This window comes from Rhinolophus sinicus, linkage group LG03 (assembly GCF_036562045.2).
Source record: "Rhinolophus sinicus isolate RSC01 linkage group LG03, ASM3656204v1, whole genome shotgun sequence".
Taxonomy (NCBI): Eukaryota; Metazoa; Chordata; class Mammalia; order Chiroptera; family Rhinolophidae; genus Rhinolophus; species Rhinolophus sinicus.
Genome location: NC_133753.1, coordinates 52,714,321 through 52,847,882, shown reverse-complemented (window position 1 = coordinate 52,847,882; position 133,562 = coordinate 52,714,321). Strand labels below are relative to the sequence as shown.

The following is a 133,562-nucleotide window of genomic DNA, read 5'->3' as shown; positions in this document are numbered from 1 at the left end:
GCTGAGTGAATGTGGAGGTCTAAGGACATTACTAGACTGCTGTACATTTGGGCTATGCTAAATTTATTAAAAACATTCTCTTTCTTCAATACAGTACTTTTATATGACTGGCAGTACAGATTTTTTTATACCAGCATTACTGTAAACACGTAAGTAATGCATTGCGCTACAACTTTCCAACATCACTAAGCGATAGGAATTTTCCAGCTCTGTTACAATTTTAAGAGATCACTGTGGTATATGTGTGACGGGCCAGCCGTCACGAGTCGATGGGTTCCCGAATGGGGGAGTGGGAATGAATAAAAGACACTCTCACATATGATGGCGATCGCGGAACTTCAGTGATCCTGAAGACACTAAGTTTATTTTACTGCACCCATATAAGCAGTTTGAGCACGTGCAAGTATGTATTAACATAACAAATGTAAATTCTTTAGCTTTCACATAGAGGATACAAAATTCACCGAAACTCACAAGTAATTATCTTATCAATTGCCCTGATAGGCATCAGCCTTCTGTGTCTGGGAACTGGCCGCTCCCACCAAATTCCTCAGCAGCTTACAAGCTCAAGCTCCCCTCAGGTGCAGGCAGAGACAATTGCCTCAGGGGGAGGAAACAGGTAGCATAAACTGAGCCATTCTGCAAAGCTCAGAGTTTCCTGTAACCATGGCTCCCCACATCTCCCCCTTTTTTATTTTATATGAACAAAATCCATCCAGTCAGGATGGTGAGGTGACGGCGCCTGTCTTAGGCATCCCAGGACGCCTGCCTCAACTTACCCGTCATTGGTACTCATATTTTATCATACAAGCCCTGTCTTAGGTGTTGAGTCGTTGACTAACCCGTCCCTCATAAATGCACAGGGGTGAGAGTCTTAAGACTTGCCTTAAGCTCAAGCTGATGGATGTCAGCTCGTAAGTCTAACATCCTGCTGATGAAACATCTAATGAGGATGGGGAGTAGGCACAGAACCAAACAGACACAGAAGCCCAATAAACCTACTCAAAGCATACTCAATTTCTTTAAAAACCTGCAAACTTCTTTCAGCATACCAAGGTCCAGAAATATTAACAGGAAGCATAACAAAAGATGGTTGTTTAAGTATCATAACATGAGTTCCTAATGGTACCCAAGAAATACAATTTGCTAAAGAACAATTACTACAGGATACACTAAATTGATTTCCTATAAAGTGTACATTAACATTTCCAATCAACAGTGCATAAGGAGAAGGAACACAAGCAGATATATTAACAGTCTTAGCAACAGTAGTCCAATCTCTAGTCCCATCTTTCAAGACACTCACATGACTGCAGGGAGTGCCTGATTTACAGAACTCAACTATTTGAACAACTTCACCCATTACTCCCATAAGTCTCCATAATGAATTTTGCTGATATTGTGTATCAGAAGTCCAAAATCCAGAAATCAGTTCTCGGGCCCATCCTGACTGGTTACTTCTTGACCAGTTAATGATGTATCTGCCTGTTCCAGGAATGTCATAACGAACAGGATCATTGCCAGGACAGTCTCTCCATGGGACAGTCTCAATATAGTCGCACCAAGATGTTGACCTATTATTTGCAATACAAATAGGCAAACTTGTTCCTGTACCATTATAAGTGAAATTCTTTTCCAAATGCTGTTTCATATGTCCATCAGAAGGCAATCCTAAGGCCTTAGTATCATTAACATAAACTGGAATCTCAGGACCGTCCCACACAGCGGGGTGGAGGATTGGTGGATCAGGTACATAGGCCCAATACGTCTGGTCAGGTTCCGCTTGGCAAAGCATCAGTAGCATCATCAATGGGCTGAGGGTCCACATGTCGCACCAATCTTTCTGGCAGCCACCGAGGGCCTTCTGCATCCTGTGGAAAAACACATACATGTCCTCGTCCCCATATGAGGACTGGATCTGGGCCTTGCCAAGAGCCCGTAAGTGGGTCTTTCCATTTGACCAAAGCCTGAGGGGCAGTAGAAGGATGCCAAAAGCGCTCTGCAGCACTCTTGCCATGGGCATCCAAGGTCAAAAAATTTTGAATAAAGAGAGAATGAGACAAATAATTATGAGGTGTCAGGGGATTTTTTGCAAATTAACTTTTAATGTACCATGAGTACGTTCAACAATCCCTTGTCCTTGGGGATTGTAAGGAATGCCAGTAACATGATTGATCGAAAATTGCTGGCAAAATAGAGCAAATTTTTTGCTGGTATAACCTGAGCCATTATCTGTTTTAAGTTTTTTAGGAGTTCCAATCATGGCAAATGCAGCAAGACAATGTCTAATAAACTGCATCAGGCCTTGAATCTGTGCTTTTGTAAAAGGAATAACAATAGAATCTGGCTCCTTTCCATAAAATTTTCGAGCTTCCAAGCGGCTCTCCTGAATTAAACTGGCCACAAATTCATAATAAGGTGTAAGATTTTTTTGTGCAGCCACATGGAGGTGTATCCATCTAAGTGGCCCTTCTTGCCACAACACTGCTGTGGGTGTATGTTTGGTGTCTAAAACATACACATATAGAGGTTTAGAATAATCTAAAAAAGAAACATGCTGTTGCTGAATGGCTTCCTCAACCTTAGAAAGAGCCTTCCGTGCAGGCTCAGTAAGAGACCTGGGCGAGGTCGGATCAGAATCTCCTTTTAAAATTTCAAACAGTGGTTTAAGATCTCCAGTAGTTAGTCCCAAAGAAAAGCGCAGCCAATTAATATCTCCCAACAGTTTCTGAAAATCATTAAGAGATTTAAGATGATCTTTTCTAAGCTCTATTTTTTGTGGAGTGAAATACTGAGCAAACAACTGAAATCCCAAGTAAGAATAAGGCTCACTTCTCTGTACTTTCTCAGGTGCAATAATAAGACCTGAGGCTAGAAGGTTCTTTTTTATATCTGCAAAGCAAGCTAACAACATTCCTTCTTTCTTACAAGCCAATAAGATGTCATCCATATAATGAATGATATACACAGAAGGAAACTGTTTTCTGGTGTTATCAATTGCTTCACTAACAAACTTCTGACATAAAGTGGGGCTGTTTGCCATACCTTGGGGAAAGGCAAGCATGAGCAATAAGCTTCCAATCCTCTGGAGGGATGGCTTCAGTAGACAGAACATCCAAAATTGCCATGGTAAAAGGGGCAATAGGTCCATACTGCACACAAGCCTCTTTCAATTCTTTTATCTGCTTCCACTGGAAAGGCCTCCAATCCCTAACCCTACGTCCTGCCTGATCATATCTTTCAAAAATAGGATATACGCCAAACTGCTCTGTAGATTCCCTTGCTTGTGAGCCTCTTCACAAGCTATTTGAAGAGGGATAGTACAACAGAGTCCGATCCTGGCTTAACATAACTTGGCGAAGGCTCTGCAGGCATGTCCCAAACTCCACCTACAGGACTCCTCAGGAGGTGGTGCAGAGGGATCAACTATGGGGGATCTTTACCCCGAGGACAATTTCCTCCGTCTACAGCAACTTTAAGTTCTATCAACTGTCCCTGAATCTTTTTTATTTGATCTGCAAGAGAAAGTGCAGTATCTGCAAGTTGCTCGTCCTCCCGAGCCACAGCCACTAAAGGAGGGTTTTGTCCCTATCATATTTGGCTCCCTCATCTTCTAATTTTCCTGATCCTGAGGTTTTAAATCTTCCCGGTGCTCGACCGGAGTTTTCTGATAAACAGGCTCTTTATTAACCTTAAGAACTCCCTCTAACAACTTTGCGCTCTCTCCCTCCTCATCACCGGCTTGTTTCACTTTCTCTAATTTGCATTCCTCATGTTTAAGGTTCAAACAGTCTCGGATCAAAGTCCACAGTCCAAATGTTTCAATCGGAACCTGCTGAGGCCCGTGGTCAGTGTAAAAATCCTTTAATTGTTTTCCCACTTTCTGCCAGGTTCCCAGACTGACCGTTCCTTCTTCAGGAAACCACGGACAAACTTCTTTTACAAATTCTAAAAACTTATCTAACTGTTCTCTGCTCACCCGACTGCCACGGGCGGCAAGCAATTTCTTAAGTCCTCTAACATACAGGTCCTTGCTGCTGGCGTGACCCATTCTTTTCCCTAACTCGGTCCTTCTTTCAAACAAAGAAACAATCAGGTGCCCTTCTGGATTGGGGCCCAATCAAGCTCCGTGACAAAAAGTCGTGGAACTATCAATCATTCACACATTCATTCAACCGAGGGGATCGTGTCTCACTCACCGTGCATCCACTGATTCAGCTCTAATGAGCCGGGGCCCTTTCCACGCGGTGTTCCTCACTGTTACCCCCGTATTCGAGCCCCACGTTGGGCGCCAAGTGCGACGGGCCAGCCGTCACGAGTCGATGGGTTCCCGAATGGGGGAGTGGGAATGAATAAAAGACACTCTCACATATGATGGCGATCGCGGAACTTCAGTGATCCTGAAGACACTAAGTTTATTTTACTGCACCCATATAAGCAGTTTGAGCACGTGCAAGTATGTATTAACATAACAAATGTAAATTCTTTAGCTTTCACATAGAGGATACAAAATTCACCGAAACTCACAAGTAATTATCTTATCAATTGCCCTGATAGGCATCAGTCTTCTGTGTCTGGGAACTGGCGCTCCCACCAAATTCCTCAGCAGCTTACAAGCTCAAGATCCCCTCAGGTGCAGGCAGAGACAATTGCCTCAGGGGGAGGAAACAGGTAGCATAAACCGAGCCATTCTGCAAAGCTCAGAGTTTCCTGTAACCATGGCTCCCCACATATATGGATCCATCACTGACCAAAACATCGTTATGTGGGGCGTGACAGTACTATAGTATGTTTGACTGGAGTTGGGAGGGAGGGACCTCCTGGGATGGACTGACAAAAAAGGTGTTTAATTTTCGCCAGCATTTTCTAGGACCGGGAGTCTGCTCTGCCCTGACAAAAATCTGCTTCTTCATTCAGATTATTGCTGTTGCTGCTTCTTTTCCTTTCTTTCTTTTCCTGCATCAAAGAGACACTCCCTTCTCATACCTAACTTTGACCTTCTCCCTTCAGATGTCAAGTATATCCTTTTTGTTTATTGACACATCTGTTATTAGTTTGCTTGGAAATCAGTCTTATCTTAGTGTTGCAGCCTTCTTTATCTGGTGCATATATTTACATGTTACAACTCCTATGCTATTTTTTTATCTCTGGAAATTGAGTTTCTAATTAACCGTAGATTTTAATTATAAATATCCCTTTATAATGAAACTTCTTTGTGAATAGATGTAGTATGGCATCCATAGCATCTTCTTTATTATTTTAAGGATCCTGTGGTAAATTTTTCTAAATATTTGTTATCCTAACTAATACAATACCTCATTCTTTAGCTTTTCCTGTCATCAGGTGTCAGGTGCTTGAGAGTGGTTGGGAGGAGATTCCATGGGAGTGTTTGGTTGCGACGCAAAGACATGGAGGAAATACAGATTGGAATTTGAATACCAGCAGATTTTAAACACAAGTTCTGTTTTACTTAGGATTAATGTACGAACTGGGGTAATGTATCTGTAGACCAGTTGGGGGAGTAAAAACCCGGACACTAGGAAACCAAGGCAGAGATTAGGAAGGGTAGACATTATCGAAAGATTTCACTAATACCTGAATGAGAAAAGACCAGTGAGCATTAGAACATCACAGTAGTGGAGCCTATATCTTATTTTCGTTTTGCTATATATACATCTATCAAAGTAAGGTTAAGTATATATGTAAATTTTTTTTTTTTTTTTGGCTTAAACTCACTGGTAATAAACAGTCTATATTTTATTCCATAATGTCAGTCTATTTCTTCTCAGCTGCTTTCCTGGAAGCAGACCCAGTTCAACAACTTATTAGCTGAGTGTTTGGGGGCGATCTACTGTACCTTTCTGAGTCTTAGTTTTCTTACCTGTAAAATAATAAATCTCACTACCCTGTAGGTTGTTGAGAGCATTATAGATAATTTATGAAAAGTGCTTGGCTCAATAGAGGTGCTTAGTAAATGTAGCTATTACTCTTAGCTCTCATAACATTTTGGGTTTAAAAAAAAAATCAACTCACCAAGTATCTTTAAGGAAGCACCACTTTGGTGTCTGTCGTGCGGGGCGTTCGGCGGGGTCTCTGCTCCCGCTCCCCGCAAGAGAACGCCAGGCATGGTGAGGCCAAAAAGGAACACCCACGGAGCCATAAGGAGGGGAGTCATATCACTATATTCTCTCTGGTGGAATCCGCCTCTCTCCAATCGGCTTTTGTTAGCTCAGCCACCATCTTTTTGCTAGCCCCCTTTTCTGCTAGCGTAGCCACAGCAGTTATATTAGCGGCCAATGGCTCACTGGTTACAGCTGACGGCTAAGTAGCCACAGCTGATGGCCATCCAATCACAGTTGATGGCCATTTACTACCTGAGCCAGCGCCTTTCTACGTGAGGCCGAGAGCCTAGAAACTGCACTTTTGGGACTCTGTCCCCACAGTGTCCTAACTGGATGTACGAGTTAAGCAGCACCCTCTTTTGAATGTATCCAAGTACAAACTGTTTCTTTTCAGGTATTCAATTCTTTCTATATCCTGAATAACTTTTGGAAGACTTGACTCTTCCCGGTTCCTGCCTTCTATGGCCCTGCTCTTTTAAAGGCACTGACATTCAGCCTCACCAGAGTCCTAACCATCTTGCAGCCATTGCTTTTATCTGTGTCCATAAGAGGTAATATTTTATCAGGTTCAAATCAGAGCTATTGGAGTCTTGGATTAGTCTTACTGCGTTAAGCCTGGGTTTTGTGTGTCTGAGGAGAGCCTGTGGCTTCTCGTATGCCCCAAAGACACAGCCTCTGGTCATCCCTCTGTATTATCTCAGGCCGTTTGAATTGATTTCTCGCTCAGGCTGTTGAGAATTCAAGCTCCAGCTTTGGAACAGGAGGAGCACTGAACCAAATCCGTGTGAATGGGACCCTGCCTGCTTGTGAGGGGCTGGATCCTGTGCTCCATAAACCTGAGGCTTTGTTGGATGTGTCCTGCTGAAATACAAAACCACTGCCTCTCCTGACTTCATTATTTTCTAGTCTCTATACCCTTACCCACTGGAATGGGCCAAATTTCAATGCCCGTCTGAATCAGTGGTGAATTTGCCATTTGAACACTAGCTTGCTTCCCCCGTGACCCAACTCTATAACTGGATCGGTTCCTCTTCCTGTCCCGTTCTGGATTTGGGCCCTAGTATATCAGGGTCGAGCTCACAGAAGCATCAGCATTGCTAAATGTATGCAGGTATTATAGCTTTTAAAAAATTCACATAAATTACATTCCGTACAGTATCTTGTAGAGCTACCTACTCTCTACTGTGTTACCCCTGTGCTTCTTTTAAAATCTTCTAATTATCTAATTTTGTGACAGTTATTCTAGCTTGTTACAGAGTTTCAATTTCCATTTTGTTTTAGAGCCCTACGAAAACTGGACATGTTGCTTTAATTAGTATTAATTTGGTTGTCAAATTTTCAAGATAAAGCCATTGTTTAAAGCTGGGGTATTAAAACTCGCTGGGGATTTTTCAAGAATCACTCATTATGACCCAATTTTAAAGTTATTTTAACTATAACATTAAAAAGAATCATTAGCAAGTCTGCATGCTATCTCTTTGGGCTACAATATCTCAAAGTTATGTAAAAAGCTAATTGCTAGCCAAAGATATCACTGTTCACTGTGTAAAATATGTCAACTCAGTTGTCTGTATCATGACAAGCAGAGGTTGAGTATATAAAAATAATTTATGTTTGTCTTTGGGATGCTTTTGCCCTTACATTTGAATATGGGTGAGTCCAATGTCTAGGGACTTCAGGTCAAAATAATGAAACTATATTATAAAGATCTTAAATAAGGAAGCTGATAAGTACAATTATTCTACTTTTTCCCCCTTCTTTTAGTTGCTCTCCCAGTTTGAAAGAAGCAAGTTAAGCAGAGCTCCATTCCTCTTTGGTAGATTAGAATACTGAACACGGATGTTAAATCATGGGTCTGGAAAGAATTCAGTAAAAAATAAGAAGCTACTGAAATAAGGATTTTTAGATCCCTATTGGGTTATGTGATTAGACTTTAAAAAAAATATAGAAAGAAAGAAATGCAGGAAACAAAAAAGGAAGATAGATTGTACGATAGAAAAATGTTTAGAGAAAATACTGTAGAAATTCTATAACGAGAACAGGGAATGATATCTGGCCAAGAATTATACTGGCTTAGAATATACCTACCAAGTTCTGCATATTGTATGCCTTTGGGGGAGAGGTAAATTGGAGAAGGAAATGAAATAATAAACTAATGAAGTGAAAACTAGTGTCTTTGAAAATTAGGACATTTCTTATGTCCTGGGATATAACAATTGCATATATATGACATTTAAAAACAAACACTCTTTTGCATCATTTGAATAATTTTTTTATCGTCTACATCTTTTATCTATTACCCAACAGCAACAAACTTGAAAAAAGACATCCTGAATTTGAACATATGCAAAATTGAACAGTAACAGCAAATGTTTCTCGTAGTGATAAGTATCACTCTACCTAGCTAGCTTAGTTTTCCACAAAATTTCTAACTTGAAAGACAGCATGCTTTGTTTACTGTCTGCAAGTATGGTGCATGCCTTGAGGCCAATTGTTATGTCATAGTTCTTTATATCTATCACAGGCTTTACGAAAACACTTTGCACGTAGTAGGTGCATAGTTTTTGAATGAATGCAGGCATGTATACTAAATGCATGAACATCTTTGGTTAAGTCTTAATGCTCCAAATAACAAGAACACAGCGATCTGATCATTTCAGCCATTTTAATGTCCCACCAAATTGCCTCTTCCATGTTGATTGTGTGATCTGCAGGGAACAATGATGGCTACTGCAATTTCTTTTATTTATACTCTACCTTGTTTACAAAAAAGTATGTAGATAAGACCAAAATTGCTCTATTTATCATGCCACTCTGGAGTTTTGTTTTTGTTTTTGTTTTGTTTTGTTTTTAATGCTAACCATTTCCAAACTGCTGTGCCGTGTATGTTTAGTTTTTTCTTTCATAGTCATTCATGTTTTGGTAAAAATATTCTTTGCTTCTGCAGATGTACTGATCTTACTTAACTACACCACACCATCTTTGTTGTAAAATTATGACATGGGACAGTCCTTAATATTTCTAACTATATTTTAATAAAGAAAACTGATTTAATGGTGTGTAGCTAGCTAGGCTTTTAAAAGATGACTTTCTTTCTTCCATTTCTTAATCATATACAAGGTCAGACAATTGAGTTCATGAACTCATCCTTGAAAAAGTGCTACACACCTCATTGCTGAATATCACTACAGTCACCTTTGAAGTGCTCCCCTTGGGAAGCTGTGCACTGACACCAGCGCCTAGTCCACCTTTCAGAGCAATTTTGGAACTCTTTCTCTGGAATGGCCATCAGAGCTGTGGTCGTATTACCCGTGATGTCCTGAATGTCATCAAAATGTCTTCCTTTCAATATTTCCTTTATCTTTGGGTAAAGAAAGAAGTCACTGGGGGCCAGATCAGATGAGTAGGGAGGGTATTCCAATGCAGTTATTTGTTTACTGGCTAAAAACTCCCTCACAGACAGTGCCGTGTGAGCTGGTGCATTGTCATGATGCAAGAGCCATGAATTGTTGGTGAAAAGTTCAGATTGTCTAACTTTTTCATGCGGCCTTTTCAGCATTTCCAAATAGTAAATTTGGCTAACTGTTTGTGCAGTTGGTACAAATTCATAATGAATAATCCCTCTGATATCAAAAAACGTTAGCAACATCGTTGCAACAAGTTTGTGAACGTAATTGTCAGACCTCGTATTTAATATTATGTTAGGATTCTTTATTCTCTTGGACCTTAAATAGACATTGTAGTACATGTAGAAATGCTGCTGGGCAACTTGAAACTTAGCTGAAGTTGGAAAGTAAGAATTTTTCCTGGCTCCAAAGCACACAACTGTATGATTTTTCTCTAGCAATGTTCCAAAGCCCAGGTGTATGAAGAAGACAGATGGTTTAATTAATCTAGAGTCAAGGTTTTGCCAGATGTGTGTGAGGGATGAATAAAGGGGCCAAAATAATATTACCATAATTCACACTAAAGTGTTAATATCAATCCAGTACATAATCGTATTACAAAAGACTATCACATGGTAAAGAGAGGAGGACGTGAAGGATAGTAAGAGGACAGTAAGAAGAATGGTAAAGAGAAATGGGATAAAGGATGGTAAAGAGAGGATAGGGAGAAGGGTGGGGAGAAAATGTCACAGGGTGCTATCTAACACAAATACATTATGAATGATGCAACTTCAGGTCCTTTTGGAGAGCAGTCCTTCCTGGAAGCCCTCATGTCATATTTTTACAACTTTATAATTTACTTTAGAATGGTTCATTATGGACAGTGTGATATACATGTGTATAATTTTAATCTACATCTCAGTCAGGCTAATTACCATTGAGTTGGGTAGACACATCATTAGTGTGAAAAAAAAACACACATCTTACATTCCACAGGTATCATCTTTAATATCTTTAATCAACACAGAGGGCTTGTTAATTAGCATAATACATGTTAGAGATTATTTTTCACTGGTAAAATAAGTAGTATTCAAAAGATGTGGATAGGCTAGGAATATTGTATTGGCTCTTCTACGTTGCTTGAACATGGATAGGGTGTGACAATCAGCGAACCCTTTAGTCTCTTCCCTTTGGAATAGCACTCTATGCTGAGAATTCCAATTCATTCTGGCTACAACCACTTAAGAAGGTTTTTGTGGCCTGACTTCAACTAGATGATTATCTCAGTCATGTTACATCTGCCTTGAGTGAATCTTCCATGCAAATTACTGGAGTGCTTATAAGAAAAGAAAGCTAGGATTTTAGCAAGCTTACACTGCAGTTTGGGTGACTGCTTTTATTCCTGCTTACTAATAAGAATGTGTAAGTGTGGCAGAATTTGACCTAGAATTTGATTCAATTATGAAAATCCACGTAATAGATTATAGGGGGAGGAGACTGATAGCCCTTGCCTACCTCTAACAACTGGAAGCTTCCAGTAGAGCTAATAATCAGAATCAATTAAACTGGCTTAAGTCATTTTGGAAATACACCAGGTAAGACAGTCTGCTTTAGGAGGCCTTTGGTTCTTTGGTAGATGAATATGTGTTCTCTCCTTCTATGTAGCATTGAGTACCATCCTTGTAGAAATAGAAAATGTTAATGCTGAAAAGAAACTTAAAATCATATAGTCTGATTCTTCATGTTATACACGGAGAAAGTAAGGCTCAAAAAGATTGTTACATTCTCAGTTAATGCACAAGCTAGTTAGTGGTGAAACAGGGACTAGGTCATGGATCTTATGACCCAGAAGTCTCATTGCCACACATGGAGCCATATTTTCCAATCCAAGACACATGAGATATGTGATCTAGAAAGTCTGATATGATTTATGGGGCTGATAGGACAGAAGACTTGGGATTCCAAAGGTGCTAGCAAACCATCCTCATGGCTTTGAGTCGTCCTTACTGCTCCCTACTTACCCATTTCCCCACTGCTATGATTCTGTATTTTTTAATCTCCTTTCACCACACTAGGAAGTTCCTCATTAGCACAACTGGGGGATCCAACACTATTACATTGGCTCCTTTTTCCCATTTCTGTACCCTCTCATAATGTAGGTCAAGAAAAAAGTGTGTTTCCTTTTGTTATAAGGGTGCATAATGAATTTTTCTATTTGTCCAAACTGACCATTTCTTAATGGTCTCTGGCTTATCCATAAGGTAAAAATGCTGGAAAATTGTATAAAGTAAGACCTATTTCATTGTCTGACTACAGCCCGTGTTAATAATGGTAATTTTTAATTCAACAGTTTTGGACCCAAATTTAGTGATTTATTCAGAGTCCTAAATCTCCACCTCTGTGTTTTGTGAATGTGTACTTACCATTTGCACAAGACCCTTCACTCTCTCTGAAGGTCTAGGAATGAACACATGGTCCCAAAGGATACAATACTCCAAATATCATTAGTAAGAAAGTATATATGGTTCCCTGATAGCCATATTGATTGACAAATTAAACTCAAGAATTAGAGACGCCAGATTGAAAAGGATTTTAAAGATCCTTCAGGCCAACTGTCCCTGTCAACGGGTCATCCAAGTTCTGTTCACACACTGTCACTTGTCACTGACTGAAATGCTCTTTTCCCAGAGACAGTTTATTCTTGGGGCAGCTTTAACAGTTCTTATTTGAATAAAACAGTTCTTATTTAAATAAAAATACTTCTCCTTGTGACTTCCACCCACTAGACTCTTTTTCTTTGGTGTCATGATGAATAAATACATCCAATTTTCCTTTTACTTATCAGCCCTTTAAATATTTGAAAGTAGTTTTCATGCCCTCATCAGAGCTTTAAAACAAAATTATTGAAGAGCACAGAATGAACTCTTAACTTTTCTTCTGATTATGCTTTTATACATCTGATAGATACAACAACTGACACAAAATATTTTAAAACTTTTATTAACTTTTTACATAAATAATCAAGTTTAGTAGAAGTATTTGAAAATTGCAGATAAATATGAATATGAGTATTCCCAGAAACAGATGAGACAAAGGTTTGAGTGTAAGCAGATTATTTGGGAAATGCAAAGTATCTTAGGGGAGTGGAGAAGTAGTATACGGAAGAGCATCCAGCCAATGCAAAGTGTGTTACTAAGCCAGCCATCCCAGTCTGCATCTAGAGAGAAACCTCATGGAGAAACACTGGGAAACACTGCAAAATAAGTGCCTCAGAATTATGCCACCTCAGGAGGGAGCTACTATCTCAGCATTTTCAGCCTGCTCACAGACAAGCTGTCTTCCATGGTTCTGTAATAAAAAGCTCTCAGGCGCCAAGGAAGCCATTAGAAGTTGGCTCGATTAGTGCATAGGACACTGACAGGGTCTGGGATAATAAGCAAAATAATGATAACTATTAATGATGAACATTTTGATGGACTTCCATCCCGAATTTTTTAAATATGTAGATTTACCAGAATATAAATTATCATAAAAATAAGGTCATTGTACAATATTAATTTTCAGCCTGCTTTAACACTTAGTAATACCATATAGTGCAACTTTCTATGTCAATAAATATATATCTACTTATATTGTTTATTTAATTCCCTGGTTAGACATTTAGATTGGTTCCAGGTTCTTGCTGCTCTTAAGGGAGATGCTTTATTTCAGTTTCACTGAACAATGAATTATATTTGGTTCAGTTGCCACTTGACTATATATTTATTATGATAATGCTTAAAAGATATAAACAGTGTGGGAAAGAGTACTATATATTCAAATTCCATTGATTCATACTTGCTTAGAAATATTAATACAGATAAGTTTGAATTCAAAATACTATTTTATATCTTGTGATTGTATCACAAGATACAGCCATTTAGATTACAGAGATTCAACTTGATGCATTTCATTTAACACCACTACCACAATTTAGGATCCGTTTCTTTATATTTACAAAGATTGATTTGGATTTTAGCTCCATATCACAGTTCAGATCCATCGTGGCCTCTCATGTGCAGTTATTTAGTGGGAGTACTTTCCTTTCTTCTCAGAGTGCTTGCCATTTGTTAGTTTATAGCAATGCTAAATTATGCATCATATCTCCATGGTTTCAACTTGTTCAGTGAGTGTGATATTGTCTTAGGTAGGTCTCCTGGGAAACAGACTGAGATGGAGATTTGCATGCAGGAGGTTTAATGGGGAGTTGTCTGAGAAACATAACTTGACCTCATCTGGAGACAATTTATCCTGGATTCTAGTTATTCTTTTTTTCCTGGAGAAATTTATAAGAAGATTAGTGGGAAAAAATTCCAAATCCTGATGTTACATTTGATCCTGATACCCAGCACCTCTCTCCTCTGCCACACACCCCATACCCCTTAACATCCAATTAGCCCTCCTGTGGGACTAGGTTGCTTGTCTGGTGGGGATATCCAGACTCTTTTCCTTGAAGGACCTGAGCCACTAGTTACCATGTCTGTTGTAGGCTGTGGATGCTACATGTGTCCATTTTCTATCCACATTGGTAGGGGAGTTATCAGGAAACATTCCAGTGGCTTACCTGAGGGCTAACTAGTCTTGCTTTCCCCCACTGTGTAACAGCAGCGCCATCTCATTCCAGTTAATTACCCTGCCAGGATGGGAACCCTTTTCCTTCCCGGCTAGCCTTTGGCACAAGGAATCTGAAATGACCAGGTGGCAGCCATAGCTTAAAGTTTAATGCAACTCATTACTGGGTCCATTTTTGGAATCGTGTCCCCTGTGCAAACTAGAACCTCTAGGCCAGCAGAGGATGGAGCTGCAGTGACGGGAAGCACGTGGAGTGCTGTGGAAAAAGGTCCTCCTACTTCACAACCTTGGGTTCCCTGTTTGGAAAATATCACCATACAATGGTCATTGATTTGAGGTGTCAACCTTATCCTGAAGGATAGTGCCCATCCACATATGATGCTGTGCTTTCAAAAGTCCATTCCACCTATCAGGCCTCCAGGTTTTGGGTGGTGCATTAGGTAATAGGATCAGTGAATCCCGTGGTCACAGGTCCACCACCACACCTTGTTTGTAAATAGCTCAATTGGTCTGCGACAGTGATCCTTTGTATAATGGTGTTGGCTGAGGCACTGTGGGCAGGAAAATTAAACCCATACCTGGAATAGATGTCAATATTTAATTTGGAGGGGATGTCTCAGCAAGCCCCAGAGCACTGGACCCCAATGATGTGGGTAGGCCTGAATTTTCATAGGGTTTTTCTCTTATACTCAGGAATACATATGTCTTACCAAGGTGTATGGAGTAGTTGCCCATGTCACACTCATTAAATCCAACTAACATCTCTAATGTTATAGAACAATGTGATGTTCTATAGGATGTCCAGATGGTCCAGGTATTTTCCACTATATTATAACAAAGTGTAGGAGAGTTAACTTATTTCTGAGGCAAGACCATTAATGTATACTGTTGTCCATCTTATGAAAACCAAACTGCTAATGCTCTTCCTGCTTGCTAGGTATTGAGAACACATTTGCCAGACTAATAGCCCCATACCACGTATCCGGGGCTATGTTAACCTGCTATAACAAAGATATCACATCCATCACAGTAGATATAATTAAGGTTACAGCTTAGTTAAGTTTGAGACATTATCCACTTTGCATTTTAGAGGCCAGACTAGACAATTACGTAGGGATATGATGGGTATCATTTAAGTCTTTGAAGATGGTACTGACTTCTACGAGTCCCCCTAGAAGTAGTATTCTTTTTTATTTTATTGCCTTCCAAGGATGTAGAGGGGAATTTCAGGGGTTTCCACGTGGCCTTTCCTATTATGTTAGCTGTTCTTTCATGGGTCAGGAAACCAATGTGAGTGTTCTGCCAATTGCTGAGTATATCTACTGTAATTGTGTATTAAGTTACCAGGGAAATCACCATTAGGTCATTTATATTTACTTTTATTTTTGGAACCAATGGACTCACTATGAGATGGACTTGGGCCGAGACTCCATTTATTACCTGACCTCCTTCCTTATTGCAGCAGAGGTGTCATGATAACACTTTGGACCACTGGGTATTCAACTCAGTGTTCACTCAGACCTTGTATCTAACATTGCTCAAAAACTTCTATATATTCCCTTTCCTCAGTTTATAATTACCCGAGAAAAGACTTTTTGGAGAAGCACTGGGAAAATCACTATTGTACTTACTACTTACTTACACAGTAGTACACTTACTACTGTGTTGCAGTGTCCTTCCTCAGGGGGCCTGCTTTCTCTTTTAATTGATGGGTTCTGAGTCTGAAAACTGCTTCAGGTCTGGAAACTAGGCAAGGTCTGATATCTTCTCACTGGGGCAGCTGACCCCAATCTTCTGCTCATCCTGTAATATATATCATTGATTGATTGTATATAGTAAGCAATAGCCTTGTTGGATGCCTGCCTTGCTCCTGGATACATGTTTTATTAGCCGTCTCCGTAGATCACCTTGGGTCAGGCTTCCCTGGCTGCCATTCTATCCTCGCTGCCCAAGAGAATAATTATACCACCTTGCTTCTGACAATTCGGTGCTACCACACGGCTTCTATTCCAGGATCATACCATTGCTATTAGGGAGCCCAGCTCTGTTACAGAATTTCTTACTATCAGCGCCTTTTGGTAGAAGACAGGCGCTGCAGAGCATGTGCGTGTTGCTGCTGCCCATCCTCACCGCTATGTTACTGCCTTGGTAAATGGAATATCCTCAGGGCCAAACCAAGGAATATAATTAGATGTTGAATTTTCCACTTCATTTAACATAGGTCATTGCTTTTCCCAAGCTCCTAAGAGCCATCCCAGCCACTGATTAGAACTGGATGTCAAGATCCTTGCCAGAGTGTTAAATCCAATGTCATGGTAGAGTGCCTCTATGTCAACAAAGTCTCCCTTATTCTGCTTTGTATTCTACTCCCCTTGATTCAGCATCTTTGGAAACTGCGTCCTTGCACATGTTGCTACATGTTACTGCGATGCTACTGCTCATTTGTAGCTCATCCCTCTCCTGCCTTAGCAGACCTGGCACTTCCTAATTACGCTGAGATTTGACCCTAGTTATTGGTCTGGTTGCCAGGAGAAGAGTTGGTGGCAGATCCTAAGAAGGGCAAGCATTGTCTTATAAGCCACCTGCCTATCTGAAATATCTGCTTATTCTTCAAGCAAAGCAGTACCCACCTTCTAATAAGAACGAGTGGAACATTTCTGCAGCCTCAGAGGATTTAAACATAGTAGAGGTTCAGAGTTCTGAGATGATCTACCCAGAATCCTTAACCCAACTCACAGGGTCTCATTCCTTCTATCTCAGGGCCCTGACTTTGGCATAGAAAACTTTTAGGGTTGAGAATGAAATCTTTTCTAAAATTCTGCTACTCTTAAGATTAGGCCGTGAGCCAATGAGGTCTCCTTTAAGTGCTACCTACTAAGATCTTTAGTATTTACACTTTGCTTTGAATTGATGAGTGAGCATCCTGAGCCTATTATTTCTTTTTTCACTTCAAAGCATTGATGGTGTTCAGCAACAGCTATACAATTCACAATCCTTATAATTATAATGCCAGAAATCTTGCACAAGCCAGTGCATCCTCATCCAGAGCCCATTCCCGTTAGCCACAGTTAGAAAGCTTTAATGATTTTAGTGCTTCAGCATGCCAGCGACTATCAGTACTCTACCTACCATTAGTAATGACGGTCTCCTTGGCAGCCGGCCAGCAAGTGATCCAACCCCTGAATACCATCCTTAGAGTCTGCTTCCTAGGCGTTCCTAATACCAGTGTGTCATGGGAGGGGTTTTCTAGAGGCAGAATTTGAGACAGGGATTCATGTGCAGATGCCTTATTGTAGCGCACTTCAGGAAAACCCTAAAAGAGATAGAAGGAAGGAGGATAAGGAAGGGGAAAGGACATTGCTGTGATGTGATCCCAGGTTAAGTCTGACTTTTGCCTGAACAGTGGGGGTGGGCCCTCTGAAATATAAATCATACTGAGAGTTTTCCCAGCTTGAGGTATGGGACCAGGCTTTTAGATTCCTGTATTAATAATTTATTAGCACCTCCACCACTACCACGTGCACCTGGCATAGAACTTTTGTACTTTAAGCAAAGAGTACATATACTTTAAGCATGTACTAGACATCTGGATAACTTTTTTTTAGTAAGTGGTCTCAGACCTTTCTTGCTGTTTCCTTTCTTCCAGGATTTCCTGGTTAATTCTATTGGAAAGTAGTACTGAAACCAAAAATCTATAGCTCCTGAAGGATTTCCATTTGTCAAACTATGATATTTAAACAACAAAATAATAGTGTAAGTAATAACAGTTATTTAAAGAATTGATGAAAAAGATGAGACTGTGAAGGTCATGTGTGGATAAGAATATGCAAAAGAAAAAATTCATATAAAGTACGCAGAAAGATAATTATAAATATAAAAGTGTTGATTATAATAGACCTAACGTTAATTCTAGATGCACATGGGAGTTGGTGATGGGCAAAGATGCTGATAATTTTAGGAATAGAGGTGGAAAAGATAGTTCTTTTTAAAAAGTTATGAGTTCATAGTGATCTTCCCAATTTACCATATGTGCCTATACCCAACTTTTCTTATCAACTATGTTTTTTTGGACAAGTGAGATCTTCTATTACATTGACACAGATTCAATTTTATGCTCATTCCTGTGATGAAGTTCAGAGTCTAGAATCGTGAAAATTCAAACATGAGCTTTCAGCTCAGTACTGAAATATCATTCCTTCCTCTTCACTTGGCACGATTATTGGTGGTCACTTCTCTTGTGGTTCCATAAAAATAATAACTAATATATGCCAGAGACTCTTTTAACACTTCATATTATTGCTCTTACTCTTCACAGTAACCTTATGAAATAGGAAATATTGTTATCTTGATTTTTCAAATTAGAAAATGAAGGCTTAGAGAGGTTAAGTGAAAAGGTTGCACAGCTAGTAAACAAATGAGTCACACAGCTATTGCTGTTCACTGTAGAAAATGAAATCCCAAGATAGCTGGTTTTCAAAAATTAAAAAATGAAGAATAATTTTTGTTTCTGTGTTCATCTGTTTTACTTGCAACAACAGCCTTCTATCTACCCGTCTGTGGCAAGAAAAGAAGTAAAAGCAACTGTTATGGTTCAGAACATTTAGTGTTTAAAAGAAAGAAAAGGGAAGGTCTGTTTGCAATAGAAAAGTTGGTATTAGGTTCGGGGGTGGGGGGTGGCAGACATAAATACACCTAAACACTGACCCAGTGCAATTACTTCCGAAACAGATGGCAAATTACTTTTTTTAAAAAAGCCTTTATACAAGAAAATAAGCAAGAAGTTACATTGGACTAAAATGCAATCCACGAGGACAAATATGGCTTTAAGGATACTATTCAAGAAACTTCCTGTAGCTCCACTCAAAATGATAGCTCCTGGAAAGAGAGGGGGGAAAAAAAAGGAATCTCTCAGCTGTTATTTCAGTTAGTAGGATGTATACATTCCTCCTGGGGTAAAGTTCCAAGTTACCTAACTCCAAACATTATCAGCAAGGTGAGGAGAGAAATTAAAAATAGTACCCCCAGCAAAATGATTTGAACCTTCTCCTAAAGGGACAAATTTACCTTGAAATGTGCCAGATGCTATGTATTGCTCCAACTTGCCATTTCAAGAGGCTATTGAAGCAAGAAAAAATAGAATGCCAACATAGCAGGAGAAAGTAGAGAAAAGGAGTTAAGGCAGTAGAAAGAAAATCCTATGATTAAGAGAATAAAACCCAAAGACGTTTATAAATCTAATTTTAAATAATTCATGGATCAAAGAAGAAATTGCCACATAAATTAGAAAATATTTGAACATACGACTTATCAAAGTTGTTGGATGCACCTACTTGCACCTACTGCAGTACCTAGGGAAAATTCATAGCCAACATACATATATCAGAAAACAAGAAAAGCTAAACATCTATTTTCTAAGCTTTCAAGAAACTATAAAAAGAATATTAAGTCAAACCTAGAGAAAATAGAAAGAGGGAAATAATAAAGCTAAGAGCAGAAATCAATAGAAAACAAATATAGCAAAAAATCAACAACACTAAAAGTTGATTCTTTAGGGCCGGCACGGTGACTCGGGTGGTTGGAGCTCTGTTGCTCCTAACTCCGAAGGCTGCTGGTTCGATTCCCACATGGGCCAGTGGGCTCTCAACCATAAGGTTGCCAGTTCAACTCCTCGAGTCCCGCAAGGGATGGTGGGCTGCACCCCCTGCAACTAGCAATGGCAACTGGACCTGGAGCTGAGCTGCACCCTCCACAACTAAGATTGAAAGGACAACAACTTGACTTGGAAAAAAAAAAGTCCTGGAAGTACACACTCTTCCCCAATAAAGTCCTGTTCATCTTCCCCAATAAAATCTTAAAAAATAAAAAAGTTGATTCTTTGAAAAGATTAATAAAATTTATAAACCTTTAGTAGGACTGATGAAATAAAAAGGGAGAAATGGCAAAAATTACCAGTATAAGGCAGAAAGAGAGCACTTCACTACAGGTCCTACACTAATTAAAAAGATATGAAAAAGATGAAAAAGTTTATGCCAATAAACTATTAAATAATGAATAAAAATTTGGATGAACTGGATAGTTACCTTAGAAACATATGTTACCATATAGAAAGTAAAAAGACAACTCACAGGGTGGGAGAAAATTGTTGTAAATCACATATCTGATAAGGAACTTCTATCTAGAATATAGAAAGAACACCTAAAACTCAATAATAAAAAGATAAACGACCTAATTTTTTAAATGGGCAAAAGATTTGAATAGCTATTTATCCAAAGAAAATATATGCATGACCAATAAACACATAGAAAGATGCTCAACATCATTAGTCATCAAGGAAATGTAAATCAAAACCACACTGACGTACCACTTTACACACACTAGGATGGTTATAAACAAAAAGATAGATAATAACAAATATTGGGAATGATGTGGAGAAATTGGAACCCTTGTACACTGCTGGTGGGAATGTAAGATAGTGCAAACACTTTGGAAAACAGTTTGGCAGTTCTTCAAATGATTAAACATAGAGTACCTTAGGACACTACAATTTTATTCCTAAGTACATACCCAAGAGAGTTGAAAACATATTTTCACACAAAAACTTGTCCATGAATGTTCATAATAGCATCATTTATAATAGGTCCAAAGTGGAAGCAACCCAAATATCCATTAGCTGATACATGGATAAACAAATTGTGGTATATCCATGCAGTGAAATATTATTCAGCCTGAATTAACACAATAGGTAAACATTTGCCTCTATTATCTTGTATATACAAAGCCTAATAAGAAAATTTTTGTTTGCTTATCTTTTTAAAATTAAGAATACACTTGAAACTTGGAAGAAAACAGGAAAGTTAGATCCTTGTTCATTAGTAAAACTTGTTCCTGTCCAAAACAACACTTTGACCCATCTACAAAGCTGCTATTATACATTACCCCAACTCAGTCTACTCAGTAAGCAGGGTAGATAGCAGCTTTGTATGGTTTAGAGAAAATATCTTCATCTTGTTTGTTTGTTGTTTATTGATTTACTTAGTTACTTATCTATCTTTTTTACCTATCTGAATTCTTCACTTTCTTCCTCACATCAGTGGTAATCCTGTAAATGTAGATATTCCTAGAACTTTTTGGATCAACTCCCATAGTAAGACATCCCCATTGAATAAATACAAATTGGGCATGGTAAAGTGAGGGAGTGGTGAAACAGTAGATATTTTGGAAGCATAGACATCAATATTAGGGCAGTTCTCTATGACATAGTTGGGGGCTACAGTCATAACACAGCAGGGTAAAAGGGCAGAAATTGCAATGCCAACCAACTTGTAATATGTGCCTGGAGAACTGTGTTGAGAAGGATTCTGTATCCTAGATTCAGAGGGAAAGTGTTTCTGGCTTATTAAGGGAGAAAGGGCAGCATGTCTGTCAGCCAAATTCTATCCCTTCAGTGGAGGTTTCCAGAGCAAGAGCTGCCTGATAGTGGGTAGTAGGAAAACTTGAACAAAGGAACCACCAACATAAGGCAAAGGTTGAGATAACATGACCCAGATTATGGCAATATTATGAAGGAATCAGACCTAAAAAAGACTGGATAAATGAGTAATAGCTTTGGAGTAAGGAAAATTCAATTCAATGATGCAGATGCAGAAGGGAAATACTTTTCTACTCGTAGTTTGGGATCTCTGTGCTAGAGGTCTCTGTTTCTGGCTCAGACACTTTGCTGTGCTATTCTGAAATAAATGTGGCAAAATTTCAGAGCTGGAGTACAGGAAGTCCTTCTACAATAATGATCAGGTTCTATCACACCTCACTTTACCTAGTTTGTGATCCAAACAGAATACCCAGTCTAAAAAAAGTGTAAACAGTAGCAGCCGGGAGAGGTACCCAAAGAAGCCTTCAAAGATAATGACACCGAAGGAGAACACAGATGCTTTTAGAAGAAAAAGAGTGATTTCATGAGGGTGTGTAGCCTCCAAAAATTGAGTAATTAAAACTGCATGAGGTCCTCAAGCTGTAGAGCTGTTAATACTTGTAGAGGCTGTTGGATTTCCAGAATCCAAAAATATATCCATCACTAGTATGGGTACATTCTGAGAATTTTGGACCTTTAGGAGACTGGAGATACTGAAAATAATTGCCATGAAGTTGGCAATAATTTAGCTAAGATTTTTAGTTGGAAAGAATACAGATTTTCAAGGGACTTCAAGAAATGTGAAGTGGAGTCGAGTGTAATATAGGAATAGAAATGGGACAATGAGGAAGATAGAGATTTCTGAGGAAGTAGAAAACAGGGCTGTAAGAAACTTTGCTTTATAGAAACTGGCACTAGAAAATCATCCTCATTCATTTTTCAGTTTGTTCATTTATTTATTCCCTCACCCAACAACAACAAATCTGCTTGAAATCTGTCCATGGATGTGTAATTCAGTGGTCAGCTGGGGATTTGGGTAGAGTTTATACACGGAATTTTGGACTCTTCCTCTCTGGTGCTCTTTTCCTGTTGCCCCAAACTCTATCCTGTGGTTCTTTCAGCCAGGAAGACTGTGGGTTTTTTTCTTTTTTTAATCATAGTTTTAGCCACCCTGTGTTGTGCCAACTGTAGCTTGTCCTCAGGTTAAAAGCTATAAACATGGGAAACTAATTCCATGCCATTCCCTTCAGCCAAGTATAATTTTTCTTCCATAAATTGTCTGCTTTTGGTCACCCTCCAGTGTTGTGTTTTGTTTTGTTTTGTTTTGTATTGTGTCCAGAGTTTAGTTATGTGCACGAGGGTTGGTCCAATAGATTACTCAGCTATACCCAAATTTGAGCCTCTTTCCTTTTTTTTTTACCAAAAAAAATCTATTCAATTGTCAAGAATCAGTTAAGACATTACTTTCTCAGAGAAACCCTCCCTTTCTCCCACCTCCTGAAAGTTACTAGCTACCCAAGGGTTGGTTAGGTGTTCCTTTCATAGGATCTTGTGTTCAATTTGCTTATTGTGTATATTTCTTTCACAATTGACTATAAGAATTTGAGCTTAGGGACCCTAGTTTATTTATCTTTATATCACTAGTGGCTAGTATAAGATCAGTATATCAGCTAAGTATGTACTGATAATACATATAAACATATATGTATAATTTATATATATATGTATGTGTATATATATATACATACAGATTCTCTCCCTGTTGGTAAGTGTGTAGTATCCAGACAATCAAGTCACAGAGTTCAAGGGGCATGTCTAACCTAACTGTTGGTATAGTAAGGGTAGGATGGTTATGGAAAGGGTCAGGTAGACTAGGGTGGTAGGAAGGGTTCCAGACCCAGCAGTGGGAATGACCATTCCAACTAGGAATGGAGGTAAAATGTATGTCCTGTTAAGCAGGCACCGATGGTACAGGGGCCAGAGAAGAAGGCAGTCACAAGGTAGGTCTATACGAGTGGGTGCCACAGGAATTCTCATTTCATTCACACCAACTAATTCTAAATTCTACTCAGTTTCAGATAGCTTTGGGACTGGGTGAGTCTGGCCTTCAGTCTGGTGATCTTCAACCATTAAAGTGTATTTCTTCTAGGGGATACATCAATCCTGGTCCCAGAAATGTCATAATTTTTTATTCATTTCATTAGGCCCTGAGCTTGTACGGGCCCTTAAAAGGCCCCTAACTTAAGTGAAAATACCTGTGGCAGAGATCACAGTTTAGATGGTAGACAGTAATTGATAACTAGCTGATGCCAAGATCAGGCAAGAATGTGATACATGATGAGTGTTTAAAGAAAGCGTTAGCGGCATGTGTGGCAGTGGAATGGGTAAGATGAAAAAACAGCAACTGTAAAACATCTCCATAGCTTCACTGAAGGTCACTGTTTCAGGAGACCCTTGGTCAACTTTCCCTTCATAGGCTACAAAATCCCAGATACTTAAGATATAATGAATAATATTTTCCCTCTCTCTTATTAAAAAGGGAAATAACTTGTGGCTGTTAACCATGATTTGTGAGTAAGTCATACCCAGATTTTGTGCACCTTTCTAAGAAACAAATTTCACTTTATAATATCAAACAAAGCATCATGGATCTAAAGTGACTTTGTTTGAAATGTATGCTAAACTGCTGTTGATTGTCTCTATTAAACGACAAAGAAATACCTGCCTAGTAAATCTGTCTCAAATGAGATAATGGAGTTATGATAGGATACCATTACTGTTGAACATTTCAGCCCAAAAATCAACTGTAGGAAGGTTAGAACTCCATCCTCCTTAGAAGAAGATACCTGATGGTAGGCAAAAGACTCTGGCTTTGCTCCCAAAATGTTGGGGTGTGCAGTTCCATTTGAATATAAAAAAGTGTGTGTCCAAGCAGAGGACTAAAACTACGTAAGAGTTGAACGGCCGGTGTGGTGGTGTGCATATTGTGCAAAATTATTTTGAATAGAGAAGAATGAAGGGACAGCAGAGTAACCTTTGATTGATTTCTAGGTCTCTAGCGAGGCAAAAAATTAGTCCTAGCTAAAGGTTATTAACTCTAGTTTCCGCAAATGTGAAGCAGTCTGACTTAGCAGTGGCCAAAATATTGAGCTAAAAACATTTCTGGTTTCATGAAATCATTTTAAATGTAGTCCCAAAGCTTGGGTTAATAATATCCTATGTGTGAAAGAGAGAACTGCTATTGTATTTGGCATTGTGAAGTTTTTAAATTCCAAATAGTATGTTCAACTAAAGTTCAGGTACACAAAACACTTCCTGTTTGGTTTCTCTAAGTCTTAGTATGTAACGTTGTAGACAAGGCACTTTAGACACTATCGTCATCCTCCGTAGTACTCTAGAGGAAAGGGAGAGGATGCATGATACGTGTATCACGAAGCTCTTGGTCTGAAGGTATGGCTGTAAATGAGCTTAAAGCTATTCTAAAGTGAACAAGATTGAAAAAAAGCAACTTCAATGCTTTGGATAATGAACTTAGTTTCCAGGAAGTTCACATGTGCAGGGAATCCCAGAGAGGAGTGAGTAGAAAAGTGCTGAGTGATGAGGTGTTAAAGGCACACCCAGATGTTAATTGCTGCGTTTCTATTTCAAGCTTTCCATGTGTTTTCCTATTTGATTTACCCATTTAATAAGCATAAACCTATTTAAGTTACTCTTCTTTTGATAATGCAATGGCTGATAGCACTTCTATTCTTGTTTATCATCTCTTTTTTCAATATTCTTATATGATGCTTTGTATCAAGTAACTGGAATATGTTTGTTGTCACATCAGAAATATATTGCTCTAAAATTAGAAACTAAGCTTTTCATGAAGAAAATTTTAGTTACTCCACCCAATCTCTGAAATAAGATACACAGTCACTTAATCAAGATTGAGTTCTGTTACATAATTTCATATTATATGAGTGCTTGAAAAATGCATTTCTAAATACCTTTGAATCATTTTCCCCTCTCCATCATCTCTCCAACTCAGCTCATTATCTAAACCACCTAAGGTAAATTCTTTCCTATTCTTATGAAAAACTGATGAACAAATATTGGAATCTGAGTGATATAGGGTATAATATTTGAGTAACTGACCTGCTCACAGCCCCTTTCTGGACTAGACCAGAAGCAGCCCTTAAGCATAGGTGGCCATGCTTAAGTTTATAGGATCTCAAAATGCTAACTGCAGTTAATTAGATCCAAAGGTGGCAAACAGGTGAGTGAGCCTACCATGAGAGCTTTGGCTAAGAGTGGTGCCCTCATGCCCAATAACTGGTCAACACCAACAGAGACTTCTCTTAGAGAGTGCAGATGAGACACCTGCTGTGAAAGGGCGATTTCATTGTAATTGGCAGGAACAGTAGCAATAAAGATAGTAACTGAATGGCCGAGTACTACTAGAATTGGGAGCAATACAAGTCCACTGTTGCAGGATGATGAAGTAAGCAGATTGCTAAAGTTGTGTTGTTTCCTTAATGATACCCCCGGTTCTCTATGGCCTGGCTGCATGGTTCTTGAGACTAATTCCTTTTCTTCCAATGACCTCCCCTCTTTATAGCCACAATAGATCTTCATTAATTGAAATAACATAAGAATGTTCCTTACAATCTTAAAAAGCCCAGAGCGGGGCTTCTCAAATTTTAACATATACACTTGTACGTATCTCTTGGGGAGTTTGTTAAAATGCAGATTCTGATTCAGTAGGTCTGGGGTGTGGCCTGAGATTCTGTCTGTTACAAGTTTCCAGGTAATACTGATGCTATTACGCCATGGCTGTGGACAGGGCTTAGAGTACACCTGTTCTGTGGGCTATGTGCTGAGTGATTGATTAAACACTTACAAGATCCTGCTAAGATATACATCTATAAGGATCACCTCAAAGTCTTCAACAATAGAAGTTTAACACAGAGGAATCATCTAGTTCCATGCAGGCTGCTATAACAGAAATACCATACACTGGGGGGCGTATAAACAGCAGAAAGTCATTTCTCACAGTTCTGGAGGCTGGAAGTCCGAGATCAGAGTGCCAGCATGGTTGGGTTCTGGTGAGGGCCCTTTCCAGGGCTGCAAATGGCTGACTTCTAATTGTATCCTCGTGTGGTGGAGAGTCGAGAGAGGAAGCTCATCACAAGTAGTAAGGACCCAGATGAGTGTTCCTAGGCATTCCTAGCTCATAGCATGTGTCACTATCAATAGCTGAGACTGACATGAAACAGAGTTTTAAGCCAATAGACTGCAGTCTTTATGAGAAGAGGAAATGTAAAGACAGAGACACACAGGGAGAACACTATGTGAATACAGAGGCAGAGATTGGAACGATGCAGTTGCAAATCAAGGAATACCAAGAAGTGACAGCTGCTACTAGACACTAAGAATTGGCAAGGAAGGATTTCCCCTACAGGTCTCAAAGGGAGCATGGCCTTGATCTTGGACTCTTAGCCTCCCAAATTGTGAGACAATAAATTTATTTTCTGTTACGCCACCCAGTTTGTGGTATTTTGTAACAGCAGCCTGAGGAAACTAACATAATTTCTATTCTTTTAAATATATTAATGTGTATTTTATGGCCTAGAATATGGTCTGTCTTGGTGAATGTTCCATGTGACCTTGAGAAAAATGTATATTCTGCTGCCGTTTGGTGAAATATTTGCTAAATGTCAATTAGATCAAGTTGATTGATAGTGCTGTTCAGTGCAATTATATCCTTACTGATTTTCTGCCTGCTTGAACTATCAATTACTGAAAAAGGGGTGTTGAAGTCCTCAAATATATTATTGTATTTATCTATATTTCTTTGCAGTCCTATTACGTTTTGCCTCATGCATTTTGACACTTGATTTTTAGGTGTACACACATTAAAGATTGTTATGTCTCCTTGGAGAATTGACCTTTTTATCATTATAGAATACTCTTCTCTGTTACTGATAATTTTCCTTGTTCTGAAGTTAGCTTGGTTTGAAATTAATATGGTTACTCCAGCTTTCTTTTGATTAGCATTAGTATGGTGTGCTTTTCTCCATCTCTTGACTTTTTCATTTTAATAATTTATTTTTAATGTTTCAACAACTTGATTGATGTGTTTCATATACCTACAATTCACCCACATATTGTAGTATTCATGGCTTTTAGTATATTCACAAAGTTGTGCAACCATTATCACAATCAATTTTAGAACATTTTCATTAACCATCCACCCAAAGGAAAAAAAATAAAACCTTCTGATTACTTAGCCAACCCCCCATCATCTGCCAAGGCTAGGCAACCACTAATCTACTTTTTGTTTCTATAGAGTTGCCCATTCTGGACATTTCATATATTATATGGTCATATTAGAATAGAATCATATAGTATGTATGTTTTTTTGTGAATTGTTTCCTTAATATAGCATGTTTGCAAGGTTCATTAATATTGTAGTATGAATCAGTGCTTCCTTTTTGGTGCTGAAGCGTATTCCATTGTATGAATATACCACTTTTTATTTACCCATTATGGTTTATGATTATTTGGATTATTTTCACATTTTGGCTATTCTGAACAATGCTGCTATAAACATTTGTGTATAACTTTTTGTGCGTGGTATATATTTTCATTTTTCTTAAGTGTATACCAAGGAGTGGGTTGCTGGATCATGTTGTAACTCTATGTGTAACTTTTGAGGAACTGCCAGACTGTTTTCCACAATGGTTGCACAATTGTATATTCCTGCCACAGCATGTGAAGGTTTGAATTTCTCCATATCCTCCCCAACACTTGTTATTGTCTGTCTTTTTAATTACTATTGTCATCCTAAGGAACTGTTATCTCACTGTGAGTTTAATTTGGATTTCCCTGAAGACTAATGATATTGAGCACCTTTTCATGTGTTTTGGCTATTTGTGTATCTTCTTTGGAGAAATGCCTATTTAGGAACCTTCCCATTTTTCACTTGGGTTAGTTGTCTTTTTGAGTTTTAATAACTCTTTACATATTCTAGACACAAGTCTCTTATTGAATGTAAGATTTGCAATTATTTCCTCCCTCTCTGTGGTTTCTTTCCACTTTATTTATAGTCTCCTTTGAAAAAAGATGTCTAATTTTGATATTGAGTCTATTGATTTGTTGCTTGTGTTTTTGATGTCAAATCTAAAACATCATTACCTAATTCAAAGTGGTGAAAATTTACACCTATGTTTTCTTGGAAGAGCTTTATAGTTTTAGCTCTTAGGTTTAGGTCTATGATCTATTTTGAGTTAATTTTTATACATGGTGTGAGATAAGGGTTCAACTTCATTGTTTTACATGTGGACATCCACTTATCCCAGTACTATTTGTTGAAAAGACTATTCTTTCCCCCATTGAATTGTTTTGACACCCTTACTGAAGATTAATTGATCCTAAACGTGAAGGTTTATTCTAGACTCTCAAGTTTATTCTCCCTAAACTGGACTATTTTTTTAAATTAACATTGTTAGGGTGACAATTGTTAGTCAAGTTACATAGATTTCAGGTGTACAATTCTGTATTATAACATCTATAAATCCCATTGTGTGTTCACCACCCAGAGTCAGTTCTCCTTCCATCAGCATATATTTGATCCCCTTTACCCTCATCTACCACCCCCCCAAACTGGACTTTTTGACTGCTTACTGTGTTCTAGACACAATTCACTTACTCTTCATAGTAATTCTGAGAGATGGGCATTATTCTTGCTCCCATTTTACAGATGAAGCAGTGGATAGAGTGATTTGTCCAAGACTGACTATATAGCTAGCAAGTAAGTTGCACAACCTGTACTTAAACTTAGACTCACTGACTTGAGAGTCTGAGCGCTTACACATGCTATAAATAAATGTGAGAAATCAGAACTTAGAATTGCACTGAAGAGTTGTTCATTATAAACAAAACAGCCGGAGGTCAGATTGGCCACAAACTTTGGAAAAGCACAACAGAGTAGGGACTTTACTATCTTGCTTTCTACTGAGAATTAGAAATGGACCTGCCTTTCTTGGCTGAAATACCTCCACGGCAACGTAAGAATTTATAAGTTAACGCACTACGTTGGCTTCTTAAGCTCATAGGGCAGCGCAAAGTCGCGTTTGCGGTTACCGCTAAGAGGCAGAGGAGGTGGCGGCCACGCCCACACCCGTGCCCCAGCCTTTAGGCTCCGCCCCAGCTTTTAGGCTCCGCCCCAGCCTGGGGCGTCTGGCTGCACCGTTGAGGTAGCTCTCGCGGGATGTTGAATTGTTGCCTTGGCAACGGCGTCGTGGTCGCGAAAGATGGCGGGGCGAAGTCCTGGCATCAGGGTCAGTTAACTAGACTCCTGGGTGGCGAATGGGTTCCTGGAGGGCCAGGGGACGCCGAACCTCATTTAAATCCGGGTCAGAAAGTCTCGATCTCTTTTACAGAGACAGACCGTTTCAGGGACTCCGCTCCCGCCACGCGTTCAGCAACCTTCCACATCTCGATGGGACCTCCTCGCCAAGGAGGAAGAATATAAGTAAGAAATTTGGCGTTTTAGCTTTTCCTTTCCTTTCACTTAATGAGGCTGCTTACAAGTACTTTTCCTGGTGCCTGGCTGAATCTTTGGTACCACTCACTGGCCAGCATTCTCTTCCGTCATCCCGCTCGCATGCCCTTCTTCATCTTTTCTGTTTAACTTGAGTTCGCCTGCGTCCTAGAGGGTATTTGAAATATATGAAAATCTAATTTAACCCAGTAAACATCCTCGTTGGTTAGATGACACTGCCAGAAGTGGTTTGGATAGCAGGAATTGCCTCCAATAGTTCAGTTTCTAGTTTGAGGAGTTCCACTTAATTCCCAGTTCCTAGAATTTACGTATGTAAATTTTTTTAGGCTTGGTTTCTAAATTGAAAGCATGTTTCAGGGCGTTTGGAATTACTGTTCTCTTCCGTATTTGGTGGTTGGGAGAAGGATTTCCTTTCCTTACCCACTCTCAATGTAACTACAATTATCCTGACAACACGTGCTTTCACTCTTGGACCATTTCTCTCTTCATCCTGCAGTTTTTACACAGATGCCAAAGAGTAATCTTTTAATTTGATCATGCAACTCTTGCCTAAAACTTTGCAGTGGTTTCAAAAGCTTTGTCAGATCTGGCTTCCGCCTCTTGTTTGATCTTGTGCTCTCTCCTTTTTGCCCACCACTGTCCAGCCTAACTGGCTTTTTAGTTCCTCAGGCTTTTCCCTTTCTTTCCTTGAGGGCAATCACATATGCTTTTTACCTGTAATACTCAGAGTGGCCTTTCTTGGCTATGCTAAGTAGGCTCCTGTTGTGCGGGGCAGCCTGCGGGGTCTCAGCTCCCGCTCCCCACATAGGAACACAGGACATGGTGAAGCCAAAAAGGAACACCCATGGAGCCATAGATAGGGGAGTCATACCACTATATTCTCGCTGGCGGCTGGGTTGGAGAAACGAAACAGGAGCCACATAATTCTCAACCCTCATTGCACCGTTTGCAGGTTCAGCCACCATCTTCTTGCTAGCCCCCTTTTCTGCCAGCGTAGCCACAGCAGTTATATTAGTGCCCAATGGCTCACTGGTTACAGCTGACGGCCATCCAATCACAGTTGATGGCCATTTACTACCTAAGCCAGCACCTTTCTATGTGAGGCCGAGAGCCTGGAAACTGCTTTCTGGGGCTCTGTCCCCACATTCGACCCCTACAGGCTCTCGCCTCACAATCTATGTGACAAGCGTCTTCCGCGAGGGGCCCTGTGTGAGGAGCCTGGAGGTGAATGCAATATTCTGGACACAGCTAGGCTCTCTGGGCACAGCCAGGGTTTCTCAGGGAGCCACCAGTACTTCTGGGCACAGCCAGACTTCCTGGGCTTCTTAGGGTACCACCATTCTCCCCGGGCACAACCAGGGTTTTTCAGGGCACCACCAGTACTTCTGGGCACAGCCAGACTTCCTGGACTCAGCCAGGGCTCAGCCAGGGCTCTGCCACTCTCTCTGGGCTTAGCCAGACTTCCTGGACTCAGCCAGGGCTCTCAGGGCACTGCTACTCTCTCTGAGCACAGCCAGACTTCCTGGACTCAGCCAGGGCTCTCAGGGCACTGCCACTCTCTCTGGGCCTCTCAGGGTACCATGCTGGAACAACAGTGGCTCACAGTCAAGGTGCTTACATATTCTTGATGGCAGCTGGTCAAGACACAAAAGCAAACATCCAGCAGTTCCACTACATGGTGGTATGTTCCCAAACAAACAGTCAAGCTGTCCATTAAATTAGGGATAGAAGGCCATTCCCCATAGTCCATAGTCATTCGCCAGGGCTGTCCTGAGGGTGAGGGACGACCTTGACCTCACCCACATCTCCCACGGAGGACTCAGCAAGTGTTTCCTCCTGGGACTACAAGTCCAGCGTCCGGGCTGCCTCAGCAAGCACTTCCCAGCCCACAGGGCCGCAATAACCTTCGCTTTCTGCAGCCTATGCTGGTTGGGAAACCGTCCACGTCTTCCCACCCGTCCACGGGGTTTCAGCTGTCCAGCAGCTGCTCCTCCTGGTCTTCCTCAGACTGAGTGTTCAGACACACAAACTGTTCCACCGCCCTTTGGAGAGCTTTGGCCGGCACCGTACCTTGCTCGCTGCGCCATTTGTCATACAGGAGACCCTGCTCGCTGTGCCATTTATCATGTGGGGCGGCCTGCGGGGTCTCAGCTCCCGCTCCCCGCACAAGAACACAGGACATAGAGAGGCCAAAAAGGAACACCCACGGAGCCATAGATAGGGGAGTCATACCACTATATTCTCGCTGACGGCTGGGTTGGAGAAAAGAAACAGGAGCCACACAATTCTCAACCCTCATTGCGCTGCTTGCAGACTCAGCTACCATCTTCTTGCTAGCCCCCTTTTCTGCCAGCATAGCCACAGCAGTTATATTAGTGGCCAATAGCTCACTGGTTACAGCTGATGGCCACAGCTGATGACCGTCCAATCACAGTTGATGGCCATTTACTACCTGAGCTAGCACCTTTCTATGTGAGGCCGAGAGCCTGGGAACTGCTTTCTGGGGCTCTGTCGCCACAGCTCCTGTTACTATTTTTTTGTCTTAATTTTTCTTTGCAGTTAGCATAACATTACAATAAATTCACTTGTCTTTTCCCTCCACTGGACGATGAGTTTCGCAAGGTCTGAGAGCATGTCTTTTATTTACCATGGTATATATACTCTTTACAAAAAATTGTATTTTAGCAGTTCACTTTCTTTTTAAAGTTACTAATTTAATTTCAATTTGTAAAACATTCCGGCAGCTCTTGAAACCGTTAAACAGAGTTACCATATAATTTGTACCGGAAATTAAAGCGTATTTAAAGTTAAAACTGAAGTGTGCTCTTTTTAGATAAACGAGACACATGCCAACTTGCCATAGCATGTGGGAATAATCATTCTTTTCTATTTGATGAAATGGTCTATAATTCCAGTTCAAGAGTATACTCAAGCAACAGATCCGTTGTTTATATACAATTCTGAATCAGTTGTACTCAACCCAAAACAGTTATTTTCATGACCACATACCAGATAGCACCAAATGCCTGTATTGATTAGGTTGATTCATTTGTTTATTTAAGGGTATATTTTGCACCTGGCTCTGGCACGTAGTTAGGGATATGGTCCTGCTTAAAGGCAGACCTCTACAGGAGCTGTTCTATTTTAGCAAAAGTTGTTTTGTGGTAAAAGTACCCAGGCATTAATTGTTCTGTTACCTGTACTCTGGTGTGCAAATAGGAGGCATTTGAACAGAGTAGTTCTGTCATGTGGGAAACCCTGCTCCCTGCGCCATTTGTCGTGTGGGGTATCACGCGGGGTCTCTGCTCCCGCTCCCTGCACCAGAACGCAGGACATGGTGAAACCAAAAAGGAGCACCCACGGAGCCATAGATGGGGGAGTCATACCACTATATTCTCGCTGGTGGCATCCGCCTCTTGCAATCCGCGCTTGCTAGCTCAGCCACCATCTTCTTGCTAGCCCCCATTTTTCTCTGCTAGCGTAGCCACAGCAGTTATATTAGTGCCCAATGACTCACTGGTTACAGCTGATGGCCAGCCAATCACAGTTGATGGCCTTTCACTACCTGAGCCAGCACTTTTCTATGTGAGGCCCAGAGCCTGGAAACTGCTTTCTGGGGCTCTGTCCCCACAAGTTCCCAGTCTCTGCCTGAAGCTTATTGATCACTTATCCATGGAGACGAGTAAAATGTCTGGCCTTTGTTTTCTTAAATTGTAGTAAAATTGGTGTATAATATTATGTATATTTCAGGTGTACACCATTATAATTCAATATTTGCATACGGTACATAGTGATCACCACTGTAAGTTTTAGCTATAATACTTCCTCCCCACAACCTCCTGCCCCTCTGGTAACACCAGTCTGTTATTTGTATCTATGAGTTGTTTTTGTTTTGTTTGTTCATTTGTTTTGTGCTTTTTTTTTTTTTTTAGATTCCACATAAAAGTGAAATCATATGGTATTTGTCTTTGGCTATTCTTATAGGCAAGAACATGAGTTCATGACAGTGTTTTGCCACACGTTTTGGTGTTAAGCAAAAGGGTGTCTTTTCAGTCAGGTGGACACAGGACTTCCCAGAGTGGACCCTATCAGCTCCTGTCAAACAGAGGAAATGATCACTGAGAGGATAGATTAAGGTATATTCTGATCACTATAGTCAGTAGATTTTTTTGCAAGCTTCATGCATGTATCACAAAACCAGAAAGCTAAACAGATTATGTGACGTCTGTTTTAACTGGTCTTGATAAAAGGTAGGGCAAGCCTCTACTCACCTGCACACCCCCCCGCCCCCCTGTAAATGCCAATTACGTTGTATTTATAGATTAATTTGCAGAGAACTGACATCTTTATGCTATTGAATGTTCCCTTCCACAAATATGTTACAGCATTTACACAGGGTTGTTTTGGTGTCCTTTAATAATATTTTATCATATTACTACATAAAAGTCTTACATATATAATTTCTTTTCATGGCACCTTATAGTTTTTGTTGCTGTAATGAATGGCTTTTTTTCTACTACATTTTCTAATTGATTAGATATGTAGGAACATTACTGAGTTTTGTATGTTGATCCTACATCTATATTTATATAGATATAGACCGTCAGCTCTGCTGAACTTTTATTCTGTAGAGTTACTTGGATTTTTTATAAAGACAGTTATATGCAAATTATGATTGTTTTGTCCTTTAACATTTTTTCATGTATTTTTTTTTCCTCGGCCTGGTTAGAACCTCCTGTTCAATGTGGAATAGAAAAAGGGGTGAGCATCTTTATCTTGGTTATGATTTTAAGGAGCCCACTTTTAATGCTTTATCACTGTTTGATGTTTGCTATAGAGTTTTGACAGATTTCTTCTATCAGACTTAAGGACGCTGTTTCCCTTAATTACTATTTTGAATGAACATTAAATCTTATCAAAACTTTTTTGCTCAAATTGATTTAGGTGATGAAATGTTACTTTCACCTCCTTGTTCAAGGTTTTAACATACTGAACTATAAAGACAGATTTCTTGTTTTCCTTTAAAGACTGCTGGATTTGATTGCTCTATTTTATGTAGGTTTATTGCATCTCTAAACAAAAATGAAATTGGTCTTACACTTTTTTTTCTGGTCTTTTCCATTCTGGTTTTGATACCAGTTTTATCTTTGCCACATGAAATAAGCTGAATGGTTTTCCTTTTTTGTTTTATCCCATTCTTGGAAGCTTTTTGTTATCAGGGATCATCTGCTCTTTGATTAAAATTGTGTAACAGTCGATGTGGGGGTTTTTTGCTTATTAATTTAGTTTCTTTAATAATTGTTGCTTCCAGAATAAATTTTGGTTATTTGATAGTTTTCTAGAAAAGTGTCCATTTAATTTACGTTTTAAAATATATTAGCCTAAATTTATTCTAACTATCTCATGTTTTAAATCTTAACTGTGTGTGTAACCTTATACACATCTTTTTCGGGACTTGCCAATATTGTTTATTTTTGTTTTTTTCTTTTTTCTGTTAGTCTTTCTGGGAGGTTTATACTCGTATTTTGTTGGTCTTTTCAGAGAATTAGCTTTTGGTTTTATTGCTCATCTTTATTTTTTAAAAATTTCATTAATCTTATCTTAATTATTTCTCTTCTAATTGTGGATTTATTTTTTTTCTATTAGTTTTATTTTTCTTATTTTTTCTGGGAGTTGGTGGCATAAGTTGTTTGTTACTTCTGAATCACATATCAAAAAAACAACAAAATATCTCATTTTAAAAATGGCTCAACATATTTCTTTCATATAACTTCAAAAGACCGTAAGTGGTATAGAAATGTGGCCTATGAATAGAATAAAAAAGTTATGTGTTTTTGAATATGTTTATTATAGTGTTAACCTTTAAAAGTGAAAAAGGGACTTGAACTAACAATAGGAATATATTAGTACATTATGTTAACTTCAACTCATTAGAATAATTTATAGCCATTTAGGGCACTAATTATAAAGATATAAACATATTCTTTCTATTTGTTATGGGAAAACAGTACAAAATTGTGTATATGCTGTAGGTGAAAAATAGAAAGGAATATTAAAAATAAAAATGTCACAGCAACACTCCAGACCAAAGCAGGCCTCTCCCCCCGCTGCCCCACTCCTGTCCCCAGTTGGAGTTGATCTCAAGAAGATGAAGAGTGGAATTGAGTTGAACCTACCAGTTTATTCTCCCCCAGACAAGTCATTCCACCTTAAGTGAGGGTCAGAGAGGGGCCAGGAGTTAACACTGAATTTCTACCACAAAGGAGGAATCCTGGGGAGTTGGAGACAGGTGTTCTAATAGTTATATTAATTTTAAAATAAATTGTCATGTGTTTGTTTTGGCATTTGTTGATTAACTAAAGTGTAGTTAATGAAATTTAATTACTTTTATTTTTATTAGAATCTTCAGTATATCCCAATTTTTAAATTATCTGCTTTTAGGAGGTTAAATGCAGAATTGGAGGCAAAAACAGCTGATCTTGTTCGACAAGCTGAGGAAGTAATAGTAAGTAAATGTACAGTTATTGGTCATTCCATGGAAGTGCTAATATTTTAACTTTTTAATTTGATTTATAACATACATACTAAAAAGTACCCAAAGCATTAAGTTTTCAGCTTAATAAATTATCACATGTTGAACAGAATATATATAGGTATGTGTATATACTCATATGCATTTATATGTTTTTGATAAGCACACATTTTCTAAAAGCTACTAAAAATGTGTTGTTTTTTTTTGTTTTGTTTTTTTAAATTTTATTGGGGAATATTGGGGGACAGTGTATTTCTCCAGGGCCCATCAGCTCCAAGTCACTGTCCTTCAATCTAGTTGTGGAGGGCGCAGCTCAGCTCCAATAAAAACGTGTTTTTCATTTAGATGTCCAATCATCTAATAAGAACATTAATATTTAATATTTCCCACTATTTAAGGATTAATATTTGAGAGTAGCTATATAGAATGAACACTGGTAATTTAGAAAAGAAAGAAAGAAAATGGTCTCTGGACAAAAGTTGAATGAAGGATAACAATCATCAGATGGTAATTTGTTCCTTAAACTTTGCAGTTGGATGTAACTCAAATTTTTAGGGCTAGACCATAGTCAGATTTATAGTCACAAAGAATGTAGTGAGGTTATAACACTGAACAATGTAGCATAATTTGGCCTAATTTGGGTACCAAATTGGCTATTCCTACTTTAAGCATCAGCATTCCCATTATTAATTGATAGGATATAGTAGTATTCCTTAGAGGAATAAAGTGGCTGCTTTCAAGCTTTTTCAAAAGTTGTTATTCTAATTTAATTATAATTCTTTCTTTTAAACTCCAACCCCACCCCACCTTTGGAGTTGATGGGGGTAGGGAAGAATAGGCAATATTTTATTTTAATGCCTTATATAGCTCCACCATTATTTGTTAGTTTAGGAATAAGTAACATAAATATATATGTAATTTCAGGTAATATATTTAGATAATGGTTGCAGATTTGCTAGTTGCATTTGTAATTAAATATTTCACTAAAAAGAAATCTTTTTATTACATCTTTTAGCTTTTGCCAGTGTCTGAGAAGCAGGAAAATACTTGAACAAAGAAACCCAATGTTGTAGTAGTATGAAGTATTCGTTATGTATTCTGCCCAAGGAGCCCTCTAATAAGGACTTATGTATTTATTTATTTATTTATTTATGTTTTTCTTTCCATATAGAGTAGAAAACTGGGAATGGCTGGGGAAGGGATAGGGCATTGCTGTCCCCACAGAAGCTAATGGATAGAACTTTTGCCATACTGAATTGTTGTTTACTCACTTTTGTTTCTTGATTATATCTTTGCCAAAAACTGTTCTTCTTAGTGCATCCTTTTCAGCATTTTCATTGTTTCTTAACATTGAAGCTTTGGATGATTTCCGACAAGGTTTCCTACCCATTAAATGGATTTATGCTTTCATTTCTTGTGAGTCTAATTTCCTTTGCATGTTACACAGATGGAAGACTCTGATGTAGCTGGGGAAGCAGGAGTCGGCTAAGATCATACGAAGGCATTGGCACTCTTACATTTTTTTCCCTTACAATTGACTTTCTTAACCCAGAATGGATGAAAGGTTAAACTACGTTGTTGCAGACCTTATTTTCATACAATAGCATTTAGAAGGCTGTGCCTTGCTTTCACGGAAACTGGACAACTCTGAAATGATTAACGATCATAAAGGCACTTGAATAAATCCTAGTTTTGTAGGGGTTTTTCTATATGACTTATCTTTATTCATTTAACTAGAGAGATCAGCAAGAAGTACAATCTAGGCCTATTTCAACACAAATTAAATCACATGAAGGGGAAGATGACTACAGTTTAAGGTACGTGACTTAAAGTCTCAAACTTTTTTTTTTTTAGATGCGTAAATGCTTTAAGATTGCTTTGTTATTTTTATTTTTTTTTATTAAGGTATAATTGTCTCATTTTAAAAGTGAGGAAACTATAGCTTAAGAGTTCAGTAGTTTGCCCAAGGAGGTATGGATAATATGTGATTTCACTGAGATCCCAACCAGAGTTGATATGATTTCTAAACCTATTTTCACATACTATACTACCTTTCTTTTAAAATAGCATATCAAGATTAGGTAAAAATAATAAATTTGTAAAAGTAAAATGTATTCAATCTTTTTTTCTTTGAATTTCATGTGAACTTCAGATATGTCAAGAAATTAGGGACTGAGAACATACTTGGGACTAAATTTAGCAGGAAAAAGTATAATAGTAATAGGATTTGTGTGAATAAAATTGTAAAATCTTAGAGACAATGGTGATCACCAAACATTCCAATTCCCTTGCTATGAGCAGAAGACATTATTCTCTTCCAGGCCTAAACAGACAGGAGTTGGTCTTTCGATCTCTAGTTGACTCTTTCTTTGTCATGATCAGTGAGAATTTAGTTGGTGAAACCTCCCAGCCTGGTCTCTTGGTAACTATGAGGAATGTAAAGAAAAAAAGGACCCTCTCTCCCTCATTACTGCTGCCTTGAGTGTGTTAAGTCACTGATATTTTGGGGTTAATATCCTAGCCTAACCTAACTAATACAGCGTTTGGTATTTAGAGTTGGGTGTTGATTAACAAACTCTAAAATTGTGGCTTTGGCTTAGCAGTTAGGTGGTAGCTAGCAAGGAAACTGATATTGGAGGCTGGAAAGGTAGAGGAATACTGTTATGTAGTTGCAATTAGTTTAATAAAACTGTCACCTTTGGTAAAGTGTCACCTTTTCCTTTTGTGACCTGTGCTTTTGGAGTCATATCTAAGAATCTATTGCTAAATCCAAGATCATTAAGATGTATCCCTGTTTTCTTCTAAGAGATTGATGTTCTTACATTTAGGTCTTTGACCCATTTTGAATTAAATTTTTCATGTGGTATGAGATGAGGGTCAACCCTCATTGTTTGCCTTGTGGATATCCAGCTGTCTCAGCACCATTTGTTGAAGACTATTCTTTTCCCATTGAATGATCTTGGTACCCTTGTCAAAAATCACCAGAGATACATGGTTTCAGTTTTGGACATTGATTCTCTCCCACTCATCTATGTATCTGTTCTTATGCCAGTACTACATTGTTTTGATTACCCTGGCTTTGTAGAGTTAGTTGCTTTTGGACCTCAAAAATTGAGATAAAACTGAGAAAAATCTTTGAGGAGCAAAAGCCTGTTAAAGCTCAACCTTGAGGCAAAGATCAGACTAAAGGTGTGGTCTTCACAACTGTTGGTAACGTTTTCCAATAGATTAAGGCTCTTCAGGGCGAGGATCATATTTCAATGGCACCGTAGTTCCAATTGAGTGAAAAGGCTCAGAGCAAAGATGTAACTATAGGTATAGTCTCCACACAGAAGCCTGATAACCTCAAAGCAACCCATTTTTAAACTGGGGTGGAGGTAAAGGAGACAGAAGAGAAGGAGGGGGAGAAAGGTGTTCAGGGTAAAGAAATACAGTCTTGGAAAGAATTGTGGCTGTTCTCATGGCACATGGAACTGACTGGAATCAAGTAAGAAACGGACTAGTTTTTGAGAGTGCTGTACCAGCAAAGACACTTTAAGAGTGAATGGATCTAAACTGTTATTGTTTAAATCTTGAAATAGCTATGGATCCTCCCAGTCAGCTAAGATGAAGAAGCAGGCTGTGATAGTTGCACAGCCCTAATTGGGTATAATATTTAAACACCTTAGAGGACTTAGAAACAACAAATAAATGTACTTAAGCGGCAGTATATTGGGCTCTTACTTGAAATATTGGAACATTATTTAGGTACTCAAAAGTAATTATTGCATACTATCCAGCAATTTCCCTCTAGCTATTTAACCAAGAGAAATGAAGAAAGATGTCCAAGCAAAAACTTGTATACAAATGTTTATGGCAGTTTTTATGCCAAAACCAAGTGGTGAATGGATAAAAATATCACGGTATATCCATGCAATGGGATACTACTTGACAATAAACTCACAGCAGTGAGTTACTGATAATGCAACAACATGGGTGCTAAGTGGAAGAAGCCAGCCTAAAAATGTATATTTTTATTATTTTTTTCAATATTAAACACAAAGATGTATTTACATATTATCAAATACAACCTCTTAAAGAACTAGAAATAGCTGTGGAAGAAAAAAAATCTTACAATTACAGAGACTAAAGAATCTCATATATGACATGACAATGTTTTCAAGTTTTATGTATGATTCCATTTATTTGACATTCTGGAAAAGGTAAAGCTATAGGGACAGAAATCAGGTAAGTGGTTGTGTGGGGCTAAGCGAAGAGGATTAACTACAAGGGGGCACAAGGGAACTTTTTGGGATGATGGAAATATTCTCTATCTTGGTGTTTTTAGTGATGACTTATGACCAGATAAGTTTGTTCAAATTTATGCAACTAGGATGTATACCTAAAAAGGATGTATTTTACTATGTGTGAATGATAGTTCAGTAAACCTGAAAAAGTCATTTTTGAACACCATTAGTGCCAGGTCTAGCTACTAGTGGTACAATGGTAAGTAAACAGATCAGGACCTGTTCCCAAGGAGTTAATGTCCAGTGTGTTGCTTTTTAATTTTATTTTGAAAATTTTCCATAAAAAATATTTTTTACATCATTTGATATACACATGTCTATGTGTACATGTAACATGAAACTGTTTGTCCTCCTTATATGTAATGCTCTGATATTTTATGTAAAATGTTTGTTATCAAAATTCCAAACTTTGGATTACAAATAAGATTAGGCATGGCTTTAATTCAGTAAACTAAAAGATTGAAATGATGGTAACAACACCTGATCTCTAGTTTCTGTTGAAGCAAGCAAGAGACTGATTTCACAAGCATAAAAATAAATCTGTTGATTTTCTTTTACTAAATTTTCCTTAAGTGCAAAGTGGTGATGACACCTCTGTTTACCTACTAGCTCAGGTGGCTTTTTTTTTTTTTAAATGATTCTGTTTGAACAGATGGCTTTTACCACATGAAACATGGCACTTGACTATTAGTTGGGAATTGCTGAAGATGGGAAATAATTAATTCTGTAAAGAGACAATCCATTTCAGCTTGGAACAATGATATTTATCTAAATTATTATAGTCAGGAAGTATATAATAGCTCTTCACCATCCAGGGTTACTCTGCCAAACAATATGATAGAAAAAACAGAATTTAGTTTCCTAAAAGTCTAGTGTACATATACTTTAGTCTGCTGGAGCAAGGTTTACCACACAAATCATTTCTGTTTTTTTTGTGTGAAAATTGTAAATTGCTTTACTGTGTTATTTCTTTAAACAGATGGTTTTTTTTTTTTTAACATTTTTGAAATTAGTTTCAGGTGCACAAAACAATGTAATAGTTAAACATTTATCATTTATATCCCTCACACAGTGACAACCCCCCTCCCCCCATCCACTACCCCTCTGACATAGCACACAGCCATTACATTTCCACTGTCTCTATTCCTAATGCTGTACTCTGCTTCTTGTAAGTATATATATATTTTTATATTTATATTCAGCTTCAGGTGTACAGTGCAGTGATCAGGCATCTACATCATCCCTGAGGTGGTCTCCCTAATGAGACAAGTGTCCATCAGAGACCCTACAAAATTTTTACAACATTATTGATTACATTCCCCAAATCGACTTTTGTATCCCCGTGGCGATCTCCACACAAATCATTTCGATCATATTACACACCAACCTTTCCTGGAGATGTTTAACAAAAATTATTAGAATACATGTACTTTGTGTTTTAGTTCATTTTTCTTGGAAATATAATAACAAAGTAATAGCATTCTGCTTAAACTGATGGAAACAGATAACCATTAAATACCGTTTGGCTGATATGTATGTGTATGTGGCAGGGAGAGGGGAGTGGAAGATGCGAAAATGTAAGAAAATGCAAATACTAATTTAAAATGAGGGTGATTAAAGAGGACACTTAAAATTGGTATAAAATTTGGAAATATTTTCATGTTATATGTGAGAATGGTTCTTTAGTCTATGCAATTTTAACATATTTTGAAAACCATTTTTTTCTTCCAGAGCTATTTCTAGTTCTTTAAGAGGTTGTATTTAATAATACCTATCTAAGTATATCTTTGTGTTTAATATTGAATAAACCTACATATAACTAATTCAGTAGGTGGCATCTGATGGAAAGTAATTTTGTTTTTATGTCCTCTGCTGTGGTTAGGGGATCTTAGAGGATATGATGGAGTTTCTTTCTTTTTTTAAATTTTATAACAATAGATACTAATGTAGTAGGTTTTCTGAAATATTAAGACGTGTTAGAGATGATCTAGAAAATTGATCAGAGGTAGGCAGACTTTTCCTGTGAAGAGTCAGACAATAAATAGTTTTGGATTTGTGGGCCATACGGTTGTCACAACTATTCAACTTTGCTGTTGTAGTATGAAAATGGCTGTAGACAATGTGTAAATGAATGGATGTGGGTGGATTCGGCCTGTGGGCCGTAGTTGGCAGACCCCCACAGACACTCTTTGTTTTAACTACAAATATATTTCGAAAATTTTGTGCATAAAAGCGAGTTGTATTTTATGTGTATTTATTTATACATCTAAAATATGTAATAAATAGCACCAATTTAAGAACTTATATGCCAGGTACTATGGCAAGTACAATGCATAGAACAGTGAATGGTGATTTCTGTCATCATGGAGTTCACGATGTAATGGAGAACAGACACTGACCAAGTATTTAAATGCATTAGACAAAGGATAACACTGAGTGAACTCACAATAAAAAGCCCTGTGGTGAATCATTTTGTAAAATAGATAATCCCTGTGTATAGTCAGTGATTTTCCATTCATTAAGATTTGTGCTACATTTTCCTAATAAAATAGTAGCATTGTAGTGTATTTTATCAAAGGTGAATTATTTAACCAAAGCATTTTGTATGTAACACTCATTTAAAATAAATGTGCATGTGCCTAAATAGAATTATAGCAGTCTACTTGATGTATATTTTCCCTTTCAAATATAATTATTATTGAATTTTATTGTGTCTCAGCTTAGTTATTAATCATCTGTTATTAATGTGTAATGTTTATTTTTGATCTGTAGAGGTCTATTACTGTCTGAAGGGACAGTTCATCTACATTCAGAAACTAAGGTATGAAATTAAACTTTTTGTGAAAGTAATTACATTCTGTAGCATTTAGGTTATATTTTAGACTTCTATTAGACAAGACAGAAGGGTTATGACTCTAGAAATAGAATATAAGTCTTGTTACTAAGAAGAGATGCCTTCATGAAATGTTGCTCATAAAATAAATTGAATCCTTTTTTGTCTCAATTTCATTGAACAGTTTGGAGATACATTGGAAAAAAATTCTAAGTGAAATGAGTCTGTAACCTAAGGATTTTTACTTTTCTCTCTGAAGCCCAAATTTCCTAGATAGAAGACCTGAAAAAGTGTGTGATTTAAAAGGTTTATTCATTCATTGAAGTATTTACAGCGTAGAGATCACTATCGCAGGTGCTGGGCTCACTGGGATCTCCAGTTCCCCACCTCTGGGCATTTAGGCTTACGTAACAGTGTACCTGAAGGACTGTCTGGGGAATAATCAGGAAGAACTAAATTCTGTGAGTCAGAACATCCAGTTTAACATTCCACCAGGTAGCTGAATATCCTGGAATCTTTGGGACTCATTTTCCTTATCTATGAATCTCTTGGTCCGAGTGATATCTAGGTGTTTTCCAGCTGTACAGTTGTGGGATTGTTTAAAATACAATTTGATTAATTTCATGAAAATAGCAATTCTTTTATGTAGCAAACTAGCAAGTCTGTGTATTACAAAATTGCTTTCCTTGGCAAATGGTTAGAATCTAATTAATCAGTAGTTTAAATTCTTTTCATGTAAACCAAAGACCAAAAACGTGGATCCAGTCAACAAGGTTCAAAACAAACTACACTCTGCAAGTCAAGCAAGGAAAACAAATTCAAGGTACAGAACAGTTTTAAAAGTATAGTTTCTTTTAAAAATTTTATAATTCACAGTATCATCATTCTTAATTATTAAGCTCCATCTGTTTCACCAGATCTTTTTATACTCAAAATATACAAAATTACACTATGTATATTTATCCACATTCAATAATTTAAAACATTTTTCTACTCAGAAATGTTCTTGCAGCTGTTAATTTTGTATTGTTGTCTTAAGCAAAATCACATTTCAGATTTTTAAAGTGTTATTTTTAGTGAAATATTTTCTTAGAACTAGAGCTAGAATTAGAACTCTGCCTAATTTTCTCAGACTTAGTCATATACTTTTTGAGCACTTAACAGGCACTATATCATATTGTATATATTGAGATACAGAATGATTTGGCATGCTCTAAGACTATAGTATAATTATAATTTACATTCTGTTGTTGAGAAATAATGTTGTTGATGAGAAATAATTCAAAACTGTTCTTAGTATTTTAAGCATAAAATGGGACCCTAGAGACTCTTTGGGTTGGAGACCTTCTAGAAAAGTAGGGTCACACCTGCAGTGGGTTCTCATTCACAGTAAGTTATTAAATTTATATGTCTATTACTTACCCAAACTGATGCTTGCATTATAATTCTGGAAAAATCTTTGTTAATTCCTGTGTCTTTTAGTTGGCTAACTTTTTGTTTTTTCAATAAAAGAGAAAAAAATAAAAGTGCCAGAATAGGAGGAGAAAAATCTAAAATTGATTGAAGACAAGAAAACATGTACTACATACATAAATACATACATACATAAGTGGAAAGGGTTATATTATTTTTAGACTTCAAGTTTACTTTTTAAAGAAAAGGTTTTTCTAAATAGAATTCAGAAAGAACCCTTTGCTTATGTGTTAAAAGTAAGTTAGACTTAAAATAAGTAAAAAGGAATTTTTGAAACCATAAACTTGATGGGTTAGGCCTGGCACATTCTTCAGTGCCTTTAGAAGTGACTTTTATTTCATACTCTTCCCTTTATAAAAAAAAAAAAAATACCAAATCCAACATTTTAGTCAACTTTGATCCTGATTAGAATGTATTTCTTTAGGTTAAGAAAAGTTTGAGTTTGAGCTAATAACTGTTCACACTGTAATTCTTTCTCAAGAGTTATTATTCTTTAGTATTTGCAGAATTATGACTAGAGTGCTGTCAGTTTGTACAGTTCTTCTCCAGCATGTAAAATTAAAAGCCACAGACTAGTTTTGACCTAGGAGGCCAAGTTCAGCACTCTTAGTTTTGATGCTCACTTGTTTGGAGGCAATATCTAAATGAACTGGCTTCATAAAGTCTTCTCTAGCTCTGTGGTTATGCGATTCATAAAGGTTGAAAGTCTCAGTCTCTTATAATATAGCCCTTGAAAATATCAATTATAGATTTGATCATAAAGTTAAATTTTATAATTTTGATCTGCTTTGTTATTTAGATAAAAGTTGTATCTAGGAGTCATACCTTCTTTTTATATTATGTATGTATATATAATATATAATATACATTTACATATGTATTTTTCTTTTTTAGTATAAAATTGAAATACTCTGTGCAAACTGCCAGTGATGTTGCCACTGTGGATGATTTCTTAGACTTTTCTCTTGCAAAAACAGTTAGCAAAATTGAAGGGCAACTGGAAGAAGAGGGCTTACCTGATTATATAGATGATGATATTTTTTGTGGTGTTAATAAAGACATTGGCACAGGTAGGTTTTATTATTTTTATGTCATAATTACTTAGAAAAAGACATTTAACTATTTTTTGCATTTAAAAATGTATTGTGATGTCTTGCATTTGTTTCATAATCATCTAGTGGGACATGGTGGTGGGAGGCATGAGTAGAATTATAGATAAAATAAAATTGGTTATGAGTCAAAAATTGTTGAAAATGGATGATGTGTAAGTAGGATTTCATTGAACTTGTCTCTATTTTTGTGTATATTTGATATTTTCCATTATAAAAAATAAAAATAAGACTATGTGGTGTTTCACTGACCACTTTTCAACTAAGGTTAAAATACCCCAAAACTAATTATTAAAATATTAAAATTAAAAAAAGTTTATTTGAAGTTTTTACATTTACCATTACTGTAGTCTATTCATTACATCTTAACACATGCAAAAGAACAAATGAATTAACCATCTAGCATTAGGTAAAATGATCAAATGAGTTTTCTAATGAATATAATTTTCTTATAAACACATTTTCTTCATACTACTAGAAAAATAATACTAAGTTTAATCTAAAAACATATTAGTTACCAGTAATGTCTCTAAAATTGTTAAATTTATGAGGTGTCACCTATGCTGTACTGTAAACAAAAAATAAGACAATTGAGTGTATATGAACTGTGTTTCCCCGAAAATTAAATGAGACCGGGTCTTATATTAAAGTTTGCTCCAAAAGACACATTAGAGCTGATGATCCGGCCAGGTCTTATTTTCGGGGAAACATGGTAGTTAATGCTGAACTATAATTGTGAGTTCAGGTAAGCTACTCAGACCCTTGATAATAGCAATTTGTTAGTTTGAAAATTTAGCAGTTTATATTAGATGATCATAAAGTTTATCTTTAAATTTTCTGCTTCTGTGAAAATCATAACAGTTATATGTATAATGATTATTGTGCTGCATGCTAGTTAGTCATAAATGAGGAGCAATTTAATTTATGCGTTTATTCCATTTACTGACCTATCCAAGCTTTCTGGGCTAGTTGTTGGGAGGGAAGTTAAATGAAGCAGGAAGTTGTCTTTACCTCTCTGCTAGTAAGATGCCTTCAAGAACGCACTGGTCAGATGTTGGCTGTTACACAGTACACAGCACCTAGGACCTAGTTCCCCCTCCTAGATCCAGGAACCAGCACAGACTACCTTGAATTGCTACTTTTTCTAATTGCTAAATCACCTCTCTGCCACTTTGCCTCCCTATCTTCCCTTTTGAGAATTTTTGGCTTAGGTGTCTCCCCTTTTATTCTTTTATTCCAGATGATTGCCTAGAGTTACATGGTGGGGGCGGAGATCAAAAAGTAGTTTAGCAGCGCAGATTGCTTTTTAAGACTAAAGTTGGAGTGGGATGGGGAGGGGAGGTTAATGCTATGGACCTCCAGAGATAAGAGCATTCTGTTCCTTGACGATACTACTAAGGTTTGAGTTGGGGAGAGAAGGAGATGGGAAAAGTCATGCACTCCCATTCTTCCTCCGTTTCTGCTAGAGACCAACTACTGCAAACTGTACACTCTTGAATTTATCATTTTCCTTCTATCCCCTGCTAACCAGACGTTACAGGGGAGGCTAACAGAAGAGTTGAGGCTAGAGAGATCTAGGTGGATTAGACTCAACCATAGCTCCTCAGCTCCATGGTTACACTGGAGACACATCGTCAAGCAATGCTTTGGGACAGGAAGTGTGTATGGAAATGTTTGTGCTGTGCGGGATTTATCCTAATGATGTCTCAGAGACCATTCAGGATGTTTACTCAAGCTCCATGATGGCAAAGCTTGGTTTATAATATCCCTACTATGCCTGGAACGTAGTAGGGACTTAAAATAGTATATTTTTAGAATAAATGATTGAATGAATTACGAATGAGTTCTAAGTTCACTTTCACTTTACTTTTATAGGCCTATAAACCTCAAAGATTTACTGCTGATGTTATTGAATAAATAACTTTTCCTAGCAATGAAATACTACGAGGGTTTGTGGGAGAAAGCTTTGGCAGTAAAGTATTAGTGTTATTTCTTTGTTTCTAAGATACATTCAGTACACTTTAACTTCTGTGAAATTGGGATGTATCTTCCAGTCAAAGGGATTGTATAATCACAATGGCTGGATTTGTAGTAGAGTTTTGCTAGAGTGGGTTTGTGTTTGTTTCTGCCAAACACTTGGGGACATTACTGACTTGAGGTCACTTTAAATTCTGTTTGAGGTGTATCGGACCACCTTGGTAAGTATGAAGTCAGTCTGCATACTTATTTCAATATTGGCTTGTGGTTCAGATTCTCAGGAGTGGTTTTGGAGTTTTTCTCCCCCATCTTTACTTGGTTCCATTGTTGAGATGTGAGCAGTTCATTTCTGTTGTGTGGATGTGTTTTCATTTTTCTTGGGTATGTACCTAGGAGTGAAATTGATGGATCACATGTTAACCCTACATTTAACCTTTTGAGAACCTGCTGACTGGTTTCCAAACCAGCTGCACCATGTTTACATTTCCACCAGCAGTGTGTAAGAGTTCCAGTTTCTCCACATCCTAACCAACACATGTTAGATACCTGTTTTCATTATAGCCATCCTACTGATGTAAAGTGGTTATCTCATTGTGGTTTTGATTTGCATTTTCCTGATAACTACTGATGTTGGGGATCTTTTCATCTGCTTATTGACCATTTGTATATCTTCTTTGTTCAGATCCTTTGCCCATTTTTTAAATTGGAATTTTTAAATTGTTGAGTAGTAAGAGTTCTTTATATATTCTAGATATAAGTCCCTTATCAGATATATGATTTGCAAATATTCTCCCACTCATTGGATTGTCTTTTCAGTTTCTTTATGGTGTTCTTTGAAGCACAACAGTTTTTAATTTTGAAGTCCAATTTATCTAGTTTTTCTTTGGTTGTTTGTGCTTTTGGTGTCATATCTAATACTCTAAGCCTGTGCTGTCCTATATGGTAGCCACTCACTAGATGTGACTAGTCCAAATTGTGGTGTTCTATAAGTATAAAAAAATCAGATTTTGAAGACTAAATACAAAAGAGAATAAAGAGTGTAAAATCTCATTTAATACTTTTATATTGGTTATATTTTGAAATAATATTTTTGATATATGGGGATAAGTGAAATATAGTATTAAAATTAATTTGACTTGTTTCTCCTTAAAATGGCTACTAGAAAATTTTAAATTATATATGTGGTTCACATATTTCTATTGGTCTAAGAAATCTGGACAAGTGGTCTAAGAAAAAAAAATTGTATCTGGGAAACAACCATTTAAATTTGTATTGACACTTTATCATTGTCATTATGAAACTAAGCTCTGGTCATATCTCTTCTCTAGTCTTCTATGATCATGAAACCTTGCATACATCTTAATTCTTTTCTTGTTCTTGGCCTTCATACCCAGCCCTGTGCATTCTTTCTTTCAAATGATTTTCATTTATCTCTTTTCAATTCCCATTGCCACTCACTACTTAATTCAAGCTATTATCCTATTTCTGAATCCTCCTCACTGGATATTTTATGTCCTTTTTCTTTTCCCTATCCTTTGTATCCTGTATTCTATCAACAGATGAATATTCCCAAAGGACTACATTGATTATAACTCTACCTTTTATGGGCAGAAAAGGAACTAACATTTTTTGAGTGCTATGTGCCAGGTAAAACACATCTTACAGAAAGGGAAACTGAGTCTGAGAGGTTAAGCAAATTGCCCAAGGTCATAGAGGAGTGGCAGAGTAGGATTCAAATTGTGTTTGTCTGACTCCAGAGTCTGTGTTCTTTCATCATAGTAGTATGTACATTTTTGCTTTCGGCTGCTTTTGTTCAACATAATGTTTTTGAGATTCATCGATGTTGTGTGTTTTGTAGTTCATTCCCATTGTATTGCTGAGTATTTATAGATTGACCACATTTTGGTTATCTGTTCACCAGTTGATGGGCATTTAATTTGATTCCAGCTTTGGACTATTAGAAATAAAGCCACTATAAATTTTCATGTATAGGTGTTTTGTGTAGACACATTTTTTTTTCTGTGTAGACACATCCAGTATCATTCATGATGTTGAATAAATACCTAGGAGTAGAATTTATGCATATTATGGAAAGTGTATGTTTAACTTCCTAAGAAACTGTGTTCCACAGTGATTGTACCATGGAACATGTACATGTACCATGTACATGATTGTCTCATTCCCACTCGCAATATATGAGAGTTCCAGTTACTCTATAGCCTCATCAGCACTTGGTATTGTTAGTCTTTTTAATTTTAGCCATTCTAAAGGAGCAAAAGTAGTAACTTATTGTAGCTTAATTTGCATTATCTTTATAACTATACGTCTTGAGCATCTTTTCATGTGTTTATTGGCCATTCATATATCATCTTTTGTGATGTGTCTGTTCAAACCTTTTGGTCATTTAAAAGATAATTGAGTTATAGTAAAAGTTCGTTGTGTTTCCTCATAGAATCCCTTAGCTAGAATATGTATTGTGAATAGTTTCTCCCAATCTGACTTGACTTGGCTTTTTAAATTTTCTTAACAATATTTTTCAAAACGTAGCAGTTTTAAAGTTTGATAAATTCCAAATTTTTTTTTGTAGTTTGTGTTTTTTCATCCTATTCAAGAAATGTTTGCCCACCTTAAGGTCATGAGGATTTTCTAACATGTTTTAAGAAGTTTTATGGTTTTGGCCTTTATGTATGTATGCATGGCATATAAATATTAATAGATCTATGACCTAGCTTAGTTAATTTTGTGTATGGCATGAGGACAGGGTCAAGGTTCATTTTTTAAAAATACAGATAATCAGCAGCATTTGTTGAAAATACTATCTTTTTCCATTTAATTACCATGGCACCTGTGTAGAAAATGAATTGACTATATTTGTAGACTCTGTCCTGTTACATTATTCTATGTATTCATTGACCTGTTTGTTTGATATAATTCATTGGTAAAACCATATGGACTGGAGTTTTCTTTTAGGAAGGATTTTAATTACCAATTTCATTTATTTAGTGCATATAAGTCTATTTTCATTTTCTGTTACTTTTGAATCAGTTTTGGCAATTTGTGTTTTTCAAGAAATTTTTCCTACTCATCTACGTAGTCAAATTTATTGTCATAAATTTGTCCATAATATTCCTTTATTATATTTATAATGTCTATATGATCTATAATAATGACCCCAATTTCATTCTTGATATTAATAATTGTCTCTTCTCTGTTTTATTCATAATAAATCTAGCTAGATACTTACAATTTCATTGAGCTTTTCAATGAATCAGCATTTGGCTTCGTTGATCTTTTTTTTTTCTGTTTGTCAATTTTCTATTTCATTAATTTCTACCCTTTAGCATTTCCTTCATTCTTATTTGGGTTTAATTTGTTCTTATTTTTTAGGATTCTTACAGTAGAAACTTAGATAATTTTCTACTTTTTCCCCCTAATATAAACATTTAAAGCTATAGTTTTCCCTCAACAGGCTACTTTATCTGCATCCCACAAATTTTGATACTCTTTTTATTAAGTTCAAAGTGTTTTCTAATTTCCTTTCTGATTTTTCTTGACCATTGGATTATTTAGGAGTGTACTGTTTTAATTTCTAAATAATTGGGTATTTTTCGTGTCTTTGTTAATTGATTTCTAATTTAGTTCTGTGTTGTGAGAATCAACTCTGTATTTCATTCTTTTAAAATTTGTTCCAATTAGTTTTATGGATCAGTATTTGGCCTATCTTGGTGAGTGCCTCATGTGTATGTGAAAAGAATATGTATTATGCTGTGTTCAGTGGAGTGTTTTATAAATATTGAGGCCAAATTTGTCAATAGTGTTGTTCAAGTGTTTTATATCCTTATTGATTTTTGACTTGTTCTATCAATCATTGAGAGAGGGGTGCTGGTGCTGGTGCTAAATTCTCTGAATAGAATTGTGGATTTGTCTGTTTTCCTTTCAGCCATACCAGTTTTGGCTTCATGTATTTTCAGTCTCTGTTTTGGTTGTTTGTACACTTAGGATTATAATAGTGTTTTGATTATTGCCACTTTGTAATTATGAATACTGTTTTTTAAATCTTGGATAATATTCCTTGTTCCAAAGTCTACTTTGTCTGATATTAGTGTAGTAATTCCAGTTTTATTATGATTAATGTTTGCATGCTATGCAACATTTTAATACTGAAAATGGGTTTTATAGATAGCCTATAACTGGGTTTTGCTCCTTTATTGACTCTGACATTCTGTCTTTTATTGGAATGTTCAGACCACTTACATTAATGCAATTTTTGATGTTTAGGTTTAAATCTACCATATTGCTATTTGTTTCCTATTTTTCCAACTGTTTTCTGTTACTTTTTTCATTTTGAATTGAATATTTTTTATTAGGTTGGTGCAAAAGTAATTGCAGTTTTTGCAATTTTAATCTTTTAAACCGCAATTACTTTTGCACCATCCTAATAGTATTCCATTTTTTTTGTAGTGCTACCTCATTTATTTCCCTTCTTTGAGGGATCAACAATCCTTATGTTTTTTCAGTATCTCTAAACAGTTATTTAACATATTATGACAGTTTTTTTTCCTAGTTGTTTGCAATGTGTTTTTATATTAGACCATTATTACTTCATTGCGGCTCAAAGCATTAATCTCTGTTTTGTTTTTTTTCTGGTGAAATTAAAGTCAGTAGTACACTGCACAAGTCTCTGACCATGGATCATTTCCCATGGACACTCTTATCATTAGTAACTTACCTTTTAAAAGAAATGTCTGCTTGCTTGTTAATCTTGCTGCAGTTAAAACTGAGTTCTTTTTCATGTCCCAAAGATGCTTTGGTCTTTTCTGTTTTCATAGCAAAACTCCTCAAAAGGATTTTCTCAACTTCAAGTCATTTCCTTATCTTGCAAAGAAAGGTTTTTTCGTTTTTCCTATTTGTATCCTGCAAAGCCATGATATTAATGGTACGTTATCTTTGTTTAATAGTGCATAGTTTACAAATTGCTATCATATACATATGTAGTTGTGTACTCTCACAATATTTTAATTATATAGATCTACCCCTTCCCCTGTGTTCTTTATTTCCTTCTTCCTCAGCTTAGGTTCCATGATACACAATTATCCATTGTCTGTATTCTTAATTTGCCTGCCAATGAATGTATGGCAAAACCCAACCCTGGTTAGCCTAATTTTCCCCCTACTGCAGGTCTCCTCATGACCAGTGAATTATAGCTGGACAAAAATGCACTGCCAAGTGGATTGGTACTACTTTAAAATTATTTACAAATATCAAGTGTAATGCCATTTTCCTCTTCCACTTTCTGAGAGGCCAGTTCCCTCTCCTACTTTCAGAGGCGATTTTTTAAACAGGTGATCTTTTCACCTCAGTTTACCAATACCTCTTCCAACCTTCCCATCCTTAGTTCATGACTGTCCCCTATTTTACTCAGAAAACAGAATCAAGAGATAAGTCTTCCTCATCCTATCACTAAATCTATCGACTTTTCTGCCTCTATGCTCATCTACTCTGCTTTCCCCCTCGTTACTACCTCTTCTGTCTAAAGCTGATCACTGTACACTGGATCCCATGCCTGCTCTTCTACTTAGGGACTTTGTTCCTGTAATTATCCTTTCTTCTTCTTCTTCTTCTTGCAAAAATCAGATTTACTCTATTTATTGGATTATTCACATTAGCATACAAACATGCCATAGAACCTCCAATGTATATATTTTAAAATCCTGTAGCATTCACAGCTACTTCCAGCCCTATATTATTGTTCCTCTTTACAGTGAAGCATCTTAAAATAGCTGTCTATATTCAGTGTCTCTATTCCTCATTTGCCATTCTCTTCTGCTACTACTCCAGTTGGGCTTCCATCTCTACTCTGCCTCTGAAACCATTCTTAACAAGGTCACCAGTAATCCACATTGCCAGTTCTAGTCAGGTGTTGTTCCTCATGGTAATTTGTATCTCAGCAATATTTGACGTAGTTGATTACTCCCTCATTGAAACAATATTCATTTAGCTTCTGGAGCACCACAGTCATGATTTTCTTCCTAATTTTCCTTACTTTTACATTTTGGAGTACCCAAAGCTCAGTCCTTGGATCTCTTCTCCGTCTACACCCAACTGTGAGATGCTCGCATTCATTCCCATGGCTTTATGTACCATCCATATATTGATCAACCTCACGTTTCTGTTTCTTGCTCTGAGCTCTTCTTTGAGCTCCAGACTCTCATATCTTGCTGCCCACTTGATATCTCTACTTGGTATGTTAAAATTCATGTCCTAAACGGAGCTCTTCCTTACCTGCCTTCTGTAAACCTGCTTCTCTTTTTCTCTCAGTAAAAAACGTTGAGTTGTTCATGCCAAAATCTAAGAGTCATTTTGATCCTTCTTTCTCCACACCTACATCCAATCCATCAACACGTCCTGCCAATTCTGTCTTCAAAATACAGAGTTAACTTGAACCATGTCTCAGAAACACATTACCTCGCCCCTAGCCCAAGCTAACTCTCTCTCATATCATTCCAATGACCTCCTAGATTGGTATTCCTACACGCAGTAGCAATACCACAATAGCTAGATGAAGCCTTAGAAAAAGCTCTCTCTCCTTAAACCTTCCAAAGGCTTCCTATGTCATTCAGTATAAAATCCAAACTACCAGGTCCACCTAAGCTCCCACTGCCTGTATCTCCTACCTTAAGATTTAGCACTATGCCTCTGTCACTCAGCAGAAGCCACATCGGACCACCTAAGTGATCTTTGAATATACTACCATGTTTCCCCGAAAATAAGACCTAGCTAGACAGTCAGCTCTAATGTGTCTTTTGGAGCAAAAATTAATATGACAGGGTATTATATTATATTATATTATATTAAAGACCCAGTCTTATATTACAGTAAAATAAGACCGGGTCTTATATTAATTGTTGCTCCAAAAGATGCATTAGAGCTTATTGTCTGACTAGGTCTTGTTCCTCTATAATGCAAGCTTTATGAGATGAGGAATTTTGGTTAATTATTGTGTGCCCATCTTGAATTATACCTGGCACATAGTAAGTGCTTGATAAATGTGTTGAATAAATAACAACTATTAGGTAGAGATATTATTTCTCCCAATTTCAGATGTGGAAACTGAGTCTATCACAGCTGGCAGGCTGTCAGACTTCAAGTTTATTGCTTTTTTGTTCTTTAGCCAATTGTTTCTAGAATCTTATCTGATTATTTGTCCTCCTCTGATTATCCCTCATCTGAATTACTATGGTGATTTGTGTTACTCTTAAAACATGGCTACTGAGACATACCTTTTTTTCTTCTTGTCCTCTTATAAATGCTTTAAAAATAATGAGAGAATGACAAATTATTTCTTCTTGGATCTTATAGTATTTGATTTGAGTTTTAAAGTTAGACTTGATGTCTTTTTAAGCATCCAGCTTTTTCTTTTAAACTAATGTAAAATTCAGGGCTTAAGATTTTTAATAAATTCTTTCCTCTAGCAATATGAAAACTTAATTTTTTGTAACAATAGATGTACTTTATTGAGTATTTTTCAGGATTCAAGCTGTCATAACAATATTGGTATCCTGTCTGCACTTTTTAAAAAGTACTTGAGTATTACTGAAAATAGAAATGTTTTCAAGTTTTTTATAAGGTTTTTCCCTTTCTTTAGTGGATTTACTTATACAGGAAATTTCCTAATTTACTATTCTTCTATCCTTTTTCTTGTTCACTTTCCCAAGAGAGGGGGCAGGCAGTGTTGCTTCGGGAGTAGGGGGACATCATGTGGTGAAGGAGGGTTTTCATTTTTCTGAGAAGTAGCTTACACAGACAGGGAGAATGGTGGACTTCGTAGCTAATGAGACTGTGCCTTTTCCCTGTGAACAGTGAGATAAATCAAGCTTGGTCTTAGTGTAAGCTACCACCCACAAAGCTGTGAAGGAGGCTGGTGAAAGCAGATGGCATCCATACACAGTTTGATTTGTTTAGAAACCTACATAAAGAGCAGCATGTGTTTTGTTTTGTTTTCCCTTTAATTACTCAGAGCCAGGGAGATCCGTTTTCAAATAAAACATAGTGATTCCGCCAGGAGAAAAAAATTATAAAGGAAGGAAGCAGACAACTGTATTTTTAACTCCATCATTTCAATTCCATGATATTTATTGTGGTCTCTGTATAAGACTCTATACTAGGCATTGTCGGTTATGCAAAGAAGAATGAATTAAGTATTACAGAATAACTTCCATTCAGTAAACATGTCATTAGTGCCTCTTACATGCCACTAAAGTGCTAGGAATATAGAAATTAAGACAGTTCTTGTCCTCAAGGAGCTTACACCAGTGTGTGGTGGGGAATGAAGTACTAAGTGGATAGATTCAGTTCCACACTACAAATACTATAATAGATGTATATCAAGATGCTATAGAAGCCCTGAAGAAAGGGGTTACCTAATCCAACCTGGGAGGATAGTGAGGAAGATAGTAAGGGGATGCTTCTGGGAGGAGGTAAAACTCTAGTGAACAGCCCTAGCTGAGCCTTGAAGGATGGGTAGGTGCTAGCCAGGTAGAAATGAGTATGGAGGGATCAAGACAGATGGAAGAACATGAGATAAGGCTCAGAGGGAAGAAGCATCATGGCTGTTTGACCAAGATCCAAGAACTGCTGATACAGCCAAAGGTAACATCTATGGCAGAAAATCAGATTATGGTGCCAAATTATGGTGGTTTGGAGTTTATCCTATATGTTCATGTTTCTTCATGTGTGGCCTGTAGACTCTCTGTAACTGCATCTCTTAGAATATTTGCAGAAGTGCAGGTTTAAAACCACCCCAGTGTATGGAAAATAATCCATAGGGATCTGTTGTTTTTACTCAGAATTGGGATTTCCCTATAAGGCTAATGTAGTATGCTCTGTATTTAACAAATTATTTTTTTTTAATGATATACCTTGTCAGGTTTACACAAACAGTATATATGAGAAAGTTTGTGCTGTACATTGGTGTTTTGGGAGGTTCCAAAGTAAAAACCATAGTTATAAAGAGTTGCTTATAAAATATAGAGGACATGTATATTGTATCTTGTGGTCAATAAAAAGAGGCCGAAAATTCCAAACAAAAAGTACTTTGAAAGCCTAATTTGCGACTATAAAGCTATATTTTCCTAATACCTACTCAGGGTAAGAATTCCGAGACCTCTATCACTCAGTGCTCAGCCTCTAGCCGTGTGTGTGTGTGTGTGTGTGTGTGTGTGTGTGTGTGTGTGTGTGTGTGTGTGAGAGAGAGAGAGAGAGAGAGAGAGAGAGAGAGAGAGAGAGCGCACGTGCGATTTGGGAGAAAGCAAGGGAAATGGAAAATGTGCCAAAATAATACAGGAAACATTTATAAATGTTCCATATCTCTTTTACTTTACAGGAATTAGAAAATAAAAGAAGACTACAAAAACAAGCTGCCACTAGTCAAAGTGCCACAGATGTTCGCCTTAATAGAGCTCTAGAAGAAGCAGAAAAGTATAAATTGGAGCTAAGTAAATTAAGGCAAAATTACAAGGTATGGAAAAATATTAAATAGTTTTGTTAGTGATCACCTTTGGTAACTTCCTCTTTTATGAAAGGGTCAAATTATAAGTTTTTAAGTTATAATTCTTGTTGTCATAGTGAACATGTCTCTTTTCAGAAGAAACAGATTCGTTATCAGTATGTACATTTTCAATAAGTTAGGATTTATTGCTTGGGCTATTGCTATATGTGGATGATAGTGCAACTGTTTGGAGGATTCATTCCTTTTTTTATCCAACAAATCTTTATGCATTCACTTTTTCACCCAACACATAGAATATTGGGCCCAAATATTATATGTCAAATACTTTTGTAATCTCTGGGAATAAATGGTGGGATCAAATCTCTTGTGTATCTCAAGTCTGTTATATCCTTCTTTGAGCCTCAGTTTTCTAATATATAATGCAAGAGGCTATTTTCCAGGGCAGTGGTTCTCAAACTTGAGCATGTATCAGAATCCCTTGGAAGGCTTGTTAAAACATAGATTGCTGGGCTCCACCCCCGGGGTTTCTGATTCAGTAGGTCTGGGGTGAGGCCTGAGAATTTGCAGTTTTAACAAGTTCCCACTGGTTCTGAGATAACATTTTGATAACCAGTTATAGAGTTATTGTAAGAATCACCATTGTACTCCAGTATCTAGCTAAAGATTGATCTAGAATTAACACTCAATTCCTAAAATATCTGTTGAATAAGTGAAGGCTTAAATGTTGAGTGTATTTAAAACTGTTTTACACTCTATAAATATTGGCTATTTAGTTTTTGGTTTTGTGTCAAGCTAAAAGTGATGCTCCGTTGGAATCTCTTCCTTAGGACAATATTTAGTAATTTAACAATGGCTTGGGTGATGAAATTAGGAGCCACTCTCATTACATACACAAAATGACATGGTTTGGATTAAATTAGTAGCATTATAGGATATAGAACAAAACTGATCTTGGTAAGTCCTCCAACATGTTAACAGAGGCAAATATGACAGTGATTACAGAGTTTTAAGACATCTTCTGTGAGGCAGTTTATATTATATGATCAGACTGTACTCATATTCAGGAGCCATCAGTGATGGTATGGTGATGGGGATTAATAGAAGTTATGAAATGAACAAGTTAGGAAGTCATTACAAACTTGCTGATAATTAGCATGTTATTAGAGTATTATTTCCAATTTGATGCACTCTAAAGGGATTTTGAAGAAAATGAACTGGAATAACCAATGATGTCAGGATTTGCTAATTCTGTTTGTAGATTTGATCTCTATTTTAGCACACATTAGAGAAGTAGAAAGAAAAACTTGTTTCCATGACAACAGATAACTCGCCGAATTCTAGCCAGCCATTTTGCAAATTCAAGTAATGAGACTTGGTATGTGAGCATCTCAGTTTGAAACCATCAATTTACACACAATTTAGGTGTGTTCAAGACACACTTCCCACCCTAGGCCTGCATTGGGGGTGACTGATTTAAACAGGTGAAGTTTTGTGTGTATATTGCTTACTATTTACGATCAGGTAGATATTTTGAGATCAGAGTTCTTAAATGTAACTGATTTTAGATTTCTGAAAAATCTGTATGTGTCTTAAGTTTCTGATTTTTCAATTATTTTGCCTTATTTCTAACTTTTAGAAGGATGTTTTTGGGATATGCAATCAGTTTTTCCTTGGAGTCTAATAAGTATATAAGGTTTTCTTTTTTGGGCTGGTATATTTTTTTCCATTTTAATTCTTTGTACCTTGCTTCTCATTCTGACTAGACATGTAATTAGGTAAGCAATTAAAATTAAATTTATTCTCCACAGAGGTTAGGAAACAAGTGATCTGGTTTTAGAATAACTTAAAATGAAGTCAGTCAACTTAAACCAGATGCTGCATAAGTGCAGGAACCCCAACTGTCCATTCACTGCTGTGCCTCAGTGCCTGGAACATAGCTATTGCCTCTGAAACACACCGAAGGAAGGAATGATGAAAGACAACTGTGTGATGTTCTGACAGGAATTCTACTTAAAAACGGGGCATTTGATTTGATGGTTGTTTGAAGTTCATTTGAAATATGTTAACCAAGTCCATGTCACTGCATTTAGGAACAGATAATTTTAATTCTGCATTAATTCACTTAGAAACATTTATGAGGGCCTGCCAGATCTTTACTAGAGGCTGGAGATACGAAGGTGATAAAAAATAAAAGTGGTACTTACAGTGAAGAAGTTGGATGTTATTTAGACCATTCATCAAGCAAAACTAAGGGGCAACTGTGATAAATTCCTTAAAGGAAGTTACATGGTGCTTTAAGCAGGTAGCCAGGTCAGTGAATGCTTTTTAAAAATGTAATTCTAAGCTAAGACCTGACTGAATAACATAGGAGTTATGTGCCAGGAGAAGAGATTGTGAACGCATTGTCTATAAAGTGCTTCAGAGCTCTTTCAGTTAATTTTTACCAAGATTACAAACTCAGTCTCCCTTGTCAGGGGCAGTGGCAGAATTCTCTGCTCAGCTCTTTAGACCAACGCTGTTGCTTTTTGTGGGTTCCTGGGAGTCTCACCCTGTACCTGTTATTTAGGTATCTGCCAAGGATTTGAGGGAAATATAGGTACAGATTTTGAGGATCTCCTTTCCAGGTTTCTCACCTGGAAATTTCTACCACCCTGGCAGCCCTGTTCCTTTGTTAGCCCAATAAGACTGGGCTGCTGCTTTTTGCTTAAGGTCTGTGAACCCATGAACTGGAAAGTGCTTTCAGAAGCCAACTGAATGTGGATCTCAATAGTATGCTTCACTTACTATTGATTCCATTCATCTGTTCCTTCAGATGTTTTTAAAATTGTGTTCAGAGTTTGTATTTGCTACTGTCAGGAGAGTTGGCCTAATACAAGCTACTTTGCTATTATTGGAATTAGAACTTTAAGAACATTTTTTTAAAATGTGAGATTTGAGCATCATTAAAAATCATCAAAGAGAAATTTACCAGAATTTTTATATTTTAGTTAAAAGTTTCTATAGTTTCTATAATGTTTTTCTTCCTTTTGTAGGATATAGCCAATGAAGAACACAAAAAAATTGAAGCATTAAAATCAGAAAACAAGAAGCTAGAAAAACAAAAAGGAGAATTAATGATAGGGTTCAAGAAACAATTAAAATTAATTGATGTTTTAAAAAGGCAGAAGGTGAGTCTACCCTAAAAAACAAGGTTAAACCATAGATATTGTTTGGACCTCTCTACTAAAATATTTACTATTTGTACTTTAGGTATGTTTGACATGCTTAGGCACAAAATTTTATCAATATATAAGATTTATATGTAATGTTACCCAAGCAAATGGACATTTTCATGAAAGAAAATTAGTAATGTGGAAAACGGGACTGGTAAATACAGTATGGGTATTCCCTAACTAAAGAAATACCCTATACAAAAATATCTATTATCTTAGAGGAAAATTGATTCCAAACTACTGTTGTTCCATTCGCTACATGAGTTACCTGGTAGTGAGAAGATATGAATTCATTGTTCTGCCACCTTCTCTTTTTGCAAAGGTTAGGTATTACAATATTGAACTGTTCTCTCAACAGTAGGTTGGTACAATCCCACCATTGAACAAATAGGCTTTTTTATAGACTGACCCCTGAATGTAATTACCGTTTCAAATATGTGTATTAGAATTACAGTTCACAGTCCTACAACAGAGATTATAATTTCATAGCATATTATACATACACTTTTACAATTTTCCTGTGATCTATTCTTGATACAAAATTAGACAATATTGATTTTTTTAAAAACAGATGCATATTGAAGCTTCCAAGATGCTGTCTTTCACCGAAGAGGAATTTATGAAGGCACTTGATTGGGGATATTCTTAAGTCATCTACTTAGCCTCTAGAACCGACAGTGTGTGGTGGATATACATAACGTGTACTGGTTTGAATTATTTTTACTCTTAATAATAAAGATTCGATAATGAAATCAAAAGAATTCCCTGTTTATATTGGGGGAATAGAATATTGGGGGAATACAAAATTGATATGTAATTAAAAAGAAATATTTTGTAAAATAAAGCAATAGGAATTTAACTTTTGATTCTGCTATCTTATGACCTACTAGCCCTTTCTCTACTGTACTTTATGTTCTGGAGATTCAGCTCTAGATAATTTAGTTTATCTGAGAGAAGTTATGTCTTTAATATCTTATTGACAATTAAGCACTTTGAAAGTTCTCACCCTTTACTTTTCTCCTCCCTTACAGTAGACAGAAAAGGTGTTTTTTTAAAGACTTTTTAACACTATTTACATTAAAATATTAATGTTTAAAAATACATACCATGTGAATAGAGACTTAACTTTGGATTAGTGTGCTAGGGTGCCATGAAAGTACCATGGACTCAGTGGCTTAAACAACAGAAATTGTCTCACAGTTCTGGAGGCTGGAAGTCTGGTCAGGTGTCAGCAGGGTTGACTTCTTCTGAGGTCTCTCTTGTTGTTTTTTGGAAGGCCATCTGCTCCCCATGTCATCACATGTCAGAAAAAGAGGCTCTAAACCCAAATTAATTCTAAATACTTATTTCCCTGGACAAATCAGGGAAGTAAAATTCCTAAACACAAACAGAGAACTGTAGCCTGAATGGAGATACAGAAAAGCTCTGCACAGTAGCAGTGGTATGGAGAAGATAGTCTCCTGGGTTTGGCCTACAGTCTACCAAGGGTACCAAAAAAATGTATTTACATGACTTGGATTCATCTTTTGTTATCGGTATATATTGAATATTACAATTTTAATAGCTTTTTCCTTTCTTAAAATGTGTATACAGCGGTACCTCGGTTTTCGAATGTAATCCACGAGTTCTGAAACGTTCGAAAACAGCCGGCAGCTCGGCCTCAGGATCTTGCTCTCAGTGGAAGCCGTGTGACATGTTTGACTTCTGAGTCATGTTTGAAAACTGAAGCATTTACTTCTGGGTATACGGCGTTCATAAACCAAAATGTTTGTCACTGGAGATGTTTGAAAACCGAGGTACTACTGTACATTATTCTTGCACCCTCTGTATTGCTATACATGGAGTGTTATAATATGGTGGTGTTATAAAACTCAGATAGTCAAATCACTCAGTAATTTTAATTTTTATCAGAAAGCAAACGTTTTCTTATACATAAGTGTTTACAAATGAAATACAGAGGTGTTTTAGAAAAATCCATATAGACAAAGGAGTCCTATCACTGAACTGTAAAACAAAAGTTACACTGACATCTAGTGGTAACACACAAAGGAATCCAGGTTTTACCAAATCTTGATATCACTTCTCTTCACAAATTTCACTCCTTTTCTGATATGCTTTCCTAAACTCTTCACCAAGCTTATCAATATCATCCTCTTTTTTGAGTACTCCCTATAAGAAAAATGTTTTGAGTTACTTTTAATGCCATAACATATCACCAAATGCTTCTAAGACTAACAAATAGACATGAAATTTGTAACATTATCTCCAAGATAATGAAATCTATTTAATAGATTTATGAAAAAATAATTTTCTGAAAATTATGACCACACACACACACACACACACACACAGAATATTCTTTGACTGACTTGATTTCTCAATTTATCAGTTCCGTTGTTGGAACTTGTCATAGGAATCTGGGCTCTTCTATTTTACTACAATTACTACTGCTTTGATTGGCTGAATGGGAAGGAACTGAATCTGCCCTGTACTCTGTTGAAACAGCGCTACAATACGATATGAGGGGCTCAGGTGAAGAGACTGAGCTTTGCCAGGTTCCTGCCTCAGTTCTATGGCTAATCAGCAAACATTCAGTCTTATAGGAAAGAATCCAGGTTTGGAGTTAAGCCATTTAAGTAAGCCCTTTGAAATTCTTTATTCTTTTCTTTTCCCTTACAATAAAAGGCTCTTTAAAACAAAACAACTTAAATATTTACTTATAATTAAAGGATCTAAAGAATAATTTAGGTCATTTGGGACCATTAGGACCTAAAGGATAAAAGTCATTTTAGGATATCAGGTTTATTAGGCTCTCTCCCCATCTCCACAACTATGTCCCTACAAAAATATCTAAACCTTAAGATTCTTCCAGAATTTGAAGTCTATTTCATGGAATTTATCAGTTCCACATGGCTTTTATCGTTAATACATCATTTTATATTCATAATCCTGTCTAAATAATTAGACTATAAAGTCCTGTGGACAGTCAGTAATTACTCATGTTTCTCTTTCTCCTTCCTTCCTTACTTAGCACTGAACTAAACGCAAAATATGCACTCGATCCTTCCAACTGAGTAAAATACCAAATGGCATAATTTCTGTATTTGAAGGGTAGAGATTTTATATAAGAGTCTAGATGTTTATGTGGCCTATGAAACTCAGTTGTTATTTTGTAGTCACAATGTATCTCAGATGTGCGTGAAAATTTGCTATCTTCTTTTAAAAGCTGAGGTTACCTGGTACCTAGTTATAACACAGCCTCCTACTATAGAGCAGATCTGTCACAGACTAAGTTCAAGTACTGATTACAAGATTTTCCTATATATCATCAGCTTTGGTGTACAGAGTCTCACAATTACTTTACGGTAGTTACAGTAGTTTAGTTTTAGACCTCCTATACTGAAAAGGGAGAAAAGAATCTCTAAAATTTAAATTCAACAAATCTAGCTCATACTTCTAAAAATGTGCCAAGACCAACTCATTTTGGAAATGTTCAGTGACAAGCCAAGATCCCACTGCTGCTTGGTGACAGCAAGAAGTGAGTGAAAACCCAGGCCGTCTGGAATCCTAAGCCATGGTTTCCTCCACTAGTAGAGGTCATGAGCATTACACTTTGAGTTAAATCTTACTTACTTTAGGGAGATAGCCTAGTAATTTTACAGCATGTTCTTTGAGAAGTTTTAGTCTTTCTTCTTCAACAATTGCATTAATATAGCCTTGTCGTCTTTGCTGCAACTGCCACTCTTCCAGTTCATGTTGCTGGAAATGTAAGTAAAATTTTATGGTCACAAAGTACAAAATGTTTTAAAAACTTATCAAAACTACTTTTGCAGTGAATTAGATAAAATTGATGAACTATTTTTTGACATTTCAAAAGATACTAGATAGTATGTATATATATCTTATATGTATTATATATACATATCTTTTACAGTCACTAAACTATTCCTTTAAAGTTACAAGAACAATAATTATGACTGGGATTTTAGGGAGGCAAGTACATATTTTCAGGACAATATCTTCATTACCCAGGAAAAAAATGTTTGAAGAAGTTATTACCTAATTAATTGAACCAAAAAAAAAAAAAAAAAAGGATAAAACAGAATAGGGATATCTAAAAGACAACTATTCCCATATATTTCAAGTTTTAAAAAGCCTGTATGAAGCACAAGAGTTAGCAACAAGAGTTCTACAGGGAGAACCAGTATTAGGGCCAAGTTCTGAATACTCAACCACAACAAGTCTGTGCCACATGATACGGAAGAGAGGACTCGTTTTTAAAAATTCTAGGGATTAAAAGAAGACTTATGGAAATGTACCCAAAAAATCCTGTTGGATAGGGAAGATGCTAAAGGCAGACCACTGAAATAGTGATGAATTTCTGCCAAGAATTACATTAAAGTAGTATCAATGCAAAGCTTTTCTCTGAAATAACTAGTTTATTAGGGTCACTATTTCTTCAGACCACTCTTTGTCAAAGTCATGGAAAATAGAAAGGAAAAAAAATTATAGGATTCGTAAACAGATATCTAACATCATCTGGCACATAAAAGGTTCGCAGTTAATGAATACAGGAGGTGATTGCTGTTAAAAGATAGTAACCAAAAAAACGCCACCAAAAAACAAAATATTTTTTCTTACTTTGGCTGCAAGGAACTGGTTGCGACGCTCTTCAATAAGTTTTTCCACAGCCCTCTTGTGTTCTAGTTGCTTCATTCTTTGTTTCTGAGCATTCATTAATTCTATTCGATCATCTTCAGCAAATTTAGCTAACATAGCTTTTCTAAAGATTTCCTCTTCCTCTTTTGCAGCTTGTAGTACTAGTTCCTTCAAGGCCATTTGGTCTATAAAATTTTGCTTCAACTCCTTTTGCTTTCTCAATTTCTCTTCTGCTTCTTCCTAAACAAAATATATATAAGTTCATTCAGTAACTGTTTCTTTATAGCAGATTTATAAAATGTGGGAGAATTTGGTTAAGCTTAGAATTGTGTTAACAATATGAAATAAAACTAAAAATGCCTTTTCAAGATAATATTTTTCTTTGGGATAATGGGCATATAGTTTGTGTTTATTTGCCACAGAGTACATAGAAGTCAAATGGCTCACTGAACGGTAGAGATACTGTCTCAGCCTTAAATTTCTCCAGAGATTCTCATAATACTTTACACATAGAAATTTAGTACATATTGAACCAAATGAACTGCTGCCATTTCCAGGCATCCATCTCCCATGCAAATTTTAGTTTAATCCAGTGAAGACATCTAGCTGAAAAATAAGAAAGTGTTTGGCAAAATAAAATAATTTGTTACATTTTTTTCAACTAGAAAAGAGTTCATGTACTCTGTTATGTCTGGGTCAGGATTATATCGTTACATAAACTGCATAATTTTCAATCCTTTTCTGTGTTCTAAAACCCATTATGTGTTTTGAGAAATAGTTGTTCACTGAATGTTTGAAATAATTTTCTGTAAAACTACTCTGACCCTGCAAACTTTTAGAGATATCTTAGTCTGGGTTTTCCTCTGAAAGCAAAGCCTTAAACAAGGACTTGTACATAGATATTTTATCAGGGATGTAATCTCAGGGAGCAGCGCAGTGACAGAAAGAGTGAAACAGAGAAGAAAGAAAAGCCAACACGGGGGTACCTCACTGAGCAACTTAACCACCATGGGTAACGGAGACTTAATCCTGCCAGGACCTGTGAGGAATGCATGGAACACCTTTCAGGACCTTCCTTCCTCCGCGCCTTCCCAAAGGCCAACAGGGAGAAGCATCTGTCCTTTAATTTCTGTCCATTGTTTTTTGAGGGATATCCCAGAGAATGTTAATTCCCTGCTCCTACTTACATGCCCACACTTTAGGAAGCTGTCAGCAGAGTCAGTCTAAGCCTTCACAGCTGTCACTAAAATCAGAGGTGAGGCTGACAGCCTGTGAGGCAAGGCACAAAAGTCTTTTGATATAGGAAATATCCTTAATAATCTTATTTTACCTGATTCTTCTACATTTTTTGAGACCACTATATTTTGAAATCAGAAAAATGTGCCATTGAGATTTTCAAATTACTAGTGTACAACTGAATGACCTTTCACTATTTTTCTAATCTTTTTTATAGACTCTTTATTCCTTCAAATTGTTTTCACTTTTTTCTTTGTATGTCTTTTCCATAGTAAAAGCTTTCCCCTCCAATATTAACCAAGTGGATTAATTAATGCTAATGATTTCTGATTTTCAGTTTATTTCCACCACTTGTATCTTTACTATTTCCTTCCATATTCTTGTCTCATACTTGAATTTGTATTGTTTTTCTAAGTTACTGAGTTGATTGCCTAGATATTTTTCCAATATTCTTGTTTAATAATTAATTGCCTCAGAGATCGGTTTTATAAAATCTGATAGATTTTGATATATAATAATCTCATCCTCTAAATTGTCTGCTAATTTTCTCTTCAACCAATGTTGAAAAGAATATTTTTAGATTTTCAGTTGGTAGGTTGAATTATTTGTTATTAATTTCTAGTGGTATTAAACCCTTCCCCTTGCATTATTCTGGTAAATTTTCTTTGGAGCTCTAGCAGCTTTTAAAATTATGTACTTCAATGCAACATTACATGGAAGATTAAATGTTCATTATTGATTATACCTTTTATCTGTGATATGTGGGTTAACTTTATGTTCTACTAATGTGGTGATAACCCTCCTGTTTCCCATTTGTTCATATATATATCTGTTATATCTTCATCCATCATTTAATTCTTAACATTTTGGGGTAATTTGATATTAGATATATATAAGAGGGTTACATTGTTTTTAAAAAGAAATATACACATTATATTCTTATATGCAGTTAATCATTGAGAATATACATGCAATAGGTTTTGATATCAATACATGGTATCTAGTTCTTCCTCAATGAAGAAACAGTGTTATCTAAAATAATGTTTTGATATAGCTGAAAATATTAAAAATAATATTTTAAAAAACATTTTAATAGCTATACTTTAATAGTTACACTGATAGCTATACTTTATTGTGTACTTGACTATTCATATATCTTGTTTTATAAAGTATGTGTTCAAATGTTTTGCTCATGAAAATAACTGGGTTCTTTATAGTCTATTATTGAGTTATAAGTGTTCTTTATATATTCTGGATAAAAGTTCTTTGTAAGGTGTATGTATAGGGAATATTCTCTAACAGACTGTAGCTTACATTTTCATTTTCCTAACAATGGTGGAAACTTAATTCTGATGAAGCTCAATTTATAAACTTTTTCTTTTATGGCTCATGCTTTTTTTATCCTACTAAAAAGTCTTTGCCATTCTCAAGTTCATAAAGACTTTTTTCTGTTTTCTAGAAATTTTGTATCTTCAGCTTTCTTATGTCTCACTCATTTTGAGTTCATTTTTGTATATAATATGACAGAAAATAACAAGTATTGGCAAGGAAGTGGAGAAAAGAGAACCCTCCTACACTGGGAGTAGGAATGTGAAATGGTGCAGCCACTGTGGAAAACACTTGGGCAGTTCCTCAAAAAAGTTAAACACAGAATTACCGTATGACGTAGTAATTCCATTCCTAGGTTTACCCAAAAGAATTTTTTAAAAATATTCAAACAAAAACTTCTAGACAAATCTACATAGCAGCAACATTCACAATAGTCAAAAGGTGGGGGTAAAAAAAATATCCATCAACTGTTGAATGGATAAACAAAATGTGGTATATCCATACATTGATTTTTCAGGTTGGTGCAAAAGTAATTGCGGTTTTTGCAATTATTTTTAACCTTTTAAACCACAATTATTTTTGCACCAACCTAATATTAAGCCAAAAAAAAGAAATGAAGTACTGATACATGCTACAAAATGGATGAACTCAAAATTATCCTAAGGAAGAAAAGGCACCTTTTTTTTTACCTCAATAAAAAAACACTTTGTGAAGGGAGAAATACACAAATCCAAATTATGGTTAGAGACTTCAACAACTCTCTCTCAACAATTGAAAGAACGAGATGGAAAATCAGCAAGCGTATAGAACTCAACACCACCATCAACCAACAGGATCTACTCAACATTTAGAGAATATTTCCCCCAACAACAGCAGAATACACATTGTTTTCAAGTACCTACCTAACAAATTTAAAGGAAATGAAATATATTGTGTTGTCTGTCCACATGGAATCAAACTAGAAATCATTAATTTTAAAAAAAACCCCAAAACCAGGAAAACGTCTGGACATTTGTGGGCTAAGCAACACACTTTTTAAAAAATCCATGCTTCAGAAAGAAAGTCTCAAAAATAAAAAAATACATTGGAGTTAATGAAAATGAAATTAAGACATATCAAAACTTGTGAGATGCAACTAATTAAAACAACATTGAGGGAAATTTATAACACTAAATGCATACATTTAGGAAAATACATTTATAGCACTAAGTTCATACATGTAGGAAATGTCAAATCAATAATCTAACCTCCTACCTCAAGAATCTATGGAAAGCAAAGTAAATCCAAAACAAGCATAAGGAAGGAATAATAAAGCACAGAAATGAATGAAATTGAAAACAGAAAACCAATAAAAAAAATGAATGAAGCAAAAATGAGCAAATCAGACTACATCAAACTATAAAACGTCTGCAGAGCAAAGGAAACCATCAACAAAATGAAAAAGCAACATACTGCATGGGAGAAAGCATTTGTAAATCATATCTGATAAGGGGTTCATATCCAAAATATATGAAGAACTCATACAACTCAATAGAAAACAACATATCCACTTAACAGAAAATGGTTGGAGGACCCGAATAGACACTTTCTCTGAAGAGGACAGCCAGGTGGCTAATAGACATTGGAAAAGCTGCTCAACATCACTAATAATCAGGAAATGCAAGTCAAAACTACAATGAGGCAGCATTTCACACCTCTTAAAATGGCTATCATCAAAAAGACAAGGTAAGTGTGGGCAAACGTGGAGAAAAGGGAACTTTTGTGCACTACTGGTGTAATGTAAATTGGTGCAGCCACTATTGAAAACAGTAGGCGGTTCCTCAAAAAATTAAAAATAGAACTACCTTACCATATGATCCAGCAATCCCACTTCTGGATATATACCCAAAGGAAAGGAAAACAGGCTATTCGAAGAGATATCTGCACCCCATATGTTCACTGCAGTCTCAGTCAATAGCCAAGATACGAAACAACCTAAATGTCCATCAACAGATGAATGGATAAAGAAAATAGTTGTGTGTGTGTGTGTGTGTGTGTGTAATGGAATATTATTAAGCCATAAAAAAGAAGGAAATTCCGCTATTTGTGACAACATGGATGGACCTTGAGGGTTTTATGCTAATGAAGTAAGCCAGACAGAGAAAGACAAATAATGCAATGGTAACACTTATATGTGGAATCTAAAAAACAATGGTCAAATTCAGAAACTGAGTAGAAAAGTGGTTGCCAATGGCTGGAGGGTGGGGGAAACAGGAGGAGGTTGGTAAAAGAGTATAAACTTCAGCTATAAGATGAATAAGGCCTGAGAATCTAATGTAAAACATGGTGACTATAGTTGAAAACACTATTGTATAATTGAAATTTGCTAAGAGAGAACTGTCCTCACCAAAAAAATAAAATAAATATGTGAGGTGATGGATGTATTAATTAACTAGATTATGGAGAATCCTTTCACAATGTAAACATATATCAAATCACCACGATGTACACTTTAATCTTACACTTTTATGTCAATTATAACTCAAGAAAATGGAATTAAAAAAAGAAAATCAGTGAAATTGAAAAACCTAAGTCCAGAGTGACCAAATAAATGAAGAAACAAATGACCAATATCAGGAATGAAATATGGGATAGCACTAGAGACCCCACAGACACCAAAGGATACTAAGGGAATAGTATGAACAATTCTACAGACATAAGTTTGAAAACTTAGACAAAATGGGTCACTTCTTTGAGAAATACAAGTAACTAAAACTCACCAAATATTAAATAAGATAATTTGAAGAGCCCTATAACTATTAAGGATATTGAATTAATAATTTAAAACTCAAAGACTTTAACTCCAAGCCCAGATGGTTTCACTGAAAAGTTCTACCAAACATTTAAAGAAGAATTAACACCAATTCTACATACTCTCTTCCAGAAAATAGAAGAGGAAGGAACACTTCCCCATTCATCTTATGAAGAGAGTATTATCCTGACACCAGTATAAAAAACAAAAACAAATGGGAAAAAACCCTAAAAGCCAGTATTTCTCATGAATATCAGGCAAAAATCCTTAACACCATATTAGAAAATAGAGTCTAGCTGTATATTAAAAGGATTACACAACATGACCAAGGAGAGTTAGTTCCAGTGATGCAAGGGGATTCAGTACTCAAAAAATCATGTAATCTACCAGGCTAAAGAAGAAAAAGCACATCGTTGTATCAATGGATGTAGAACATTCATTTGACAGAACTTAACACCCTTTCATGTTAAAAACCTTCAGGGGGAAAAAAGGCGTAGAAGAGAACTTCCTCAGCTTAATAAAGAGCATCGACAAAAAAACGACAATTAAGAGAACGCTTCCCCTTAAGACAAGTAACAAAGAAAGTTGATGTCTACTCTCATCTCTCTTATTCCTCATAGTGCAAATCAGGACTAGAAGTTTTATCTAGTGCAATATGGCAATTAAAAAAAAAAAGGAAGTAAAAGGTACACAGATAAGAAAGCAAGAAATGAAATTGTCCTTATCCATAGAAGTAGGGGGAAAGAAAAACTCCTAGAGCTACTAAGTGAATTCAGCAAGGTTGTAAGGTACAAGATAAATATAAAAAAGCTAATAAATTAGCAATGAGTAAACACACACTTAAATTAAAACTAAAATTCCATTTACAATTGCTAAAAAAAAATATTTAGTTGTAAATCTAACACAACATAGGATTTGTATGCTCAAAACTATAAAACACCAATGAAAATGGAGAGTCAGATTGTGTTCATTAATTGGAAGACGACATAGTGAACATATCAATTCTCCCCAAATTGATATTCAGATTTAATGCAATTCCTATCAAAAATCTCAGATGACTATTTGTAGACAGAGACAAGATTATTCTAAAATTTATATGGAAATGCAAAGGAACTAGAAAAACTAAAACAATTTTGAAGACTCACTATATAGCTACAGTAGTCAAGACCATGTGGTAGAGGGACAGACACATGGATCAACAGATTAAAATAGAGATCCCAGGAATAGACCCATACAAATATGCTCAACTGTGTTTAACAAAGGTGCTGCCAAAGCAATTCAGTGTAGAAGAGAGAAGCTTTTTAACAAGTGGTGTGGAGCAATTGGACATCCAAAAGCAAAAACTGAACCTTGACCTAAGCCTCATACCTTATACAAAATGCAAAAAATTACCTGAAAATAGATCACAGGCTTAAATGCAAAAGTCAAAAACTTTTAAGGGAAAAAAAGGAGAAATTCTTCAGGATCTAGGCAAAGACTTCCTAAAATTGATACCAAAAGTATAAACCATGAAAACAAAAATTGTTCAGATGGATAGAAATTGAAAACACTTGCTTAGAGAAAGACCCTGTTAAAAGGATGAAAAGACAAGCTACAGACTAAGAAAATATTTGTAAACCACACCTGACAAGGACTAGTATCTAGAATACATAGTGAACTCTGAAAATTCTACAATACATGAATAACCCAGCTAGAAAGTCAGCAAATCATCTTGATTTCAGGTCAGGTTTGTTGGTATTGTTGTTCAATACTACATCCTGTGGTTCTCTGATTACTTATCCTACGTATTAATGAGAAGAGATATTGAAATCTTCAGTTATAATTATGGATTTGTCTATTTCTCCTTTTGGTTTTGCCAGTTTTGCTTCATGTATTTTGAAGCTTTATTTAGGTTCATACACATTTAATCCTATTATCACCATGATTTCTACTCCAACTTGCTTTTGATTAGTGTTTGTATGGTATTATCTTTCTCCATCCTTTTGCTTTTAAACTATGTGTCTTCATATTTAAATTGTGTTTCTTATGAACAACATAGTTGCATCATGCTTTTCATGAAAGTTTGTGAACTGCTGCTAGGGTTTAGCGTTTGTATCCACCTTGAAAATTTCTCTTAATTGTAGTATTTATACCATTTACATATAATGTAATTATCAATATGGTTGGGTTTAAATCTGTGTTCTACTGCTTCCTCTCAAAATGATATTCTCTATGTTAATCATGCTTTCAATTTCCAAAACTTACTTTTAGTTTCCTATTATGAATTTCAGCTTGTTCTTCCTGGTATAATTCTTGTCGTACTTGTTCCAAATCTTCACGTTGCTGCAGCATCTCTTCCAATTTCTGAGTCAGCTATTAAATTAAAACAAAACAAAACCCTCAAACATTTATAGGAACCAAATCCTATAAGAAGCATTTCAGAATTTCTCCAGTGTTAAAGAAGTGGTTATTTTAATACCGTATTCTGAAGCTGTAGTCTTTTTTCTTCATTTTCTTGAACTTTTGCCATCCGATCTTCTTCTCTTTGTTGCTGCATGTTGGCAAACTCTATGATTTTTCTGTTTTCTTCTTCCATCTCCTCACGTTTCTTTTTTCTCCAGAGAGCCTGCTCTTTCTGAAATTCTTCTATATACCTTCGAGTTGCATTCATTTTTTCTAACTTTTGTTGTCTTTCCCTAAATGCAACAGTGAGTGCAGTTTTATAGCAACAGAAATAATAAAATATCGAAAAATAGGTGTTATTTACTTCAGTCAATAATGTGGAAAAAGTGGCTTACCTATTTATAGTTTGTTCATTCATGCAACAAACATAGTGTTTACAATGTGTCACTAAGTATATGACAGGTATGAATTTTCTCTGAATATGAAATACTACCATGCCTCTTCACTATCCTATTAATGAAGTTTTATGATCTCATTTCAGAAAAGCTACAACCTGTTTACATCTGCCTCACAGCACTCTATACTTCAAGTGTCTACCAAGGAAATTCATTAGAAAACAAGTCCTTTAACATATGATACGGGCATATTTAAGAAAAACAAAGGTTTATCATTGTCACTTAATAAGTACCTATTAATTACCAGATAATTATCATGCTAGCAAAGACAGTTAAGAGTTGGTCTCAGATTATGTGATCATAACCTATACTAAAGACTTCCTGTGTATCAGGCACTATGTAGGTACTTACCTCTTCCAAACAACCCTGAGATCAGTTTAATGTAAATATATATATTTGGTCTCTATTTTATTTTCTCCATAACATTTCTCATTATCGGAACTTATCTTAAGTATTGACTTACTTGATTATTTGTTTCTTACCAGTCCTCTGCCACCAGAATGTAAATTCTATGAGGAGAGGTACCTTTATTTATTTTGTTCGTCAGTATTTCCCCAGTGCCTTAAAGGGTGCCTGACACAGAGTGGGCACTAAAGTCTGGGTTGAAAAAAATGAATGAAAAAGAATGAGTATCTAAAGGTAAAATAGTCATTCACTTCCAGCCTAGTATATAATTGACACTGAGTGAATGAAAAGGTTAAGTCGTTATCCATACAGTTCCTACAAAAAACAAAGCATCATTTTAAAATGAAATATGATAATTAACAAAGGGATAGAGTCTTGTCAGATGGGTAATACACATAAAGCCTTTGAACTGTTATGTCCTGGATGTTTTCGTGATCACTGTGATGTTGGCCTCAGTCCAGCACCAATGAGCGGGGTGTCCTGAGTTCCACGTTGACTTGACGGTTTCACAGCTTCATATGCGAACTGTCCATTTTTCATGGAAAGGTTGGTTTTGTTTCTGTGCCTGGCTCTCTGAGAGGAGGCAGTTTACATGGTGGTTCGGTGTATGGACACTATAATCAGTTGTCGTGGGTTTATCCCTGTTCACTACAAAAATGACCTTGTGTGAGTTATTTTACCTCCCCCAGGTTTCTTCCTCTTTGCCTATAATCCTACAGCACTTGCCTCATGTCTTAGTCTGCTCGGTGTATTATAACAAAATACCATAGACTGGGTGGCTTTCATAAGAAACAAATTTCTCACAGTATCCAGGTTGGGAAACCCAAGGTCAGAGTGCCAGCATGGTTTATTCAAGGCAGGGCTCTCTTTCTGGCTTACAGACAGTCATCTTCTGGCTGTGTGTGTGTGTGTGTGTGTGTGAGAGAGAGAGAGAGAGAGAGAGAGAGAGAGAGAGAGAGAGAGCGCTCTGTAAATCTTTAGATATGTAAGAAAGTTGGGATTAACTTACAATTGATCTTCTTCATAGATTTTCCTAACAATTTCATCAATCATGAGTTTCTCTTTCAGCAACTGCTCATAAGCTTCCTGCTTTTTCTTTTCTTCTTCTTCAAGTTGTTTCTCTAAGTCAAGACAGTATTGTACTTTCAATTTATTTCGTCTGTCCTCTGCAGCATTCTCTTCCTTTGTCATTCTCTCGTGTTCTTCCATCATGGTTTTGGCTATTTCAGCATCACGTTTCTGTTATTGAAACACAATTCATCATTCCATTTTCAAATCTGAGCATAGTATGATAGACTATTTTAAACAGATGTAACTGAATATTGTAAAGCCTGTTACATAAATATTTTCATCTGTTCAGGTAAAAAGCAATGGTAAGTCACAGGCACCTGACGCATTTGAATGACGAGTCAGACCCTAACGAGGATTTCTTATTCCTTTAAATAGCTCTCAGGGCTATAAATAATAAGGAGAATTAATACGTCAATCTTTGAAAAACAGTAAGTAAAATTAGAAGTACTTTATTAATAACTATGTTAACTGCCAAAGCAGTAGTCATCTTTGTCTTGTATTTTTTATTCTATTTAATGTTGGCAGTTTTCACAATTTTTATCTCTATTGTGTATCAGCTGCCATCTGGAGTAAGGAGGGTACAGGCAGACCTCAGAGACACTGCAGGTTCAGTTCCAGACCACATAAGACAGCAAGTATCGCCATAAAGTGAGTGGTGATCTTTTTGCTGGTGGAGGGTGTTGCCTTCAATTTGTAAAGAACACAGTATGTGTGGAGCGCACTGAAACAAAGCACAGTAAAACGAGGCGCACCTACCATGTCTTTTTCATACAGAGCTGCTATGCAATAGCTCTGTGCAACACTTAAAGTTTTTTCCAGCTGAAACTTTCTCCCCTGCCGATGGCCTTTGAAGTCTCCCTTTGCTCATTTATTAAAGGCTCTTTGCAATCACCTTAACTTAAAAAGGTCACAGATGTCACTGTTTTCTGCAGCTTTTATTTCCTTCATTCAAAACCAATCCTTTCTGTGTGACAATGTTGCTTCTTGAATGGGTTAAACCCCTTATTTGTTTTGAGCATTTTGAAGTCATTTAACAAAATGTAAGTTTTAACTTAAATATATTGGGGCAATTTTAAAAATTACCCTTTACCATTGTGATCACTTCCCAACTGGTTTGATGCTCGAATGGTTAGCAGCATCAAACATAAAAGAAACAAATTCAAATACAAATGTTAAATGCCATTCCTGATCTAACCAATGCCTTTAATATATATGCTATGAATATGACTTGATCAAAATTCTGTTTTCTTAGCATATGTTGTAGTAGGTTATTAAAAAATACATAAAATGACAAAAATATGTATTATAGATTACCACACACTTACAGGAAGACAATATTCTCATTTCACAGATTAAAAAACAACAACTAAGGCTTAGAAAGACTGAGCCAAAACTAGACCCTAGATATCCTGACACCTAGTCAAGTCCTAGGGGTATTTGACTTTATTTTTTGTGGATCAATTTTCTTTAGAAAATAGCAGCAATTCTTTCATGAATCAGATTAAAATGTCTACAATTACCCTGAGCAACCTCAATTATCAGGGAATTAAAACTGCAAACTACTGGCCAAACAGTATATTGTTTATGTTCCACTGTATTTTGGAAAGGGTAGAACTATATGGCTGAGGGAATGAAGTCTTCTCACCCTTTCCTACCACGTGCCAAGCACAGGCCATCACTGTTAACAGCAGTCTGTGTAACCCTCCAGATGTTTCCTAACACACACACACTGTCAGCACTGCTCTTATTTGATGCCTATATTGCAGTGCACCAGTTAAATATTTTATATCACCCCTCTAATTGTAAATGTGTATGAGCATGTGTTGCTATATACAACACACACACACACATATGTTGATATCCGCATACATATAGTATGTACAGGCTTTTGAAAAAAAAATGGTCTATGATATGTATTATTCTCCAACTTGATTTTTCTGCAACTTTCCTTTTTTCCTTTTAACCTATAATATATTCTGTCGAACTTTAAAAGCCAGAACATTGACCTCTACCTTTTTCTTTAATAGCTGTATGACATCTTTTGAAAGGGATCGGGGAGAGAGGGAACTCTACCACCAAAATGCTCTATATAATAATAGAGAAATGAGAGAAAGGAACTTAAAAGCTGTGTAATATTGCAATCAGGCCTTGTCATCTATGTCTAGCCTTTCTTTGTGACAGTGAGAGCTCAAGTGTGACGTGCACCTGCTTGTAAGTGTCAACTCAGTAAACCCTGTTTTGTATTGTATTGTGTAACCACTGTTGAGTGTGTCTGAAACGCCCTCACCCATGAGTAACTCTTGCCCTGAGGTTGCCAGTATGTCAGGAGTTAGAAAAGGCCATAAAATAGAGGGAAACATGATAAGAAGAGATTGCTGTTTATAAAACAAAAAAGTTTGCTATCTAAAATTATAAAATAGTTTTTTTTTAGGACACTTTAAAAAATTAAAAAATTAGTAACAACTTGTACTGTATTGGTTTGTCAAAGACCATAAAGAATGCTGGAGTTACTGAATACAGCTGTTCATTTGAAGCAGCAACCTAACTCTTTGTGTCTCTGAAAGGCTCTAATATTAAACAAGGCTCAACAGTAAATAATCCATCATTTCCTATATGTTAAGGATCTATCTGAAAAGTATAAAAGCATTTGAGAAATCTAGCAGTGTAAATTCTTTATAAATGTAACAATTTTCAAAACATTTTTACTTTTCTAAATGATGCTAAAAATACAGAAAACATAATGAGTAGAAACATGATTACCATTTGCTCATATTTAATGGCATCCTTTTCAGCAATCTGAGCTGCCCTTTCTTTATTCATGTAAGCTGCTTTTAATTTCTTCTCCAATTCTCTGAGCTCAATACTGTTTTAAAAAAAGACAGAAATTTAAAGTTGAGGACCATATTGCTCTTACTATTTTAAAAATAATCTATATTTGAAATTTAAAATTCTTTCTACATGTGTAAAACATATTTATATTATTATTTAAATAGAAAAAATATCCCTTTCTTCATTCATCCAAAGAAAAATCAGAATGCATGTGAAATGGGACATTGTAATTAATTTTTTAGACAAACCAACCCTTTCTTTGTTTTTTTTCTTAATTTATTTTTTAAATTTATTGGGCTGACAATTGTTAGTAAAATTACATAGATTTCAGGTGTACAATTCTGTATTACATCATCTATAAATCCCATTGTGTGTTCACCACCCAGAGTCAGTTCTCCTTCCATCACCATATATTTGATCCCCCTTACCCTCTTCTCCCACCCCCAACCCTTTTATTTTCAATAATCATCACTAAGAGTCTTTTTGCCAGTTCCTGAGCTCAGTGAAGGTGCTTCATCAATATCAGTTAAAATTTCTGTCCAGGTACTAATACTATCAAGCTAAAAGAACTGTAGTGGCGGGGTTTAAACCTAAGCAAGTTACTTAAATTTTGTTCCTTGGTTTTACTATCTGAAAGGGGTAGTTGTGGGAATTAAATTAGTTAATTGTGCATAAAGAGCTTAGAAAAGTATCTGTTACACAGTAAACACTAACACTCTATAAATGGTAATTATTTTTTGATGATGATGAAGAGGGAGTGACCACAGGAAAGTTTGCTTCTCTTCTCTGGGCTTGTTTACTAACCCGTTTAAAAATGGGAATTGGGCTCAGATCATCTCTGAATTACTTTTGAATCTATCACTTTCTTAGTCTTAGTGAAAACAATATGCTATACAAAACTTTTCATTTAAATATGCCAATCATAATTCTAAATGTGACAGAATATTAGAATTCTGAGTTGGAAGGGTCCTAATACGTCACCTAGATGTACATCTGAATTCTTACAGGAACACCGAGGCACTTACCTAACTAGAAATTCAACTTACAAGTACCCTATACCTACGAAGAGAGAGGCGTAAGGAGTAAGGGAAGCGAGAGTCCTGGTGTTAGGATTACGTCCTTGCCTTTAGTGCTGTAGGTGCAAAGGTATATGACAGAGAATTGTCTTCTTTCATAAAAGTATTATAAATGAGGATTACATTTCTAGGTTAGTCTATATATTTTACTCTACTAAGAGGTTGAGATACATTTACAAGGGTTTTTGGGGGTTTTTTTTGGAGTTGGGTATTAATAATTGTGAGCCAATGTACAAACCCAATCACAATTTACAATATTGCCTCAAATTTCAAACAGCCAATGTGCAAATAAATGACATTCATTTGAAGGACAAGTGCACACATTTCTATAGAAGTGAAATTTCTGAGTTACAAGGTAGACTATGTTCAAATTTAGTAATAATGCTGGTTTTCCAATGATTTGTACAGATTTATATTCTCATAAAGAGTTCCAAAGTGTTTCCACTGCTACACATCCTCAGTAACACTTTTTAGTCTAGGCATTCTTTTAAATTTTAACCACTTTTGTGAGTGTGTAATACATAATTGGAGTTTGAGGTTACGTTTCCCTATTACTAATGGAAATGAGACCTTTTCATATATTGTGAGTCATTTATATCCCTTCTGTGAAGCTCTTGTTCAATATTTTTTGTCCATTTTTACACTGGATTGTCTACTTATCGTTGCATATAAGTTCTTTATATACCATGGATACAAATCTCTTGGTTATATGCATTGCAAATATCTCTTTCCAGTCTGTGGTTACTCTCAATAGTGGTTTCTTTAAAGGAAAAGAAGTATTCTAATTCACCAACCTTTTTCATCATTGTCAATGACTTTTGTGTCATGTTTTCATAAATGATGCCCACCCCACAGACATAAAGATATTTTCTTATATTAGTTTCTCAAAGCTTTGTTTCAACATTCATTTTTTGACTACAACTCTTCAGGAATTGATTTTTGTGTGTGGTGTGAGATAGAAACCAACTTCATATTCTTCCATACGGATATATAATTGATCCAGTACCATTTTATATTTCTGAATGCTCTGCAGTATCAGTTTTATCATAAAGTAAGTGTGCATACATGCATGGAACTGTTTTTGGATTTTCAATCCCATCTTTCCTAAACTGGGGTTCCATAAGAGTATTAAGCCTCACAGAAAATTGAGTAATTGTATTTTTAAAAATTGTCTCAATGACTGTATATAGCTGGTATTATTTCAGATCCGTAGAAGGTTAAGTTAACTCATTACATATAATGGATGCCTCAGGTCATTAGGGCTAAATTTTCTGGTTTGGAAGAGCTGCTCTATTCTATTCCATTGATCCATTTGTTTATCCTGTACTAAAACCACACTATCTTAATTATTATAGCTTTAAAATAAGTATTTATATTCTGGAGAAGATGTCTCTAATTTTGGTCTTCTTAAAGACTGTCTTAGGAGACTTCAGGTCAAAATGGCAGAGTAGGTAAATGCTGTGCTCGCCCCCTCCCACAACCTTATCAAAATTACAACTAAATTAGAGAACAACGATAATTGAGAACCACCGACTTGACAACTAGCTGAACAAAATTCCTATAACTAAGGACATAAAGAAGCCACATCAAGACTGGTAGGGAGGGGTGGACATGGATCATCTGGCCCCACACCCATGTGTGGCAGTTCAGAATCAGAAGGGATACCTCAGCTGCAGAGGTTCCGCCTGAGGAGTGAGTGGTCCCAGCCCCACACCAGACTCATCAGCCCAGGCACCAGTGCTGGGAAGAGGAGTCCCCATAACAACTGGCTGGAGGACAGCTGGAGACCAAAGGATTCTGCTTAAGGAGCCCACACACAGACTCACTCACTCACAGACTCGCTCACAGACTCACTCGTTCACAGACTCACTTGCTCTGGGCTTCAGCACAGCAGTAGCAGTTCAAAAAACACAAGGGACACATGGGGAGGAACTAAATTGACTAGTATCAGTACAAGGCCTGGAAGGGCGGGGTCAGGGCAGCTTTCTCCAGGGAAAGAAGCCGTTGTTCCTTTGCTGAGTGCTCCTTCCACCCAGCCGACAGGCACCATATCTGAGTCTCCATTAACCCTGCTAACAATGTTGGCACTGCCTTGGTGATTCCCTGAGATCCTGCCCCACTCAACTGACATGTGGGGCCCAAACCTCTTCTAGCAGCTTTCCCATACAAGCAACCTGTCTTGGCTCATGCTGTGGACTGTACCACTGGGCCCCACAACACACTTACTACATGAGGTCACTTTGACAAGACTAGGAGACATAGCAGTTCTACCTAATACATAGAGACAAACACAGGGAGTCAGCCAAAATGAGGAGACAAACAAACATGTCCCAAATGAAAGAACAGGGCAAAAATCCAGAAAAAGAACTAAATGAAACGGAGACAAGCAATCTACCAGATACAGAGTTCAAAACGCTGTTTATAAGGATGCTCGGTGAACTTAGGGGAAGGATAGATGAACGCAGTGACAACTTCAACACCAAAAAAAGGAGTTAGAAAACATAAGAGCAGATTAGATGAAGCACAGCATCAATTCAACAATCTGGAGAGAAGGTAGCGGAAAACACCCAATTGAACAGCAACATATAAAAAGAATTAAAAAATAATGAAGATAGTATAAGGGACCTCTGGGACAACATCAAGCATACTAACATTTGCATCAACGGGATCCCAGAAGGAGAAAAGAGAGAGCAAAGAATTGAAACCCCATTTGAAGAAATAATGATGGAAAACTTCCCTAACCTGGAGACGGAAATAGACATACAAGTCTAGGAAGCACAGCAAACAAGGTGAACCCAAAGAAGTCCACACCAAGACACATCATAATCAAAATGCCAAAGGTTAAAGACAAAGAGAGAATCTTAAAAGTAGCAAGAGAAAAGCACACAAGGGAGCTTCTGCAAGACTGTCAGCTAATTTTTCAACAGAAAATTGCAGGCCAGAAGGGACTGTCGTGAAATATTCAAAGTGATGAAAAGTAAGACGTACGATCAAGATTACTCTACTGAGCAAGGCCATCATTTAGAATCCAAGGAAAAATAAAGAGCTTCCCAGACAAGAAAAAGCTAAAGGAGGTCAGCACCACTAAACCAGTATTACACGAAATATTAAAGAGATGTCTTTAAAAATAAAAAAGATCACAAATATCCATAAGAAAATATAGAAAAGAAAAATATTCTCATTGACAAAGGCAAACAATAAGAGTGGATCAATCAACTATAAAGCTAGTACAAAGAGCAAAAAGCAGAAGTAGGAAGATCATGTGTAATTCAACAATAAATTTAAGGGATACACACACACACACACAAAAGTAAAAAAAAAAAAAGACAACAAACATGAAGGGAGTGAGTAAAAACTGTCAGTGTGTGTTCAAAATTAAGCAACCATCAATTTAAACTGGACTGCTATAAACATAACTGGTATATATGAAGCACATGGTAACCACAAATGAAAAATCTATAAGAGATACACAAGAAATAATGAGAAAAGCATCCAAACACAACATTATAGAAAGTCATCAACATACAAGAGAAGAGGGCAAAAGAATAAAGAACAGAAAAGAACTATAAAAACAGTCAGAAAACAATAAAATGGCAATAACTATATACCTATCAATAATTACTTTAAATGTAAATGAACTAAATGCTCCAATCAAAAGACATAAGGTAGATAAATACATACAAAAAAACAAGACCCATACATACATACACTAAAACAAACACTGAAGTGCACAAATCTGAAGCGTACAACTTGTAGAATGATGAAAAACACCTGGCCATATGCTGATTGGCCAAACTCTGCTTCACTTAACTCTCAACCATATTCCTGGAATCAGCAGAAATCTACAGGAGAAATGCAGCTATAAATGCCAGGCTCACCATTCTGGTTTCCTTCCTCTCCCAGACCTTACTTTTATACTTTCTCCAGATAGTCTGTTCTCAATGGGAACATTTATCTGAATCACCTAGTCTACAACTGCTAGACATGGAAAGCTTCTCTATTTAATTCTTATATCAATGAATTAGACAGACAGGGTGAAACATTTCACCTTCTGATAATATAAAACCATGAGTGACAGCTAACAATGACTGGCAAATTAAGATCCAAAAAGATAGTTTGAGACTAGAACAACATGAAGACATTAGCAGTAATTCTAAATCTTTTTTTACAAATTAATCCCTTAGAGACTTTGATTCAGAGAAGTTGTGGACCTAGAAAAATACACATGGGTATATTTGCTGAACATATAAATACAGAGGGTGCCAAAAAAATATAAACACGTTTTAGAAAGGAAACAACTGTATTAAAATTGTAATAATATATACCGATAACAAAAGATGAATACAAGCCATGTGTATACACTTTTTGACACCCCCAGTATAATTTAATGAGGCTCAAAACCCTTAAGCTCACCCAAGGGTCATATCAGATTCTGCAAAGCCCTGCTCAGTTAAGATAAAACGTAACTAGCAAAATAACTTTCCAATGTATTCAACTATACAAGTACAGGATGGGCATTTAGTTAGCCCTGAGTTTTAAACAACAGGATGACATGGCTGCCCCTAAAAAGTAATTTGATTTTAGGCAATGACATTAAGAACATATTCTAGAACAATGTGGGTTAATAGTCCCACTATTAGGGGTACAAAGCAGTACCCTGAAGTACAATGATATAAAGAAAGAAATTGTGGGGGCAACATATTGCTAAGGACCACCAGTAATCTAAATAGATCTATAGAGAGAACCCGAATGGTGAACAAATAAAGGAAGGAATGAGGGATATTTCAGTTAGAAGAAAACATTTAATGAATTCATAAATAGGAAAGGATGTCATACAGAAGAACTAAATTTGGGTTTTTTTTTTTTTTTTTTTTTTTTATCAAATAGCAGAACTGAGATAAATGCATGGATGTTACAGGGAATTTTACTTTGAGACAACAGGGGGAAAGATTATTCAAGTTAGGGCTGAAGAAAAAGGAAGTTCCTATCACGGTCACTAGAGGTGTTGACCACAGCTGACCAGCCACTTTCCAGAAATAGTGTAGAAAATTTACTTAAGGATATAAAATTAAATGAGGTATCACCTAAGGTTTCTCTTAAGAACAGTATTCCATGAGTCTATTTTTTATAAAAGGTCACTTTAAAAATTATGTTTAGAGGAAAATTATGTTTAGAGGAAAGCGCAAAGGAAATTGATTTGTATTAATACCTTAAGTATTAACTTCCAAGAACACAATTCTTCTCACAAATGAATATATATATATATATATATATATCATAAAAAGCAACAAATATTTCCAGGCAAAATATTAGCTAAGTGCAATGATGAAAGACATTTCACTCTTAGGTGCTAAGCATTACATAAAAGTTTAAAGATAAAGACTAACTAAATGAAATTTATAGAAACCAGGATACCTGTTTTCTCTAACTTGTTGCCTCATCTTTTCATCCTTTAAACTTTCGTGTTTTAGTTTTGCCAATTCCATAGCCAATTTTTCTTCTTGTTCAAGCTGGAGTTCCTTCAATCTTTTATTTTCTTCTGCCTGAATGAAAAAATAAATAACTTTAGTTATGTCCCCCAGAATCAGATTTTATCTTTCATCTAGGTTTAATTTTTTTATAACAGAAAACAAGTGCCTTCAGAGCAACAATCCACTATTTTAAAATACACGCTATTCAATAAATACTTTTCTAAATATTCCAACTATCATAGAAAATTTCAAACATCCAATAGTGAGAAACTATTAAAATACACCCTTAGGTAGCCATCAGTCATCTTCAACAATTACCAATATTTTGCTAATCTTTTTTCTGTACTCTTCCACTCCACTCTTACTTTTTTGTTCTTTTTTTTTTTTTGCTAGAGCATTTTAAAACAAATCCTAGATATGTCATTACCATGTATATAATTCAGTATTGATCTCTACCTAATAAGAATTTCTTCCTATAACAACCGTACCATTAACATATCTAAATAAACAATAATTCCTTAGTAAGGTCTAATACCTTGTCCATATTCAGGTATCCCCACTTGTCTCAGAGATGCTTTTCTTTTTTTTTTTTTTGGTTTGTTCAAATCAAAATCCAAACAAGGTCCACATATTGTATCTAGTTCTCATTTTTCCTAAGTCTCTCTTATTCTGCAATAGTCACCCCAAACCCCCATACACATACAGTCTTTTTTCTTCCAAGCCATTGATTTGTTGGAGAAATTAGGACCTAACTCCCAGAGAATGTCCCACATTCTCAATTTGACTGATTGCATATCCAGGATATCATTTAACTTCTTTCCATTTTGTGTTTCCTGTAAAATGGTAGAAAGATCTAGAGGCTGATTAAATTCTGTATTTAGGAAAGAATAAGCACATGAATAAATGTTCAACATCATTAACCACCAGGAATAGCAAGTTGAAATTACAGTGATATATTACTACATACCTATTGGAATGGCTAAAATAGAAAACACTAGTAAAACCAGATGCTGGTGAGAAACTCCACTGTTCACACATTGCTGGGAATGTAAAACGATACAGTCACTCTCAAAAATAGTTTGGTAATTTGTTACCAAGCCAATATGAAATTATCATATAACTCAACAACTGTACTCTTAAGCATTTATCCCATAGAAATGAAAACATGTTTATTTAAAAACCTGTACCCAAATGTTTACAGATTTATTTAAAAGAGCCAATACTAGAAATCCTTCAACAGGTGAATGGTCAAATAAACTGTGGTACCGCCATACCCTAGAATACTACTTGCCAACAAGAAGGAAGGAAGTACTGATACAAGCAACAACTTGAATGAATGTCTAGGAATTATTTAGTGAAAAAAATCCAACCCCAAAGGTTACATACTGTTTGATCCCATTTAGATAATGTTCTTGGAACGTGTTCTTTATTTTAAACTTGAGGTATTCAGAGCATAAAATTCACCTTTCACAATTCACAACTCAATGGTTATTAGTATATTCATAGTGTTGTGCAGCCATCACCACTATCTAGCTGAATTTCTTTTTTTAATAGACTAGTTTTTTGGAGTTTTGGGTTCACAGCAAAATTGAGAAGAACAGAGCTTCCATATGCCCCCTGCCCCCACACACGGTCAGCCTCCCTATCATCACCCCCCACCACTGGGACATTTGTTAAAATCAATAAAGCTACACTGACACATGATCATCTCCCAGAGTCCACAGGACTCGTGACTGTGGTGCTGGATATGCAAACCTACATGTTTACATTAGGATTCATTCTTGGCATTGTATATTACATGGTTTTGAGAACTGTATAATGACATGTATCTACCATTACAGTATACAGAGTAATTTCCCTGCCCTAAAATTCCTCTGTGCTCTGCCTATTGTTCCCTTCCTCCCTGAAATTACTGGCAATAACTGATCTTTTTACTACCTCCATCGTTTTGCCTTTTCCAGAATGTCATATACTTGAAATCATACAGTATGCAGCCTTTATAGATTTGCTTCTTCCATTTAGTAATATACATTTAAGGTTCCTCCATGTCTTTTCATGGCTTAATAGCTCACTTCTTAGCACTGAATAATATGCATTTTCCATTGTCTGGATTATTTACCCATTCACCCCCTGAAGGACATCTTGGTTGCTTCCAAGTTTCGGCAATTATGAATACAGCTGCTGTAAACATCCACGTGCAGGTTTTTGTGCGGACGTAAGTCTTCAATGTTCCAGAATGTATCCATCATTCCAAAAAGAAACCCCATACCTGAGAGCAGTCACACCAGTTCCCTCACACCCCAGCCCCCTGGGAACCATTCATCTACTTTCTATCCCTATGGATTTGCCTATTCTAGATATTTCATTTAAAGGAAATCATACAATATGTGGCATTTTTGTGTTTGGCTTCTTTCACTTAGCATAATGTTTTCATGGTTCACCCATGTTGTAACACATACCAGTAATCCATTCCTTTGTGTGGCTGTATAATATCCCATTGTGTAGATACAACACATTTTGTTTATCCATTCATCAGCTGCTGAGCATTTGGGCTGTTGCCACTTTGGGGCTATTATGAATAATGCCGCCACAAGTATTCATGTGTGAGTTTCTATGTGTATATATGTTTTTCAGTTATCTTGGGCATATGGTTAGGAGTGGAATTGTTGGATAATACAGAAACTATGTTCAGCTTTTTGAGGAACTACCAAACTGTCTTCCACAGCCACCAGAGCCCTACACTATTTTACATTTCAATGTAATAAACAAGGGTTCCAAGCTCTCTATATCTTTGCCAACATTTATTTTCATTTTTTAAAAAAATTATTACAATCCTCGTGGATCCGAAGTGGTATCTCGTTGTGGTTTTGATTTGCATCTCTGATGACTAATGACGCCGAGCATCTTTTTTGTGCATCTTGCTCATTTGTATATCTTCTTTGGAGAAATGGCTATTGAAACACTTTGCTCATTAATTTATTATTTTTTTGTCTTTTGATTGAGTTATGTACACAACATTCTTAAAATGACAAAATTATAGAAATGGAGACCATATTAGTGGTTGCCAGAGTTAAGGATGAGGTAGAGGCAGACAAGGAAGAGATGGGTTTGCTTATAAAAGGACAAAATCAGGTATCCTTTTGGTTATGGAATTCTTATGTATCTTTTTTTTTTTTTTTTTTTTTTTTTAAAGATTTTATTGGGGAAGGGGAACAGGACTTTATTGGGGAACAATGGTCAAATTGTTGTCCTTTCAATCTTAGTTGTGGAGGGTTCTGTTCAGCTTCAAGTTGTTGTTCTTTCAGTCTTAGTTGTGGAGGGCGCAGCTCAGCTCCAGGTCCAGTTGCCGTTGCTAGTTGCAGGGGGCACAGCCCACCATCCCTTGCGGGACTCAAATGGGCAACCTTGTGGTTGAGAGGACAGGCTCCAACCAACTGAGCCATCTGGGAGCTCAGCGGCAGCTCAGCTCAAGGTGCCGTGTTCAATTTTAGTTGCAGGGGGCGCTGCCCACCATCCCTTGCGGGATTCGAGGAATTGAACTGGCAACCTTGTGGTTGAGAGCCCGCGCTCCAACCAACAACTGAGCCATCCGGGGGGCAGCTCAGCTCAAGGTGCCGTGTTCAATCTTAGTTGCAGGGGGCAGAGCCCACCATCCCTTGCGGGACTCAAGGAATTGAACTGGCAACCTTGTGGTTGAGAGCCCACTGGCCCATGTGGGAATCGAACCGGCAGCCTTCGGAGTTAGGAGCATGGAGCCCTAACCGCCTGAGCCACCGGGCCGGTCCCAATTCTTATGTATCTTAACTGGGGTGCTGGATATGCAAACATACACATGATAAATTGTACAGAACTAAATACACACACACAAACACACACACACAATACTAAAAAATGAGCACAGGTAAAACTGGGGAAGTCTGAACATAATTGATGGATTGTATCATTGTTGATATCTTGTTTGCGATACTGTACTATAGCTTTGTAAGATGTACCACTGGGAGAAATGTGGTACAGGAAATATACGATCTCTCTATTATTCCTTACAACGGCATATGAATCTACAATTGTCTCATTAAAATTTTTTAATGAACAAAAAGCAATAGCAGGTACTGGTGAGGACACAAAGCAACCAGAATTCTTACACATTCCTTAAGGAAATGCAAAACAGTGCAGCAACTTTGGAAAGCAGTTTGGCAGTCTCTCATAAAATGAAACATACACATTCTATATGACCTAGCCGTCCCACTCCTAGATTTCTACCCAAAAGAAATGAAAATGTATGTTCATACAAATGTTTGCAATCAAATGTTTATAGTAGCTTTATTCATAATTGCCAAAAACTGGAAATCACTCAGATTTCCTTCAACCTGTGAATGGATAAACAAACTGTGGTATATCCATATAATGGAAAACTACGATAGCATTCAGCAATTAAAAGGAATGACTCATGCAATAACATGGAATCTTAAATTTGTTTTGCTAAATGAAAGAAGTCAAACCCATATAATTCTATTTATATGATACTATGGAAAAGGTGAACCTATTGTGACAAAAAAGAAATCAATGGTTTCCAGGAATAAGGGAGTGAGCAGTTGACTACAAAGGGGCAACACGAGGGGACTATGGTGCAATGGAATTGTTTTGCATGACATTGTGATGGTAGAAACAGAACTCTATGCATTTGTCAAAATCCAAAGAACTGTACATCACAAAGAATGAATTTTGTAATATGAAAATTAACAACAAAAATCAACCAGTACATCCATACCATGTACTACTACCCAATAATAAAATAATTATTGATATATCCAACAACATGGATGAATCTCAAGAGCATTATGCTGAGTTAAAGCCTACTCAAAATGTCACAGACATATGATTCCACATGTGTATGGAGTCATAAACATGATTACACTCAAACAACATTCTTGAAATATGAAATTATAGAGATGGCAAACAAATTAGTGGTTGCCAGGCATAGTGGGGACTGATGGCAGTGTGACTGTAATGGGGTAGTGGGAATGAGGTCTTGTTGGTGATAGAACAGCTCTGTGTCCTGAATGAGGTGGTAGTTGTACAAATCCACACGTGATGAAATGACACAGAAGCATATAAGCATACTGTACCAACGTCATTTTCCAGGGTTTGATATTGTACTAGTTACGTAAGATGTAACCAGTGGGGGAAACTAGACCGCTCTGTACTATCTGTGCAACTTCCCAAGGATCTGTAATTATTTCAACATAATTTTTTTTTAATGAAATACACCAGATGTGGGGGAACAATGGAATGCAGACTATGAGAAATTAACTGTGTTAAAAATCAATCATAACCACAATGTAGGTAGAAGTGGACATAAGTTTGGAAAACTGACCAGATATTGTAAGGCTAAAGAGAAAAAGAACTGTACTCAAATCTGTATTGTAAATTTGTTCACAAGGAGTGCAGGTTAGCAATTCTGAAATTACTTTATTTGTATACTGTGGTGGAAAGAATAAGTAAATATTGTATGCAATGAGAGCCAGCTTTCTTTTTGTTGGAGAAAGTAGTTACAAATAAGGAAACAGGAAAGGCTAAAATGACCACTGTGGTGCCAGATTGTAATCAGTGGTACCAATGTAGTCTCATAGGTTTTTTTGTTAATAAATATATGCAGGTATACACAAAAGTAAACAGATCTATGTATATGCATTGATTAGTGTACATTATTTTCTATTTCTTTCCACTTAGAGGGAGGAGAGCAGTAAAACCCCAATAATAATGAACACACCTATCATTCAGATCTTGATTTCCATTCTCCAACAAAAGGAACCAAGCCTCTTTAGAGAAATGGTGGATCTCAAGGCAAGGCAAGAATAAGCTGAGCCTGGAACATGTTGTGGTGCCAAAAAGCAAGTAAATGCAAAAGAAAAAAGAAAAAGTAGATCGTGATGTCAGAAGGGCACAGAAGACAACCTGAAAACAGTTTCCAAAGGCAATATTGGAACAACTGGAACAACAAAATAAGGAACAATAGAACTGGATTATAACCAAAAGTATAAAATAAATATCAAACAATCCACACTGATATAAATAAATAACTGAATAAATATATGGGGAAAAGGGACAACTCTTTCTTCTAGAAAAATTCCAATTAATAAATGAAGAAGGAATGAGGCACATAAAAAATTATCTTTAGAACCTGAAAGTAATATTTGTGTTGGTAAGATTCACCAAGGAATGCTAACATTAGTGCACAAAAATTTAAACAGGAAACAGGATATTTGCATAGTCTCAAAGTGCCTCTTTCAAAGTATTTAGTATTTACAAAGTACAAAATAATTCTAAAGTGTAAAGCTTTACAGACGAGAATCCTGATAGATACCACCTTAACCAATGATCAAAGTTAAAATCAAGAATAATACATATCAATATAATACACGAAAAGGTCATTACGGGCTCCGGTCAGTTGACTTTGAGTTGATCAAAAGGGAGAGTCCCCGGGTGGGCCTAACCTAATCAGGTGAGCTGATGCAGCTGAAGTCACTGCCCTTTGGACCTTAGGGAAGCAAACTGCCCTGTTCTGGACAGGGTTGTGTGGCAGGGAATGTCAACAATCTCTGGGAGATGAGGGCCTCAGTCTTACAATTACAGAGCATGAATTCTGCCAACCCCAAGACGACTCCAAGATCCAGATGAGAATGCATTCCAGACAACACCTTGATTTCAGCCCTTTGAGACTGAGCAGACAACCCAGCTGCACCACATTTGGATTTCTGATCTACAGAAACCGTGAGGCAATTGATGGATGTTGTTTTAAGCCACTAAATTTGTGATAACTTGATACATAGCAACAAAAAAACGAATATAACAAATGAACTGTACTCTTTAAAATTGTCAAGATCATGAAAGACAGAAAAAAGTGAGGAACTCTCATAGACTGAAGGAGACTGAGGTTGGAGGACATTAAGGAGACATGACAACTAATTCTGATCCTGGAACAGAACAAAGACATTAGTGGAAAAACTGATGCAAATCGGTGTTTAAAATGTGAATAAATCCTGTACTTAACAGTTTTGTACCAAGGCTAATTTCTTCACTTTGATAATTGTTCTACAACTATGTAAGATGTTAACATAAATGGAAGTCAGGTGAAGGGTATACAGAAATTATCTATACTGTTTTTGTAACTCTTCTATAAACCTAAATTTATCTCAAAATAAAAAGTTAAAAACATGTATATTTCAAAGTTCCATCTACTGAAAAGACCTGGAATCAATGATAACCCAAGAATAATAAGCACATCTAGCACCCAAATTGCCTCTACATATTATTTCCACTAAATGTTAACAGAGTTCCTTGGTACAATGGTTGATTCCAGATGTGAAGCAAGCAATTTACAAGATGAGCCTTCCATTAGTCCCGGTTTTCCAGAGAAACAAAACCAATCGGATAGGAATTGGCTCAAGTGATTATGGAGGCAGGCAAGTCCCAAGTTTCTGCAGAGTGAGTGGGAAAGCTAGAGACTCAGAACAGCCAATGGTTTAGTTCAAATCTAAGTCTAAAGAATTGAGAAACATGAAAACCACCGGTGTAGTTCCTGGCAGGCTTGAGATTCACAAGAGTTGATGTTTCAGTTCAAGTGTGAAGGCAGGAAAAAAGCTGATGTCTCAGTTGGAAGGCTGTCAGGAAAGAGGAGTTTCCTCTTTCTTGGCTTTTTTGTTCTCCTCAGGCTTACAACTGATTGCACGAGGCTCACTCTCATTAGGGAGAGCAATCTGCTTTACTCAGTTTACAGATGTAAATGTTAATCTTACCCCCAAAACACCCAGAATAATGGGTGTTTGATGCATATCTGGGCATTCCACGGCCCAGTCAAGTTGACACATAAAATTAACTATCACTAGCCTGGAACATTTTGTTCTGACAAAAAGCAAGGAAACTATCACAGATTAAGGTCTTGTCAAAAGGACACAGAAACAACAAAAGGGGATCCACTGGCCAAAGATGGGACAATTGGAACATCCAAAAGAGTAATAAATGCAATTAATTCAAGTATATAAAGACCCATGAGTCCATAAAGATAATTTTTCAGAAAGTCAAAAACTAAAGAAAACAAAATTTAAGAAACAACATAGGCAGATACCAATGACTAGGGCACCAACTATTTACTCTGAAAATCAACTATCTCCCTTTTCGGTAAGAACTATACTTAAGAACTATATTTTCAGGGACTAAATAACCTTGGTTGATGAGGGAAAGTTCTTTACAGAGCAATTTCAGGTAAATGTGAAAAGAATAACAAAATCAGAAAAGCAGTGTTTTGCAACCTCTGATGAAGGAAAAGATTCATTGGTGAAGCCACAGATGAAAGTTTGATGGGGATCTTTACAATGGAGGAGCCAGGCTATGTCACTAAACCCACTGGTCACTGAAAGTGGGACAACCAGACGTCATGTGCCTGCTGATGTGATACAACATCAAGGACAGCATCACGGTGGAGTCGTGACAAAAATGTTATACACAAATCTAATCATGCCTTTAGGGCTAACTTCCATTTAGAGGAAATTTAAGAGATAGTGGAACAAATTAAAGGAACCAATGAGGACACAAACAGGTAAATTCAGAATGTGGGATAAGCCTACACAACAATTGGCCTAGTTTAACAAGTTAAAAATATGTTAAAAATAATTAAGGATGAGGGAGGGTCTGTTTTAGATTAAGACGGACCTAATAGACATAACAACCAAATAATACTGTATGAACCTTGTTTAGATCTTGATTAAAACCAACCAACCGTAAAAGCAGATTTTTGACACAATTACAGAAATTTCATTATGAAATGGTAGTAAATGATACCTACAAGTTATTTATAATTCTATTAGGTAAGGTAGTGACACTCCTTATGCTACTACTAGTAAGAAAATATTTTATAACATGCATATTGAAGTATGCAGGAGAGTCATATACCTGGGATTGTCTTTAAAATTAAAAAAAAATAATAATGAAAAGAATAGGAAAAAAAGTCAAATCCCTAGGATCTTGCTCAAGATTAAAAAAACATGTCTAAGCTTCTGGAATTTGGAAATCACAGGGATAGATACCATTTTTAAAACTTGTGTTAGCAACTTCCCACAACTTTCTACAAAATGTTGAACACACAGAAGATACTCAAAAAAATACTGAAATAACAAAACACTTTTTTAACATTTATAAGAACTCATTTCTTACCAGTTTCCTTTTTTCTACCACCCTCATCCTTTTAAATATTTAGAAATTTCCACTGAAAAATTATCTCCATATTTTAGGAATTATATACATATAAATTGTACCTGAAATCTTTAAGGCAGTATTTCAAAAATCAAAACTATGAGTAAATTCATAAGTGCTCATTTTCTACCACTTAATAATATACATGTTTAAACTCAATAAATTTTTTAAAAAGCTATTCTTAAATTTTTGTCTTTAGAATTTTATGGAAAGCAACTGAATTGTACTTACATGAACGAAACTGTGGAAGTTAATAATTATGGATTTTGTATTTATGGGAAAAAACACCTGCGTGCTTACTCTGTTCCAATGACTATTCCAAGAGCTTTGCATATATTAACTCATTAATTATTTTTAAAAATCCTGTGAAGTAGGTACTATTATTATTACCATTTTGTAGATGAGGCATAAAAAGTAAAAGCTGCCCACTCAAGGTTCTACAGCTAATATATAGCAGGACTAGGATTCAAAGACAGTTTAGCTCCAAAATCCCAGCTCTTAACCACTACACTGGGCTGACTTACAATGAGGTATCCTTTGACTGATGATGTCATTGTCTATCTACTCACTCCAGCGTAGTAGTTGGCTTTCATCATTTCCAAGGAGCAAATGAAGAAAAAAATGATGTAAGAATGAATAGTAAAACTTACCTTTTGAATGGCTTCTTCCATATCCAACTCAAATTGTTCATTCTGTAATAATCTGAGGAATCGCTTGCGCTCAACTCGGTCATCAATTTCATTCTGCACCATTTGGTTCTTGATTTGATTCTCTATCTTTTTTAGTGCCTCAATATGCAATTTTGTGCAGTAGTTTTTATCTACTAACTTCTGATGCCTTTCACTGACACTCCAAGTTCCCCCTTTGGAAGCCTATAATGCAAAACAATAAAAATAAAATAAAAGTACGCATATTTTGGTGTTCTAAAGTCTGATTTTAAAAAACATATGATATAAGCGCCAGTAACAAAGGATACAGATAACTAATAAAAGAAGGGCCTTTGGCTTCCTTCCTAAATTCAGAGAAATATATGTAATAAATGAGTAAACATGGTAGATAAATATATTGTTATATCAGGGAAGTAGGGACTATTATTTTTACCCATCTTATAGATGAGGCGTGAAAAGTAAAAGCAAATTTACCCAAGGTTCCTCAGCTAATAAATAGCAGCACTAGTATTCAAGACGTGCAGTCGAGCTCTCACAGACCAGCTCTTTACCTCTATCCAGGGAACTCCCACCCTACAACCCCCACATAGGCCATAAAGCTCTGTTCAGATGCCCGTCAGGTCAACCCGCTGCTACTTAAATCATTCACTGTCCTGGACTTTTATTTCCACTCATTTGTTCATTGGTTTTTAAATCTTTTCCTAAATTTCCTAAAATACGCGAAATAAGATTTTTAGTAGGCAGATCTAATAGTGTGGGGAAAAGGCAAAAAAGGCTGGAAGCCACCAAGAGCGTCCCTTAAGCACCTGAGGCCTCTGAAAGCAAATACAAGTTTCCCACTAATTCTCAGGTTTGGCACTTCAAATCCTTTTTGAGAAGCAGGCTGGCTCTAAACTACAATTCAATCAATAGATAAACAAATTGTTTCGAGACCTCCGATCGGCTCACCATCTTGGCGGAGAAAAACGCTTCTCTCCAGCTACCACCTCCGGCCACAAACAAAGGTCTACTGAGCTCTTTGGCGTCTACACGGTTTCCGGGCAACGGCCGCGGTGGCGCCCTGAGCCCGACAAAGGCGCGGCCTCCCATTGGACAAACAAGATCCAATAGGCCGTGAGCTTCTTGAGGGGTCGGCGGGGAGGCTACTTCTACACAACTAAAGGAGACGAGCGGGAAGTTCAAATCTTATGTCCTGATGCAATCCCTTTGCAGTGTATTGGGGAGCTCAAGATTTCCCTCAAGCGGATAAACTCTGGTAGGGTTGAGGTCTGTGGAAACGGTTTACACAGAAATACACAAATTCCTTTCTAGTACATGAGACTGCAGTCACTTTCCACGCACAGAACATCCTGTGCTCTCAGCGCTTACCTGTTCTGCCTGGGTTGACGATTCACTTGGTCTTCAGCAGTGGGAGGCACAATCACTGTCCCCCTGGCTGGGTAATTGTGAAACACTGGGTAACAGTTGCTTCCTGGAGCCTTCTCACCACCCACAGAAGCTTTTGGTAAACTTTGGGAATAAAATGTATGGACCACGTGGATCTTATTTTGCTGTGTAATACACGGTCCAGGTGCCAATGAGAGGACAGATGATAGCAGGATGTTGGTCTGATTTATTCTATTGGCAGGTTGGACACTAAAGTCATTTTTTAAACAATTATTAGTCTCAGGTTTACAAAGCAACATAATAGTTAGACATTTACAACCCTCACAAAGTGATACCCCCCCAATCTACTACCCCTCTGACATCTTATATAGCTGTTACAGTTCCACTGACTATTCCCTATGCTGTATAAAGTCCATTTTTAATGAAAATTTAAGAACAGGAATGGGGCAGAGAAATTAATCAAGTATATTGATTTTAGAGATGACGTTTAGAAAAATTTCATCAAAACTAAAAAAATTACGGTAGTATGAGTACTTTAGTTCGTGTTATCTAATTTGAAGTCCACCTTATGTAACAATATGTCTGTTTACAGATTAATGACCAAAAGGACTTCCAGTTTCAGCTCCAAAATATAAAAAGCTTAGAAGTTGTCATGTCCATCCTTACTACCAGAAAAAGCTGAATAAACTGAAAAATAATCACTTTTCTTGGACTAATCATAGAACTGAGGTTACAGGGCAGCCCACCACCCTGAAATCTGAAGAGAGGTGAAACTCGGGAGTCCCAGTCAAGACCTACTCACCTGGAGCAGAAGCCACTGAAGCCATAAACTAGTAACAAATAGTAATTCTGATGAACTACTGGAGATTGAGTATGGACTAGCATGACTACTGGAGGTTGCAGTCTTTGGGAGACCCCCACACTTCCATGGGTTTTGCCTCCAGGAATCCCCCAGCAGGTTCTTACAATGAAGAACCAAGAAAGATCTCCTATAGGATGAGAATAATAGTCATTGTGAAATATGTCTAAAGCTTTCTCCATAATAATAAAGTCCTACTTTCCAGAGGAAAGTATTTTACCAGAGCCTTATCCCACCTGGGGCAAGGACATTTCTCAGACTACAGCCCCTCCAGCCTTCCTGTCTTACCTAAGTGGACAGAGAGGAGGTAGGAAACACTTGTGAAGGTCGCAGCCCTACTAATAGAAATTTAATCATAAAATTATAGAACATTTTCCCTTTTCCATGCTTTACCACCACACCAACAGTGCTCCAGTGTAATTACAGTTGATTACAGCTGGGAGAGCTACAAAACTCACACTCTAACAAGAAATTCTTAGAGAAATCCAAAGACAGCAGGAGACAAAAACATGAGAGGAATTTGAAACCTCTGGAACCTATAGCTACAGTAAACATTAAACACAGCCTAACTTCTAGTGATATAATAAAAAAACCTCACACCTCACTAAAACCCTATTTACTTTAGTTCCTGTTACCCAATATACCAGGTCCAGCTTTCAACAAAAAAACAAGGCTAAAGGCAAGTTACTAAAAGGCAAGGAAAAATACAGTCTGAAAGGCAAAGCAAGCATCAGAACTAGACTCAGCTTGGACACACAGTTGGTGATTATTAAACAAGAATTTTAAATAACTATGATTAATATGCACAGAGCTCTAATGGAAAATGTGGACAGCATGCAAAAACATGGGTAATGCAAGCAGAGAGGTGGGAATTCTAAGAATCCAAAAGAAATTCTAGGGCTCAAAAACACTAACAAATGAAGAATGCCTTTGTTAGGCTTATCAGTAGAATGGACACCCCTGAGAAGAGAATCAGTGAGCTTGAAGATATTTCAGTAGGAATGTCCCAATTTGAAATGCAAAAAGTTTGACAGCAAAAAGAAAACCCTGTTGGGCTTGGAGACATCACCTTAGACTCAAACTATTTTCCTGCACTAGGACTTTTGTGGTGGGGTAATGGGCAGGGGATATTGTCAATGTTTCTGTCTTTTGGGGGCCTTATTATAAACCCAGTTACCACAAAATTAAACTTGACTACAGGATGTGTACAGTGCAAAACATTTTGAAACCAGGATGCAACTGTAATGTGCATTTAATCCCCTGTTAATGAAGCAACTTCCACAAGAACTCTACAAAAGACATGGCTTATGTATAGCTTCTCATAAATTAGCCTCTAATTAAAACTTGTTGGCTAAGCTGTCAGCAGAAATTTTTATTTTGGACACTGATGTACCCCAAGCATTTAAGATAGTATGTGGCATATAACTGGTGCAAAATGAATTATTTGTTAAATGAACAAATGATTGAAATTATATTACTATTATTCATTTGGAGAAAGTTCTACCCAGAAATAACTTTGAAGAAATATTGTTTTCCATCTTAGTTTTATCAATTTTATTTATATTTTTCAAAGAGCAAACTTTATTATGTCTTTATTAATTTTTTGTATTGTTTTTCTATTTCCAAGTCCACTGATTCTGCTCTTACCATCATTAGTTCTTTCTCTATTTTCTTTGGGTTTAATTTGATCTTCTTTTTATACTTTCTTAAGGTGGAAGCTTAAATCCTTATTTAAGACCATTCTTCTTTTCAAATATAAATACAAATTTCCTTCTAAGCCCTGATTTAGCTGCCTCCGACAGATTTTGATATGTTGTGCTTTCTCATTCATTCAATTCAAAATATTCAAAGACCTTCTTTGACCCATGAATTTAGAAGTGTTTTGTTAACTTTCAAAATATTTCAGATTATCCAGGTGTCTTATTGTTATTTATTTCTAGTTTAATTCCAATTTGATCAGAGAACATACTCTGTATGACTTCAAATCTTTTAAACTGGTTGAGGTTTGTTTTATTGTGCAATGTGATCTATCCTGGTGAGTGTTTCATGTGCACTTAAAAATAACGTATATTCTGGTGTTGTTGTTGGATGTGGTGTTCTATAAACATCAATAAGGTCAGGTTAAGAATGCTATTCAGGTATTCTATAGTCTTACACTATTTCTATCTATTTGCTTTATCAATTATTGAGAGGATTGTTGAGATCATCAAGTATAATTGTGGATTTGCTTATTTTTCTTTTCGGTTTTTTTCTTTTTTTTGCTGCATGTGTTTTGAAGTTCTATTGTTAGGTGTATACACTTTAAGATTATGTCCTGATAACATTTTGATATTAACATTTTTAAATGACTTCTTTATCCCTGGTAATATTTTTTGTTCTGAAGTGTATTTGATATGAACATTGCCACTCCAACTTTTTTTTAAACTGATGCTTACATGATACATTTTCCTCTATGCTTTTATTTTGAATCTGTGTCTTTATATTTAAAATGTCTTTCCTGTATATAGCATATAGTTGAATGTTACTTTATTCAGTCTGACAATCTGTCTTTTAATTGGTATGTTTATGACATTTACATATTATTTATATGGATGGATTAAAATCTAGTTTTGCTAATTTAAAAATATTTTTTACATCTGTACTTTGTTCTTTCTTTCCTACTTTTTCTGTCTTTTAGATAATTTTTTGTGATTCCATCTTATCTTCACTATCATTTTAGTATATATATATATTTAAATATTCATATACTGTGATTCTGCTTCATTTGTTATGTATAAACCTTGAAACAGTATAATTCCAATTCCTCTACCCCATATTTTGTGCTATTGTTATTATTTTACTTTTACCTATATAAATCCACAATATGTATATTTCCATATATGTTAGACTGTTTGATATTGCCTTAAAACTCTGAAATGCTATTTTCTTTGCTTTTTCTCCAATCTTTTTCTCTTTGTGTTTCTGTTCAGTTCATTTTTATTGATATATTTTCAAATTCACTGACTCTTTCCTTGGCTGTGTTAAGTCTTCCACTGAGCGTGTCAAAGGCATGCTTCATGTTCATTACTGTTTTGGTTTTTAATCTAACACTTTCATTTACCTCTTTCTTATAATTTCCATTTTCTCAGCTAATATTATGCATCTTTTCATGTATTGTCTGCCTTTGCCATTAGAGGCTTTAACATGTTAATCATAGTAATTAAAATTTTCTGTCTGCGAGTTTCACCATCTGGGTCATATATGAGTTTTGTTCTGTTGATTGCTTCATTTTTATACACTTTTTACAATATTTTTTCTTGCTTTTCTTGTGGGTTTCATAATTTTTTGATTAAATGCCAGACATCATGTGTAAAAAAGTATAGACTACAATAAACAATATTTATGCCGGAAATAAACACACCCGTTCTTCTGCTGTAACATTAGTGTAGGAGGTTGAGTCAATGTAGTCAGGAGTTGAGCTGGATTTGAACTTTGCTGTTGCTATGGTTACCATCAGTGCTTCCCTATCTTCAAATTTCTCTAGCATTATCCTGTGCTTATACTGGGGGCTAGTTTTTTGTTTAGAAGGCTTCTCTCAATGTTCCTGATCCACCCTTAGCATTAGGCTTTCCTGCACATCAGAAAGTGTCTCTCTCCACCCTCTGACTCCTGCCCCTAGCAGTAGATCCTGGCTTTTGTTGCTCATGCTAGCTAGGCTAGACAGATGGTGGGAGGAGGGATGTTCGCGTTCGTTCTGGTTCAGTGATAGGTCAGCTAGGTCTGGTGTGTGTGTGTGTGTGTATATGGGGGTCTAACAAACTGGAAATTTTTCCCGTAATGGTAAGTTTTCCCTATTTTCTTATTGCCTTTAAAGGACATTCCAAAACCCTATCCTAGCCTGTGAAGGTTTGTATGTCTACTTCTCCAAGTTCCTTCTTCAAATATTAGCCACAGTGAACTTCTTTGAGCTCCTTCCTGCCAGAGGGGCTTTGTATGTGTGGGTCTCTGCCCTTAATAAGACCGAAACTCCACCAGCCATCTTGTCAATGAGATAATACACGCTCTGGATGGCAGAGCAGAAAAATAGAAGGAGCTTTGGTTTTTCATGACCAAAGAGCTACCACACCAGCCCTGCCCTGCCTATCCTGACCGCATGCTATATGAAAGAAAAATAAACTCATAATTATCTAAGTCTGTACCCTCTTTTTCACTCAGGATTCTATTGCTGTTAGACAAATGCAATTCTGAACTATTACAAATACTATCTCTTTTTAATCTCATGGGTGAAAGTGTTAAGAAAAACAAAACTTTTTGCAGCACTAATTACTTTTTTAGATCAATTGTTTGATTTTAAAGATTATTAGTAGAGTGGAAAACTTCTGATTTCCTTTCTCATGTTTTCCTCTCTCCCTTTTTTATCTTCTAGAAGCTACTGGCCAGTTTTTTCCTTGCCGTAATCCATGTGCTCTCTCAGAGTATTGATCAAAACATTCAATCTTTGGTTTTGTTTTCCAAAATATCCATGTGACATGTTTGTTTAGTAATTTGATAATTCCCAGAGTCATGTCATTTGCAAATTGGATAAGCATGCCTTTATTTTTAAATACTTCATAGATAAAAATGTAGACTTAGACTGGGTGAACACAGGGCCGTGACATACACCACTATCTTTCCCTTGCAAATAGATCAGCAACCTCTGACTAGGATCAATCAACTAGTTATCAATGCAGCAATTTTACTAATATACTGCCAATATTTTTATACCTTTTTTATAAGAATTTACTGAGACAATTCTCCAAGAACACTTCACTAAAGTCTAGATATATTATGATTTCTTCATTTCCCTTATCTGCTTAACATGATCCACTGATTGCTTGACAACCAAATGATAATATTTTTGGTTGAATAGATTTGGATCAACATTACTCACCTGAAATGCTCACAGATCAATAAATATAAAAGTCTTTAAAACATTAACAGGGCATAAATCTGATCATTAAACGTTTAGTTACTTGATAAAGTTAAGTTCTATCATGTACAATGAACTTCTAAATCACACTAATTTATTTTTGCAAGGAAATATTTGTAACTTAAAGACCAATTCATTAATCAAATAAACAAAGTATTTCACTCCTCAAAACATAGATTACCTGTTTAGTCAGGCAGTTAAATATATCAATACCACTTATTTCTTATAACATGGGTTATTTCAGAACACCACACACAGTAAGCAATACTTAAATGCATTACTAATTGTTTAAATTTACCAAAATGTGGCTAGCACAGAGCCCTGAACATAGTATAGCTTAATAAGTATACATTGAAGGATTCAGAATACATTTAAAATGCAGTAATTTGACTTTTAAGATTATTAGATTAGGAGGGTAATTCCGATGGGGAATCTATTGGGTAGAAAGAGGGGAACACTTTGCATTTAGTTAGAAATAAACTAAGGGGAAACCAAGTAGGTCACCAGAAATTATAAGACAAGAGAGACAAAAGACGAATTTTTAAAAGGCCAAATTGTGGAATAGTTGGCATGTTTTAAACCACAAGAGTAAGGGGAGTTGAAAAATCAATAGGATTCTGACCAAGCAGAGTTCAAGTTCTTGGTCACAGAGTGCTGGCAAAGGATTCCCACCTTAACATAATGATATCATAATAAGAACAATGTGCACTAATGAAGAAAACAGTGATTACAGGTATCGCCATACATAATCAAGTTAAAATACATTCATATTGAAGGAAATTCTGGTAAGAAGTACAAGAAAGGTATACATGTGGCAAAGACAGAAAGGTATACATGAGGAAAAGAATACGAAGCATGAATAAAACACTTAAAATTCTTGAGCCTTGGAAAAGTTCTTGTGAGCTGCAAAGCTTTTGTTCCTCTCTCTGTCCTTGGGTGTTTCATCCAAGTTAATTATATCTACTACTCTATTCATTAGTGATACTGTCTGAGAGGAACAGACAGAAGGCACAAGCATGCCCTCTTGGTATTCTGTATAAAATGACCTGGGATAAAGCAAAGCAGGTAGTGCTGCAGACTTCTTGACATAACTGTCTCCCCCAGAGTTAAGCTCCCTGTCGTGAGGGGGAGGAGACGGGGCAGGTTCAGGGTAAAAGTTTATATAGAGTTGTTATTCCTAATAGCGAAATATGATGTAACACTGCAAAATATTCTAGCAAATATGCAAGCTTTTCATTATTGTTTGCTTCCCTAACTGAGGATCTTTGGTTCTAAAAGGAATTTTAGTTATAGCTCTTTGTTTCCAGTCTACCCACAGGTGCTCTGGATTCTACAATAATTTATGTAATTTAATAGGTGGTCTGTCAGAGAAAAGGATTTTTGGCCTGAATGTCATCGAAATCAAAGGCAAATTTAATCAATTACAACAATGAGTTGATCTTACCTGAAAAAAATATCCGAAAAATTATTTTTTAATTAATAGATTGCTTTTTAGAGGAGCTTTAGGTTTACATAAAAATTGATAGAATACAGAGTTCCCATATGTCGCTGCTTCCTTCCACATGCACAGTTTCCACTATCCCTAGTATCATATATTAGGGTGGTACACTTGTTACAACTGATGAACCAATACTGATTCATTATTAACTAAAGTTCGTAGTTGACATTAGCGTTTACTCTGTTTTGTACAGGTTTATGGGTATCCACCATTACAGGATCATGCAAAATAGTTTCACTCCTCTAAAAATCCCGAGGTCCCCCTACCCATCCCTCCTTCCTTACCCCCGAGCCCCTGAATATCACTAATCTATCTATCTCTATAGTTTGTTCTTTTCCAGAATGTCATGTAGTTGGAATTATATAGTATGTAGTCCTTTGAGACTGACTTCTTTCATTTAGCAATATGCATTCAATGTTCCTCCACGTCTTTTCATGGCTTGCAAGCTCATTTATTTTTATCACTGAATAACAGTCCATTGCACAGCTTTTTAAAAAACAATTATTACATTTAAAGATGATTTCTCATGATAAATTATTACTATCATGAATTATATTTCATTGTTAAGGAAGGATTTATGCCCTCCCAGCATCAAGGAGAAATCTTCTGGTTAATTTCCCTTTGGAAGATAGCTTTTCACCTACAGGTCTAGATTAAAGGTCTAGAATACTAGAGAGAAAGAGATTTTCCTGGTAATGAATGATGGATTATGCTGATTAATGATTCCCAATAGTTACAACATAACAGGGTTGAACAGATCAGAGTTGCTAAGCTGAAATAAGGCAGGTTAATAGGTACACACTGTAAGTTCTAACTATACAGTAGAAATTATTTACAAAATTGGATTGCTTTATAAAATGAAGCAATTAGAACCAAACAATTTTTCTTTCCTTCGGAAAAATGCCTAAATCTAATCTAATTTACTGCAGCTGGACACCACCTGCAGATGACTGTTTAAGTACTCGGAACATTACACACTTATCTTTTAAATATTGATAATGCAATTTTTCATTTCTCGACATGAAATCCCACAGGGAATCATTATGCTAATAAACCTTAATGATTCTTGCAAATAAATGATCAAACCAAATTGCTACTGTTGATTTATATTAATGGATGCCTTTAGGACGAGATTTGCCAGTACGGTGCTGCCTCTTGAATCTCAATTCATCTTATTTAGCTGAAGAGCGTACATAGTTTGTTAAGTAGATGAAGTGTTTAAAATATAATGTGTTTGTGCAGTTTTTGCACTTCATAATGTTCAAGCATTACCATCTTGCCTTGTGGCAAATCTGCATTTAATGGTTTCATTGTATATAACTTCCTTTCTTACTTTTTCTCTCTGTTATATGTGGTTAGGAAGTGACTACTTTCTGGTTGATTCCAAATAGGCAGCTTCCATATGTTGAATCTGATTGTTTCATTAAGACAATAAGATCTGCCTCTGGATATTTTAGCCACCATAATCTGGCAGTCATGTTGACTATGTGATCAAATGCTAAATAACTGGGGGTGGAAAGGGCACTACTAAATGGCTTGTTGCCCCGTTTAAGCCTGGATTAACAGGTCTGGATTAGTGGGTCTCTTCCTTTTCCTTCCTCTCACTTTCACTCTTTTTCTCACACCCTCACCAAATCTATAGGAAACAGAATTCACAAAGTCAGCAATTTCCTAAAATAAAACTGGAAAATAACTCCTGAATTATTATCTATGCACTTCCAAGGTTGGGGAACACTACACAGAAAGAATGCTTATTTATTGTGGACATGAATTAAAATTTTATCTGGGTAATTTTGTAAAAAGCCACTTTTATGTAAAGTACTACATAATTTTAAAAAATGACCTTCATCTAGAAAATTGCCTCGATTGTCAAATTTTGTGCATTAAAAGTCACATTCTGAGCATAGGAGGAAAACAGTGGAGACAGAACCGGTATAGGCACAGAACTGAATAATAAGCAATGTAAATTGGTGGTTAAACAGAGGATTGAAATATATATATATCCCTATATATTGAAATCGAAATATATATGTTAGATTGAAATATATATATGTGTGTATATATATATATCCCTAAGCTATTGTTATGTGACATCACAAGCTCCCTAAATGGTATAAATAATTTAGGGAGATTGTGACGTTACGTAACAATTGCTTAGGGATTTGTCATGTGGGGTATAGAAACTGTAATTTGGTTAGTGACCACATTTAATTCATTGTAAGAGCAGAGGAGTCTCCTTCTGAAATATAAAGCTCTTACTGATTTTAAAAATATGTCTATACATAATATGTATCTGTAAACTACTTGTAGAAAGGTGTTATTTTTTTTTCATTTCTTAACTTTAGAAAAAGTGCCTAATTTGATCAAATTTGGTACACTTATGGCAATTTTTTTTCTAATGAAAAATTCACCAGACCAAAAATGTTAAATCACTAAATGAATTATTGTATTTGTTGTGAATTTTCTAATTTAGTAAAAAATACGGGGCAATCCAAATATGTAATGATCAGGAAATGATTAAGTAAACGACAGCACATCAACTAGGTACCTAGAGAAATGTGGATGTGTCTGGAGGGCCAGAGGGGCAGGCCAGGGAGAGGTGATTTGTAGGGAGTCTGAGCAGCCTCCTAGGAAAGGAGAATGGCTGCGCACTCAGTACCTGAGCAGAAACTCTAAGGTCTTAGGGAGAAAGAGGGCCACAATAACCCTCCAGGAGGAATGAAGGATGAAGAAGGCAGAGTCAAGGAGCCCTCGTTGGCTGTGGGCACTTGGAGACAGGGGAGTACTGGTGCAAGGCTGTGCAAGCTGTCCTCAGACCCCGTCCTGCTCAGTCCATTGCCATGAGAGAAAGGGGGCAGGGAGGGGGATTGTGCAGACAGAGAAAGAGGGCTGTATCAATGAACTGAAAAGCTACCAGGCAAGAATGGCCCTGAAATTTGGTAACAACCTTAACTTGAGATAATAGAGGACAACACATATAAGGAAATGCAGGGGCAAACATTTGGGTAATATTAGAAAGTATTATCCTGCTACCTTATCATTTATTGAGCACCTACTATATGCCAGTCACTTCAAATATGTGTAATTGTCATAATAGAATGCAAGTTCATTTTACATATGAAGAAAACAAGATTCAAAAGAAGTAACTTGCCAAGTTCATGGAAAGGGCCAGTAGTGGGACAGTTTTGTACCAAGACTGTCTTCCTAGCTTATGCTCTTTTCATGAGTTCAGCAGTTTTCAAACTGTGAATCACAAACAGTATTTAAATAAAAATAGAATAGCCCAGAAAATATTAGAGTACATCAAATCTAGTAAGCTAGGTATTGATTCGTGAAATTTTTAGTGATGGATGACAGATAGATAGATAGGAAGAACGTATGCATATATTGGATCGTGATGTAGAATGAGTTTCCCACTATGCACCAAAGTCAAAAAAGTTTCAAAACAACCGAATTAGATCATATCGCCTCTCTTTCCCAATGTTAGGGAGATTCTCCTAACTTCTTAATTATAGCAATTTTGTCATTTTATGGAATATTTTCTACAATGTCTAGGGCATTACTCCATGCAAAATTATTTTTTCAAATAATCACTGAATCAAACATTTGAAGTATTTTCCACAGACTATAATAATGCTTCCAATAATTATGGCATAGTATATCAAAGTGATCCCCATTGAGTCTTTCCTAGGCAAACCCAACTTTCATTTTATAAAAATATGTACTGTAATTAATGACTACAATAAAATTTGTCATGTTAGCAATATATCATAGATTATGTGACTATTTATATACAATAAATGTATTATACTAATTGTATATATATATATATATGTTCTACATAGTATTTATACAAGGTCTGACAATTAAGTTCGCGAACTTGCCACCTTGCAGTTACATTGGTAGCACTGTACAAACAGCTCGGTAAGGTTTCATAACCTTGGTATATCAATGTCTCACAGCTGTGTTCCTGTCAACATGTGGTGGTGTCTTGCTGAGTTGCGTTCATTGATGTTGTTGCATGTTTCTGTGTGCTGTCGCGAGAATGTCTGAGCTTGAATTAGAGCAATGAACAAACATTAAATGTCTTGTTCAACTTGGCAAGAGTGGAAGTGAAATAAGGGACATGTTAGTCCAAGTTTATGGGGATAATGCCATTTTTCTGAGGGGAGAGAATGCATCACTGATGAAGAGAGGTCAGGGCAGCCAGAACGAGCAGAACTGATGAAAACATTGCAAAAATTTGTCGAATTGTGCATCAAAATTGTCAGCGGGCTGTGAGAAGCATAGCAGACCAAGTAAATATCAATAGAGAAACAGGAAAATCTTAACTGAAAATCATGCAATGAGAAAGGTGTGTGCAAAAATGGTCCCAAAGGAGCTTTTGCATCACAACAATGCACCAGCTCACACGGCACTGTCTGTGAGGGAGCTTTTAGCCAGTAAACAAATAACTGTATTGGAACACCCTCCCTACTCACCTGATCTGGCCCCCAATGACTTCTTTCTTTACCCCCAAGAGAAAGGAAATGTTGAAAGGAAGACATTTTGATGACATTCAGGACATCAAGGGTAATACAACAATAGCTCTGATGGCCATTCCAGAAAAAGAGTTCCAAAATTGCTTTGAAGGGTGGACTAGATGCTGGTGTCGGTCCATAGCTTCCCAAGGGGAGTCCTTTGAAGGTGACCATAGTGATATTCAGCAATGAGGGATGTAGCACTTTTTCTAGGATGAGTTCACAAACTTAATTGTCAGACCTCGTAGAACAGAAATAGTAACTATTTATTGAGTATCCAGTACTGGTTGATTTGTGCTCAGATTAGAAATAACAATCATGTTTTTTTTCTGAGGCAGAGACTTTCCAATTTTGAAAAGATAGGGAAAGCTAGTAGAAACTGATCCAGGCATAAATGCTATGTCTGGAGAGAAAGGAAACAATGGGTTTAAACCTAATTTTAGAAGCAGTCAGTGCAAAGAAATCCAATTTCAGATAAGCAGATATATCTCTGGGGAATCCAGGCAACAGATCCTTCCATCTCAACCGTCTCCCTGGACACGGTTGGGGAAGCTTACTGAATTTGCTTGGTCCTTCGCTCGGCCCTTCCGACCACTTATCAACATGGGGTTCAATACAGATAGTGAAAAACTTCATTGTCATATGTCTCATTATACAAGATAGTGCTGGGAGTGTGACAGAATAACCAGAACTATAAGGTGACTATGGTCTATAAGGAAATATCAGTCTAAAAATAGAAAGAAAAAAGAAAGAAAGAAAAGGAGTAGAAGAGTAAATAGAGTCAGAAGCAAAAGAGTATATGTTCTTGCTTCCTATGATTTTTTAATGCTTCATTGGATCTCTAGTTATTTCTATACTAATATATCCATAGCCATAGTTATCCACTATATATCTCTCCATCATATAATTCTGCTCCCTAGGGGTTTCTTTTCATTTCCTAGTAGATATACCTAATAAATAGTCAAATAATAACTGACAGAGGCTGATTTAGTGCCTTAGTTCTTTAGACTCTGTTACAGCACCTGGCATCTGGTGACCTGAATGGAGCGAATGGATTTTAGTGAATCTATGACACTATCAATGGTAGGATGCACCATTATATTATTCATCAGTAAAGACGAAAAAAAACTCTGGCGCATCATCTCTTTTAAGACCCATCCCAATTTCAGAAAGGTTAAAAAGAAAAAGAGAAAGAAAGAAATTATGTCTACAATCTATGAAACATGGATTTTTTTTCACTGGAAGTAAATTTTACTACAATAGTCCATATATCCTAAGGCCACGAAGGAGCACAATTAAGGAATTGTAATAATGGCAACTGTAACAACCTAACAGAAACCATTACTATCAAGCCCCCACAGCAAAGTAGGGTCCTAACTCTCTCTCAAGTCATTTTTTATCCCCGCTTGGCATCACCCATGTTAGTTGCTATACGCTGCATCCGTGAAGGTCTCCTGAGAGGCACATGCCAAGACAGAACTGGCAGTCAAGAGGGTTGTCTGGGGGAAGGCCTCTAAGGAGAAAGGGGAGGGGAAGTGACGGAAGGCAGAGAGTGTCTTCAGAACTGATACAGTTCTGACGTGCAGACAGAGAGGGAAAGGGTGAAAACAGGAGCTTCAAACAACAGCAAAACTGAGAACATCTGTGCCAGGCCCGACGAAGACTTCCCATTAGAGATTAGAGCCCAAAAGTCTTGGCCCCACCACCCTGGCAGTGCTCAATCATTTGCTAGGAGTGCCTGTGGGAGGGTGCCCCGTGGGAGAAAGCCCCCGTGGGAGGGCACCCCATGGGAGGGCACAGCCTCAGCACTAACACTGCAGCAGAGCCAGATGGGCAGCTGCCGGAGGTTCTGGGACAACCACTTTCTGTGCAGCAGGCTCCCTAAAGGAGACATTCAAGCAGAGCATCTCCCTGGCTGCCTCACTGACACATGGCCTGACACCACACTTTCCACATTATAGTGATTGCCATTTCCTTTGATCTTCTCCTGGATATGTCATCTTCGTTATCATTGTTGCCCTACTGATATCTTCTCTGAAATACTCACATGTCAGCTTTCTCTACTTATCTCTTGGAATCAGGCACAAAGGATCCTTAAGGGATCCTTTGGGGATGGTACCCTGCTCGGCCTGCAGGGTACCACCAGGGTTAGGTGTGACTCACCCTGTCACACTCTGGGACCACTGTTTGTCCTCAAGTACACACAGGACTGCTCCTGTCTCCAGAGTTCTGTGAGTGTGTCGGCTAGGACAGTGGCTCTCCCTCTCCCCCTTCTGCTACATAAACATTAGGGGACAGGCTTCACATTTTAAAAACTGAGGGTTAGAAACCCTTGCAAGACGACATTCATGAGTTGAATTTCCAGGTATTTTGCAAAAGGCTGTAACATAAGAAAAACCTGGGTTCAAACACTATTTCATGATCAGATGCAAAGAAACTCATACAAGATATGATCAAAAAACACAGTGAAAGTTAGAATTTAAAAAAAAAATTATTACAGTAAAAACACATTGCCATTAATCCCCTTCAAAATACTCCCCCTCGCTTCGAACACACTTATCTCCTCATTCTTGCCACTTTCTGAAGCAGTTCTGGAAGTCCTCTTTCGTGAGTGTCTTTAGTTGTGCTGTTGTGGCTGCCTCGGTGTCCTGAATCATTTTGACTTTGGGGAAGAGCCAGAAGTCGCACGGTGCCAGATCTGGTAAACAAGGTGGATGAGGACACACAATAATGTTTTCATTTGACAGAAATTGCTGTACCAGAAGTAATGTGTGATACAGAGCATTGTCATAGTGGAGGATGAAGTAAAGACACTCATGAAAGAGGACTTCCAGAACTGCGTCAGAAAGTGGCAAGAATGGTGGGATAGGTGTGTTCAAAGTGAGGGGGGAGTATTTTGAAGGGGATTAATAGCAATGTGTCTTTTAAAGTAATAATTTTTTATTTATTTAAACATCCACCGTATTTGTTGATCACACCTCATAAAGGCTTTAAGGAAGCAATACTGAACCTAGTCACAGGATGCAGTGGCAAGGAAAGACAGACAGTATCTTTGACCTTGAACAAGTCATTTAACCTCCCTGACGTCTGTTTCCTCCTCTATAAAATGAAGAGGGTGGCCTAGATAATCCTTGAGGCCTCTTCTAGCACTAACATTCTATGAAATGCAAGTCAACTTAAAGATTAATTGGGTTTCTGAGCCTCAAGCAATTAATTACACTGTCACTGCCCTTTAACAGACACATCACAAGAGAAAATTAGATTCAACTGACAGATTTTAGTCTTTACCAACTCATGCTGTTTTTAAATCCAACATAATTTTTTAAGATTTACAAATTAATGCTTACACAAAAGATTTAATGCTTTCTGGGCAAGGATCTTGACCTGATACACTTATAATAATACTAAGTCCATTCTTTTCATTAAAAAAAGTCATTGTGATGGCTTCCCACCACCCCCCTCCACTGTATTCAGAACCTCAGCAGACACTGTACCAGAATTTTATAAAATGACAGACAGCAGTTTTTACAAAATTCTTTACCAATTTCTGAAGAGCTCAAGGACAACTGAGGTCAGAGACTTTAGTTGGGCCCACACCCACTTCGTCTAATTTCACTATTATTTTCTTATTCTTCTTTGGTGTCTGCATTTTCTTACCTTGCTTTTACCTTGGGTCAACATTGAATTATTAGTAGAAATAATAGTATTTCTTATCTAGTTTAGATTTTAAAAATTAAATCCCACATTTATGGAACTTTGATTTCTGACACCTTGTTTCCACAGTTGTGTCATGTCCACTTACATTGGTAATAGTTCCAACATACAGAAAGGTATGGAGAATAATATGAACAGCCATGTTTCCATAGCCAGCACAAGAATAACTGTGGAAGCTGTTTTTGTGCACTGGTGTACATCTTCCTGTCTCATTTCTTCCCCCTAGAGATAGCACTATTCTGTACTTAATAGCATGTATCATTCCCATGCAAGTCTTTATACTTTTAATACCAGCAGTCAACCTCTAAAAAATATGTGACATTTTGCATGCTTTAATGATAAGACTGAGCTATACCTGCAAATTACTCTTAATTCCACATTATGTTTATGAAATCACTCCATGGTATTGCATGTACATCTATTTTGTTTGTTTTCTCCAAGCTATGACTCACATTTTCACTTTCTCTAAAATGTCTTTTAATGTACAGAAATAAAAAATCCAATATAGTTAAATGTATCAATTATCTCCTTTATATCTTATGTGGGGTTTTTGCCTTATTTAAAGAATCCTTTAACAATGCAAGCTCATAAAGTTTTTCATGACCCATCTATATTTCACATGGGGTTTACATATTTTTTGAATGATGTACAATTTTATAATTCTTTTGTCCATATAGATAACCATTGTCCCAGCACCATTCTCTTTCCCCGTTGATCTGTAATGTACCAATTTCACAGTTTTTTTTTAACAGTTTTAATTATAACACATTTATAATACTTGATACCTAATACAGCAAACTTTATCTGACTTATTGCTCTTCAAAAATATTTTGACTATTGTTTGCCTTTTAGTCTTGTATATAAATTTAGATTTCCTTGCCAGTTTCCAAGAAAAGAAAACATAAGCTGTTGGAAATTTGATCGGAATTATGAATCCATTTGGAGTAAAACCAATCTCTTTATGACAGTATGTCCTCCTATCTATGTAGAGGGTATATATCTATACTGTCTTTTTTTTATGTATTTTAATTAAGTTTTATAATTTTTCTGTGACGATCTCATGCCTCTTTTTGTTAGGTTTATTCTCAGTGCCTTTTAATTCTTTGTTGCTGTCATAAACAATATCTGTACCATTTAAGGTCCAAGTAGGAAAACATCATCCTCATTTAGGTCATTTACAAAGATGCCGTCAGGGTTTAAGGAAAGCACCAGAGATTGTACCAGCACCCGCGGCCAGTAACTCTGAGAACCATCACTCCTCCCAAACCCAAGCGCAAGCAGAGGAGGCAATTTTCCAGAACCCAAAGACACAAAAAGCTGTGTGGAGAGAAACCTTTGCCGAGAACGGTGCCGTTCTGTCAAGGCATACAGCCAGCCAGGAACAACCCCACAGGGAGAGAGGTGAGGTAATATAATCCTCATCCTCTTTTCTTTCTCCCTTGATCTCCTGCCTGTGCTACTGCTGACTGAAACTAAGGAGAAGCCAGAGAACAAGGGGGCCTGGCACTGCGAGTCAGTAAGGCATTGCCAGGTTAGACAAGGGTGGGGAGTAAATCTGGCGGGGCAAGGACATGTCCAGCACTGGCTCTCTCACAAAATTAATTTTCTGCTTTTCGCTGTTACAGAGGAGCACAGATAGGTACTGTATATTTACTCTATATCCACCAGTCTTGCTGAAGTCCTTTCAAAATTCTAATCCTTTATCTATAGATTCTCTTGAGTGTTACGTTCATAAACATGTTTTTTTCTTTTCTTTCCTCTCCTTAATACCATTAAATTTTTTTCTCCCCTTACTGAACTGGCTAGAGCCTACAATAAAATTGTAAATAGGAGAACTAATAGGAGCATTGTTGTCTTATATGTTTGACATATCACCTCTAAGTATGATGTTTGCTGTAGATTTTTTTTTGTTTTTGCTTTTATTATAGCAAAAGCAGTAAGTGTATATTGTAGAAAGAATACAGATGACTAAATATAAGACCAGAGTACTATATATCTATCACCCAGAGATTATAACTATTAACACCTTAGAGACCTGCACACATATATATTGATAGGTGTTTAACAGAAGGAAATTATACTGTATATGCTGTAATCTAACAGTTATACACTGTAAACTGCTTTTCACGCTGTGTTTTATTCCCTTGTTAGTGAAGAGTTGTCATCCTGAACGGGAATTTAATTTTATCAATTTATTTCTACATTCAGACTATCATAGTTTTTTCCCCATTAATCTGTTAATGTCCACCAGAATAGTTCTGATAACATTTCTTCTTACTTGGTTGTTTTGTGAGAATGGGTGTGGGTTAGGCTTGTAATCTAAAGAGAGTTTTCTAGCTCAGTTAACCTTGGGTACACTGATTCCAAAACATACTGTGTTAAAGTGGAAAATACCTTTATCTTATTTGTCTTAAAACTTTTATTCCACCCTTTGTTTAATAAATTTAAAAAAAGTTTATTGTATTTGATAATTTCATTATATATAGTTGTTGGAGATCTAAAATGATGGTTGCCAGAGGAGTGAGGGTTGGATGAAAAAGGTGAAGGGATTAAGACATACAAATTAGTAGTTACAAAATTGTCACGGGGATGTAAAGTACAGCATAGGGAATAGAGTCAATAATATTGTACTAACTATGGTTCCAGGTGGCTACTAGAATAAGTGAGGGGAATCACTGCACAAATTATATAAATGTCTAACCACTATGCTATACACCTGAAACTAATATAAATAATACTGAATATCAACTGTAAGTGAAAAAAATAAACAAATTAAAAACAAGTTCTTGGGGACCTAATTTTGCTGTTACATTTTTCTGCTGACTCTCACACTTGGTGATTATATCCTTGGATATTTATAATTTTGGATCATGAGCTCATCTTCAGAGAAGCATTATTTATGATTTTTTTTGGTTGGAGTTATTTGGAACAATTAGTAGATGTGTGAAAAAAGCAGAGAAAATATGAAAATTTTACCACTGTGGGTAGCAATTATTTCACATTTTAAATTACCCTTAAACAGTAAACATAATCAGGTTAGCACATGAGAATTTTGTATAAATTTTTGTCTCTGTGTTTGGCCCTTTTACTATTTTTACCACAAAAGGATCACCTGATATTTGGGGGACTGCTATACTGGCTGGATATCACTGGCATAATATAGTTGTTCACAAACAACAAAAATATCTGCGGAACTTTAGGTAAAAATAAAGCTGCCACATGTAAAAATATGAAGTTAAACCCTTACTACACCAAATACAAAAATTAATCCAAAACGAATCAAAGACCTAAACCTAAGAGCCAAAATTGTAAAACTCTTAGAAGAAAACACAGGGGAAAACGTTCATGACATTGGATTTGACAATGACTTCCTGCATATGATACCAAAAGCCACAGCAACAAAAGTGAAAAATAGATAAACTGGACTACCTCAAAATAAATTTGGGGGCATCAAATGACACAATCAACAGAGTGAAAAGGCAACCTATGGAATGGTAAAAAACATTTATAAATCATATGTCTGATATGGGTTACTATCCAGAATATATAGAGAACCCTTACGATTCAACAACAAAAAAAGAAACAATAAATTTTAAAATGGGCAAAGGATTTGAATAGACATGTCTTCAAAGAAGAGATACAAACGGCCAAGAAGCACAGGAAGATACTCAACATCACTAATTATTAATCATTAGGGAAATGTAACTCCAAACCATAAGATATAACCTCACACCCCATAGGATAATTATTTAAAAAAAGAAAGAAAGAAAAACAGAAAATGACAAATTTTGGTGAGGGTGTGGAGAAAACAGAACCCTTATGCACTTGGCAGGAATATAAAATGGTGCTACCACTATGGAAAAGTTTAGTGCTTTCTTAAGAAATTAAAAGTAGAATTACCATATGATCTGGCAATTCCATGTCTGGGCATATACCTAAAATAATTGAAAGCAGGGTCTGGAAGAGGTATCTGTACACAGATGTTCATAGCAGCATTAGTCACAACAACCAAAGGGTGGAAGCAACCTAACTGCCCATCAATGGATGAACGGATAAACAAAATGTGGTATACATGTACTCGTACGATGGAATATTATTCAGCCTTAAAAAAGGAAGGCAATTCTGACGCATCGCATGCTACAACATGGATAAAACTTGAGGACATTATCCTAAGTGAAATAAGCCAAAAGGACAAATACTGTACGATTATACTTATACGCGGTATCTGGAACAGCCAAATTCATAAAGACAGAAAGTAGAATGGTGGCTGCCAGGAGCTAGGGGGAGGAGAAAGAAGTGGGAGGTTGTTTAATGGGCACAGCTTTTCAGGATGAAAAGAATTCTGGAGATGGATGATGGTGATGGTTGCACAAAAAAAATGTGAATATACTAATGCCAGTGAACTGTACACTTAAAAATGGGTAAGATGGTAAATTTTAGGTTATGTTTATTTTACCACATTTAAAAAATATATGCAGATGAATGAACCCCACTGGCCAGGTAGTCTAATTCAGGAGGTCAGAGGTGGAGCCCTGGCGTCTCTCTCTCTCAGCCTTCACAGTAAAAGCCAAAATAAACTGAGATTCCCTTATGTAAAAGGAAGTAGGCTGGAAGAAGCAACAGAAGAAGAATGAAATGTAAATAAATAAAATACCTAACTAAAGTTTGATTATTTTCCATTTCTACTGGATGCTAATCTTCTCTTTTGCCTTTAGTAAAACCCTTACTTTATATTTTATAAATTATTCTCACCTGTAGTAAGTCAGGATATCAAAGCCTTTACTAACATAGTTATAATTTCAGAGAAAGATAATAATTTTCATTTTAACTTTCCTTTTCTCTGACTGTTTCATCAACCGCTTTTCTCTCTGACTATTGCATCTTGACCTTCTTGTGTTTCATTTTTTTAAAAATAAAGTTCAATTCCTCAAACTTCTTAAAACTTGATGTCTGGAAAAAGATCCACAAATTGTATCATTTATTCAGGCTGAGATTATATCTGTAACTAACTTTCTTCAAATAAGAGAAACTGTATGACTGGCAACCACATGGCTCTTCGCATCCTTGTCTCCACTACAGACTATGGCAATCCTTTAGCATCAATGAATAAATGTGTCAAGTAGGTACACGATACCATGTTAGAAATAATGGAGGTTATACCAGAACACCATAGAAATATGGTCCCAATTTCAAAGAAGCATATTCAATAGATTTTTAAAAGACATTAGCCTATTAACCTCTTTAATCATTTCTTTTAGCTCCACTCAGAACACTCACCTATCATATAACTGGTTCATATCGGGCATTCAGTAAATAGTTGTTGAACGAATAAATATGGAGAAGGAAAAGCAATAGGATGTGTAAGAAACTTTTCTAAAGCATTAAAATCAACAGGCGTTCTAACATAGAAGTTTAAAATTTTTAATTAAAATACCTAGAATGGGTAAGAAGAGTGCTAGAAATGTATTAAGTTTCACAAAAACCCGTTCCTCCTGTCTAGTTAATAATACCTTAGCAGAGCACAGCCTAAGTTGGCTCCAAGATCAAAACGTTAAATTCTGGTTTGGGGGGATTTTTTGGAAAATAAGTAAACTATTACTCATAAATCAATACTCTCTTGTAAGAAAAGCAGGTTGTTGACTTTGGCGAGTCCACATCTTGTTCTGCTCAGCCAGGAAAGGCTTTTTGGTGTAGAAACGTCTAATTCTTTGACTGGCTTGTATCTTTTATGATTGGCAGAAACGCATTCCTGTACTTTCATGGACAGCCATAGCCACTCCTAACCTAACATTTAATACAGCAGTTCTCAAATAATGTTTCATTCAACGTTATTTCCTTATAACATTGATGAGATACAGTAGGAACTTAACTCTAGTTTATATCAATTAGCCTATGGTAAAATTGGTTTTGTTATGTTATTTCACTTAAAGTTGCAGAACCTATCAATTATGTTAAGTGAAGACTTACTGCATTACCTTTGCTACCAATAAATGATCTAATCCAGTTCCCACAGTTACATCTAACTTTAAAGAGTGAATCTATCTCATTGGTTTTAACTCTGCATAGAAACTCTTCTTCTTTATTGCTATTTACTTAATTGTATGTATTCAAAGAATTATCAGCTCAACCAAGGTTAGCTGCCTCTCTGTCCCAGAAATTGTCCACGTGATTCTTAACCTAATCTTATACCTATGAACTCACTCCTAGCAAATAATAAGACCTAATATTTACTGATTTTACTGTGTGGCATAAGAACTTCGTATGTATTATCTACTTTAATCATTTTAGCAACTCTAAGAGTAGGCACCATGGTCACTGATAATGTAGAGAGAAAGAAACTAAGGACCAGGGCAGATCATTTGGATACCCAAGATAATACAACGACTAAGCGAAGAAGCCAGGATTTGAGAGTCACATGCCAAGCCACTGGACCACATTGCCATCCAAACAAAACACTGAGTAGAGCACACCAATAAACTGAGGCTGCGAGGAAGCAGGTGAACTTCTCCCATCATCCTCAGATGCTGCGCGTAGCACAGGGAGAGGGAGTTGGGCCCAAGAAGCACCTGGTACCAGCTCCTGTCCCAACCACAACATTAGAATTCCAGACAAGTAGACCATCTCTGGTAACCTATTATCTGCTTAATGCTTGCTCAGACATATATAGAATTTACTAAGTATAACTTCCTTGCCTTTCATGTCCACATTTTCTGCAGAGATGAACAAGTTAAGGTGCACGTTGGTCTTATTTCAGAGACTAAATTTGCCAGGGTGAAAAAAAAAAATCACAGTAGAAAGAAGGTCTTTTTGTTTTTGTTCACTGGCTAGGCCTGAGCAATAAAACCTACAATCATGGATCCTTATTGACTTACTTTCACAGTAAGAACCATTTTTTTCCCCTCGTGTGGGCCATCTCGGTTTTATATCCCACCTCTGAGCCACAGAACACATTAATTCTCAATTACGCTTACTCAGGGCCTGACTACAGTCCTTACATACACAGAACTATAACTGGAAGCCTGAATAATTAGTTCCTCAGACACTGTGTAGGCTGAGGCATTTATTTTGTTTGTTTGTTTATTTTAAGGAAAACTCCTGGGATTTGGATTCAAATGAGTCTGCAGCATTAATGAATGGGGAATCTTATCTTTCTAATCGGCCAGACTGGTCCCTGCAGATGGCTAAGAAACCATCCCAGGAGTCTGTTGCCTCCTGTGAATGCTTCACAAAATGTTAACTAAGAATGACAATAACATCAAAAACCACTCTTATCTGCATGATTACAGTATGTATTATCGACAGAAAAGTGGAAATATTTCAGAGGCACAGCATTAACAAGAAAACATTCGGCAGCAGTAAAGCCAACTCAGTGGAGACTCTTAGTACATAATTTACCCAACTGCCTTACAATAGCTACCCAGAATAATGTTTAGCAACCAGAAAGCAACATCAGTGTGAAAACACTAGGTGTAATGGATGCTGTGCCCTGTTGCCCAGATCTGTCTTCAGGTCTAAGTACTTATTTTCCTAGATGCTGGGAGTGCTGAGACACTCCTAAGCAGTCAGCCCTCTCCAGAAATTGCCCATGGCTACAGAGCACCCTCTCTCACCCAGGATCAGCGTGAATCCAATGTCTGGTTGATGTGGGAGTGTGAACACCTAGCCACCTCACTGCGAGGGAAGTCAACTCTAAAGGGTCACCCCAGCTGTTTGGAAGAGCTCCCCCGGGTCGTAGCTGAGGCCTTTGCTGAGACTGCACTGACCTCAGCTCTTCCCTCTGCCCAGTTCTGCCTCCTTCCCTTCCACAAATGTCGATCCCAAGGGTACTTCCTAATGCATACTCTACACACTAATCTCTGTCTCTGAGTCTGCTTCTCAGGGAACCCAGATTGGAACATTAGGGAAATCGAATTCTTTGTTTCTCATGTTATTAAAATATAAGTATTACCTTATAATGAGAAAACATGTTTTTAACCAGCATTTAAATATTACGTGGTTTAGGTATTTTAGAACCACCTGCTACAGAACTACTTTCCTCTGGATATAGGGAGGGCTGGTTGATTTACTTTGATCGATAAAGGGGGGTGGGGGGTGGGGGTGGGAGATGAAGGTAAGGGGGATCAAATATATGGTGATGGAAGGAGAACTGACTCTGGGTGATGAACACACAATGGGATTTATAGATGATGCATTACAGAATTGTACACCTGAAATCTATGTAATTTTACTAACAATTGTCACCCCAATAAATTTAATTAAAAAAAACAAAAACAAACAAACAAACAAAAACAATCAGGATGGAGAGGAGCATTGGAGATACATTACCAAATTGCCAAGTTCCCATACACAGGAAATGACAGTGGGGGTTGGGGGGTGGAGCTGGAGGCACCTAGGGGAGGGAGAAATTAGGAGGTATCTAGCCCCAGTGCAATCCACACAGGAAGTTTTTCTTGTTCAGGCCTATACTCATCCATCTTTCTGCAGGACCGATTTCCTCCAAGGGCTCTGGCAAAGACATTATGGTGAAGAAAATTTAGTATATCATCTGCCTTCCCTCTGTTCTTAGTCCCCTTCACTCTTGGTCTGATTGCTCAAAAAATCTTTCTTCCCTAATCTTTTATTAGCCAGTAGACACATGCGGAGGGTATTTGAATTTTAGTACAGAATTCAAAAGTAGCATTTATCTGTATCACCAATGGAAGAGTTTCAGACACTGTGATGAGAGAAAGACAGGAAGTTTAGGGCAGACAGTCTGCCCAGAGGCCAAGCCAGATACTCTCCTAAAACACCTTTAATAGAGTCTTTCATTAATCATGAGTTGTGCTGAGATCAGCCATCCACGTCACAGTGCCTCCTTGGCAGTACAGTCTGCTTCACTATTGGTTTGCATGTCAACTCTGGATTTAACAATTAATTCAGCAGATAATTATTGGTAACCTACTTGGTGCCAGAGATCCAATATTAAAACAGACAAGGTCCCTACCTTCTACTAGGGGAGACAGAGAAATAAACATATCAACAAATATTATAATGTCTAGAATGTATTTTAGAAATAAAACTAACAGGGACTTGATGATAAATTAGATGAGGGAGCTGATAAAAAGAGATGACTCCGTGATAACTCCAAGTTGTCTTTGTCAAAACAACTGGACAAATGATAATGCCATCAACTGGGATGGGGGTGCAGGTTGCTGAGGAAGAATAGATGTGGTCAGAGGAAAGGGGAAAAAATAGGTCAGGGGAAAGAAATCAAGAGTTCTATTTGGACCTGTTAAATTTGAGATGTCTATATCCCAATGGAGATCTTAAATGGGAAATTGTATGTACAAGTCCAGAGGAGACACTGGGGCTAGAAGTATATTTCTACAAGTCAAGATGATAAGAATGCTCTGGAAACCCATGGGAGAGGGGTATAGCCAGAGGTGGGGAGGGATTTCGGACTAAGCTCTGAGGAACGCTAACATTTGCAACAGTGGTTTAGACATTAGAATCACCAAGAGAGCGTTAGATAAATATTGACCTTGTGCCCGCTTCTCAAAGATTCTGACTTAGTTGGCCTGGGGAGCAGCTTGAGTATCAAGAGATTTAAAAGCTCCTGGTGATTCTAACATGCAGGGAAGGCTGAGAACCATTGATTTAAATATTGGAAATAAGAGGTTAAGCCAGAAGGAATCATCAGTAAGGTAAAAAGAAAATCAAGAGAGTAATGTCTTGGGAGTTAAGTGAAGGAGTGTTCCAGGAATTAAATGGTCAATTGTGTCAAATGCTGCTGAGAAGTGAAATGAGAGACAGGACACAAGGCCAAGAAGTGGGGGAGTGACTGAACCGTGAGAAGCTGTGTTGAAGGCCTTCCTGGGTGGATTGGAGAGACTGGATAGTAGGGAAGTAGCTATCTCTTGTATTTCCTCTGCCCCAGGACCGGGCTGCCCCTCGTCCAATGGCTTGGATATCCAATGCCTCTTAAATAACATCTCAACTACGTGCTCCTAAAGCCAGTCAACACGTATTCCCTAAACTCATTTAGGACACATTGAGCACTTGTATGGTGCTAATCATGGCCAGACAGTGGGGTCTAAAGTCAAATGCAATACATTTCCTGCTCTCATGGGATTTTCAGTCCATTGAGGGGGAGGATCACAATTACAACAAAACAGTCATCTTGATTCGACATCCACAGCATCAATCTACTTTCCATTCCCATTTCCACTAACCTAGTTTAGGCCTTCGAAAGGAATAACAGTGTCCTAACTGACCGCCCTGTATCCAGTGGCTCCCTTCTTGCTAATCTAGTTTAAACCTTGCTGCCAAATTCCTCTTCCTAAAACACAACCCTGTTCATGTCATTCATTAATTTAGAAAGTATTAATTTAGCACCTACTAAGAACAAAAAGAAATACTAGTCTTCCCTCTGCCATAGGGTCAACTTCTGGTTCAAACTCCTGATTGTCTAATCTCAATCAGAAGTAATCTTAGCAGTTATCTAGTCCATGCATGAATTTCCATAAATTATAAGTGGATAGCTGGAGAAAAGCACATCCAGTTGGTACTTAAACCTCCAAGGAAGGAGAAGTCACTTTTTTAAAAGGAATTCAATACACATTTAGGAGGCTGGATATATTTATAAATTCTTCCCTTATAGTGCCTCCTGCTTGCCAGTCAGAGTGCAAACTTCTCGGCTGGCATTTCAAGGTCTGCTATAATTTGACCCTAAGGCATTCCATTCTTAGCTTCTACTATTCTCCTTCACATTTCCTTCCCCAAATATGCTTTCATACCACCACACCTTCCCCCCATTCCCTCATATCAAATCTTTCAAGATTGGGTTCCAGTATTACCTTCTCCATGAAACCACCCTGAGTCCCTCAGCTGACCCTTTATCTTCCTCACCTGAGATCCCTCAGACTTATTTTTTCCTTCCTTATGGGTTCCCACCTTTGGTGACTGGGACACATGTCCTGCTTTTCATGGTTCACTAAAAGGTCCCTGAGAGCTGGACCTGCCTCTCGATGTCTCGGTCTCTGCAATAAAACCCAGCCCAGTGACTTGCAAATTTCATTAGACACTTGTGGAGTGAATAAAGCAGCAAGTCTCTGAACCTGTTTCCCATTTTGTGAAAGGAGGAAGCTATATTCGCTTTCCAAATGAGTCTAATATTCTGAATTCCAAATTTAAAGTATTTGACACTTACTGCATGCCTGATGTTGTGTTTTTCCCATTTTAAAGTAAAAGACACAATTGTGATTTTGGGGGAGGGAAGATAACACACATGAAACAATTCTCTTATAAACTGAATATAATAAAATGTTATAAGCAACAGAAAATAACAAACGAGCTCATGGGGGAGTTGCACGTGGGCAAGAGTCATCATGGAGAGTTGAGTAAGAGAAGTTGAACTGGGCTTTGTATCCCCACTTAAAGAGAGTTCTTAAGTCCTAGGCGTTTTAAGCCTGAAACAAAGGCTGAGCCAGAGACACTAGAGGGAGCCAAGGCCTGCAGGCTGGAGAAAAAACGTGCAGGCTCAGTTGGCCTTGGGTTCTTGGATTCTAAAACGTTCGCTTAGTAAATTGAGAAGGACGCTCTTTATCACACATTCAAATGCTTCCATAGGACAGTGTCAAAACTGAAAATTATTTTGAGTTTATTTGCAGTTTTTACTAGAGTTAAACTTCTTTTGAGGAGAAAAATACCAAGTACTTGATGTCTGTATTTCATGTCCTTTTTGCCAGTGAATAGCTCCTGAAATCTGAACTGCAAGCTAATCTAAGAGAATAAACAACCCCTAGCAGGGCTGTTGTGTGGTCCAAGTAGAAAAGGATCAAGTGGGACCCTGTTCCAGTGACCTCCCTGCCCACCCAATGTGACCACCAGTTAGAGCTGTCACATCACCGCGCCAGGACAGTGGAGGTTGCTGCCTGTGCTTTCAAATACCAGGCCTCTGGGGCCGGTTACGACACAGAGGTCACCCCTCCAGCCTTTTCACTGGGTCTAAATCCACAGGAGGTTCCAAGCAAGCATTTAAAGGTACCCGGAAGTTCAGGGACAGCAGTGTGAGCTCAGTCTGGCTATCGGCACTGCCAATGACGGCTGACGGGATGGATGGATGGACGGCGAAGGCCAAGGCTCCCACCCACGAGCAGGTGGTAAGGGTGAGGAGAAGCTGGAAAATGGGAAAGAGCAAATTGGGGACAGCCCTGTATCATTGCCCTGCCTCAGATAGGGTGACTTGAAACAATGTGGAATCGCACATCTACCAAAGGATTTTGCCATATATAAATGTTTACTTGTACTAAATTGTGGAACTTAAAGAAATACAGGAACTAAATACTGGAACTTAAAAACTTAAAAGGGAAAAAGGGTTATCACAACTCCAAAGCAGCAGTGAGTTCGAGCTCACCCAGGCCTAGGGCGAAGCCTCAGGCCCATCCCAGACAGAAGCCTAAGGAATCGGAGGGCAGGAATAACTCACCAGCTGCTGGACAGCGGAGAGGCTCCCTTCTCATCCAGACGCCACTTTCACAACACCATTCCTGTTGATGTGGTTGTCACCAGCTTCCAGTTAAATTGAGGGCAAGAAGCTGAAGACCCCAGTCTAGAGGGAAGAATGGAGAGGAAATTGTGGGGGCAGGCTTTTAAGATAAGTTGAGAGGCACTTTATTCAGCATCTCTCTTGCCCCCATTCCCCTCACCATCCCCCACCCACAAGCTGCTGTCTTGGCATGCTGATACTTTCCCTCTCCCCCTAAATCAAAGGGAACAGGAAAGGGAGACACAAGAAACCAAGCAAATGTGGAGGGTGGAGATTGCTTTGGCCTCTGGAGATGCCCAGTGAGGGTGAGCCTAGTGAGAACAGGCTAAAACTCCTACTCGTGTGGGTGGGGTAGGGCTGAACCGAGTCCCAGTCAGGGTCAGGGAGAGTGACCAGGAGTGACCAGGGTCAGGGAGAGTGTCCTGATTGGGCAAAGGACCCTCTGTGCAGAGAGGAAAGCTGTGGAGAGCCAACCTGAAGGAGGAGTGAGGGTACAGGTGAGGGCTCAGGTGCTCTTCTGCGTCTGAATCAGACTGGCTGCTCTCCAGGGAAAGCGCACGCCCCGAGGTAGAGTGCAGACAGAACTGAGCCAGCGCTGTTCCGTCGCCAGGGTGCTATTTGAACCCTTCGATAACCAGGCTCAGGCCTGAGGCAGAAGGTAAATGCACCCCACGTGTGGGCAGAGAGGAGCTGGGCCCGCAGGTGTGTCCTGGTCTAGCGGGGCTGGGCTGACAGGATAGGGTGGGGCCCATCTCAGCCAGCCTGCTGCCAAAGGCAAGTGGAACTGCAGGCTTCCCTGCACTGGGTGGGGGTGGGGTGGCAAGTAAAATGAGAAACAGGAGGAGAGAGACAGCCCTCTCTGTGCATGGGGAGCTGAGGACAGCCACATCCAGGAGCTGATTCTGGTGGATGGAAGGTCTTCCTTCACCTAACCCTCGGGAGGCTCACCGTGGCTGGGAGCCAGCGGACCCCTGTGGCCTGGTTTTGAGTTGAATGTAAAGCTTGGCAAAGTCCAAAATACATTCACACTTGAATACTGTTTCCCCACCCCCACACAGCAAATCCTTCAAGACCAGGTTGAGGTACCTGATCAAACAACCCTGAGTCTCTTAGCTGCCCCTTTATCTCCCTCACCTGAGATCCCTCCGACTTGATTTTACCTTCCTAATGGGTTCCCACGTTTGGTGATTGGGGCACATGTTCTGTTTTTCATGCCTCCCTAAGAGTTGGGCCCATCTCTGGATGTCTCTGTCTCCTTCACAGAACCCAGCCCAGTGACTTGCAAGTTCCATTAGACACTTGTGGAATGAATAAAGCAGCAATTCTACGAATCCGTTTCCTATTCTGTGAAAGGAGGAAGGTTTCTATAAGCTCTTATTTTCCAATTCCTAATTTAGATTAAGTATTGTACAACTGCTACACATGTAACACTGTGTGTGTGTCTCTCATTTCAAAGAAGTAAAAGACACAAATCTTGTTGTTTTGACACAAGGAACAAGTAGATTGTGAGACCTAATATAAAAAAATGCTAAACAGTACATTGTAACAGGGGCTCAGAGGAGGGAGAGATGCATGGGGTCTACCCCTTTCCTGAGAAAAGAGGACTTCCTTCCCCAGCCTCTGGTCCATGTCTGGTTTACTAGGTAGGAAAGTCATACACCCGCAGAGCGTAGGCTTGCTGCCTTATCTGTCAACAGGAGACAGGATGGGGGAGAGCTGTCTAGAAACCAGTCTAGGGCCCCAGTGTTGCTTCATCCAGATATAACAATTGCTCTGGGATGACATGGTCTGCAGATAGGCGAACTTTAAACTCAGCACGCGGGCTGCTGTTGTAATGGTGACATGCTTTACGGCTTCCCACAGAGTTTCACTGTTTCCTGCCATGGCCCCCATCTTCCCTCCCCAGGTGTATCTTTATGTCTCTAGTGCCTAGCGCAGAGCCTGGCATGCGGAAAACATCCTATAAATGATGCTGAATCCTGAGGGAGACGCCAGGCAGATGAATGACACTAATACAGCCTTACAGGTATAGTATAACACAATGATAAAAATAAATATCCTCTATCTCATTTTGCACCAGTAAATCTGAAACTCCATCTTTTGGAAAAGCATTGTCTTCACCGTGATGCCCACGTCAAATGATCCTGCTTATCAAATTCTGCTGAGTGAGTGTGGAAGGAGCAGCTCTCTGTAATGTATTTACCTTAAGGAGCTCAGTCACGTGCTCAGCTCACAGCCCGTTTATCAGGATGAAAGATGCTCTCTGGAGAGAGCAGACAGCAGGACAGGCCAAGCTTGGATGACAGTCTGCCCTGTGGAGATTGACTTTAATGAAGCACAGAATAAACAGGAAGATTAAAAGGGTGCAAAAATCAGTGACAAGTTTTGAGTTCACCTCTCTGTAGGAAACGAAAGGTTCTCTGTACAGCTGAGAGCTGTCTGTGGGTTACAGATGAGGGCATCTGCTTGGTCACTAACGAGCCTGTGTTAGCTAAATCAGCCTCTGTGAGAGGAAAGAAAAGTTTTCTCTTAATTTATAGACCCACTTCTGTGCAATTTAAATTCACCCACAATGTGATTTGCTTTACAGTGAATAGAAAGATTGGAGTTATGAAAGGGTTTGAGAAATTATTTAATAGGCTAAAATGTTAGCCTGATAACTAGGGACTGAATATTTTTCACGTTGCTCTCTCATACATCCCTCCACTTTGTGCTGAGAAATCACGCTCACTCAGAGGTTCATGACTCAAAGATATTGTCAGAACTATAGATAAGGCTCACCTGATGGAAGGACTAATTCATTGGAAACAAAAACAAAAACTAGTGTTCCTCATAGAACGGTGCCATTTCCATAGGAACTTAGTGGCAATCAGTCATTTTATTATGTATTGTTTCAGCTCTTTATTTCAAATGACTTTTTTCAATAAATAGACAGGACAGAGCTTAGAATTTGCACCTGTTTTTTGGAGATGATGGTTTCATTTAGAGGATCCAGATGGGGATCTTTTCTTATTTCATTGTCATTTCTTTTTTGAAAGCATAGATCTTACTCAAGGTGGGAGAAAAGTATGGCTTTGCTGTAGTATATTCCTTATTCTTTAATCAAACTGTGAGAGCTTATGTGTGTGTGTATTGAATACGTACATTCATTAGGCAGAATGGATCATGTTGATAATATTGTAGCATTTATACCAGTAGATGGCACTCTGTTTCAAATTGACATTCTGAGCTTCCTGTGGTCCTTCAGTAACATTTATTGAGCGCTAACTGTGAGGAAGATACTGTAGTAATCAGAGGTACCCAAGTAAAAATGTGCGGTGACACAAAAGGAACTCAAAACCATATTTGAAAACGATTTAAGGAAAAGATGATATGTACACGGATACAACTCACAATCAAAACAGAGTCATGAAAATGTCTGGAACCAGATGGGATTGTTGGAGAACTCCTCCATGGAAGAGCTTCCCTAAGTAGAGTGCTTGGATGGAGTAGAAGGGACAAAAGGCAGCAAGACACAGACATTCCAGGTAGGAGAGTGGCCTCTAGAAAGGTGTCCTGGGAGCCAGAGAAGTGTGTGCGAGGAATATGAAACAGTTTGGGTCTACGTTGAGAAAGGTATCTGATGTAGACTTAAAGTCAATAGCTAAACTTCATATCATGAGAAGAGAGTGGCAGGGATGGGGATGGGTGGGGTGAGCAAGAGAAACACTCAACTTTGGAAAAACAAACAAACAACGACAACATGGTCAGCCCAAGTTACGCCTTGCATTTGATTTTCACTTTTAATTATTCATTACCATAAATAAAATTCAAATCAGCCAACTGAGCAAATATCTTTAATTCCTGGTTTTACAGAAGTGTAAGTACTTGCATTTATATTTTCCATTTTGTAATTCTGGAGATGGTAGAACGCGATCTAGTCAAATCTGAACACTAAGTTTTCTGTCTAAATGTAGAACTCTGAACTCTGTCTCCAGCACTTCCAAAAAGACTTTAATTTTTTTTTTTACTGTAATAATTTCCTAATGTTCTGGCTGTCTCCTGAAATTTCTGTTTATTTTGCCTAAGCTTAGGATAACAGAAAGGTCATAGTATACAGAGAGAAATGTATTTGTGGTTGGGATTTAGCTTGTATTTATTTTTAGAGCATTTGAGGCAATGGAGGAATCTTAATTGGCATTGTACTTTCAAATGCAAATTCAAAATTAAAGCAGTAAGGAAGTGTTTTAAATAATTCAGCAGAAACTGCACCAAATGAACAGTTAGTTAAATCTCTTTAAGGTCTCAAGTATAGTAAACCATTAATGGGAACTATGCTACTTAATCTACAGAAAGTGTTATATAGTCACAAAATATTGCCAGGACTATCATTAAAATAGTAATTTATTATGAAGACGAGTCTTTAAAATGCTGTGCTGAGGCCCCAGGTTCTGGAATCACTGGCTAGGTCAGCACTTTCTGGTTTTAAGCAGTGATGTGCCTCCGGTAAGAAAAAGAGTGAGGTTTTTTAATTCTTGATGTGTCTTAAACTCAGAAATACTGTACCTTTTTTTTTTTCCTGGAAGGGAGAAAACCACCCTTAAACAAATAATAGGTTAAATGTTCTGACTGGTTACATCTCCTCAAGATTAATAATGTCTCCCTTTCAATATGAATGGGTGTTCCAGACAAGCTGTCGTCAAGACAGGGCTCTGCGGTTTGCTGGACAGAGGGGGTTTCTATGTGGTCCCTGCTGTGGTCACCCTTCTGACCAATAGGATCCACCTGCAAGAGGACGCAGTGAGGTTCCGTGGTAGCAAAGAGTAGAGGAAATGTAGCTGTCAGGCTGGGGGTCATGACCAAAGCCTCATTGGCCCTGCCATCTCTCGCTGAGGAAGGCAGTCTCCGACCCAGCTTGCTGCCATCGTACAGCAGGTTTGCTGGCCTTGGTATCTGAAGATAGTCTCTAGGCCATATTTCTTTTTCTTTTCTGTTTTTTTTCTTTTTTCTTTTTGGCTAAGTTTCTAGGCCATATTTCTTGAATGTGAAAATGCTTGTTCTGTTCCACTGAGCTTGTGTAACTGGAGGGAGGTGTGTAGCTGAATTAGGTGGGGTGAGAGATAAAAGATGAATCAGGAAAGACAGGAAGAAAGACGATCGCAGTGTGGAGGGCCCTGGGCCCAAGGACTGGGGGTCTTTTAGGATCAAGTCAGGGAGTGCGGCCACACACATATTCTTACATGTAGTCCCAGTTGTTTATGACACCTTTGCCAAAGCAGTTGCAGCTTAAATTTTTTATTTGCAACCATAACCCATGAAAAGAATCTTATCGCCCTTAAAATATTCATGTTATTGCTGCAGCATGTTCATGCTAAAATTTGAGGGCTTGCCTTCAGCTATACCTTAGCATAAAAGAAATTGTAGTAAAAATAACTGGCATAAAGCCATCTACTTGCTCATTTGCTGTCTTTCACTGTAAGACAATAAAGGAATTAAATGATGTCTCATTTGGCTTCCTACATTTGCATATTTAAATGTTTGGATACTTCCCTGCTAAGTATGTATATTGGGCCTGATCAGAAAAGCTAGTAGTGGGTGATTACCTAAAATTTTCAAATGTATTAATTCCTTCTGTCTGTGGATTACTAGTAATATTTTTATTGACTATTATAGTATGTCAATGCTATATTGTTGAATGGATGAAAACAGGTTAACAAGGCTGTATGCTACTTGTGAAAAAAGTTATTTGCATGCTACTTATGTTTTTCTAAATACATGTAGTATAGTAACACACACACACTCACACACATACATACATACACACGCACACACACACACACACCAGTATATCACACCATCCTGTGAGTACAAATTCAGTCATATTATCACTTAACGGCCACAATACAATGGCTTTGAACTCTTCTGCTTTTACCCAGTCTTTTACAAAGTCCACTTTCCAAACTATTTCTGAGAGCTCTAGGGGAGCTCAAATGCATAAAAAATAGTCTTGGGCCCAATGACCCCATTAATGTGTAACCCCCATCTAGGTTTCTGCCAATTTTGAGATTTGTTCACACAAAGCAAGAAGTATGAAAAAAAATGGTTCCGATGTCATTACCTATCCCTGCCAACCACAGCATAGAGCTTTCTCATTTCGTCCAGGGGTGTTTCCCCACCATCCAAGACGTCCCAAAGCAAAGCAGTTTGTTTCCCAAGTGGTACATACACACTCATACTCACATACTCTTACACACATTGCCTTTCTCCAGGCTATAAGCCATTCACAGGAGCAACTTTCTTTCATTCTCTTTCCACTGAGAATTGCATTCATTTCCTTCCTTCATTGTCTCCACTATTCTCATAACAACTGTAAATGCCTCTGTGAGTTAGCAACACTCAAATTGGATACAGAGGGTTAAAAAAAAATTCCTTCCCCCATCACCCAGCTCATCATGCCCAAACTTGTTTCACTGACACTCAACTCTGGATCAGGAGATTTTAAAGTCTATATGGTCAACTTTTGTTGAGATTTTTAAAAAATCAAATATAAAGAAGATTTAAGTGACAAAATTCAGAATTAGAGACTACTACCTACCTACCTTCTACTTGAATATACACTATCTATCATGTATCTATCATTACTAAAAGAGGTACACTTCTTTTTCAAGCACATATGAAGTATTTATACAAATCAACTATGTAGTAGAACATGGCATAAGCCCAATAAATTCCAAAGAAACAAATGATACTGACCATTTGATTCTTTGGAATTTATTTGGATCAAATATTAACTGACCATAGGCAATAAAATAAGAAATCAGTAACAAGAAAAGAAACTTTAAAATATACATGTCTGGAAATGAAAAAAATGTACCAAAATCCTTTGGTCAAAGAGTAAACTTAAAATTAAATGGTACTAAAAATAGACAGGTCAAAATTTGTAGGACACACTAAATCACTACTTAGAAGAAAATTTATAGATTTAATAAACTTATATTTGTAAAAAAACAAGAAAGATTTAAAACTAATGGACTAAGTTCTTAGGAAGTTGGAAAATGAACAACATTAAAAGCCCAAAGAAATATGTAGGAAGGAAATAATAAATATAAGATGAAAAGTCAATAAAACATTGAACAACAGCAACACCAAAAAATAAAGAAATTTAGTTAAAGCAAGACCTGAATTATTTTTAATCAATAAAATAGACAAGCTTTTGTCAAGAATGATAAGTGAAAAAGAGTGAGAGAGAACTGGAATTATATTAAATACAGAAATTAGAAATTTAAAATTATATACACGCACATATTTGAAAACCTAGAAAAATGAATATATGTCCATAAAAGTACACAAATGCCAAAATTGATGCAGGATGAAATCTAAAATGTGAATAGAATAAAACCACTAATGAAATTGGAAAAATAATGAAAGAATTCACCTTTCCATAAAAAGAATAAAAAATCCTCCAGCCCCAGACTGTTGTTATACAAACAAACTCTACCAAATTTTCTAGAAATATACAATTCTTAACATAGGCAAGTCATTCCAGAAAGGAGAAAAAGAGCAAAAGTTTCTCAACGCACTTTATAAAATTAGTAAAACCTGGATTCCCATATAAAATAATGGTAGCAAAAGAAAATTATACCAATTTCAATATATGAAAATGAGTGTAAAATCCTAAAAACAAACAAACAAACAAACAAAAAACTAATAATTTAGCAGTGTGTTTTTAAAATAACATATCATAATAAAATAGGATTTATCCTAGGAACGAAAAATGATTTTATAACAGGAAATCTGTCCATATAGATTACCATATAGAAAACTAAAAAGGAAAAAAATTACACAATTATCTCATGGAAACCTAAAAAGCATTTGAAAAAATTCAACAACTATTTGTAATGTAAAAATATAAACTCTCAGATAACTAGGAGTAGAAGGGAATTTCTGGAATTTGTTAGGGCTCTATATTGCCACCTGCAAGAAACATCATACTTACTAGAGAAACTTTAAATGCAACCATTTTAAGATCAGGAAAAAGGCAAGAAAACAAGTATTACCTTTATCGTTCAGCATAATTTTGGAAGTCTGGCCAGTGTAATATGACATAAAAAGAAATAAGAAGTAAAAGTATTGAAAGGGAAGAGACTTTATTGTATCATTATTTGCTGATAACATGATTACCTACATGGAAAATTCTCAGAATCAACAGCCTGTCAGAATAATAAAGCTCATATTTTCATCATACTAACACTAACAAATAAAGAGAAAATATGATTTAAAAAGTGACACCATTCACAACAGCAGCTGTATAACACCTAGGAATGAAATAATAAAGCATGCATAAAACCTTTTAGAAAAAATCTAAAACTTTTAGAGGGTATAAAAAATAGTCTGGATAAATGTAGACATTTTTTCCTGTTAATGGAAGAAATGACTTACATGTTTTAGAATATCAGTTCTCCCCAAATTAATCCATAAATGCAAAGCAATCCTAATTTAAATTTCAGCAGCAATTTTTGAGGAGTTTGACAAGCATTCCAAAATTTACATGGAAGAATACAAATCCACAGATAACATCAATTTTCAAAAAGAAGGATGGGGTTGGGGGACTTTAATCCTATCAGAAATAAGACATATCATAAAGCATTGTGGTGATGCTATAGACATAGACAGATAGAACCATGGAACAAAATAGAGTCCTCAGAAATAGACCCCTGGGTGTGTGGGTACCTGATAAATGAAAAAGGTGACACCACATCAGTGGGAAGGAATGGAGTCTTTAGTAGGTGGAGTTGGGGTAATGTTGGAGGAGGTCATGAGAGGACATGACCACCCGTTGAGCTGAGAGCTGGACTCAGGCAATAAGAGGCTCCTCACCCCCTCACCTGTCCTTGGAATGTCTGATCTGCCCACCATTCCCCCTCTAGGAGCTATTTCAAGGACATAGCCGTGAGACAATAATGTGTTGTTGAGACCATCTAGACTGAATATGTGACTGAACTCAGTTAAGGCCTCCAGATCAAGTCTGCAGGTGGATGTAGAGATCTACTTATCTGTGGCCACCCAAGACAAGCCTCTTAGGTAACTGCCCTTGCTTATTAAAACTTCCACCTACCAATCTAGAGTGTCTGCCCCTTTCTTCAGTCCGCCCTTGCCCTCTGTGTATGAGGGCCAGTTTGTGGACCAACAGGTAATTCTCTCACTATGTGAAGAAAAACAAATCTAGATCCCTACCTTATACCATACACAAATATGAACTTCAGATAAATAAAAGATTAAAACTATAGAGCCAAAACAAGAAAATGTACGAGTGTCTTTGTCCACTTGGGGGATGGAGAGAACTTCTTAAATAAGACCTAAAAAGTATATATAGTAAGGTAAAGAAAAAAAAAAACTTGATGGATTTGACTTTATCAAAATTGAGTATTTTTATTTGATAAAGAACACTGTGGATAAAATTAACAGGTGACACCTTTGGAAAATATGTTTGTAATGGTTAAAAGAGC

General features: G+C 37.0%; 2 protein-coding genes across 4 annotated transcripts; one reads left to right on the top strand and one right to left on the bottom strand.

Annotated features, from left to right (window-relative positions):
* Window positions 1–29,636: 29,636 nt before the first annotated feature.
* TEX9 (testis expressed 9) lies at window positions 29,637–61,709 on the top strand. Its single transcript, XM_074329182.1, has 10 exons — window positions 29,637–29,851; window positions 29,954–30,045; window positions 36,517–36,580; window positions 38,345–38,424; window positions 43,666–43,714; window positions 44,473–44,549; window positions 46,094–46,301; window positions 57,668–57,802; window positions 60,826–60,960; window positions 61,577–61,709. The coding sequence occupies exons 1-10, from the start codon at window positions 29,825–29,827 to the stop codon at window positions 61,652–61,654; spliced, it is 945 nt and encodes a 314-aa protein (XP_074185283.1). The 5' UTR covers window positions 29,637–29,824; the 3' UTR covers window positions 61,655–61,709.
* Window positions 61,710–62,884: 1,175 nt separating this feature from the next.
* Window positions 62,885–127,212, bottom strand: MNS1 (meiosis specific nuclear structural 1). Of its 3 annotated transcripts, XM_074327709.1 has the most exons (11): window positions 126,281–127,212; window positions 124,018–124,140; window positions 94,609–94,830; window positions 84,654–84,781; window positions 78,094–78,196; window positions 75,272–75,501; window positions 73,479–73,695; window positions 73,265–73,372; window positions 65,647–65,904; window positions 64,639–64,764; window positions 62,885–63,174 (listed from the first exon to the last, which is right to left on the bottom strand). In XM_074327709.1, the coding sequence occupies exons 3-11, from the start codon at window positions 94,708–94,710 to the stop codon at window positions 63,082–63,084; spliced, it is 1,365 nt and encodes a 454-aa protein (XP_074183810.1). In that variant the 5' UTR covers window positions 94,711–94,830; window positions 124,018–124,140; window positions 126,281–127,212; the 3' UTR covers window positions 62,885–63,081. The 3 variants fall into 3 exon arrangements, with proteins under 3 accessions (XP_074183810.1, XP_019587881.2, XP_019587882.2); XM_019732322.2 differs by lacking the exons at window positions 124,018–124,140; window positions 126,281–127,212 and adding an exon at window positions 95,560–96,254; XM_019732323.2 differs by lacking the exons at window positions 124,018–124,140; window positions 126,281–127,212 and adding an exon at window positions 95,575–96,252.
* Between the last annotated feature and the right edge of the window lie 6,350 nt (window positions 127,213–133,562).

What these genes read in the sequence shown, in the direction of transcription:
- MNS1 (XM_019732322.2), bottom strand. Translation starts at nt 95,715, where the DNA reads ATGGGAGGCCGCGCCTTTGTCGGGCTCAGGGCGCCACCGCGGCCGTTG. An exon ending in TGGAAGAAGCCATTCAAAAG is followed by an intron (nt 84,782 to 94,608) that starts GTAAGTTTTACT and finishes TTTTTCATTCAG; the next exon opens with GCAGAAGAAAATAAAAGATT. An exon ending in CAACAAGTTAGAGAAAACAG is followed by an intron (nt 78,197 to 84,653) that starts GTATCCTGGTTT and finishes TTTTTAAAACAG; the next exon opens with TATTGAGCTCAGAGAATTGG.
- TEX9 (XM_074329182.1), top strand. Translation starts at nt 29,825, where the DNA reads ATGGCGGGGCGAAGTCCTGGCATCAGG. An exon ending in GACAAGCTGAGGAAGTAATA is followed by an intron (nt 36,581 to 38,344) that starts GTAAGTAAATGT and finishes TCATTTAACTAG; the next exon opens with AGAGATCAGCAAGAAGTACA. An exon ending in ATGTTTTAAAAAGGCAGAAG is followed by an intron (nt 60,961 to 61,576) that starts GTGAGTCTACCC and finishes TTTTAAAAACAG; the next exon opens with ATGCATATTGAAGCTTCCAA.